Genomic DNA, 118,389 nt, shown 5'->3' with positions numbered 1-118,389 from the left:
ATAGCCCGTACCGCCAGTACTTACGAATCAACCAACGGTTAGTAACTTGTGATAAGTTCCCAAAGTACTTTTGCACAATTATGTATGTAGGCCGTTTGGGTTTTTGCAATTCTTCTTCCCCGCGTCATTTGATTGAATGACTAAACTTATTTAACTCAGGTATTTTCACTCATTCGTATATAGTCATAGCTCACATGTTAGTTGTTTTATATATATAAGCGATACGTTGCAAACACAAGGTATTTCAATTAGTAACGAAGAGATTAGTGGTTATGTGCTTGGTTATTCCATTTATTAAGTTGTGGGCGAGTAAAAGCATTACAGGAAAGTGGGACGGAAAGCGGACGTGTGATCTACAAACTGCTTTGTGTGAGTTTGCATTGAGCTAGAAACATCGCTACATATTTTAAAAACTGCTTTCGAAAATTTTCCCTTTCGAATTATTTCCTACGCACAGCCAACTCATAGTTTGCGCCGGCATGCTCAGTTGAAGTGGGCAAAGTGCAATAAACTGTATAAGATTAGAATATATATTTCGTTGATCAAAATCTTGAAAGAGATAGCTGTAAGGAACTAGGCATACTAGTAACCCTTGTGAATATTCAGACGATAAATGAATGTAATTCCCCGATTTTTTTTTCGAGATAGACTACGTTGAAAATTTTGTTTATGCAAGCGGAAAAATAATGTAGAATTATTGAAATCTTTTGACATTTTATGCTTTGCACTTTGCAAACGACAAGTCCATTGTCATGCCCATTCCTCCGGGGATAGAAAAGAGATCCTTATACAAAGTGGTCTTTATTCAATCGGTCCTTCTGTCACCAACGTAGACGACTACGTTAAAAGTTAGGTGAGTGGAGTATCATCAAACAAATGAGGCGATTGAGATTCCATAGTCTCTGTCTCTGGAGATTCGCCGGCACTATTATTTGCGACAAAGCGACAGTAAAAAATCGGCGTTCTGAGAAAGAACGAAGAACCATTGCAGACAATTGTGTAAAGTGGGCTTTAAAATAATACCGTTTTAGGTAACATAATAAATTATATTGCAGTTTTTACCCAAATGAGAATTCAATATCATTGTTACGCGACGAATTTTGCTATTTTTAGAATAAGCTGGCGACTTGGCTCAATAGCGGTTTACGACACCAAGTCAAGTGCTTCCTACTACAAGGGGCAAAAGAACAAAACACGTAAACAATGCAGTTTTCTTAGACATCAAAATGTGAACATTGCTACGAAAAAGTTTCAGTACAAACTTTCAGCATTCGCACGAAGCAGATTATGTTTAATAACACTGCTAAAACTTAATTTAAAAATAGGAATTAGTATGTATGAGTGAATTTTAAGAGTTGTTTTACGCATTAGTAACCCGAATACAGGTGGAAGTAAATAGTAGTCAGTGGAGAGAAGTTGGTATAAATTTAAAATGATGTAAGAAATTAGTTTAATACTTGTTTATTTTTTGAAACTAGGTGTTTCGAGTAGAAATGCGATCGACTATAATAGGTTTTTGGCACGTGCTATTTTTTGATGCGCTGGACCCAAATGTATACGAAGGCATAAAAATTACCAACACGTATTACATAGGATGGTCAGCGATGTCTGAATGTGATATGGCCTGATTGGTTTATAGGTTTGATTCACGCACTGCGGCCTTTTTTGACGCACGCAATTTGCTGCAATATTGAAACGGAACATCTCGACCTTGTCCATCATGTTTCGGAAGTAATATCACAAAAATAGCTATTATCCTTGGAATTATTAGACGTAAAAGAGTCGCTACATTTGGCACCTTGTATTGGACTTTGAGAAAAAAATAAAATTCGTTTGCTTTGGTGAACTTCGGTACTTTTCTAAAAATAGACAATGTACAATATACGACTTCTTGTTTTTGTACCACGTGAAAAGTTCAGCCTTTTTTTCAAACAAAAATCGTGAGAAAATTTTAACATTGTGATAGATACATTTCAGTTTATGTATACACATTACATTTAATAATATCTAATAGACAAAACTGTCAACATTAACATTTAAATTCAACTTTGTAGTGTTTCTATAGCGTATCAACTTTATCTGTCGGTAATGCGAATAACCGGCAACAATGTTAGATCTGACGCGGAATCTAACATTTTTTAATTTTTAAACTGATTTTTTTGGATCACCTGAAGTGCTGTATATTTTAGACATCACTTATCTCGTTAATCAATCTTCTTCCATTTTGACTCATTTATACTGTAGAAAGGGGAAAACAACTTCGATGGCCTCGTAAAATGAATGGCGATAGTTCCGAATAAAAGGAGATATCTGTTCTCAAATTTCACGACGTAATGACAGATTAATTTGCCAATTATGAGGCGTGCTGTTTGATCCTAATATTGTAATGGAGGGATTTTCTAGATTTATCATACAGCAATTATAGCAATTTTAACCGCAAACGCTTGGGTAATTTTATCAGCGCTTATTGGGAATTGGGTCTAACGCGGATATAACATGCGTAAAGCGTTTTACGTTTTGCAAAATAAATTTGTTGAACATGGCTGCAATTCTCATAAAAATGACCCCGATTCACTGACGATTAATTTCAATCGTGACCTGTACTAAGTTGACTCGATGCACGATTTTCACCGTTCCCTTGAATCGATTAACTGTTGGTCCACATTTCCGCAAGTTACGTGTTTCATGAATGCGGAAGGGTGGAGAATTAGGTATACCAATGTCACTTATGAAATGAATAAGGTGATATTTTTAGGTTATTTAAATACATTAGAAAATGGACAAATACTTATTTTACTGCAGCGGGTGTCTGCGGAAGAATTCGATCGACTAATATATCGGGCGTTTATAAGACAACTTTGCGGACTATGAGAACACTCCGTTCGCAATCAGCTGCTTCCGGGTCATTTCTGGTATCTTTTCTTGATTCATACCCGTCATTATTTAGTCACAACAGCTAATAGTTATTTAAATCTAAAGTTGCGTGTTATATTATAATGACATTATGGTGCAACGTAATGAACATTTCTCTGGTACACTCATCCATGACGCAATGCTTTTTGTCGTCATGATGTGCATGTTTTTATGGCCAAATTTGATTTGGGACCGATATCTGTATACAAAACCACTTGATATGTAGCTGATTACAAATGAATTATCTCTGTGGTAAGTGACACTGGTCATAGAGGCACTATTCATCAAGCTGCCTCACCAATCACTATGTTATCATCTCCAACGAACATGTCTGGTTCCCAGCGGTGTGATTAGTCGTTAGACTACTGGAAAAAGCGCATCTATTCATTAGTCGATTCTATTGTTGCTGATGGTTTTTGTTTAGACGCAAGTCATTGAAAATGTTGAGAAGTCCAGCAAATTAATCGTAAAAGTAGAACATAATAATAAGCAATTTTAGAAAATCAGATGTCAGAATCGGATTCTGCTCGGAAAATATTGATGCCGAAATTTTTAGTCGAGAGAATTATTCAATCTGAACGTTTATTTTGGATGGGCGTAAAGTTCAGATGATATAGGACGTGCAGATACTATTTATTAAATCGAAGCATAAAAATATTTGTTACAAAATGGAGTATCATCATCGTTTCATAGCTATTTGAATGCATCAAAATGATATCTACTTGAAAAGACCTTTCCATTTTACTTGGCGGATCAATTGCGAATTTCATCTTCGGGTATTAGAGCAAATTCCAGTAACCACCATTTCTGGCTTCCAAAAGAAAACATAATATACTTAATGTTAGTTTGTTTTAGAATTTAGATTATCAATCAATGATATCTTACTTTATGAAATCAGATTGACACATCGAAAAATTTCAATGTATCATAATATATGTAAACGCGTCGTTTGAAAACCGTTTCATTCGAACAAGTACGGCCGGATACAAATTGGCAAATATATTTCGATTGGGAAGTTGCTGAAGTTGATGGGATTTCCAGTAATTTCCTCCTACGTTAATCACAGGTGACTCCTATCAAAATCTTTATTTTTGCAATCACTACATACCAGTAGCCGATATAGTCATAGTATAACTCACACTTACACGTAGTTCGCTCGCGCCTAGGTACGGTTGAGCCATACATAAACGAAGATAATCATTTAATAATAAGTTTGAGAGTGGCTATCATTGCCCACGTGCCATGGCGCAATATATGATACCGATACTTATGATTGGAAAAGACTAATTATTACTAATAATCAGGTTATAATTACTCAATATTATTCTGTTAATAACAAACTTTTATCATAATATTGATTGCCAAGAGAGCTACGCTAGGTAGTAAACAGACTTGTGTTATAAACTATAGTTAAATAAAATGCGTTGGATTTAAAATAAACGAAAGATGCCTGTGGTGGAGTTAAATAGAAACGAAGCGAATAGTTAACTGGACAGTTTTTTTTTAAGCCAGAAAGAATTAAAATGGGAGGACGTTGATTTAAGCACCCGTATACTCAATGATCCCTGTCCCAATCTTTTAGTGATTATGCTCCTTTATTCAAATGTGCGAATCGTTTCCGAGTACATTAAACGATTACTGAACGATCGGTCACCCAGTGGTCAGTTGTTTTTGCTGATGTATTAGTGCGAAATGAAAATAAGCTCCTAATTACCGATCAAAATGTAGCCTGCAAATGCCACCCGTCAGCAATCTTAAATGTAACGCAAAGCGTTTTTTCCTGTTGCTGGTGCGGAATTTCGCGCTTTTATTATTCTATTGTGAACCGATGGTGTCGCACTTGAAGTGCAAAATCGTAGTTAATCGCGTGAATTTGATGACTTGATAACGTTCTAGATAAATTGTTCACTCATTTAGCTGGGAATTTCTTACATACGGTATAGGGATTGTAATCGTACAACTATACAATGAGACTATGTATAAAGCAAGTTGTTGTTTATTGTGAGAAAGAATAATTTAGTAAATAGATATTAGCTGAAGAAAAGTTTAAACAGAAAATGAATAAAAATTGCTAATGAAAAATAACAGTTTCCGAGCCACACTTTGCTCATTATATTTGCTACAGAAATATACACTTCTTAGTGTTTCATATTTGTTGGTGTGCATTGACTTTAAACTATTACTAGTTGTTGGACAAGTCGCATATCAAAAGTTATTGTAAAACGTTTGTGGAGAGCCACATGTAAACTTTTTTGCACCATCCTATTAATAATAATATTACAGTATTTATGCAAAGATAATGAGGTTAGCTAACGTAGAATTTCTTCTATTAAGTTTAGTTGTGCTGAGAATTAACAAGTACTTGAGAATTTTAAAGAATTTGATGATGTTCACGTTATCTCACCTTGCAATTCCTCTAAGTTCCTTCAAGTATAATTCATGCCAGCTTATATTTGCATATCAAGCATCATTTCCAACGTAGATATACGCGATACAATCGTTGTTGTCGTTCGAGTGTACTGGAATATAACGGATCAGAAGCGGAGGTAATTTGCGTATACGCTCTCATATTTCGCCTACACCGGTCCTTACTTAGATCATTGTCACTTCGACATATGCCCAGCGCGGAACAGGCTTAGAAGCGCGCCTTTTGAAGAATCCATACCAGGCAGTGGTAAGTCTTCTGGACGAAGCTTATTATTCACTCCACGTTTAGTCAATGTTCGTACAAAGAGTTACCAGGAGAGCTCGCCGAAGACGTGCCGTCGTGGTTGGGATGATTTATAGCAGTTATAAACAAGATTTAGGATATTTTGAACCTTGTTATGTAGTGCTTATTTTCAACAAAATCGCTTGTTTTAGTGTTTATGGTTTTCGGACAACAACGACGTACGAATATGCCGAATATCTCCAAATCTGGAAATGTCTGCTGATGGTCTTGTAATTGGCGCGTGAATAGGATAATACATAGTGTGGACTAAACATCGCTAAAACGTTATGACGTCATTTCGGCTACGCAAAGTTGATGTACGGAAATGGTTGAAAAATAAAATTATATTAATTATATTTTATTATCGTCGGCCATCAGAGAAACGTATGCTCGTAAACGCTCGTTTGTTGGATGTATCCTCGATCAACTGAGGATCATATCAGATATTTATATATTATGAATTTTTCGATCATCGGTGATTTTGTTACGTCTTTGGAGTGGGATATTTTTAAATTGTGTAGAGTGCTAATATAGGATATAATTACCATATGTGGGTACATTTTTATCACAGGTAACTGACGTGGGATGGCATCAGTTTGTAATTAATAATTAGTTTTTTATTCTCATTTTTTCATGAAGTTGAGGGAATCTTGTAGGTAGGTCGCACCTCAACTGTTTTCCTCTAATAGCGCACTGCATATTTTGTGTGACAGGTTCAAATAAAAGTGCACATAAATAGTGCGAGGTAATTTGTTTAGTACTATTTAAATTTACGCACCGTGGCAGCTGAAGACACCTTATGCACCGTGTCCCGGTTGTTTGAAAACGTTTTGTCCCAAAAAGATTCCCGCTTCCCATGCGCATGTGGATTAAGTAAGAACAAACCGATGTTCACAATAATTACGATAGAAATGCCCAGCTGCATTGAACAACCCTCCCTAATCTTGGATCATCGCTGCTGGCAGGTGGTAAAGGAATGCTGAAGTATAGACCTCCATATCTAGATGCAAAATACTATTGCTTCAGGGAGAATGTCGGACTAATTTCTCGCTTTAATCCTTTATAATAATATACAATTCTATAATGGAGGTCATTCTGATGATAAAAATGGATACTCGTTTGTTATTAATGTATAGACGTTTGGCAAATGGGGAATTTTGGAATAAAAATTGTAGCGTATTACCCATCAGAGAAGAGAGTTGTAGAAATATCCAGTCTGTTGGATCGACAGTCAAGTGTGGTCTTGAAATCACAAATTAGCCTATCCTAAGGTTGGTTCTAAATAGGGGTCTGAGATAATACTTGAGAAATCAACAGAAGTCATCTTACGATTTAAGGAATTTTTATTATATATGTTACTCTTAAAACATATATACCCATGTTTGGTAGTATCAGAATAGAGGCATGAATTAGTTTGTCAGTATTGGCACGAAATTTCTCAATTAGGCTATGTTTCCAGTAAATATTTTCAATCAAAATTATCTTTTCGTGTGGTCAGATCGGCTGTATTTTCTTACCGAAATGAACATTCTTTTTATTCAATCACGAGATATCATTGTCAGGATTATGTAGCGTTCATCGACGTCTGATACAGATATTTATCATTTTCGAGAAAGTGTTCATGGCGAATCTCTTCTCGCTAGATATCGTATTTAATCAAGGATACTATGTACTAATCACTGAAGAAGATGCCAAAGTCGGCCATGTGATTAATCAGTCATTATCTTCCCTTTCCCGCTATGTTTCTGAACAAAATTTAAAAGAGTGCAGTTAAAAATTTCCATTTTTGACGAACATATTTTGCATATTTCTCTCTTGGTTAGAGAAAATTGGGAATACTTAGCATAGAAACCAAAGCAAATTCCGTCCGCGCCTTCCGTAACTATAATATTTCAGTTGATATACACCATACTTCCTCATATTTTGAAGAAATACAAATGCATTGGCTGGTTGGATAGAGTTCGAATATTTAAATAATGTTCAAAACCAAATGAATATTTTTACGAAATGGTTCGGATAGCATTTTCCGTACAATCAAAATTAGATTAATGAAAACATTTTTTTTTCGTTTTCCGATCGTATGGATCGACCGATTTAAACGTTATTTCCTCAGGAAAAGATGATTCACGACGTGGTAAGACTGTGTGATAAAAATCTGTATTGCGTGAAAAGTTATCACCACAATACTACTATCTTTGTCCCACACCAGACTAAGTCCCTTTATCCAAAAATGAATTGAGCACTTTGTTTTCGGTAACTGGCTGTAAATATTTTTGTAGATTCAAACATTTGTATTCATAACTTGAAAATCAATATCGGCAAGTCGGCTAAAAAATTGTATATCTAATAAGATGTTTTTGGTTATAAATTTTTTAGTATGATCATAACATTTTTATTTATATATTCAGTAAATTATCTTACTTTAAAATAAACCTCAAAAGATTTGAATATTGTCAACACATTAAAAGAAGATTTCTTCTCTACCGATTGGCTGAAAAAAGACGAAACGAGATATTTCTGCGCCAACAAATCAAACTAACAGGCGCGATGAGTGCGGTCGATATAAATTCGGACGTTCTCGGGAGAACACCACAACCCAGAATATGGATTGGACCAGAAACCTTTACTGAAGGTGAGTAATTTTTTTCATTTTTGTATGCAGTTTTTGTAGAAAGACTTTATATAATATATGCTCTAACAGGCAAGCAATGGTACATGTAACGTTCTAGCTAACCTTTTAGATATGGATAAGATAATTCTGTCATCCGCAAATCTGTGGATATTTTCAGTGATAAAATTGCAAATGTTTTGTACTTTCCTATATGGCTTAAAATGTTACTAATATCGTTTGGATTTTCTAGGCAGTGTAATTATATATTTGAGTTGTAGTGTGTGAAGAAGTAGTATTTTCCTCTCTTAAATGGGTGATTGATACTAATACTCGTAGGGCGACGAAGCAGAAATGGGTTAAGGCATTACGCTTCATCGACGAAACCCAACAAAACCACAAAGTAATAGTAACTTTCACTATTCATTTGTTTTTTTGTCGCCCAGTAATGCTGGTATAATGGTGTGATGGTGTCTAGTCAGATAGCAATTAGGCGATGAACATCCTTCAAGATTTCTGTTTTAGAATTACGTACCATCATCTTCGTGTATTACGATCCAAATTAAACAACTGAATAGTTCGATATTAATGAAGGTTAAAATGTAGATTTATCTAACATGTAACCACACAGGATAAAGTTAGTCCAATATTCAAGAAGATATGCATTTGTTGCAACAACAATTGTGGGAAAGGCTCAATAGATACGCGCTTGCTTAGCGTTAGATACGAATGCGCATGGTTAACGACTTTATTGACGTTTCCCCGAGCATAGACTTCCTTGTTTATTTTTGTTACATTGTCCAATCAGCAAAAAGGAAAATATGACGTGAAATGACAATTTTTCCAGCCGCTCAAACACTTCGTATAGACATATATTCAAGCATGGTTGTAAACACTGCCTCGCTTTCGCGGGTTTGCGTGTTATTTGTCAGATTTCAGTTGTGTTTCCAAAAATTAGTTGTAAATGAAGTAATTTAATTGTCATTATGTTTTTTGGTGATCTTTAGTTTAGTTGAAATAATCGAAAATCAGGAAAAGCTGCGATAGACTATGCTAAAATTAGCTATCAGTACCTGTTTGCGGCACCTGGTTGTATATTTTGATAAAAATGGTGGTTTTGATCATGTAACTCAGTTTGTGAGTGCCAACTCTACAAATAACTCCCAAAATAAGCATCCAACATTTTGCAATAATAAAGTACTGTATAGGGAGGATATTTCAGGGGTCAAGCATCGGGGAGACTAAACCACCGTTTAGGAAATTCCCATATTATTTTGGGTGACTATGTTCAGCGAATAACGAATAAATATATATATCATATTTCAGTTATACAGAATATCGTATAAAAATTATTTTGATGTTATTTTAAGTATCTGAATGCATTTATTTAACTCGAGCGATTAATTCAATGCAGATATACAAGAAGGTGAAAATATAGAAGAGCATTACGCAATGTCTTGGACTAAAACGGTATGCACTCAAGATGAGCATATGGGAATATTTGAGGTGATTATGTTTACTTAATTCTGTGAGATGCATAGAGATTTCACTACAAACAAGGCTTTATAATATCAGTTATAATAATAATTTTTGATTTATATTGTTTTTATGCAATATTTCAACTTTTATTATAGAGAGCCTACGGTAAGCGAAAAAATGAATATTAAATTATGTAGTTTCGAATTTTTGACAAAAAATGAAAAAAATTTTCACAAAAAAATTGTAAAAGTTTCTCCACACAATTGATCATTCAAAATATGATATTATCACGGAAATCTCAAACGCTCATTTAGAGCAAATGATAGACAATTTATTTATGTACAATCGTAGTCAGTCAAATTTCGACTGTTAACACATTTTAGATCCAGAGTTAGTATATCTGGAACGGACGAATTGACTACCGTTTTCAATAAAGTTTTATAGTACAATGAAAAGACTGATTCTGAAATGTTTAAAGCGACTCTTATGCGGCAAATTTACCAAGAACGCAAAAGGGCTGATGTGTGAAAAAATAGAATATTTTCTTTTTATATACTGTAAAACATTTATTATTTTATAATTCAGGCTCTAGCGATAACTTTTGGAGTGGCCATCTTTATCACAAACTTCGTTGTTGTTGCTGCTATAAAGAGAGGAGGCAGGAAATTACACAAAGCAACTTTCTACTGTATTTGCAACCTGGCTGTTGCTGACATGTTAGCAGGATTGCTATTACTTTGGGTCTTCGGTCTACAACGGGTAAGCTTAATCGTTTGTTACTTACTCAATGGCAATCGTGGCAGGTGATACAAGCAATGTTTTATTCGTTTATTCTTGAAGAGTAACAAAAACTGATATTTGTGTAGATGCTGAGAAATAAAATAATTTTTATGTTTACAGACAGATTCTCGTTACCATCAAATACTAGTAAATTTTCACAATGTGGCCCATGTAAATCCACTTTGCTTAGTCATCGATATGTCTTTTTTTTTGTATTCGCGTTTCGTGATAAATTTAGTTTTGCACCACATATTGTGAATATTGATGACAGGATGCTTTCAATATGAATGTAGGGATACGCCGTTGCATTTGACTCGATGGGAAGGTGCAGACAATAAACAGTAAAAAGCAGGAAATCGTCTTTGAGTCACTATATTTTACTGAACAAATTTACTCCTTTCTTATTTTAATGATTTTTGAAAGGACATATTTAAAAATTACTACCGAGATCACCCACAGACTTTCATATCCCGGAGTTTTAGTTTTAACTATAATAGCTTCCTGTTATACGATACCGATTTACACCCACTTTTCTGGCAGCAGAGTCTAGATACAAACGAGGACTGTCACGTAATGTGGAAGTGGCCGTCTTTTGCCAATAATGCATTGCGTTTTTATGCATTAGTTGACTCGCTGAAATAGATCAAATTCGTGTTGTCGACTTTCTATTTAACCCCGCAAAATCTTCATACAATATTGCAATTTGCCGCAATATGACAGAGCCTTTTGCATGAGGGGTCATTGCGATCAAAGTTTCATTCAATTTGCGAGGCCAAGATAATATTTCAGAACATCATAAATGCTTTGTACAGCGCTGCTGTAAGCATGAGCTGTCTGCACTTCACCTCCTTTACCCGGTTACGCTTTAAAATCAAGATACGGACGCGTAGGAAAAATCTCGATACACAAGTCAAGGCAAGATTGAGGATTTTAAAAATGACCAAACACAGATTTATAAATATATATATATATAAATAAATCATTTGGATGAATAGCAGATAGCTTGTCACGATTTTTTCCCCTTTTTAATGCTTTTTGAGGCAAATTATTCGCCGTGGGACGCCCATGAGTCACAGCAAGGACACGCTTTCATCCTGGAATAAATCAGCGCCGAGCGGAACCCACTTTAAACAAAATTTATAAATCTTGTTTACACATTAGCTTCACTGCGTTTAAAGTAACATGTCTCAAGTCTTGAACCTCCCAAAATCTGAGACACCGGGGGAAACAAAGGAAGCGATGTATCTTAGGTATACTATTCAGTCGACAAAGAATATTTTCTAATTGAAGATTGAATTGGTTAGTGTTGGTCAATTCAGGAGCTTGGTTAAAGTCATAGCTTGTTTTTAGTTTCTCAATACTTTGATCATAAAATTGAAATCTCTACCATCAACTCTTTTTGATCGAGCAACCGCAGCAAATCTAAAGTCGGTGGAAGGACAGATTTCCAAAACAAACAGAGATGATGGTCATTAAAATCAGTCTTGTAAAACTGTCAAATCAATACTTGTCAACTAAATTTTGTAGCCGTGTAACAATTTCTCGCCGTCACGGACATCAATGAAACATCTATACCAGCTTACCAAAAACAATTGTATTCCCAGACCATATGCCGATTGATCGCATCGTTAAGAGTGCGATAAGAAATCATGGATAACAAAGAACGATAGCGTCATTATACCACAAAAAGGAGTAAACTAAATTTCGTATATTTCAACGTTATGCCGTTGATAAACTTCGTCAAAACTAGGCGTCTATCCATGGCCAATACAAAATTGAAACTTGCTATTATATTAAAAATTAAAAGCAAATTTCCGGACTATAGAGAGTGTCGCGTGGGACTACTGTTAAATTGTACAAATGTTTTCACCACAATGTGAAATTGATAAACCAAATGAATGAGTTATAACCAGTAATGCCATCTCATCAATTATGCGTTAAACGGATAATACCCAGCAGCCTACTTTTAGTAGTCGGCGACGACGTTTCGCTGCGTGGTATGACGTCAACGGCGCCTAAAATATTGTACGCATAAAATATCATGAGCGATATGAGTGACGTGCCCAGTAAGTTTGGTGTCGAGAATTTTTCAAAAATTTTCTTCCAATTATAATTTATTGTATTGTGAATTGTGATAGAACATTTCAAACGAGAAAAATTATGACGTTGTTGAAGCCTTTGATTGCAAATGCCCATGAAAAATAAGTAATCCACGAATAGCACATACGTAAATCATCAATATGTCTTAGGCCAAGGTGCTAAATACAACCGATTCGATTGTCAGAATATAGAAGCAGTTTTTGCAAAAATGTAGTGCAATAACGAAACCATGGAATAGCGCGTTTGATCACACATGCAAAATTTTGATGAACAATTTTGAGTTTTTAGGTTATTCTTCCATTTTCATTCAAATTACCTTTTTTATGCAAATATTCCACAAAAGTCAATTTATTCGTATGTGCAACATCGTTCCCCGCTCCGAATCAGACCTCCAAGTACCGTACTCTTCATCTGTCGTGCAATGAATGCGGTATTTGAAATGTTGTTTTAGTGTGTTTCGTTATCAACAAAATCTGTTTCCTTCGCTTATCCCAACTAATCCACGAAAAAATTTGGGAATGATTGTCAAACTCGGCCGTGAATAACTAATGTTTAGCGTTGGGTTCTGTATGATTAGGAATGTGATAATTGAAATGAACACCAAACAACACCTGTTAACATGGCAAGTACTCACAAATGTGATGGGCGAGTACAAATTCCCGCAATGTGTTTGTACTAAATTGGCTTTGACTTTTTATATCTATGACAATCAACGAAACAAAATCAAATCTATCGGTGAAAGTTTCTTCAGCATAATCGTTCAATGGTCGAGGGAATATTTAGTTTAAACTTAGCATTGAAACGAGATTACTGAACTTTGAATATCCAAGAATACTGGTACCACTATTAAATGGCCCAGACGCGTGCGGTCAAAGTTCGTGATTGAATCTGACAACAGAAAAAATGAGAAAAATTGGTTCAAAACCTTATCGACATTGGATAGATGTATGGTTTTCAATTGCTATTAGAATGACAACCTTTTTAGCGATATTGCGGCATTTGGTACAGTATACACCAAGAGATGTTTTTCAACATTCGTACATGCTTTTGGATGCTACACTCTGTTTAATTGATTGGTCTTATTTTAGCTTTACGCTTCATAGAAAAATGGCATATTCAAAAATCATAATAAATTGAAAACATAAAAATCTCTTTGATCTAAAATGCAGCGCGAAATTGGGGAGATATTGTTTACTTGGCGGCCGAACTTTTTACACCGATACATTACATCAAAGAGAACCAAGAAGTACGTTGGGTAATAATGTGGATATTCAACACATCGATGTATCATAATTATTCTAGCCGATTCCTACGCCCGTATTACGTAAATCTGAATATTAAGATGGATTTTGTATAACGCCATGTCTTACTGCAGACATTTGTAAGCAAATAAAAACCCATGAGTAGAATTCATATGCACTCTTACTTTCTCATTTAGTATGGCCTTACGATGCGAAATAAGATTGATATGAGAAACGGATTCCAAGAGCGTGTATCATACCCCCACCACACCGTCCGCGGTTATCTTTATCAAAAAAATAAAAAGGGCTATGTCTCCCAACAACAGATAAACAGTATTACAAAATCTGTTACACTACAGTCTTTTCCAATCTTCTCTCATTTTAATAGAAACAATGTTTATGCGCCATGTTTTATGTCACTTCTGTGTACACTACTATGATATTAAATGGTTTTTCCCACTGATTTTAGGATTCCACATTTCTGTTTATACTATATTAAGTTAGGATAGGTTATTGCCCCACCTCTACCGCTTATATAAACTCTAACCCGAAAAAAAAACATTAAGTGGGGCGTTGACAGCATGGTTCCGAATTTTCAACAATGGAGAGCAGGAGATTTAATTATTGCTTACAAACTATCATCCAAAATAGTATCATATAATTCAAAATTTTAATTTGATTCCTATTGTCATATTTTACAGGCAGTTCTTCCCTTTCGAACCGCTCAATCTGAATTGGTACAGAAAAGCGTGTGGACATTGACTGTCTGGTCTTCGCTTATGAGTCAAGTTGTCATAGCTGTAGACCGATATCGCCAAGTGACTCGAGGAGCAAAAGGTGACGCATCATATCCTAGAGGTGACAGATGGGGAAATAAGCAGAGAAAGAGGTAGGTTTTGTGGTAGTTAGACAATTATGAGTGAATCCCTCTTTCGATTGTGCGATAGTTGTCTATTGACAATTTTTGTGATTATATATATATATCGTATATATATTTGATAAATAGTCTTTTACTTGACTGACCAATTCATCATACAATACTTTAGCATACTAAACAAAAGATAAAATGACAAAACTTGGAAAATTCCCACCGATAATTTGGAAAAACTTAAGACAAACTTGCTTTTGAGTAACAAATTCGATATCTCTTCGTTGACGGGAACTATAAATTTCTCAAGATCGTTTTACCGTTCACCTGTCGATTTTTCGTCTAGACAACATTTTACTTTCAATGTTTAATAAAGTCGCTAATGACTAGCTTGGGAGTAAATTGTATATAAACTATCCATGTCTGTTTCACGCCATTTCCCAAACGTGGTCGCTAATCCTACAAGAGCATATGAACCGAGACGTGATCTCACGTTAATAAACGAGTTAATTCTGCGCAGACTTTGCGTCAGAAAGGTGCTGGGTCACGTAACCTTAGTCGCATTCAATGTAATGAATAGCAGCTACCAATATCACATTTTGCAATGAAATATGGTGGCGAATGTTGTAAATGCAGCAAATAATAAGCTCATGATTGAGGTATCAAACATAAACCATAAATTATGAAAATTACAATGTATTTGTGGTTTATATTTATATATAAGGGTTCATATTGAAATTGCTTTTATTCATTTTATAATACGCATTGCTTTCCATTTTAATCTCATTTTACTCGGCTGGTTTCATTACTTCTTCTCTAATAATAGAATGTCCTATAAAACCGGATTGTTACCGGAGTTTTTAATTCTGGCCTGTAAACGAAAATTAATGTTATATCGTTATGTATTTGTAATTCATGGCCTTTTCGAAACAAATGATTCGTAAATATGTTTAATTCCTAAAGTACATTTTAGCTCAGGAATAGTATTTTCGGACTGAAGAAATGATTCGTATTTTATAACAATGTTCTATCGAACGTTTTCCAAACTTCAAGGTTTTGCCGCTCATTCCTTATATTGATATTAAATCCTGGCAGCTCTAGCATCGCAACTGGCCATTGCGTAATGAATTCATTTAGTGGAATCCATCGCCTAGCATCTGTCATCCTGGACATTAATTTGCAATTCTCTATTGCATATGTAGGCAATGCTTCGCAACACGAGTACACTGAAATCACACATGATCATTTCATATATGATTAAGACTTGCTAATAGAAATTTCGCCTGTTACAAGTTTGATATATGATGTTTTTTAGTAAAAAGTGATGCACCGTTGGTTGACCTAATTTGGATAAAAAATGTAAGAGATCTATCATTACATAATTAAATCACCCCTTTGAACAAGTGACATTTTAAGATTTTACAGCTCAATACTAATCAAATATCTTTATTACCCAAGCGTTCTAATACTAATTTTTCTTTGGAAGTACTAACCTAGTGTTATTTATTTTAGGAAAACAAAAACTGATGAATTTTTTATTTTAAAATTTTTAAGCAACTAGACAATCTTGAACAAGTCCTAGTGTATTATCGGCTTTGAACGTAAAATTGAATTCATAGGTTTTAAAATTAGATTTTAAAATTAAATAAGCTTAGTATGTCCGTTCAATCCAATTGTTTTGCGATATATTCAGGACAGCTGCTGTTTTATAATTTCAAAATAGCTGCAAAATCCGCGGACCGCAGCATAGACCAAAAACAGTCATTGTGTTCAAATGGTATATTCCAAAAAAATGGATCTAAACAATAAATAACAATTAATTTGCCTATATGAATAGCTTAGCTAGCGATATGATTTCAATACTTTAGCGTTTTGCCCAACCATGAATGACCATAGAATGCTTGTTTTGTCAATAGATCATACCCGCTACAATACAATTTGAAAAAATACGTCAATGTGGGAAGTGAAATGGAAATTGTTTCTCTCTGTTTAGCATCCAACGTGAATTTACCGATTTGTACAATAATTTCAAATTTTATTTCCATTTCTCTATATTTTAGAATGATAATTGCTGGAATCATCATTACTTGGTTGTTCCCAACGGTATCTTACGTTATTCCTGTCATGACAACTTGGAATTGCAGTGGAAATTGCTCGTGCTATTTTAAAAACAACAACACAGACGTTATCTACATGACTTGCCTACCTTTAACGGAATGCTCACAGGTTGGTAGCTATCAAAAATTCTAAATTTCTCCTTTTCCAAACTTTTGAATATATAAAATGAATATACCACTTTTAATAATGAATATGCCACGGAAGTTCTACACTACAAAGCGGTTTCAATAGGAACGAAGCATGCCTAGATGTGTGCATACACTACAGTTGGCCGTATATCCAAGTTTTCATTATATCGTGGTCCTTTCGTGGACCGGAGTGACTCCGACACGGTGGTTGTGATATATTGTATTAGATAATTTGTAAATGTAAACCCGTTTCGGTTTTCAAAGTTTTTATTTTATTTGAACAGTCATAGCTAAAATTAACTTTTCCTTTCAGGAGCCAATTTATACTATTATTTTAAATGTATCCTAATATAGGCTTAATTTTTTCTAACTTGAATCTAATATACATAGCATTCATTCCCATAATAAATCTGATACAATATAAGCAAAATAATCCTAATGATAAGTTTACCAATGCTATTCGAACAAGTGGCTTTAGATATTTCAATTTTAAACAGCATGTGAGACAAATACAAGTTTTGGCATTGACAAGATCTGGTCCTAATAGGACTATCGCCAAGCAGTTGCTTTTCATTCCAAAAAAATCCCCATGGATTTCAAAATCTGAAAATAATGTGTTTAATTGTTGGTTTAAAGTGATTTTGTTAGATACTGCCTTTTAATCAAATTTGTAGGTCTTGTCTCAATTTTGACTCACTGATCTTGTTTGCTATGCTTTTCTAAAATGTTTAATTGAATCACTCTGACAGACTTGTTTTTTTGCAATTAAATTTACGAATGGTTTTCCCCGCAGTTTGTATATTGTTGTTTTGTCTAACTGCAGTAATTTCACAAAATCGGTGGTTTGCTTTCAAATTATATACTTTTTAGATTGTGGTATATACAAATATAGCTGGTTCGAGCTTTTTCTTCTTTCGAGAGTTTTGTTAATGCTCATTTACTGAGGTCGCTGTTAAACGCACAAACAAAAACCCTTTGCTGGTTAGTCAATAGCATGACATAATTGATCGATTTCGTTTTAAAAATCGTACAAAGTTTAACATAGGGCCTACAGAATTAAGCGTATAAATGTTATCTCGATCGCAGCCACGTGCTTGATCGTGTGGCAGTTCAAATTTTCAATAGGGAGAAAAAACTGAGTAATGTTTGTTGTCTGTATGACACATTCTTAATCATGTTTAGTTGAAATCTACCATGAGACTTTTGAAATAACATTTCATGGCAGTGAACACAATTTGACGAATGTCTCTAATTTTTATTTAGGTGTACATAGTTCCCTTCTATAGTAAAACAGTGTCACTCTAAGTTTTTCCCCGTTGGAAATATACATGGGGGATTTAAGTTTAACGACGTCCTTGAAGTTTTATCACGCGACTTTGTGACGACACAATATGATCACATGTAAATTATGATGTAACAAAAAGAATGACTGGTACATTCCCTTGGTTAGTCATCAGGTGAAAAACTTCAGGTGTCTGAACTTCGTACTGATCAGGTATTCCCGAATGAAAAAAAATTGTCTTATGCGAAAATAAATTTTGATACATCCCCTGGTAATTCGAAATTGTGCAATCATTATCATATGACAAAGCACTTTTCAACAGCACAATATCATTTATAAAAAAATATATGAAACGTAAAAGTCACTCAATGAAGTTGAGTAGAACCTTTTTTATCCCTAATATAATTTTTTCGTTTCTTTTCAGGTTAACCCTCCATTCACAAAGGCAAATATGTTGTTTATGAGTCTAGTTCTGCTGTTGCTTCCATTTATTCCTGTTATTCTCTACATCAAAATTTTTATTTTTGTTCGAAAATCATCGAAAAATCTTTACCCGTCAACGAAAAGTAAAAATGGGCACATCGTGGTGTCAGGATCATACACCGATAATGGATGGTTAACTAAAAGAGGTAGGATTCGTTTACTATACTCTAGAATTCTGGAGATTTTTGGTCAATTTGTCCCTATTTACCGGTGCTTTTTTATCAAATTGCAAAGCAGTTTGTAGAATTCTTTATTGGATTATAATTTATTTACTTCCATTTATTTACTTGATCTAGTACAACTCGGAATGGCTTGAAATATAAATAGCCCGAACAGGTGCCAATTATAACTATTTCATTACTAATACCCTTTCCGTCTCCATGATTAGATTTCACATGATAGATTTATTCTTAAATATAGATATTCATTGTGTTTGTCAATATATCATAATGGGCTCTTGAGTTCACCCAAAACGCTCATCAAATTCAGATGATATAAAATCCCGAAAATCAATTTCCTTGTCTATTTAAATGAACAGCACCTAGTAATACTTTATGGCTTTTATAGAAGTTAAATTTAGCACTAGCAGCTGAGTCAATGTTATAATCACCTACCAATATCATTTTCCTCGTTAATTTTACAGGAACTGAGGACAGTCATGCTCACTACTCGAAGGAAGAAAGTAGCGGAAGCAAAACAGAGGCATTCTTATCGCAAGATTTCGACCACGCACTTAACAACGAAAGAACAACAAACGGGCATTCCATCGTCCAAGGGAACTCGAAAAAGTTTTGGCGAAGAGGATTATTGAATGGGAAAAATACTTTCAAATCTCAACAAAATGGTGGAAATGTCCAAGATCCATCTTGTGACGAAATAACCTCCAAGGAGCTCACGACAAAAAAGTCATCGAAGAACAAAAGCGCGTCTTCAAATAATGCTCAGCGTAAACGCAGCCAGAGAAGAGATATGCGTTTGTTACGCACGCTTGTTATAATCTTGGCGCTTTTCGTCATCAGCACGGTACCTCTTGGAATTCTGTTTCTTGTATCAGTAACGGAAACAGACAAGCGGTATGTTAAAGCAGCTAAATATCTTTTGACGCTATCTCTTCTGAATTCATTAATAAACCCATGGGTTTATTTTTGGCGATTTCGTGAGATGAGGGACGCCATTAAACGTCTATTCTGTTCTCCGTGCACAAAACGGAATCGCGCAGGACGTAGAAGAGATGATGAAACTTGCGGATGCTGCAACTTGCCGGGAACTCGAAAAATGTCAATTTTCTCATCAAATCATAGCACAAAGAAAGGTACTTCCTCGAGTTCCAGTAGTGCTTTCTAATTAGCTCATACTTGAAGAAAATATACGATCAGCAGGACTGGTGAGCATTGATTAGGATGGCTAAGGGTAGAAAAATGCCTTGCCCTCCAATCAGAATCCGCTCTATATATATATATAAGACATGAACTATTTCTTCATAGTTTGTTGCTACACTATTTTTTAATGGTATATTTTGGATGAATGGAAATCATGGATTATTTGTGATCATTGTCAACACCATGATCTCCTTTTCTTTGCAGATAATAAGTGGACACAAAAAAATAATACAATGAGGCGTTAGAAACATCGTTGACGACTGACTTTCTATTTCGAATTTTGCTATTGTTACACGTCTTAGTAAACGTCATAGCTTACCCATATTCTTTACCTTAACTATGTTTGTTGTAACGTTGCACCTTTTCCTAATCATTGCACTATTCTGTTTTCAATTTTTTCTGAATGTTTTTGTACGAACAGCCTTATTTTCTAACGTATTTTTTCGTCTTATTTTTTAACTTGCCCACGAATTGCCCTTTGACCGCATAATGACTATTTTCGTCCTTCATGAAAAGTAATTGATAATACTCATTAAAATGTCCAAGCTTGGGTCTTGCCTGAATTTTATGTTTATTTTCCACCTATATATTGCATTTTCGCGCTGACTTCACCGCACTGCCACTGTAAAAAATTGCTTCAATAACGAGATAAATTTAATTGGTCCAAAACTAGTTAGACGATGTGCAATGTTTCATCTACTACAACTTTTTAAATTGACGCTAATAAAGGTATGGACTGACTTTTTTTGTACGCCCAAACGGAATACTTTTGCCTGTAAAAAATGATCTAACGCATGTCGATGTCAATAATGAAATTATCCACTTGTCACCTATCAGAATATTTAAAACAAAATTGAAGATTTGCGTGTTTTGGTTGTTTTACCTACTCAAAGTAGTTTTTTGGCGATTTTGATTTAATATCTTTGGAATAAATCACAATCATTGAAGAAACAGATAATTGGTACATTTCGATTTGCGATTTATTTCGGATTTCCCGACTGTCATATGTTATTTGCGCACAACTTCAGTGAGTATCTCAACCTCGTCATTTATTTGCCTGTACATTGTTGTTTGAGTATTTTGATATTTTTTTTTTATTTCTTCACATTTTCGACATCTTACAGTGGATATTATTTAGTGTTAACTTTAATTTATTTCTTATATTTCGTCTTTGTATTTTAGGTATTTTCTGTGAATAAATTTGATCACCAGTTCATTTAGAGTTTTTGATATTGAAGCATATACGCTTGGGAGATAGCTTGGGTAAATATTTGCAGTGATATCCCAAATAGAATACCTTACCCAAATAATTTACTAAATATTGTCATATCAATCGATTGCGAAAGAATCCGTTAGTAGGATTTGTAATCCACCCCACGATGGATAGCGAGGAGTCCAGCAATCGTCTTGTACATAATTATCCCCGCGTGATTCAAATCTGCAAACCCGCGCAGAGTAATCATAGGTCGTATCCCAACCCATGGGCGTAGCCAGGATTTTTCCAATGGGAGGGTTCAGAAATTTCTAATTGTCAAGATAGACCGCAACAGCAGGCGGGTCCAGCCTGAAAACGTGAGTTTTCAAGAGTCTTGTGGCTCTAAATACCGTTTCAAGCTACGGAAATTTGATATATATCATACGTGTATGACACGGAAAAATGCTTTTTTTTTACATTTCAAAAGGGAGATCCCTACCCTTAAATTGCAACGCTCCTGTTCCAAACGCTTAGCAGGATGCGGCAAACGTGAAGCTGAGTATACACCGTTTTGAATTATGCCAGGTGAGGTGGAATGGAGACTATTAAATTCGAGCCTACTGTAGTTATGCGTGGTCGTTAAAGACCAGGGGAGGATTAATGAAAAGGAGTCGTGAATAGCACTAGTTTATAATTATATTTTGAATTCAACTATGTTTCATGCAAGCAATGAATTTAAGCAAGTTTACAGCAATCCTTTTGGTTTTGCTATAGGCAAACAAGTAGGTTCTAAATAGTATATAGGCAAAAGTCAACTCTTCTTCCTTCATCTCTGCCTGGTTTTACTTTGAAATGCTGAAAAATTTGCTCATGCTTGCTAAACTCGATTCAGCAGATAAAAAAACTCTGCAGGTCTGCAGTTCGCGAAATTGTAGTAAGGGCTTCTATCTCCATTAGACGTAACATTAGAGGCAAACACTACGTAATGGGAAGTAATAGACATAGAAATGTATATTAGGTGTGTTTTAACACAATTCTGTTAGTTTTCGCGGCGCATTTGGTAACTCCCCACTGCAAATCCATTGGGAACTGTTTTATTACACCGTTTTTCTTTATCCCTTTTATTTTCACCCTTTTATGTTTTGGTATTCCGAGAGGCGAGATAAAAAGTGTGAGTGTTCCATGGCCGAAAAAGTTTGGGAAACGCTGTTCTAGCCCGTTAAAATTTGATGTTTATTTCTTTACGTCCATAGATTAAAACATGAACATCCTGGTGTGTAGTAATACTGATTATCATGGTATTCATTTCCGCATGAACTGCAATTCTCTTGATCTATTACGTATGTTATTTCTAACGGCCGGCCCTCGTTTGATGGGAATTCATTCGAAAAAAATAACATTAAGTTGTTAGTTAACGAAATGTGTCACTGTATTTCTATCGAATTGGTATCACAAACAATAATATCTAGCTTGCTAGAATGTATATTTACGTTGTAGCCAATACCAGCTCTACAATTAAGAAATAAACGAAGTAGTTTTATTATTGACACGAGTTATGTTCCTTTGAATGAGAGGTTGGATGATGCAACGAGCCAGTCCATATCCACCAACCAGATATCGAGCACGGGGTCCCTCATGAAATTGCTGTTAGCAAGTACGTATGAACCCCAAATAAAACACCAGGTGGGTTAGATTTTATATATCCAGTATTTATACTTTTGGAACCGAAATGGAATTGTATTACGGTGCGGTGCAGGATATTTCCCTCCAAACTCACGTGCAGTGACCATGTTGGTCGTTCGAAATTCGGACGTTTGATGGTGATGTGACTCTTTTGGAATGGCGAGTTTAACCTTTTTTAGGTTATGATGATGAAGTAATCAAACAATATTAAAATAAAGGCTGTGTGCCACAGTTATTTCGCAGACATAAAATTTATAAATCTCTTGTAGAAAGCCCCGCCAAAAATAACAGCCCGTCACCGCCAACGTGGTGAGCGCAATCTACAGTGCTTAAAACGTCGTGGAGTGTTTTTCCCAAATCTTACATTTTTGCATTGCGGACATGGTTTTTTTACAAAAAATCCTAATTTAAGCGCATAGTACCTTTCCCCGCCATTTCAAGATCCGTAATTTTCCATCCTTTACATTGCTTATTCGAATAAACATTGGTTCTTTATGTGAATCATCTGGTTATCAACTGCATGCTATTCATCTTGAAGAACACAATTACATTTCCTCCGTGCAGAATCCAACCCGGGCCTTACTTTAAGCAGCATGAAGGAATTGTCATTGCAATAAAAGTATCGTTAGAAATTTCATAACGATTCACACTGATTACATCAACGATTGGTGGTATTGGAGCCTCCTCCCCAGTCTATACCGTTAAATATATATTTCCAAGTATCTCCTAATACAGCGTTTCCCAACCTTTTTTGGTCGCGGACTATTTTCTCACCGGCGAAAACCTTTGCGGACTCAACGTGCGTTTATTGCAAATGTACTCCGTGTGAAAAAGTAATAAAACCAAACACAACAGAATTTTAACGATTTTCAAAGTCGGAAATTCGTCGCAATTGCGCGTTTGTTAAAAGAGTCGACTTTTTAGTGTATAAATCGCCTTTTCTGTCACACAATATTCAATCCATTACAACGACGAGAATTTAAAATTTCTTTCTCTTTTAATTTAATTGTGTTCCTGGTCACTCGCGGTCGCGTCGACTTATGACAAGATGAGAGCATTACTTCTTTAAAATGCCACGGCTATCTGCGAACATAATAATATGAGAATATATTGCCCGATTATATTTAGTTTTGATACATATTTTTTGCGATCTTGCAAGCACCCAAATTTTTGCGATTTGCAATGTATAAAAAAGCGTTTAAATTCGACAAATCTGAGCTGTTTGTACAACACTTACTGCCCCCCAATTAGGGATTTGTTCAAAAAGAAATGTTTTAAAACAATTGTTTTAAATCAAGTTTTTTTTGCCTGTTTCGTTCAAAATGGCTGTACTATTTGATTTTTTTTTGTATTAAATAGGTTGAAGAAAAATGGATGTAAAAACTTGCCAAGCGCTTCTTTTTTGCAATAAATCTTTCAAAACGCCACAAATATCTCAAGCTGTAGTTCAGTGGTTGGCGTAGTAAGACGCAACCGATAAGCCATTACGTGAACGACCCTGCTGCGATGAAACCACCTTGCGAAAATTATAATGCGATCGAATAAATTTGTTTGTATAACTTTGAAAAACTCTATCACTTCAACCTTAAAAACAAAGTATAAATTAACCGAACAGTATTAACCATAATAATGCCTTCATTTTATGGGAAAATGTCAATATATATGTCAATTTTTCTTACTCAAAACATCTCTCTGATATCTCGGCTAAACATTCCGGGTAAAATCTTATGAAAATCTTATAGGTGGAGATACAAACGTGGCGATGATTGTACGCAATAGAAGTAAAAGTTAAAATAAAATATTTTACTTACATTTTTGAAATTATAATTCTGGCTGCGTGTGCAGCTGCCAGAATGCAACGTTTTGTCGTAGTTTCGCGGCGATGCAAGGGGTATTTCAATAAAAAATACAAAAATAATTGATTTAAAACAAGCCCTCGTTTTAAAACACGTTGTTTTTTTAGAATTGATAAAAACCAAAACCCTACCTCCAGTTCTGTACGAACCAGTGTGGAGACAGTAAAGCAAATAATCTTGAGGGAAAAAGCTCTTCCTACAGTAACCCCCGAAATTTTGCGATTTGCAATGTATAAAAAAGCGTTTTTAATCTGTCGTGGACCATCATAAAACAAAACTTATGGTGTTCTTCATTTCATTTTCAGTATTGCCGCTTTTCAATTAAGAAAATTTGGGTTGCCACCATTGATACCTACTAGAAAAAAAACATTATTCCTAGTTGTTCAAGCGCGCGAGAAACACCAATTAGGTATCTATCCACGCGTGTGCCGACTAATGATGCTAAGTATGATTACTTTCAAGTATTCGATTCTTATCCGATTCCTAAATTTACGATTTCGATTCTCGATTTCTCGACATATCTTTCCGAGAAAACATACACACCTAAGCAATACCATATGGAATCAAACAAGAGAGCGATGTTCGATTATATGGACGAACAAGAAGGCCAAAACTAAGTAGTATGGGTATTCAATCTGTCACAGGAGACTAAATCGCGAAAAAAAGGTATCCCTCAGAGATTTTAGAAATAAATAAACGTAAAAGCGTTCTAGCGAAATATATATACCGTATATATATAGTGAAATTTGCGACGTGGTAGCAACTCAACATTGCAGTAACGCCGTTTATACATATATGTGAAGGAATTTCCACAAAACGTTACGTATTGTTTGCAATCCAAGTTTTAACCTCGAGAATCGATTGCAAAGCATGGAATCGATTCTAGTCGACTCCGCGAAGAATCGATTCTGTAATCGAATCCGGATTCGATTCCGCCATCCCTAGTGCCGACTCGTGTTTTCGTCGGAAATCCGCAAGTGAGTTGTGAAATCCAATCGTTTGATTAATAAGCGACGCGAAAGTGACCTGGCGCGTCACCTGTTACCAAATTTTCGAATAGTAAATTGCTATTCTAATAGTTGAATATATGCCCAGCCCTATACTCAGTATCCAGTAAATATTGAATCGACTAATGTTATGTGAATAAACTTGCTATTTATGTTTTATGTAAATTCTTACGTAAATCGTAACTTGGCTGATGGTAAAGTTTCGCAAAAACGTTTGCGGCCCGCAGTGAATTTCTGACTTGTTGTGGACTCATTCAAACACTCGGGTTGGGAAACACTGTCCTAATATGATCTGCTCCTCTTCTTCTCACTTTCACTTCAATCAATTCTATTTTAATCTTATTTGTTAACTACCAATCTGAAACTTAATACAATCAAATACTCCAATTATATCAATAGAACAGAAAGTACATAATGAAAATACCAAATATACAATGCAAGAAAAACAATATAAATATATATATACAGAAAAATCCTGAAATCTGATGACAGCCTCTAACATCCGGTACATTCCAGCTATCCACTGATCATCGTACCGACTAGCATTAAAACATCTGAACAAATCCTAATCTAATAGCCATAAAATCAGAAATAAACACACTCGGTAACCTACTTAAAAACTGGGAACAATTTAACAGACATAGAAATCCCCTAAAACCCAGTAAACTTCACTGAATTAACCCAGTTGCAAGGTAGCCTATTTTAACTAGATAGCAAAAGACAGATAGGCAGTGCCACAGCGCTCCCGGCGTCTCGAAAATCGAAATACAAAATCTAGCAGTAATATCAAACAAAGATAAAAAAAAAAAATACGGGTTGTCACAGTAATCTTGTCTTAGGAGCCCATTTAATTAGGATGGTTAGGCCTACTCTCAAAAATTGTTCCATTTTGCTCTGGTTTGTATAAATCATTAGTGGTCTGTTTGAAAGAGAGAGAGAGAGAGAGAGAGAGAGAGATTATTTGCACATTTTTATTAAGCACGTGCTTAGGGCACCAAGTAAATGGGGCACCACAGAAATTTTAGAGCAGAATTTTATATAGTTTATCGGTGTTTATTAAAATATCACGAGTTCACTAGACGACTCAAACTTCAAAATGTTCGCTTATTTTTCGTCTTCAAGTATCATATTAACCTTCTTTATTAAAAATAAACACTGAAACTTATTTATTGGACATAAAATGGGCCTATGAGTCGTTTTCTTAAATTGTTGTTGTTTTTTCTTTTTAGTATTCACCTTGTTGCTGCATTTTTGTTTTGAAAAAATTTCTTTCTCTTCAACAATTGGACCAATGAACTATTTACACTATGTGGAGGTTCCACGATCGCATTTCAACGATCTAGTGGTCAGCGAAGTCGGGAGTTTCATGATAAGGTAGACCAGTGTGGTCCAAACCTTGTCATGCTGATACATTCCGTGCGGCTCACAAAACAATTTTAGCGTATATTTGTATCTAATGGAGGAACGTTTTTGAGTTTTTTTTAGCTATCCGAACTGGATTTGGGATCCCGAGATTCAAACCCTTTTGTGCCCTCATTTTAGTAAAAACACTCTTCTGTTTACAAGCGTCGGCCATGTGACAGTGGTGACGAAACGCCGAGCCGACTTAACAGCGCGCAATCCAATTTTTTAGCTATCGTGTTTTCCCGAAAATAAGACAGTGTCTTATTTAAATTTTCTTTCGAAAAATAACACTAGGGCTTATTTTTGGGGGATGTCTTTTATTTTCATTTAGAGAATTACGAGATTTTTAAATACAGTATACAAAATATGAAAACCGATATTCATTAACTTATAAATAACCATAGATTATTATTCTATTAAAACGAGTGGAAAAGATTTCTTGCTATCGACTAGGTCAAAAAAAATTTGCGCGATCGACTAGGTCTTATTTTGAGGGGATTCAGATTTTATTTTCGTCATGCAAAACCAATATACGATATGAAAAAATAAAAAAAGGCATATAACAAATTACGAAGACGGATATCGGCTTGTTGCAATAGACGAGGGATCGCGAAAGACTCAAAGAGTCATCCAGTCAGCGACACCTTGTAGCTGCATTGAAGCAGCAAATATAGCAAACGAACAACTCAATATTAAATAGTCACTAAATTCGACACAATCATATATATAAAAGGGACAACAAAAAGAATGCCACAATGACCACGAAAATTTACCTGAACATTCAGGGGAGGGCTTATATTAAAATCATTTTTAAAATCCATGCTAGGTCTTATTTTCAGGGTAGGTCTTATTTTCGGGGAAACACGGTAGGTCCCGAAATACCGACTTAGACGGACTTGGTTGGTATTAGACGTTGGTATTTGGTCACTAAGCTTGCTCACGCTGCAAGTTTTTAAATTACTCAATATAGCAATTCGTAATAAAATGAGTGTGGCAAGAAAGGTGACATAAGGGAAACACGGCGGAAACGTATTTCCTTGTCCATCACACATGCAGTGTCTGGTTTGATTTCAAGTAATATCTGTCACGAAAGAATGTACCGTAAGCGACATTAAAGCGACATTAAACGCGAGATGCGCAAAATACAACAGTAATTTAACTTCAAAACTTTAAAATAACTTAAGGCTCTATATATCTTCTTTAAAAGAACGCGAAATGGAATTTACTGGTACCCAAACATGTGAAGATAATATGAGTGACATACTTCGTGTCATTGGAGAAACGACAGAGAGTCTCTGCGGTAAAACGTTCTTCAAGTAACCAAAATTCGCCGCCGGTAGCTCTATTCTTAATAAAATCAGTCATAAAAAGTGGCCAAATAAATAAGAGACAATTTGATAAAAATCGAATAAGAAATGAGGACAAATCAATTTAAACTGCGGTTCGATCTCTTTCGGGTCGAAATTTTTTCTATTTTGAATCGATCTTCTTGTGCTCTCGTGACCCGGATGATGACGTCACTTTGTAAATATCGACTTGTGCGGCGTAACAAGCGAAAAGTCGACGATATCGGCGACTATGCATTGTTGCTTTTAGCTTTTTATGTCTTCCATCCCTCTTGGGGGAAATCGACATAAGGCCAAGGTTCGTAGGCTATTGTTTTTTATCTGGGGATTTAATCTATTGAACATAAGTTAGTGTATTTGTTTCTCCACTTAAAATTAACTATAATATATGGTACGTCCATATACAGATATATTTTGATGTGCTCAGTCGGAGCTTCCAGATCTTTGGATTTATAGCAACACGGCAGCAACAGGTTTCGGTTATCAGAACTAGAAGATAGGCAGACATTAGATTCTATATAAAGCTACTGACTATTAGCCTAGTTCTGTAGTTAGAACTGTTTTACTGTAGCAATTGGAATTTATTTTGGCTTTTATCGAGTAGTAAAATTTACTTACAGACTTACCGTTACATCAGTACCGGTACCGGTACTGCGGTAGGCTACATATCTGCATATAATAAAAATATTAATATTATAAAAAACGGCATTATACAAAAACTGCATCAAAGCCCCTGTTCTGCAGTTGGATTGTTCCGATTAAATAATTTTATACATTCTGTCAGTTGCACGTTAAGAATCTAGGCTTTTATGTGGTTTCAGTACGGTAAGTTTGCACGCTGGCTCAGAAGTTTGGCGTGCCGCAGTCCAGCAGTCACTGATTGCAAGCAGGGATTTCTGGACTTGCACGTCGTTGTCTGTACGCCTGATTTCTTGTGGAAAAGGCCATGAAATTCAGATTGGGGCTAGATATTGAAAAGTGCCTAAGTTATGCGGTGTGGCTCAACGGGCTAAGCGTTAGGAGTACGCTCGCCACCGCACCTCTAATTACTCTGCGTGGGTTCGCAGGTTCGAATCCCATGCAGGGATGGTTATGTGCGAGAGGATTGCTGGACTCCTCGCCAACCACCAGCTAGTAAGTACGAAGTTATTAGTCAGTAGTTTAATCTTCCCAATCCAATAATCCTAAAATTCTGCATTGTCTGCACGTTTTGAACGACCGTCTGTATATTTTGTCAGACATCATTATTACATCACTGTGACGTTGTAGTGATGTAATTTTTGGATGACATAATCAGATGGGAGTAAGGAATGACATATGCCAAAATTGTTGAACTAAACCCAATAGAAGTACTTGTAGCACTACCTGGCTGTATACAATACCCCAAAAAGTGGTGGAAGATTTGAAACTATCATCACCCAGTCACTTTTATCCAACATTAGTTCTGAACTAACTTTTAATTGATAAAGAGTCTTCATTTTCCGAAACCTTTTATTGAAATCTGAGAACTAAACATGTTCTTCCTGTTCAATACTTAATCTCTGGTACTATTGTGCAAAAATCCTGAACAACATACGAAAAACTTCTACTTTGCGAGAGTATAGACAGATAGATGCCTCACCCAAACAAAAGAGAGGCTGTTTGCTCAAATGCGATTGGCACAATATAGTCTACTTTATCTTATTACAAACCACTATTAATCAACAGTCAATGGAGTAATTAAGCATCAATGTTGCTGATATCATGCTATAATTTTGCTCTTCACATTTTTTGCTTTGAAATTTTACTACTATAACTACTGCTGTATGCATGTTTATGTTTCCTATTTTTCATACAGCGAATGTTTAAAAATGTAAAATTAATCAATATGAAAAAGAAATATATTGTCAAATGGTATTTCATTTCCTATTATGCTGTTATGTCTTATGTTGGATGAGATTAGATTGCGTGAAAAAAATCCTTTCAGATATTAAATTTTTATTTGTCTTGATTATAATATTTGTATAGTGTCTTTTTAGCCAAGTTCAATTTTTTTTTATTATATTGTTCTGTGCAACTGTCGTAAAAACTTTTGTTGTTAAATGTAAATCAGTAAATTGTAATAAAGCAAGTGCAATTTTGGAAATCAATAAATCAATATGGCTTTCGCTTTTGTGCTCATCTGTTGGCTGCAGTGCAGTTTGAAATGATGAGTAGAAATGGAGAGCTGATAACTTCACTCTGTTTGTCTGTATAGGAATAGAAGATGTTAGTTCTAAAAGAATACAATATAAGGTTTATTTAGCTATCGACAAAAGGGTTCAGTGTCTCAAAAATTGTTTCATTTTTTCATAGGTATTGTAGGTTATTAGGCATTGCATAACCAGCTTGCTGATATAAATATTTTATATTCCTGTTGACTGAATTGATCTTTGGAAATAGATCATTACCCGAAGTGGTTCAAAAACAGTCTATTTGGAAGCCCTGCAGCTATTTATCTTGATATTTAAACTTCAACAACAACCAAAATGTGAGTATCCAAATTATTTTATTTGTATTTCAATGATCAAGTTAATTTCGAATTTGATTTATTTTATTTCAGAATAATAAATAAGTCCGTGTCTCCCTGAGTCCCTGATGCCAAATTTTTTTTGATTCAGTCTTATGTCTTTATTAAACAATCAATAGAAATCTTTATTTTCTTTCATTTATTTTTTTTGTATTGTTAGTCAGTTGCATTAAAATTTGTATAGCTAAATCAATGAATGGTAGGTAGCGGGTACGGTACGTATCAAATTGAATTTGTGACAATAAATTTTAGAAAACTGAACTTACAACTTCAACAATTAGTTGTGATTGCTTTCATATTCTAAGTATGTTGTTGTGATTTGTATGGCTGGGTCTTTATTACAATTAAAAATCTGGATTCTCATATTAAATAATTTTTCGTTATACTGATCTGTAGATCTATTCTTGTAATCGATTCTAGTGATAGTCTAGTTACCACATAAATAAATATTGCTCTCAAAATGACAACAGCATAAGGACAGCGTAATTGAAATTTGGGTGGACAAGGAAAATGGTGTAATTTATTGAAGTGAAATGAAATATAATATCTCATCCATACTAACTTTATTCCTGCATTGCTTCATCATTTAAAACCTTCATTATCATAAATATTATACTATATTAGTATTTCTATGATTTAATTATGTAATATCCTTATATTTAATTTATGGTATGAGTAATATGAATTCATGTTATTTCTTAAGTAAGAAGTATGCTTATATAAGAAAAATATGTATGGCACAGGATATAGTTTGCGACCGTTTTAACTTCTATCGCATTGTATACACATCTAAGGGTGAGGATGCATTTAGATTCAATTCCACTTCTGGAATTCCTTTTGATTTAAATATCATTTTTACCATTATTTCAAGCCATAACACTTCATATTTTTGTGGCCATGACTTGGTAGCTTACACAATTCAATATCAAGAATAGACAATGGCAAACTACCAGCCTGTCCCCAGTGAAAGGTAAAAATAAATTGATGTTGATAACTTTAATTTTTAATTTGTTATTTTTTTTTAATTTTCAACGTGATTGTGATGTATGTGTGCGTGATCCTTTTCTTTTCTGCAACATGGAATTGAAATTTATAGCAGATATCAAGCATAAAATTTTTCATTGTACAATATACAATGCTATACTATTGGAATTGGATTTGGCTAAATGTACAATTCCTAACACAATTTTGAAATTATGCTTCAAAATCTGAATTGATATAGGAAATAGGATGTCTTTTATGTCTATGCATGTGGTTAATTAACTCAATTGGACCAAGAATTTTTATTTTGAAGTATAACTGAATGTTTATTATACCTAAATGTTTCAATTATATTTACATATGCTCACATGTCATCATGTAATATTATCGAGGCAATATCATAATTCATTCATCAATATGAACTTGTTTTAGTTTGATTTGTATCAGCATTCATATGTCATTTCCATGATTCCTATTTTTTGAAATTTTATTTTGACAAATGCAGTCAAATTTTGATCATAAGGTTTTTAATTACCTTATTGATTGATTGCTTCTGGCATTGCATTGATTTTATTGGGCCCATATGATGATAACTTCATGTATTGATTCTCATTGATTATGAAAAAAGATTTTTGAACTGGTAGTTCTGAAATTATGCTTTCTCTTCCATATGTCATCAATGGCAGTTTCCACAAATCTATATAATCAATCCAATTTCATTGTAATATTTTATATTGATTCATTAATAAAAATCCTTTATCACAGGACAGTTATTTTAAAGGGGTTACTTTATATGTTTTATTGAAGAGTAATTTAGTCCAACTTCAGTTTTTTTTTGACAACAATTTGGTTATGATCGTATGTGATTAAATGAGTAATTCAATTTTAGTTACGCTATAATCAACGAACGGTTTCAAATTGGTTTCAAATTTTCCTGAAGCATACATTTATTTATTCCTGGGAAATTTGTTGTTAAAAATAACTATTTGAATGAATATAAATTTGTTGAAATTACTATATATTATACTGTTATGAAATTTCATTTCTGTTTCCTTACCTTCTTACAATGCTACCCTAAGTGGAAACATGTTATCAAACAATATTAACCAGTGAGTTATTCTATTTTATTTTATTTTAATTTGGTCACTTAATAAATATTCAGTAATGTATTTTTAGTAATATTTTTTTGAGTTAAATATTTTTCTTTATTAAAAGGTCGTATGGAGGTACTGACTCCGCTCCAACAGGGGGACCATCAAGCAAAAGGCTGCAACAGACTCAAGCACAAGTTGATGAGGTTTGAATTGCCATAGAATAGTGTGTTTATCATATGAGTGTTTATGCTAAGTTTTATGTTATCTTGACTCTATCGTGCTTCGGTTTTCTGAATATGGCAAGTTTCAATTTTGTGGTTTTTTCACGGTGGGCTAGATTAAACAAACATCTCCAGATTATATTATTTTAGTTTTGGTTTTAAAACCAAATTCAGTAGAAATGTAATATATTTTCTGATATATAAAAAAAGTCTATTCCATGATTTATATGGTTTGTTGGTTTGAGACTTATTCAAATATGATTCAACTACTTCATTTGGACACTATCACAATTTTTGTGCTACTGCTACTCTTCCTTCCAGCAACAGACAAATAATGGTTTTATCTTTAATATAGGTGGTAGATATTATGAGGACAAATGTTGACAAAGTTTTGGAGAGAGATCAAAAATTATCTGAATTAGATGACAGAGCAGATGCATTACAACAAGGAGCTTCACAATTTGAGACACAAGCTGCAAAACTCAAGAGAAAATATTGGTGGAAGAACTGCAAGGTATATTGAATCAATTTATTGATAAGTTTCGAATAAATACTAAAATTGTTTCTATCAATGTTGAGTGATAGTATGTCCTGAAATTGAATACTGGATTTGAGCAACAAAGTTTGCAAACCAAATATATGTTATCAATGGAGATTGTCTTTACTTTGGACAACATATTTGCTCATAGGATGGAAATACGAGACCAATAATGATCAACATTGTAATGTTTTTCATGAACTTTATCACAGAAATATGTAGTTGGCTTTTTACGTGTGTATTTCCATATATTATCAAGTTTGCAAACAAAGATATGACATATGATTTTTATTCTATTATAACCATGCATACAATTAAAGTAAACAATTGCATACATCAAAATATATTTATGATCATATGATTGTGACCTGTATTTTACATTTATACTACATGACTAAGCATTTTACATTGAAACAAAAATTTTGAATAATGAATAAGCACATGATAAGATGTTTCCATATCTTGTTTCACTTCTCTATTTGTTCATTGAATAATTTGCTTCTGTTTATTCACGCAACATGTTTATTTAAATTTTACAAATAATTTACTATTCTGAGAATATGATATCATAATAATCTATAGTGTAAGTGAATTTAACATAGATTTTCTCTTTCTGTGGGTATGATTTAAACATTTAGAATGTGAATTCACTTTTCAAGTTGCAGTATTTCATGAGGACTACAGTATGGAATATTTTGTAGAAAGCATGCAAATATCACCATACTTATTAGTCGCTTAATAACTGTTATTTTCAGTTGTTCTGACTCCAACATTTTTTGAAAATCCCTTGTTTTTCACAGATGATTATCATGCTCTCAGTTGTTATCATAATTATTATCGCGATTATCGTTAGTAAGTACTTTCAATTGCCAAATAGAAGTGGCATTCGTATTTGTCCAAGTGAATGTGGTGTGAGCATGGAAAGCTAGTCAGTTATTTACTCTTGTTGATAGCTCTCCTGTTATCAACAATGTTTTTTTCAATGTATCAGTGCTTAAAGGAAATGTCAATTACTATCATTTGTGCTCGGGAATGTATCCAGAAATTTTGAAAGCATTTGGCCAACTACTGATAGATTTAAACAGCTGACATTTGACTGGCTTGTTCTTGCCAAATTGTGTCTACACAAAATCTTGAATGATCTAAGCCAGTTGAACAACTTCTTTCCTTTCTAAATTTTTGTAACATTAGGCACTAGTGTAAGTGCATTAAAGCCAAGTCTCCATTGCTAGTATATTCCTATTTTGATCGATACTGTATACTATTTTGGATCTCATTGTATAATTCGACTGTTTCAAAATTTCTGCTTGCATTATTTGCTTTTTATTTTGTCTTGTGTGTTTGCAAATATCAATGTTGATAAATGTTTTGTGTCTTTTTCAGATGTGGGCCATTTTGATTGTTGTTATTTTAGCGATACTTATTATTATCATAGGTGAGTATGAGAAAAAAATATTAGTAATTTGATAATTTTAAATATTTTGCAGATTAAGGCGTTCATTGCATGTTTGGGTGTCTTTTCTATTTTCTTTTCGCATGCATGCTTTTTTCTAGTATAACACTATATTACACACCAGTAGAAACAACAATTCCTCCAAGCTGCCTCATTCTATCGTTGTCTGCTTCTTTATTAGGTAGCCGTTTAATGTTTGAGTCTATACTTGGGTTCAATCCCGCATCACTTGCTCATATGAGTGTATTTCGAGCAGGGAAATACATGAGAGATATCAAATAACGGAGTAGAAACATATGAATTTTACATCTATTAGGATGAGATATTTGATATTATTGTGCTACAATCCAAAAACAAGATATCTTTTTGTGTAAGGAGCAAAGCTCTCATAAATACTGTACAATGATTAATAATATTATAATAATATTATATTAATAATATAACTGATATTTAGCCTATAAATGTAGATTATGTACATGTATCAAAATTTTATTGAGAAGATGTAGCAACTTACAATGTATCAATAATTGTTGAATAAGAGGTTTCAACCGAAAAATAGTTTTGGAATTGTAATACCAAAATACTGTCCTTTTGTTCTGGCACAGAAATTGTTGCCGAATATTACAGCGCATTGATTTGCTATTTGAATGCAGTAGCCAAAGCGACTGCTATAAAACCCTGTTTTAAGCTGGCAGTCGGTCCGCGCACTGGACGGAGTAACATGAATATTTCATAGCCAGTCGGTATTCTCAGTTCAATAACTTGACTCAGCGTCGTCTGTTTTCGCGTGAAAAACAAAGGCTACATGCAAAAGCTGCTATGAAAACGCCGATTGAGAATAAAATGTTCGACAGTGCGTTTAAAATGATCATATTATTTCATAAATGGTGAAAATTACAATTATCGATGGACGGCAAACGATCCTGAAACCCGTTTTCGGCGGAATTTGTCACAACTCCTATGGATGTGGTCGATTGTATTCCGCACAACTTACCATCGTAAATTATCTTCCGCTGTTATATTAATAACAATGTCATTTCCGTCGATGTTTTATTGCGAAAAGCAGCTGGGAATAAAAAATGCATTACATCGCTCGCAGCCGGCGGCAGATGTGCTTGTCGGCATTTGGTGTAACGCATCCGCCCATAAATCAATATGTCAATATCGCAAGTCTCAATCCCTCCCCGGCAGTTCATCGTTTTTTCCCTCCTCGTTGAATATCGCTATCCTTTTTTCCTTGAACTCTGGTGAGGAATGTTCAACTTTGTTAGAATAAGAACTATTAAACATTCGATGAATAACTTTGTTTACGAAAGGCGTTGCGTCGAGGCTCTTATTACTTAAGTTATCTAGACAAAAAGATAAACTTTTGTAAACATATCTTGTCCGAAAAACCTAATTTATTTTGAGTTTTGTAATATAAAATCCAAGCGGTTAGTTTGCTCCCGCGTGACATTTCGATCTTAGTTGACGGGCAAGAGTTCGTCGAGAATATTTGTAATATATTTGGTCGGTGTTATCATTGAGTCATTCAATTCCAACTAAGAATTTGTAATGAACTACCGACAGTATCGTCCGTCGCCCGCTTGCTTGCCGTCGCCTGATCAATGCTCAATATCGTGACGTGACACGTGACTCATACTTATCGCGCCAAAGAATTCTACGTTCCCGGGAGTGTTGAACAATTCGCTCGAGATTTGACATTTCATACTCGACTTGAAATGTGAATCGACCGGTTTTGGACAGGTCATCATCGATTGGCAAAAGGTTTTTCTCTTATAGCAGTAGGGAATGCGGTTTCTCGTGGGTCGAAAACGTTAACCTGGTTTATTTTGGAACCGAAATCCCTCTTCCCAATTGATAATACACATTGGTTAGTGTATTGATTTTTATAATGAGTTAGGAGTGTATCTACAAATATGTGCAATTCAAATATTGGACTGAAAGCAAAGCATTAGAAACTGATACATAAAGCATGTTCAATCATGAATACATTTTAGCATATTTATAAGAACTCTAATAAAATGATTAATATGACACATTTTGATGAAAATACAATATGTTATCAAACAAATCTTTTCGCCGGAATATGCACAAAAGCTGATGAAAATACTATTCTGCACATTTTTAGTCGTTTTCCAGTTTAGATACATACGTCAATGAAAATTGGTTACATATGTAAATAAATTTATTAAGTTAATGCAAACCACTGTTCTGCACGTTTGCACACTCTGTCCACCATACATGCATGTCTTTCGTTTTTCCGTTGCATGAACGAATCATCTTCCATCCTCTTTGAATCATGTATCACTTCCTTATTTAATTATAGTATGCTATGTTCTTAATCAAGGGATGGATTTTTTATATACTTTGTGTGCTTTAGCATGGCACTCTAAGATATAGAATTATAATCATTAATATTATGTTCGAGAAGGCACGGACCATTCATAAATTAACTAGTCTGCAAAGACTATCACCTAATCGTTTAACTGTATGTAACTAACAACATTGATTTGCATTTTGCCTTTTCTTTTCACGCTGCTTTTGCTTTCTTCAGTTTACTTTTCTACCAAATGAAAAGTGTGATATGACCAGGTATTGGATGTTTTGGATTAATTTTCTTCATTCAATCATGCTTTTTGTGATTATTGCATTAGCCTAGATACAAACCCACTTAAAAAAAATTTCAATACTACTTCCCTAAAGTATAACCAAGTCTAACCTTATTACATATTTTGCTGAAAAACTAACTCATCCACTCAATATCAGTGATAATTTATGTTTATCGTGTCAATTTTTGCATTAATTCTGATATCTTATAACATTCTTGACAAATACTGCTGATATATCTTCTTTTCTGGCATGTCAGTAGTTAACTTAAAATGCCATTCAAGTGAGTTTAGTTCTCCTTTGTTCAAGTTTTTTTGACTTTTTATTGAGGCATATAAAAAAAATTATAGTGCTGTGATGACAGAAGAAAAATCATGTTGATAAGTCTACTGTAGGAAGCCAGTGCTTCGTTTTAACAAAGAATTTTTTGTCTTTCAGTTTCTGTAGTGACCAGCCAATAATCAACGTTTTCATGTATAAGATGGAACCAACACCAACAACAATGTTGTCTTTCTTTCTTGTTAAGAACTAAAACACACCTATCTATCTGTATTTTGTGTGTTAAACGGACTCATTCGAATGCGACAAGTTTGTTCATATAAACAAGACAAGTTTTGCTCTGGTGTACATATGATGATGTTGTTTTCAACCTTTTCTTGTCAACTGTACTGCATTTTTTATCAACTGATGTACTCTTCTATTTGTCTTGTTTGGCCAAGAATGTTTTATCAATGACTGCTCGCTCCCACCTGGGCTGTATTTTCAAAGTAATCATTATCCCAATAGAAAATAATTCTTATTGAAGGCTGTAACAAGTTTTTTGTTCAACAATGTCATTTCCACATTTTGGCGCAATAAATGCTTGTCATTACTGAATGCTGCTGTTTTAAAGAAGGGCTTCAAATTCATTGTTTATACCCGATTCACCTCGATATCTATGATATTTATAGATAATGTTCTTGGTCATCCATTTCACCTGCTGTATTTTTAGCTACCTTTTTTAAATAGTAATTACCATACGTCTCGGTGAAATGAGGAGACTAGTGGAATTTTTATTTATGGGTTCTTGTAACTCATGGTATATTTCGTCCTTGTGTCCCCAAAGAAAACTTACAGACCCTGAAAATGTGTGTAATTCTATTTCATAGAAGCCACTTAGAGCTAATTCCATTTTTGCACAATTTAGCTTTTGTCTGTAACTATTTATAATATAATTCTTTCACTTTATTGCTAGAGCCTCATTGGCACAAAGTTCCATTTAACAGTTCATTGGTATGGTTTGGTGTCAAATGATAATAGATTCATCCCTCTGCTTTCTCATTTGTGTTGGTGAGAACAGAATGATCATTGTTTTGAAAAATTGATTTGGCTTTTTACTGAGGAAAGAATAAATATCTGCGATAAATAATATTCCATTGGGGGCAATTTATGAGAAAAATGTATTATTATCGTTTTCTATATGTGAATTATACAGAATATTGAGGGATAAGTTATTTGGGTGAGGATAAGGTCATTAACATTAGTTAGATTGTTAATCTCACATAACCTAACTAACATCTAGTTCTAGACTAAATATTTACTTCCTAAGTTTTTTAAAATCTGGAATTCTCTAGCTAGCACCATCTGTTTCCTATAAATTATTTTACGTTCATTTGTTATATGGATGGTTAATCATATGATTGAAATATTTGATTTGCTGTATGGTTGTTGCTCCATTTTCCTCCTGCTCCATTTTCCTCCAAAGCCGTAGTGGAAATGGGCATCTCATTTATATACACTTAATATTATGCTTAATATATATAATTGTTATGTATTACTAGTTCAGTATCTTTCAATTTTGTGTTTGTCGTTTCATCGTGGTTATCACATATTTTACAAAATGTTCAACCTCGAATTTGGCATATTGGTAATTACAATTTCTCCGAAAAATGTGTTATTTTCTGCATATCGGTCATGAAAGTATATGGTAATTGTGCTAATAAAATGTCTAAACACAATGATATCACTGTAATGTTTTATAAATCTTCTTGTTTTCCATGATAGAGTAAGTCCAAGGCCAAAGAGAACATGAGAAATTACACAATTTGGATTCATTTTTCTTATGGGTGTTAGCTTTAAGAAACTGCCTACCTAATCGTTTCAGACAGACATAATACCATTTCTAGAACTTGCTTAAAGCACTCGAGCATGGCAAATTTAGTCAATTCGTGAGACTAAGGCTTTCAATCAAGAATGTACCAATCAAAGGCTATCCAACTTAGCAAATTTGATATTAATCTTATCTCGACGTCAGAATTGCAAATAAAATATAGCTGTTCGAAATTATAAGAAGCCTGGGTGTATAGGAGAGCATTGTATTACTTTAACCTATAATAGCAACTTCAAACTTGCACCTACATTTGTTTTGAGCATAAGTTGCCAATGCTTCCACTCCTACAACATTTGTTCAGTTTATTTGAGAAGATATATTTGAAAAAAAAATTGGAATTACTACCAAAATTGTAACAAAATAACGTTTATTTACAAGTTGTTAAGCATGGTGACAAACTTAATTCCCAAACTTTGGGATCTCGGCTGTCAATGTGCTGCATATTGACTAATATTATCCTTCCAGCATAGAAAAACTCGGTAATAAAATAGAGCTTGTAAATAATTCAGAAATAATGGTGACTTTATATAATTTGAAAAACAGTGGACAAGTACTGTACATAGTTAAACAGCTTTGCAGTTTTTGAAGAAATTGTGGAATACATATATTAAGGCACTTATTAAGCATAAAAGTACTCTTACAAGTAATAAATTCATGGAAGAATTCAGATATTTAAAAACAACTTGAGACAAATCCTAAAAAGTAAATAAAGTTAAACCAGGTGCGAAATATTTAAATTTGGTTTCCCCGTAAAGGTAGAAGTAAATAGAACTCTGTAGATAACATTTCACAGAAAGTATCCCTAAATGTTATTATGAAATTTGACTTCAACTAGTGGAGCGTTGTCTAAAAGAAAATGAGTAAGAATAATCTGACCAAAGTTAGTTAGCAATGTATATAATTTTATGCCGTTCAATCAATTCAATGTCTCTTTCGAGTTGTTTCATTTCAGCCTCCATTCGTTCTTTACGATTCTTCTTTGGTGCAGTGTCTGTAACAACCGACAATCCTTGATATTGATGATGAAGTTCTTCCCAGTTCTTTTTCAGACCGCCAATTATTCCATCCCGTTCTTCATCAGTCAATTGTTTCATTGCACCCTGTCGCATCCGTTCACGTATATAATGATCATACTCTTCTTGCGCTCGACGGGTTTCTTCATTTCGTTTTTTCAAATATTCAGGAACTGTGCCATAGTCATTCTTTTTTGTATATTTTGGAACCAAACCGGAGTGTTCGAGGAGGCCATTATCACCCCACCTTGTGTCAACATATTTTGGCACAGGCTTTTTAGGTACGGACATTATATTTTCAACAGCATTTGTATTTATAAAATTTTTGTTTGTGCGAATACCCATCAAAGGCTTGTCATCTTTCCTTGGAACTGGTGGCTTGCGACCAACTTTGTCATCAAAAAAAAGATCTTTCCTATCTGGTAACTGGGGCTCTCCAGATCTCTTTTTCAGAAATTCGCCAGGTGTGGGAACATCAACTTTTGCTGGTCCCATAGTCTTGTTCGGAGACCTGTTTTGTTTAGTTTCGTCTTTAACTGTCGTGCGAAATTTCGACTCATATCGGGGCGGCTTAGGAGGTTTTTCTATTTTCATAGGAATTAAATTATATATACTTTCCATGCCTCCGTCCATTTCGCTGTCAAATTTTTACTGATCAACTAACTAAGAACCAAGCAAACACGACTGGAGCGAAAGCCGACTATCATTAGCTAGATGCCACTTATCGTCATGGCAACAAAACGAGTAAACTGAATCCGATGTAGAAATTACCCTATATATTATGCAATACCGCCAATGCAAATCATGCAAAAAATATATAACATAAGATGAAAAACATCATACTATTCATTTCATAGCATTTGCAGTAAATATTATTATAAAACTACTATACATATAAACTTTGATAAAAATCTAAATATTTGTCTCCAACCTCCACCTAGTGAATAATATCGTCATAGAGACAAACAAAGCTGAGAGAAATTTGACTGGGTTTTCTGATCCGTCAAGTTGGAAGTTTAACAAATGTAATGCCAGCTAATAAACGCCCATCGTTTTATACACCAAATGAGGTCGGACTGCACAACACCATAAAAGATGTTTGGGTATCATATTTGGGGAAAGTATACGACCTCACACCGCTTTGTGAAGAATATTCAGGTGAGATAACTGACCATACATGACTGCATTACATCAATCGTAACATCTTCAATACTTTCTATTTTTATTATCTGTTTTTATTTTCTAGGTGATATTCTATTGAAACCCATCATAAGCAATGCGGGGAAAGATATTTCTCACTGGTTTGATGATAAAACAGCAGATGTGAGCTCATTAATTTTTTTTTATCTTGTCACTCCTACACACAATTTCTACACAGTTGTTTTTTCAGTCAGTGTAATATTCATTTGTGTCGTCATATTTTAAACCAACTTCATTTGCATTTATTGATCTGACTTGACAGCTTTGACTTGAGCAAGTCTTCTTTTAGTAATATTCTTCATTAATACTCCTAAATTATGCCTAATCCATAGTGGTGTTATTGAATGGGTGTGTTTATCTGTATCCCACTTATACCAATGTTTAGTAAAAACTGGTTTCACCCATATCACAAGCAAAGGATGGGGGAATTTATAAATAATAGTTTACATAATACTTTTATAAATAATAGTTTATATTTTATATAAATATATAAAGCAAATTTGGAAGTGCATACCAAATTCAATTGCATGATTAGGTAAGTTATAAACTTATCCTATCCATTTTATATTAATGGTTGAATCTGAAAATCAATCATATTATTGATACATTCAGATTAGAACGCACATAGACCGGAAGACAGGAACTCGAAAGTATCACACTCCTCATGGCAGATTTGTCCATGTCCCTCCATCATGTCCTGCTTCAGACTGGGCAAACGATTTTGGCCGACCTTGGTGGAAAGATAACAAATACGAAGTTGGAGTGTTGAGCGCAAAAACGAGATTGATCAGAATAGTTAATACCTTAACATCTCAGGAACAAATTATTGAGGTATGCCTATTCAATAAAGTTTTGTTCAGGGCAAATGTATGAAAACATTCTACTTAACTAACAGGTTTGATGGCGAAATATACAATGAGCGCAAGCTATCACCAGTCATAGGAATGGAAATATTTTACAAAAAGTAATGATAATTTACCCTATGGACCCGGGGTGGGCAAGGTTTTTGGACCAGGGGCCAACGTTTTTGCCCACCTACACTGGCGGGCCATGTGTGACGTAAAAAGTTACATTTTATAAACAATATTTACAGTGTTACTGAAGCAAAAGTGGAAAACAATAAGCCTTGTGCCAAAACTAAATTTAATCTCATTCTTAACAAATTCTTTGAGCTATTTTTTAGATCAAACCTCAAAATTCGGTTTTAGTTTGGTTGCAGCAGCATCAGGCAGGTCAGATTAAATCACCAAACAGGCCGGATTTGGCCCGCAATTTGCCCATGTCTACTATAGACCACATCATTTGATTAAACTAAATTATGATACCATCTCAATAAGTAAAAAAAATTGCTTCCATACTCAATCAAAGCAGGGTCCCAGGGAATCAATTCCACTTTCTTGAACCATAAGGCTCACTGACATCCACATAAAAAAATCAACTCTGCCACGTCCTAAATCTAATTTAAATAGACCATAAAAACAGACATAGTTGCGAAGAAAAACTTAATTTAATTACTCAGGTATGCTCCGAAGAAAATATGCACGAAATATTGAAGAGGTATCTCAAGTACAACGCACATGCCAGCAGTTACACATGGAAACATGACGGAGTTCCACTGGACATGAATAAAACTTTGGAAGAAAATGGAATATCCGATCAAGATGGAGACTTTTATGATCTAAGCATGGATTATGAACAGTGGACACCTGGCATCCACCTGTATTTTAACGATGACCTAACAGAAGCTTAATATAATTTCATCCATTTCCAAATTCACTTTTCAGGGTTTGTAAATAAAAATAAGAAGCTTAAAGTTAGTGCCAGAAGAAGTTTCCATATTGATGCATGATCTCTGCAATTTTAAAGGATTAAGATTTGTTGAGCCCTGTTATTTGTTTATACTTCTTAGCTTAGATATTTTTACGATGTATTTAACTAATTATAAGCCTGTTTCCTAAGAAACTCTCTGTACCAAATACAAAATATTCAAACACCATGGAACATTTTTTATGTGGAACCATTGTTCAAAAAGACATTATTTGCGCAGGATAGCATCTGAAAGGACAGTTACCAGCTTGTCAATGAAAAGGCATCATCTCTGCAGATTGTCATCATACCTTGGAACAGAACATTTTGGCCACTCAAGCAGCTCGGTTTTCGCTACTTTGTGGGATCACCTTGGCGGCCCTCCACCTCTTCTCATCCTAGGAGGAGTTATTCGACCTCTACCTCGCCTTTTTCGGCCTCTTCCCCTATCTTCTCTATTTCGAAAACCTCTACCACGGCCTCTAGCTGGTAATTCGCCCATATCCATTAAACTAGGTGGTGCATCACCAAGTGGCCGATCGATACCAGGTCTCTGCATTTGTCCGAGTGGATCAATAGGTCCTCCATTTTCATCATAAAATATCTCGGGCTCTAAACCACCCTCCAAAGGTATACCATACTCCTCAAGTTCTCGTATGAGAGCCATATCTTCTTCATTTCCGCTACGTCTAACCTGTTCATATAATTCATCACGCAGACGATTTTTATCAGGCATATCGTGTGACATCCTACGCATTGGAGGACCCGTGTCTCCACCAATTCTCCTTGCGTGTTCAGGTGAAGGAGGCCCAGATGGTCGCCGGCCACCAATTTCTGGTCCAAAACGCTCACCTCTTGCACGCTCAGGGGAGGGGGGCCCAAGGCGACCTCTGCTACCCATGTCAGGTCTAAGGTGATCGGGTCCAGGTCTTTCAAAATTGCGGCTGCCCCTATCAGGCCCTCTACCGCCAAAATCATGCCCAGGACCCCGGCCATCAAATTCAGGGCCTGGCCGATCAGGCCCCCTGCTACCTAAATCATTGCCCGAGGGCCCTGGTCCCCTGCCTTCTCGATAAGGGCTGAGCCTTTCTGGACCTCTAATACCTCGATCATGCCCAGGGCGTTCTGTGGGGCCCCTGTCAGGACTAAGTCTCCTGTTTTCAGAATTAGCTTGAATGCTTTTGATTTTATCAGGATCAAAATCAGCAGTTACTTCAAAACCATCAACAAAAATTCGACCGTCATCGTCACTTTTATCTGAGTCTTTAGGTCCGTTGCGAAAATCACGACCAGGTTTGTCCCTAGGGCGATCATCGAACCTGTCCCGCCATCGATGTCTTCCAAAGTCTCTATCTCTGTCGTGGAAACGAGGTGACCTTGGTCGATCTGGAGGAGCACCTTCCTTATTAGCTTCCCAAGCTGCAACAAAGGCTCTTGGAACAGGTCTTGCATAGGGTATCTTTCTTCTATCATACTGCGATGAAAGCTGCAACAAATTTACCACATATTAACTCAGCGTATTGTTCTGGGGGAAGTAAAATATGCTACAACTTTAGGTAAAAAAATTAGGATCTAGGATAAACTGGGGTTCAACAAAGATTCAAGTGAGTGACAATATATGAAAAATATATATAAATTTCAAATCCAATCCTTAAAAGAATTCTTCTTACAATATAATTTCTGAATAATGAATTTTTTCTGCAAAATAGGTAACTCTGTATTCAGTATCTTGCGAGGGGACATGAGACTGCACCCACATGAATTAGCTGCTATATTGGCTTTCTTCTCTTAAATAAATGGATATGATTTATATTTCCAAAAAGATACATGTAAAAATTCGCTGAAACTAACCTTTCTTTCAAATTCATTCTTTTCCTCATATGACCAGTCAAGTCCAGGAATTCCGGATTTCTGTTCTTCCTCATCTCGTTTCGCTATATCTGCAGCAGCAACATCAGCATCACCCATACCTACAATCAGACATACATGCCAAACGAATGTCACTGGTAACAATCAAACTATCTCATTCAATACAAATGGGAATATTTTATAATATATGCACATTTTATCAATGGTTGTAAATAAATGCACATGAACAATGAGAAATGACTGAATGTCCAGTATAGCCAGCCGTCGTACTCTAACAGTGTTAATTTTAACAAATATGATCATTTGATATCAAATTTTAAACTTGAACAGTTAATTTTCAGGAAATGGATTGATATTTCAAGTCGGACACTCAAAATTACCTCTCGTTACACTAGTGCGCTGTGGCACTTATAAAATATTTTTCATCCCCAAACTAAACTACAAGTCTATAACTAACCTGGAATTACTGGCACTTCATTTGATAGTTCGTGATGTTCTCTCAGGGAACCAGGAGCAATTGATGCAACATTTTCTTCTTGTGAAGGAGGCAGTAGACATAAATTATAACGATCTCGCATTGAGTCACCTGGACGACTTCGAGCCCAGAATTTTCTAAAAAAAAATAAAAAACATGACAAAACAAAGATTCAAACTTTTAGGAATAAACTTTCTGTAAGACTATGAGGAGGTGATAAACTTCAATGCCAAATTTATGGTTCAGAAAAATTTCAGTAACCCCGTAATTACTAAACGTATAAAAAATTCTGATGAATATTAGATCCAAAGCAAAAAGTAAGTAAGTTTCTTTATAGTGAGATATATCTCCTAATTTTATAGTGGCTTCATAGTAGTGATAAATTATGCAATAATTATGCAATTTGGCTACAATGATCTAGGCTGGTCAAACATAGTGATATAAGTTGACCTGTTCAATGGAGAGTCTACTTACGTGCTGTGGTCATTAGACCCAGAAACAAGAACATGGCCAAGTGGATGCCAAGCTAAACTCCATATTAAGCTCTCATGAGCACCTTCTAAACAACCGGCCTCTTTCTCTTCCCTGTAACAAAAAGGTTCAACATTAATCAATGGTGCATCGATTAACCATAAAAATATGAATGACGAAGTATGATGTAACAAACTGTTTTGATTTCTCATTTGAATAATATGAAAAAATAAACAAACTGAAAAAGTGTGAATGTGTTTGGTGGCATTTTGGTGAATTCAGTTGATCAAAAGAAACTCCCAGTTTATTACAGGATTTTGCTGAAAAATAGATCTTGAGATCATAATAAAGGTAATTCTGGCAGAAATTATAGATGACCAAACTGTAAATTTATGTGAATTTCAGATGCAGATCATGTGAAATAAATATTCGGTTTCACAGAATTATTTTAAAGCACAGTCGATCCATAGATCTGTTACTTACCCAACTTGCCAAAATATGATGCTTCCTTCAGACCCACCACTAGCAAATAAATCTTCATGTATTGGATGCCATGAGACAGAAAATGCTTCTTTTTTATGTCCTCTGAACACCTGACAGCAACAATAATAGTTTGTCAACATTTTAGTAAAATTTTTTTTTATTTTTTTTACCGTAATAAATTAGCTTATTGGGACACAAGGTATGGAATTTATAAACATACTATTAACTAATGTCCATCGACCAAAGCAAACTTTGATAATTAATTATTAATTAATTACCGGTAATTAGGATAGGATTTACATAATTATCCTGGGGGAGAGTAAAACTTTAGACGGCATATTCATATGGCGAACCACGGCCACTCGTCCCGTTACCAGTCCATGTCGGGTATGAATTAGTTACGGTAGCCAAGTATTTGTTTCCAAATGCATGGGCTCGATGGTGAAGGAAGCTGTAACCGACAAGCGGTTACACAAATAATTATCCCCGCATAGAATTCGAACCTGTGAAGGGTAATCAGGGGTGCGGTGGCGAGCGTATTCCAAGCGCTTAGCACGGTACTCAACACACTGCCGAGTCATCCATTGCAAGTCTATATATAAATCATTTCACTCAAATCAAAAATTACTGGAACGCCCAGTTTGTCCCTTTTTGGTTGTGACTTGCGAGACAAAAATAAACAAATCAGTATTTCTTCCAAACTTTACTTAAGCAAATCATGTTTTATGTGATGAATATAGAAAAAAAACTTGATCAGCATCCGTGTACAAGAATCAAAGTCCTAATACCTGCATTTCTTGCTTTAAATTTCGAATATCAAAAAGTTTAATTAGATGATCACGAGAAGCAGAAAGAAGCCAGTTGCCATTTTGATTCCATTTCACATCCATAACAGTGCCTTTATGTGCATGTCTGACAAAATAAAATGATTGTAAAGTTAGAGGCAGTGCAAGATACTACGCATGATGATAGTAACGGACAACTGTAAATATATGTACAGCAGGAGCTGGGGATAGACTACCAAATAAACTACTATTCCGAATACATTCTAAAATAAAAGTTTGAAACAGGGAATATCAATATATTCTACATGTTCAACAAAGAGAAAATATAAATCAATGTATACTCAATGTGTATGAAATGAACAAAGTTAGAGATGAACATTGATTTATTAATTATTTTTCTGATTATTACGGTTTTTAAAGCCATTCTTGATCATACTGTGAGACTTCAATTGGTGATTTCTCAAATAAAATTATTTGCAAGAACAGTTAGAAATATTGAGAATATTTTTGTATTGATTCTAATATATAATTCGTTTTTTACAATGGATCAAGGCCCAGAAAGTATATCTCTTTACCCATTCAGCTTTATAATCTACTTTTCTATCACGTTTGTAAGTGGTGCATTTAATCAAAAAGAGTTCAAGAAGATGTGAAAGTTAATTTAAAAAAACATAAAATATCTCACAATGTTGTAAGACTCTGTCCTGACTTTGGATCCCATAGTTTAACAGGTGTATGTAAATCTTTACTTGCTGATGCTAAAATACCTTTAGTTGGATGCCAGGCAACCTAAATTTTTGAATGAAAAAAGTGTTAAGGTTTATGCATATGGTATTGAATCATTGAGTCATTCACAAAGTAAGAAGATGAAGACACATTTTTGATAATTATTTTTCTATCTCACACTAAAAAATTAGGCCGCATGGACGAACCAAAAACATACAATCTTGTAAAATATCATCATTTATATTGAAGAAATTTTTTAACAAACCTGTTTTACATCTGCACCGTGACCTCTTAAAATTCTTTCTTCATGACACCGTAAAAAATCCCAGACTCTTACTGTACCATCATCACTAGCTGTTGTAAATTTATGATCGGTTGGTCCAAAACTAGAAAAATCAAACAATATTAATTAGTCATCCAAAGCAATTTTCCTGCCAAAAAAAAAATTTCTATTCTTATACTCAAAACAAAAATTGAGATTTTCCAACATTATGAAAACATAGGACATCGTCTATCACAATGAAGCTTAATAATGACCAGTACATTAGAGAAAAATGAGATTACGGTAGTCATGTAATAATCTGATCCCCTTTGGAAACGGGTGTATCCTTCTAAAAGCTAGGAAATGACGCTGTGTGTCTAGTAGAACCCATCATATATTGATTATGTTCGGGAAGTTGTAGACTCTTTCGAATCACGTGGTTCACATAACAGCTTATTAGATCTTGCTTCAATTAGCGTCCATGCATTTGAAACTTTTACTGCAAGCTATGCCTATACCTAACCCAGATTATACAATGATGACACATGACAGGCAGTAGTCTGCCAAGTGCCAAATAAATGATCATTTTTTTGACCCACTAAAAAATATTCTTCTAAGTGAGGAATGGAGAAATTCTTGACAGAAGTCAAGTTTCTTACCTTACTGATCTACAAGCTTGGTCCTTATGTGCTTGATACATTTTAACATTGTTCATATTTAATTGCCAGTATTTGATGTAACCTTGATTATCTCCAGTAATAAGCCAACTATCGTAGTTTGACCAAGCCATTGCACGGACTGGACAATCGTGAGCCTAAAATGAAAAATCAGTCAAATTCAATAGAAATTCGTCACAACAGACTAATCTAGGAATCTGTCACAGAATTTGAGTTTCCTCTTACCTGAAGAATAGTTTCAAAATTAAATGCAGTTCCATTCCATAATGTAAACTCTCCACTAGCAGATCCTGTAACGAGACGTCGACCATCAGGAGTCCAAACAACCTAAAATTAAAACAAAAATGTCTCAATATCTTTTTAATTTATCTTAAATGATATATGAATTCAAAGCATTTAGTATAAAAAAAAGCAACAGCAAACATCCACAAAAGGAAGGCCACAAGAAACTGTATAAAGTTATTGTGGTGGCAATAAATACTGCTTGACACAAGATGCCTTCTGACAAATATTAACAGAGGGTAATGACTCGAAACTATTTTAGTTCACAAAAAAGGAGAGGACTGTATATTGTCTATATACCAGTTCTGACCCGAATTAATATAGTTTATGTATCAACACCCCAATATTGAAATTTTATCTTTCTATAGAAGTTGTGCATTGAAGAAACATATAAAACAGCTTTAATTTGGAAAAAAAACAGGAAACTAATATCAAAATAGCATATCTGTTTGTGTGCCAGTTGTTGGCCCTTTTTTTGATGCCCAAAAACAGGGGTGTGCAACCTCAAATACCAGGGACGGATACAAATAACTGGGGCTGCACCTCTATTTGACATAGGTTTTCTGGTAGTTGCAGGCACAAAAAAAGCATTGTAATGTCATAGGCATAGATAATAAATTGAACTCAGGTATAGGATATGCAACGCAAAGTTATTGTTTTTGCTCGCACATACCCCAATGAACTAAATTAAAAACTCGTTTTGCGAGCAGCACACAATTCAAAATTCACACTTCTACGAGGACTGCACAATTTTTTCCTTTTGCAGGCACAAAAAAAGCATTGTAATGTCATAGGCATAGATAATAAATTGAACTCAGGTGTAGGATATGCAACGCAAAGTTATTGTGGTTGATCGCACATACCCCAATGAACTAAATTAAAATCTTGTTTTGCCGGCAGCGCACAATTCAAAATTCACACTTCTACGAGGACTGCACATTTTTTCCTTGTGGGCCGCAGGTTGCAAACCCCTGCCCTAAAAGATTCCTACTATAAGTGTTGGATCAGGAGCCAAAGCCTCGTGTTAAGAAAACTTTGACTGAAATACTCACCTTATAAACTGGACATTTCATTTTATTTGTTGCACTCCGAACAAATTTTGAAGTTATACTGGAAACTGGATTTCCTCTATAAGCAATTACAGATTGCATTTCAATATTAAAAGAAGTATTTGGCATTAATTCTGGGACATCAGTGAAGTCTCGGTCAAATCTTCGATTCTGTTCAAATAGATAAGAATATTATAGCAAAATAGAAATTACCGTAGGTATGAATCAGGTCAAAAAATACCATTGATTTTTCTTTGTTTTGCAAATCCAATTGCTAAGATGAGAATTGTGACGCATCTATTTCGAATCTATTCCATCACCGACTTATATACAAAAAGCCATGGTAGACATTTCAGTGATAGTTTTGTCAGGTATAGACAATTTATCCTTACCAATGCTCATAGTAATAAACAGGGTTCTAACTTCTAATTAATGAACATATAAGAATATAGCACTAAAACGCGCTAGAATTCTAATAATGCTTTACAGCTGTTTTGCAAGTGGTCTGGGAAAATTTCAAAAAATATTATTTTTAATGCACTATTAAAATTAAAATATTTTTGTTTTGTAAATATTTGCTTAGCGTGAGGTCATAACTCCTACATGTGCAATAGAAGTACAGTTGTAGATGACCACTGAAGCACCGGAAGCTGGAAGAAACTCATAAAACTATTTATTGAAGCAGTTATTGAGAACCAACAGATGAGAGACCTATTTACGGGTGGGCTCAGGACCTGGGGCAATGCTCAACAACCTTTCAGGTCCTTTAGCGGCCACCCTTAACGGCACATAATAATCTGGAATGTGTACCTTTAAATATATGAATAAAATGCTTAATAGTGAAATAGAGATATTTTCATTTCACATGGTAGATAAGTCCTGCAGCACGATATGTAAAGTAGCTCACCCTATAGTATCGCAGTATACCCCAGGTATCAAAGGGTTCAGCTTTATACAACAAATTTTGTTGAAAACTAATCAACCTTATCGTTTGGAACTTACTTCTAAATGAAGAGCACATGATGATGTCCAATCAATCACCTTCCTTCCCATTTTTTTCCTTCCAGTGATGTCATCAGGTAATGCTGAAGATGAATTTTGCATACTATTCGAAGCTTGTGTATGGTTCGAACTACTAGGTTGATTCGGCATGTGTGAATTCATATTACGAAATCTATCTGATGGGTCACCAAGTGGTGCGCTGTTTGCACCCGATGCAACAGAATTCGGTAACATTGGAATGAGTTCATTTACTCTTTGTTTTATTTGTTGCTTTAAAAAGTTTGGTTGAAAAACATATGGAGTGTAGTTCCTGTAAAATAAAAGCATAATATTGAGCAACTTATTTGTAGAGCTTAGGGTAGATATAGTAAATTTCCGGTGGTCCAGAAGTGTGTGTACGAATATTGAGGTAACTAATTTTGTTCGCATACTCTACATCAAGTTGTGTAAAGGAACTAAAACCTATGGGCATGGATTATATTCACTTGGCTAACATAGACAGTCCCCGAACTCATAATAGAACTAAAATAAGGGAAATCGAAATGCAATTTTGGGCTAACCCTAACCTGGTACACACACTACGAGAGTACCAAATTTTCTACCAAAACCAATAAGCACTCAGTAACAATTTCAAATTGGTTCCAATACTTTACAAGAAAGATGACAATGCATAACTTAGCTCTTTATAACAATTTGAAAAGATAGAACATAGAGTTTACTTGAAAACTTCTCATAAATATATTATCACCTTACATCTTATGAGAATTTTTCTAGGGGCGTTAACTTTAAACCTCCTATGAGGGTCCAGCATAAAACAAATCCTATAGGCTACACAGAGTAACCTTTATTAAGGAGTTGTTTGAAAAATAAAGGAATAAAAGAGATAAGGAGCAGAATCAAATTTTCTAGCTTTGTTCAAGTGCAAATATAGTAGTTCAATGGTTGACTTAGAGCAGGTGTAAAATATTAACTCTTGTTAAATTTATTATATTTATAAGGCGAAAATAATGGGGTCAACATATCTAGTATAGATTATATAACTGACTTATGACTTGATCAAGCATGGTCACACACAGACTGAAATAAAATGGTTTGGTGAATCAAAACAAGTTCAAGATAACAACCAGACAACATCTGTGGTATTCTCCAGTTTCAAATAGTTATAAAAAAAGTTGTATTACCTAGGTCTCTGTACTCCAGGAAGATTTTGTGATGGTGACTGTTCAATAATAGCTTGACCCCCAGAAGGAGGTGGGAAAACAGTAGCCATTACTTCAAGTTCTGATTAGAATTGTTTGTTGACAAATTCGCTCTCTCCACCAACAATTCTTCTCTCAGAAATCAGTGTCTTTGACTTGTAACACCTAATTGCCGATTGATGCTATGTTTTGTCACATACAAGCTTAATACAAAAGTACTTGCCAAAGCCATGAATGTTTTAGTCTACATACAGACATGGAGATCACTGAAACATAAATACACATACTCATTAAATATGTTATAGCATAAAGAAATTTGCGTGAGATTCTGCATTATACTGGTATAATAATCGTCTCTAAGGTTTTTTTTTTATTTAAAAGCTTTCATCACTCAAGACAAAATTTGCAAATGATTATTTACAGGTTATTATTTTTTCTGGCATAAATTCCAAACTATCCACCAAATGTAATTCTTTTAGCAACAAAATTTTAGCTACAAGTACTGAATTACAAAGTTACTTTGCCCCTGAATATTTTAGATGCTGCCGCTTTGAAAATAAATAAATCTTTTGCAATTTTTTTTACTATCCGTTCACTCACTTAAGAATATGATACACACTCACATCATCATATATTCTACAACCATACCAACAAATACATGTATACAACACATAAGTTAAATACAACCACAAAGACTGGAAGATATATAAAAAATCAGCGGTTTAGATAAATTAATTATAAACCAAAGGCGGAAAGGGAAAATCAGAAAAAAATAAGTGAAAAATTATTATTTGCCACTCCATATAAAAAATTGCGTTACAGCGTTAAGGATTGCCAAATTGAACGACTAATTAAAAAAGTAACCTATACCAGTACAGGTAATCTAGCAACTGAGCGATCAGTAAATAAAAATTTGTGTTAAAATATATCGACTAAGCTGATTATTGTCGGAGTCGGCAATCACAGAATCCTCAGAGAACAACGAACTGACAGATTGGCGAGTTCCACCGTGTCAGAGTGAATCAATTTAGCAATTTCTGAATTTCTATCAATCTCAAAAACCATACGATCACAATGACATAACTTCATAACAATACAATGAAAGATCGCAAATGCTAAAATGTATGTTAACTAATCAAAAAAAAAATTATTTTTCGAGGTCATAGGTCGGAGCAGAGCGAAATGACCAAGGCGAAGTATTGAAAAAATGTTTCCCAGAGTATTGATTTATTTATTCTATTCCTTATTTCGTAACAATGACCGATCCGTAAGAATTCAACAACGACGTAACTATTGCAATTTGTGTGGCCGCTCGGGCACTTTTTTTGCTCAGACAGATATTTAAGAATGGTCGTAAACATGGCCTCGTTTTCGTGGTTTTGCATGTTATTTGTCAGTTTTCAGTCGTGTTTTAAAAAATTAGCTGTAAATCAAATATCTCCCTTGGTATTATGTCCCCCGAAAAATTTAAGTTGAAGGAATTTCTCCCGAAAAAGATGAAATAGGCTACGCTAAAATTAGCTCAAAATAATCATGGTATTTGCAGTAGTAGAGAATGGGAAGAATTTTTCGGGGTCAAGAGTCTGGGAAACTTCCACTGTTCTATGCCATGGATAGCAGGGTTGCCATATTGGCTTTTTAACGCCCATTTTGGCAGTTTTCAAACACGTTTGGCGTCGGAATTTCCGTTCGGCTTTTTTAAGTCTGTTCTAATGTCTATTATTGAAATTGTATGAAATACAATATTTAGTAAGTAACAATAGCCTGTTACCGGTATTTAGCTACTTAACATTAGGATTTCCGGAGAATCAATTTCCTTGTTTATTACCTTAACGCTTATAAGAAATAATTGCAGTTTCTGCAGCCGCTCAGACAGATGTTCAAGCAGGGTTGTAAACATTGCCTCGTTTTTTATAGTTTTGCGTGTTATTTGTCAGTTTTTAGTTCTGTTTCCAAAAAATAGTTGTATAACTTAATTTCCATTATGCCTGATGTGGAGCTTTAGTTTAATTGCAGTAATCAAAATTTTCTCGCGAACGATGTAATTAACTACGCTTAAATACTGAATTAGCTATCAGTAGACCACCTGTAAGCGACACGTGGTTAGATAATTTTTTAATAAAATTGATGGTTTATATTGAAAATTTTTCAGTAGTAAAATTTTTTAAGGTGTATCCATTGGTGTATATAACTACAATGGGTATATCACATGTTTGAGTAGAAACATGTAGGTATATCACATACTGAAGCAGCACCCTGTATTGTATATATTAAATGGTAAAATATTGCTGTCCGCTCAATATTTCTTTTTATTTGTTTTTTTAATTTTTTAAACTTTTTCATATTAGATGCCAGTGTAGGATACAATAAATACCACTACTACTACATTCGTAGTTGTATATTGTTTATTGTGGTTGACAGCTTGACTGTATTGTGTTAAATGTAGATTCTGGTGCTATCATTCAATTAATTATTTTTAAACCTTCGATCCCACTGAAGTGGAAATCGCCATGATATCGACCGAAAATACAACTTTCAATGGGAAAAGACATTTGTGTGGCTCACTCCTCATCAGCATCAGTATTGTGCCAAGGGCTTAAAATCGGACAAACCATGGGGGTTTTGTACTTAGTAAAATTGTTGGCTTTTTATATGTCTTGATTAGGCATTTTTTGACCGCTGGGATCTGGCAACCCTGATCGATGGCGTTGGCGGACCATCTGTAACATTTAAGCTAATCAGCTACAATAACAGGAGAGCTCAAATATATGGACAGTCGACTAAGACCAGTGGTTCCCAACCGCCGGCCCACGAAGCTTTTTTGCCGGTCTGCGAGAAATTTCAATTCTTTCTTTTATTTTTGCTTAAACTGCTTTACCGATGACGAAGAAGTTACATATGTTGGTTTATTACTCAATTTCTTTTCTGCCGTCATATTGCTGTTTGATAAGTGCGGCCCGGCGACGTCGTGGCGCCGACGCCGAGTATTCACACTTTTCGGTTCCGATTCATCACCAAAGTGCTCCGTCAAATCTCCCAAGATTTCGAAACCTGAATCAGCATGAGTAATTTTTCCATTCTGCATGCTTTTTTGATTATTATTACCATCCAAATAAAAAGTTATGAATATTTCCGTGTTTAAACTCGAAAACAGTAAAGAACAGTATATTCCATAGCTTCGCATTGACATCCAGCAAGATATGAACTTGTTCCGACCCTGCAGGTGGTCACGAGACGCGCAATAAATACATGGGCCGCTGAGATATTTTCCAGGTGTTGCACAGCAGAATTTTGAGCCTGGTGCCAAATTAGCAAAGACTTTGTCATTGTAATATAAATTCATTTTGTTTGGGGCGTCGATCAACTGCAGAGGGATGAATATGATGAACCCGATAAAACCTCTACTTTACAGTCTAGATTTTATAAAAGAGTCATTGTCACAATTCTTGAGCTCTTTTGATAACAAATACCCAACGCTAAGTAATCAAGCTGTTGTCCCAATTTTCAACAAGTTACTTGTACGAAAAACTTTTTCATCACTAGCTTTAAATAAAACGGAGCAAAGACTGAACCGCTGCAGACCTACGTGTTGCAAAACCCTTTTTTGATGTCCTTTTTTGATGAACCCTTTGAACAAAACAGCAGCAGCAAAATTCTCACTACAGTACATGATTTGGCATGTACATGTTTTATTATGTGAGATGTTTTCTGTGTGCTCTTTCTACGCACAATGGGTGACCAGCACTGCATTTTATTACGCAAATTTATGCTATTATTTTATTACACCGATTTCAATTTTGGCCAGCACGTTATTTGATAGTTTTTTCCTCATGTGAAATGTTTTTTAGTTATCCTTTTTTTTTTCTAGAAGCATAGTGAGTGCCCGACATTGCACTATATTACGCAAATATATGTTATTATTTTCTGTTTCACTTATTTCAATTTTGCCGGTCGGCGAGTACATTTTATTTAATTTCACCGATCCGCCAGGGTAGAAAGGTTGGGAACCGCTGGACTAGACTATCTGTACTTGTTTTTTTATTTATTTTAAAACGTAACAGGGATGTTTTTTCGAACTTTCGCATATTTGCATTGGTGGGGGGAGGCTTTTTACAACAGATTCAAAAATGTTCCTTTTTTTACCACACTGATACTTACTTTTTAGTATCAAACTAGCTACCGCGTTTTCTCGAAAATAAGACAGGGTCTTTCTTCCTTTTTTTTTTAAATATCACTAGGGCTTATTTTGGGGGATGTCTTTAATTTTCATTTATCAAAAACAAAATTACAAAGTGGAGAATTACGAGATTTTTAAATATACAAAATATGAATCGTGGTGTAATCTCACGTTATTTCAGGTAATTGAACCTTTCCCTCTCTCACGCTTTAGATTAATCATTTAAAACGTGTAGGAGAAATTTCTTGCTATCGACTAGGTCCTCTTAAGGCAGGGGTCTCCAACTCAAAATATGTCGCGGGCCATTTTATGAAATTTATTGACGACGCGGCTAAGAAATTATATACAAAAATTAACTAAGTAAATCTGAATATATTTGTTAGATTATCCTTGAATCTTACACCAAGCGAGACATGAAACATATTCGTTTACTTGTGTTGGATATTTGGCACCGTTTTGTAGCGGTGAGACTCGATGGTTGATATAAATTCATTTTGTTTGGGGCGTCGATCAACTGCAGAGGGATGAATATGATGAACCCGATAAAACCTCTACTTTACAGTCTAGATTTAATAAAAGAGTCATTGTCACAATTCTTGAGCTCTTCTGATAACAAATACCCAACGCTAAGTAATCAAGCTGTTGTCCCAATTTTCAACAAGTTACGTGTACGAAAAACTTTTTCATCACTAGCTTTAAATAAAACGGAGCAAAGACTGAACCGCTGCAGACCTACGTGTTGCAAAACCCTTTTTTGATGTCCTTTTTTGATGAACCCTTTGAACAAAACAGCAGCAGCAAAATTCTCACTACAGTACATGATTTGGCATGTACATGTTTTATTATGTGAGATGTTTTCTGTGTGCTCTTTCTACGCACAATGGGTGACCAGCACTGCACTTTATTACGCAAATTTATGTTATTATTTTATTACACCGATTTCAATTTTGGCCAGCACGTTATTTGATAGTTTTTTCTTCATGTGAAATGTTTTTTAGTTATCCTTTTTTTTTTCTAGAAGCATAGTGAGTGCCCGACATTGCACTATATTACGCAAATATATGTTATTATTTTCTGTTTCACTTATTTTAATTTTGCCGGTCGGCGAGTACATTTTATTTAATTTCACCGATCCGCCAGGGTAGAAAGGTTGGGAACCGCTGGACTAGACTATCTGTACTTGTTTTTTTATTTATTTTAAAACGTAACAGGGATGTTTTTTCGAACTTTCGCATATTTGCATTGGTGGGGGGAGGCTTTTTACAACAGATTCAAAAATGTTCCTTTTTTTTACCACACTGATACTTACTTTTTTGTATCAAACTAGCTACCGCGTTTTCTCGAAAATAAGACAGGGTCTTTTTTCCTTTTTTTTTTAAATATCACTAGGGCTTATTTTGGGGGATGTCTTTAATTTTCATTTATCAAAAACAAAATTACAAAGTGGAGAATTACGAGATTTTTAAATATACAAAATATGAATCGTGGTGTAATTTCACGTTATTTCAGGTAATTGAACCTTTCCCTCTCTCACGCTTTAGATTAATCATTTAAAACGTGTAGGAGAAATTTCTTGCTATCGACTAGGTCCTCTTAAGGCAGGGGTCTCCAACTCAAAATATGTCGCGGGCCATTTTATGAAATTTATTGACGACGCGGCTAAGAAATTATATACAAAAATTAACTAAGTAAATCTGAATATATTTGTTAGATTACCCTTGAATCTTACACCAAGCGAGACATGAAACATATTCGTTTACTTGTGTTGGATATTTGGCACCGTTTTGTAGCGGTGAGACTCGATGGTTGGCCTGATTTTGCGTTAGTTTGCTGGTCTTTAGACAGCATAAAAACTCTCGTCTGTTAGTCGTGTGCAAAAGGCTGATTTGTTAACACTCATTGTTAAAAAATCATTTCACAAGCCTTCAACATACACTTTTTAATAAAGCTTCCCTCAACGAAAGGACGCGACGATTTTGCAATCATCTCACTCATGGCAAAGCTTGCTTTCATCGAATCTTCACAAGTTTTGTTTGTGTCTGAAAAAAAATTCTTTGTTTCATCAGTGAAAATTTTATTTCCGTTACCTTTTCGTGAGAAATTGTTTCAGTATAAACATGGTATTTTTCCCTTTGTAATGATTCATAAGTTCATAATAATCTAGTTTGGCGTTAACTGCACATAATTTGTGATTCGTAATCAAATAATGATTCACAACTGCACACTTCCATGATCTGACCGAAACTTGTTTATTTCGTCATAATAAAAACGCGGAATAGAATGGTTGAATTTACAATTTGATTATTACAATAGAACAAAATATGAACGTGGTAAAGTGGAATAACGGGGGGAATTTTTGTTTTACTTTTAACAGTTTGTTGTATCGGACTCTTGATGTTAAATAACACGATAAAACCCATAGTTGACATCATACTATTTTAGTTTTTTTACTGGAGAAATCTCAAACACGACGCGGGCCGCATATATATAAAATTTAATACTAGGATAAAATTGGCTAAGGGTAATTCCCATATGATGTTTCGAACATGCGAGAACCAGATTGTATACGCAACCTAAGATGGCACTCTCAATATAGTCAAACTTTTTGCTATGATTAGAAGTATTGAAATATTTTTCCTACGCAGGCCTGCCCAACCTTTTTATGTTCGCGAGCCCGCTTCCCACGAGTAAAATCATGGCGGGTCGCAAACTTAAATACCAGTAAAGTTCTGATTTACGTTAGAATTCACACAATGCATACTGGGGCACGTATGGCGTGTTTGCCTTATCCCAAAATACCCGACATGCTTTGGTAGACTTTATTTCGCTAGCTCACAATCTGATTCTTGCTCGCAAATATTTCATTGTTCACTTTTAATGTTAAATCTTCAACACTTATACTTATATATGAGGGCTACTTGTATATTTGCAGAAACTGCCTTTTATTTGTCAGGCTGATTTATTGCTGCTCCAAATAATAGTCATCGTTTACCTATTTAAATATTGGGTTTAAGTTTTTAATAGGCCACAGTTGTTGTCTTGTTTGAAAGGCTTACTAATAATAGTTATTCAACCTAAATTGTATTTATATATATGACTATCGATCGTATGTTTACCAAAATTGTTTCTTAATTTGGGTATATAATAATTTTTCAGTCACCTATTTGCCAAAAAATTTTCTTGTTACTTATCGATTTTTATCGGTAAGTATGTTGATAGGTATTTGTCTGTCTGTCTGTCTGTTAGATGCACGCGATATCTCACGAAAACGAGATTGAATCTGTTCCAGATTTTTCATGTGCTTTCATCATATCTCGGACCAGAAACCTATTGATTTTGGGCGAAGTATATCGTATAATTAGCGAGTTATTAATCAATAAGTGATGGGACACAAGTTGTCACTATGGAGTAAGAGCGCTTTTTTGGGGGATCCCCTGTCTTTTGATCGATAATTCCTCGGTCTCTGACCGATTTCTCGTTGGAAGGTTGATTCCTCTCTTGAAACAATTGTTTTACATGAGGACCATGTTGTTTATCTCCTGAAATTCATTCGTACATGTAAGGCTGGCCCCTTGCTGATTCGAACAATTGTTATGTGTCCAAATCTACATTGAGTATAGTAGTCCAATAGCCAAAATTGTTTTTTTTATTTGTGGGTCTTACTCCTCACTTTCAAATAATAGTGTAATAGTTGAAAATCTGCCCAAACTGTTTCATTTTACAAAACTCATCATTCAAAAATTGATTTCACGGAAAAAAATTAATTACTTTTATTTACTTCATTTTTGTTTGTTTGTTTTTTCAAATTTTGTGTCGTGAACTTCAACCATTTCTAATAATCATATTTTACTGTGAATTTATCAGCGTAAACTTGGAGGGGGCTGACTTCGATGACCGCATGGTCGTATCGCTCCTTCCAGTCTATACCGAAAAAAGCGTACTTTTTTATAGCCATTATTTATTTATTATTATGACTGTTTTTTTCTGGTTGACGAAATAAATCTCTCTCTCTCTCTCTTATGCACTTCATCTATATTTAACTAGCCAATTATCGAGATTCAAACCTGGTTTTAAAGCTGTTCATATGCTCTGCAATCCTAAGCGTATTCTGTGAGTGCCGACCTGCGGTGACAAATTTTCACTTTTAAAAGTGATTTTAATATAAGCCCTCCCCTCAAAATGAGAACTATTCAATAGCGCGAAATTTTTTTTACCTAGTTGATATGGTCAATTTTGAATAATCTATGTTTAGCAGTTTTTTTTTCAAATGAAAATGTGTTATTTAAAAGCAAATGAATATCTGTTTTCATATTCCGTATACCGGCATTTGAAAATCTCGTAATTCTCTACTTTGTAATTTTGTTTTTGTATTATTCGAACGAATCCGTTTTTCAGGCTCTTTACAGACTTTGACACGACCTATTCGTTTATATTCTCATTGGCCATGATTAGGTTTGTTTCTTTTTTTTATTAAGAATTTTGTTTCCTGGTGTATATGCGTTTTATTGTGTGATTGATATTTTATTCTTGTATGATGACTTCCATGTCCATCCATCTGCCGTTGGAATTTAGAAAATAGAGTTTGTCTCGATGGTCACGTTTGGTGCTTTGTGTTAAGAATACCTGAATAATATTTTTAATTTATATGAGAGCTTACGGTATACATATTTTAAGGCTTTCTACAGACCTCTTGTGGATGTTATCACCTCCTGTGCCCGAGAGCAAAAATAGTTAGTTTGTTAGGCTACCCACAATTCCATTTTGGCCCTCTGTCGACATTGATAGAAACTAATTCTGTCATTGCGTTTTATTTGTTTTGTGACAACTGTGGGATACCGGTACTAGTGCCGATAATTCGTTAGGTTTTTTTCGTTGTGACTTCGGATTAAGTCTGTGAGTACTAGCACCGTGAGTTTTGCCGATGACTGGTCATGTTGTTTTTTCTTCAAAAAAAGGAAACAAGGCAAAATTCAAGAAAACCGGTGATGGAAACTGTATACCGTACTGGTACCGGTATACCAGTACGGTATACCGTTACCCGGTACCGGTACGTACTGTTCTCTGAACAGTGTTCTGTACTATTACTGTACCGTACTACTGTACTAGCCTAGTACGGAGCTATGACTGAATGGTGCATATATATCCAGATATCTGTATATACACTTTCTTGCCACATTATTTTTGTTTTGGTTTTTCACTTTCTTAGTGCTGTAGTGAGTGGAAAGTTTTTATGGTAGAATTTGCATAAAATTATTTGTAAAAGTTTCCCTGAATCAAAAAAATTGATTAATATAACAATGATCTGGTCAAATTGGGATAATACCTGGTACCAGGGTACCGGTACCGTAGCTTTTTAGTCATAGAAAAAAAGAAAACTTAATAAATACCATATTATTAACTTAAGCACAATTCTTTTTCATTATATGACTATTTTGATAATGTCAAAAAATTCATTATTGGATTGGGGTATCATTTTTCACACAGGCAATTTATTTGGACGATGTAGACAATGGCCAAAATATAAATAAATTTGCGATATGATTGTATTGGCATTTTACAGGTACAAGTGAAGATATAGACTATCTTGAATGAAGATTCAGAATTATTGAACTTAATTTTTGTATACGATTTTTACTTTATTATACTGTACCTAATTTTGTAGAATTTCGCTCATCCTAAAATACCAGTAGATCTATTCAATAGCAATCCATAAGTATAACCAATAAGTTTCAAGTTGATGCATTCTTTCCAACGCTCTTGTATACTTTAACCCTCCAAATCGATCACCTAGACCTTGAGTGTTATACATCAGCTCACTCATAGATACTTGTATATGCTAAATGTCATTCTGGTCATACTACAATTGGTACACAAAATTTTGTTCAGATTGACCTCTAACTGCTCTGTTTATAATATTGTCTTGTTTCCTATGCAGCCTCAAAAACATTTGTTTTTATATCTCTCACAATAGAATAGTTTGTGATGTTTAATTCAAACAGATGATTGGCAAGTCAGGGCTTTCAGATTATAATTTTTCCCATTTTGTTTCCATCAATTTCAAACTATTCTGTACCAAATAAATCTAAATGATGCAGTATTTTTTATTTTCAACAGATTATATATAATTGTCCTAATTTTACATTGTGATCACTGAAGAAACATAACAAAAATGTCATCAAAGTTGAAGTTTGCTGTAGTATGTTCAAGTAATATGAACAGAAGTATGGAAGCACACAGATTTATGAAGTATGAATTCCTGGTTATAGTCTTTGAACCAACTTCTAAATATTGTTCTATCTACATTTTCAAACTAGCAGCGTATTATTATATATATTTTATATTGTCATGTCCACTGTTAGTCGATCACAGCAGCACCAATATACAGGGTGATCACTAACCATAAAATGTGTCAACAGCTTTTATTTTTGCAAAGAATAACTTTTACCAAGTTTTTTAAAGACCTACCGTATGTTATATTCCACCCATGGATGCTCAAAATGTTGCCCGTGCACTCCAGAAAAGTGTCTTAAGTTAAGACTCTTAACCTAGAAATCCGAGCTCGTGCAGCTTTTTGAAGGTTACCTTGTGGGATATCATTCCAATTCAACCCACACCTATACTTTTCTTCGTGATGTCATCTGACCTTCAAATTGTCTGCTTTTCTAGCGACCAACTTTAGATTATCCTTCAAGCAATTCTGTAACCCAGAAACTAAACGTTGGTTGAATCAATCAAACAGAACTTACAAATTGAAGAAAATTTATTTATTACTTGAACTCATAAATCTAGATGTGACGCCAGTACACCACACAAAGCATCTCAATGATGCGAATATTTTTATTTATTGATTTGAAGAAACCAAGGAACTATATTATCTTGTTAACAGAAAAAAGGGATTCAATGTGCAGTCGTTCGGCACTGGTAACCAAGTGAAACTTCCAGGACCTTCAGCAGACAAACCTAACGTCTACCCATTTGACACAAGATATGACGATATCTATAAAGAATTAGCAAACAAAGATTTCAACCTGTATCCTTTTATTTAAAATATTATCAACTCTGCACATTATGGCTGTAACAATCGGAGAATCCAGAGTTTTTATCAGATATATCAGGAAGGATTGTGTATAACAAAAATGCTCGTAGAAGTACACAATAACATAATGTTAAATTTCTTCCTTATTTTTGAAGATTTTTTAATTATGTTATTGGAGTATTTTATTTTCACTTTTTACATGTTTATTTATGAATGTTGAGTGTTTTTGTTTTGCCGTTTTAAAAAAAATATATGCTACAATTGTTTATCAATAATTGTTACAAATTTTATCATTTCAATTCAGATGTGTTCTTTGTAATCTTGGCGAATATCAGATAGAGAATATCTTGCACGAGAACTACTACTAGAAGCGGTTACTATCCACGTGACATTGATATGTGATGGAAGCCCTTGGCGAATTGAATTAGAACTTTCTGCTTGAATTATATAGTTTTGTATAGGTAAGTATCTGTTATTTGTACAAAGACATTTCATGATTTTGCTCTTGTTATCAAATTTAGAAATTCATATTAGTCTTTTATATCATATACCGGTATATCTTTTTGGTATATATATACGTTTGAACATCGCTATTCCATGTTTTGTTGTTCATACACTCGCTACATCCTGATGTATGTTGAAATCTATTGTTATGCAAAGACTGGTGCGTTCATTTAGTATTTTTTTGGCATTGAATTTGATTCTGGTCTCGTTCTAATCATATTGTGGAGAGCCCAATATTGTCGAAGTGGATATATTTTTGGTCATGGATAACTAACACCTTATTATTTTATCAAGATAAATCTTTGGTAACCTGAAAAAAGCGACCCATAAATGTTTCAAATTTACGAAAATTTATTTAACACCTCAACACTTGAATTTATGTTTGTATATGAATAAACCCAAAATTTTCAGTAATCTGTGACGCTTGGTACAAAAGATATGTTCTCGTTAGACCATGTTCCCAATGACCTATTTTTTTGTCATGGAGGATATTATTTTATAGGATAAGTCTTCTCTTGTCTAGAACAGTGGTTCCCAACCTTTTTTCAGTCCACTCAAATTTGAAGAAATAAATAAATTTGGTGAAATCTTGCTACTCAAGGATATTCTCACATACTAAACGACATGTATTGTTTTCATGGCCGCAAAATTAGTGACAAATATAAGAGGATCATTTGACATTTATTGCCCAGAAACTACAGAAAAGTGAGAAAATTGCTTGTTTGCAATGGGCAGGTTTTTGAAATCATGGCACTTAATAAACAAAATAGATGTTGCCAAGTTTTCATGCTGTGATACCTAAAATCCACTGGAAAATAAAATCAACAACTGACTACTGACTGTTGAAAAAACAAGGTGCCCAGGATTTTTAGGCGCCCCAGTTTTAGGTCACACCCATGTGCCGGGGAAACACTAATTTAGAATATGTTCCAAATGACCTGGGTTCTGTTTTATTAGGGTATATTGTACGAGAACTTGTTTTGGTCTGCTTTACTCAGCTCACTGCTTTACATGTCATTGTTATCTGCATCCTTTTTTTCAGATCATAAACCTGACAAAGAATTTGTACTCACTTGATGGAACCATACTGCAGCATTGTTTGTCATCTAGCTATTCAACAAAATTGTGGTTTATAGATTAGCCTGACTAGATTTCTTAGACCAGTTGTAGGCCTTGTTGAAATTATTATAGCATTGACAGCTGAAGGTTCGGCCAACCAACTCTGACCAACGAAATCGCTTTTTTTATGATTGAGGCAGAGTTATTTGTATTGAGGAATAGCCGAATAGGTCGTACTGCAAGCATCGCTTTCTCGGAATCATACTTCGTAAATAAAATGTTATTTTTGACTAGGATATGTGGTAAGACCGTGGTTTCCAGTCATTCAAAGCACATTATCCATCTTTGATTTCCCAAAACCAAAACCTTGATCGTAGTCCTAACGTCTGATTAAAACTAAATTAAAAATTAACCTTTAGTTTTATCCGCATGGGAAACGAGCGAAAATTGGCCAAATATATGACCATGATTATTTTATATGGCTAAATAATCAGAATTTAAACACATAGTCAATACGATAAAAGTGTATCTGTATCTTGAGTCGTCTTTGGGGACGTTCATAATCATGTTCGTGCAACTTAATATTCAAGTTTATCTGAAAATCTGCTGAGCTATTCCTTAATGATTAGTGAAGATTGGAACCCTTTGTCGTAGGAGAGATTTAATAGCAAGGATATGATCATTTTTACAAGTTTCAAAGACTGCTCAGTATATGAAAGTAAAAAATGTAATACAAAGATGTAACTTCAATACATTTCAAGTCTCGTAACATCCATGCGCACAATTATTTCATATGTCACTCATTCGAATACTTATTATTTGGGCCAAAGGTAGTCTTGTATGGGATCTGTTTTTCTGTGCCTTCATCTCACCCATGAGAGATGGATAAGTTTGCGCCCGTTGATGGATACATCATGCTGAAAATACCAGGCTAATACTTTATATGTAGGATATCGTTTAGCTTTTTCGTTGGTCGGAGTTTGGTTACACGTCAGCGTGATTGAAGATTGTTGCAGATTTCAACTCGATCATACGTTTTGTAAAGAATTCCTGATACACACCCTTTACTGTTTTGGACCCTCCATGTACAAGAATAGGATTATCAGGTTTGCGAATTATGAATAATTATTTGTTGTGCCTTTTTGGTGTATCCAGCCCATTCTACCGGGAACAAATAACTGGCTAACTAATCTCGGCTTTCCTATCCCCCGGGATAAATATGAAAATCTTATTGATTGGTCGGGGTAGTTATCATCGCGCCTGAATACATCCGACGGTAATGCATGGACTATATTTTAAAATGTTCTCTGGCGATGATTTCCACGTCATTCTAATAATTGAGTACATTCGACTGCATAACAAGTGATTATGTATAATACAAATTTAATCTGTGATTTGGGTTGTAATTTTTTGTGCTGAGAAGTGCAACTAGGGTCGTGCATTGTGGTTGCGTAACTTACGAGGACTGGTGGAATATTGTTATATTTGACGAATTGTTGCTCTGATTAAGTCGAGCCCAGCGCAGCAGTGTAATTCCGATTCTTAGGTCGCTGCAATCGCAAGCGACAAAGTGCTCTCTCACAGGCAAGTATGTGGCACAGAATTGCATTGAAGTGTCATTCAAATAATGTATCGACGAGCGACAAATAATTAATTGGCTGGTTGTATCCCACTTTTTCTCTAAGGTTTGAAAATGGTTTCCAAGAGTGGGGTTTCCGACCAAAACCGCTTTGATTTACCCTATTCTGGTTAATGCAGCGTGGTGCTCATTTTCTGCGGCTTATCAAACTCCTCGCCCTTTAATGAAATCGTGTATTGTGCCAATCAGACATATTAAGCGTTAAATTGCTTCTAAAATTGAGCAATGACAGTTAGGCGCAAGTTTTATCAGCTAATTGTGGAATCAGAATGGTTCGATGAATGGGATTGGTTATCAATGCCTTTAGTTCCGACTTCTAACTGAGAGTATTAGAATACGATTCCCATCGAACCGCTGTTCATCCTGCATGAGTTCGCTGTTTGGTATTTTGTGTGGGATTAATATGTGCGAGAGTATTGCTGGGCTCTTAGCTGTTGGACAAAAAACTGTTTTACCATTTTCGAAACTGGCCTATCAAGTGTAGGTAGGCCTCGTTGTCTTTCATCTCCCGGCATATATGTAAAATCCTTAATCGACCCAAGTATTTGATTCGACAATTTTTTTGCACCAACACACACACACTAACAGAATCTCGCTTTAGCATCTTCGCAATATATGCATACGGATCCACGAAAAAGCATAGAGCAAGGAAAAATTGATCTCTTGTGACCTTAACATATAGTGTCCCACTTCGTATTTTAACTTCTAAATTTTGTATTTACAGGATGGGCAAGGCAACTTGAAGTCAGCGTGCGGAATTTGTTTTTGTAAATAAACTGGTATTGTGTTTTAGGTATGTTGAAATAGAAAACGTCATATTTCAATGCAAGTTCCCTGCGTGGAGGTATTTGTATTTTATGTATTTCGGGTGTTTAATGATGGGAGCGGAGTGGAGAACTCCACCCAAACAATTGTTAGGGCTGAGCGGATGGCCCTGCTACGCCCGGCAATGGACTTGAGACTGTGTCGCTATTTAGGTTTTGTATTGTGTCGGCTTTTCGATCAGTAAATGTGAAGAAAAATCCAGCAAAAAGTTTAACGTAATTTTTTGACGCACTACTGATGCGCCATCTAGCGGATGTTGAAATGTGATAGACGTGGGCGCTCGTTGTACTGGAGAGTCGTATCCGCAGAAGTATGGATGATAGACCACTGTGACATTGAAAATCTTTGACTTTCGGCATCTAGTTTTGATACCATATTAGATGTGTTGAGCGCGTTTTGGTAGGAATTGATGTTACACGCTTTGACCACATTTCTGCCGTCACTATTTACTGGTATAAATATGAATTCACCCAGCCTGCTACGTGTTTCGCTTCAAAAATCGTGTTACACTAATCCATTCAATATTTTCCCACTGTAACGCAATCTGAAGCTGCGATTCATTTCTATTACAGTTTGGTAATGGAGGTTTTCAAATGTGGATACAATTTATTGGTTATTGTCTACCGAGGGGCGCTCGTGAGTGGTGACCAAAAACCCGCATTATCGCTTTGCTTTTTCTGGTGTCGTGAAATTTTTTGTTGTTTGTCCGATTTGTCTGTTAATATTTTTTCCCTCATTTTATTTATCGAATTATTTTTATCATCTTTTTTTTCTCGAAATTCCTTAACTGATACTTATAAAAAGATACACACAAAACGGTGTTCTTCATATGTTGGATCGCAATCGTCGAATCAAAGAAACGCCGCAAAGATTCCAAGATTTTGATGGAAAGTTTGACGTCGTTGTATCTGTTGAAGAGAGGGTTTACGACCAAATTATGGAAGGTTTGCCTCTTTCATCGTTTTGTTTTCGATTTTTTTAAACTTAAGTACGTGTACGGCCAATGTACCATTTTGACCCTTCGTGTTTGAACCTTTCCAAACAAGATACACCCACAAACTAATTACCAATTCCATATCCGTTCACTCGTTTCAGATTTTAACAACAGAGAGCAAGAGACAATGGAACCGGTTCACATCATTAATTTTGACGTTCAAGACAATCATGAAGAAGCAACAATAGGAGCCTTTGTCGTCTGTGAACTCGCGAAACTGGTTCGTACCGGTCGAAACCGGTGTTGTTTCATTGAAACATTTGCTGTATCAGTATCTAACCAAATGGAGTCAATACCTTCAGATAAAATTTCCATAAATATAAACTACTGTATTAGAACTGAGAGAGCACTCGATTCAAATCATATGAGAGGGTATATCAAATTTAGTCGCAGGTGGCCATTTCCCCATGCGTATGGTGCGAGAATAGGCAATACAATTTGTCATGATCACATGCCAACACAAAATAAAAAAACACACAAAATTCAAAATACCTAAACATTACACATAACCACATAAATATACATTCACATTTGATGATCGACCACAACGAGTTTCTGTAATAGAATCTTAAATACGCATCTGAGAAAAATGCTCCATTATATTTTCAAGTAAAGTTATAGAACTGGCCAACACTGTCACAGCAAAAAATCTACCCTACATCCTCGTGAGCAACACACGAGTTGACTTCCTAAATTGTACGCCATACATCCGTTGAGGTAAGTCAGTCGTCTCTCATGAGTATACATGCAATTTCTGGTATAAATCATATATATATTCTAATACTTATTGTTCGTTTACCACGGGGACTGCGTATTGCCTGGAATTTGCTCAAGGTGGGAATTTCATTACTGGACACCAGGTGGACTTGTGGATTGTTTTTTATGGGTATAGCGATGAGGCGCTGTTTTCTGAGGTGTTTTGATGACATAAATTAAACGAAAAAGTAAAATTCGATTGGACTCAAAAACGTGGATTGTTGCTGTTTGGGATGAGAACTGTTTCTGCTGCAGAGTCCAATATGACCAAAATGATTCAACCTAATGTCTCACATCAGAAAACAAAGTGGTGCCCAGATAGAGTGAGATTTGTAAAGTCTCTGATAATCGAGTTGTGTACGCTGATCTCCGGGCTTCTAAAGCCGATTGACTCAGGCGTGGTTTAGAAAAACACTTATTTTTTTCTGTATTTTCAGAAAATAACTAACTCGACATATAGAACATTCTGATGGCGAGATATACTCGTGTCTGTAGGATTCGTGTTTACGTTTGTAGGATTATGAACAAAATTATAGAACGTGGCCAATATAATGACGAATTTCACTTTTAACGCAACCTATTAGCAAATCATTTATTACGATAACATTGCTTTGCGTATACGTTTATCATAATTAAGACGTCAATATTATGATTCATTCAGTTCTCATTTGTCATCGAGGCCTAATTATCAGCAATACGTCATATTGCACGGCGGTGTGTTATTCAGAATAAGTTTCCTTTTTAAGTTTTGATATTTCACCAACCTCATCACATGGTTATACCTGTAATACGCTTGATCAAATATAATGTATTACCTTTCGCTCCTGTCCAGCTGTTTCTGTCGTAACTTCGACTTGTATGTATATTATTGCGTCTTACTGGAAAATGTTATTATATTTTACCGTCGTTTGTCACAGTGCTGCTTTAATTAACGTCGATCGCCTAGCTCTAGCCAATTAGATTGTCTACTAAATTCGATGTAATATGAAACCAGAGACCTCAAGTTACTTATCGCTCACACCTATTTTGATCTGAACCATCAATAATATCATTGAACTGACGCAGACAGGTGCATTTGCGTTATAATTATAAAAATAAAACTTAAATGGGATTTATGTGATACTTTTTTTTTTAATTTCATTGCTGTAAATCATATAACCAAGTTTCTTTTCGGCGCTAAATTGATAGATTTTTGCATTCTTCCGTATGAAGTTGATATATTACAATTGAATAATCAAACACACTTCACGCAACCAAAATATTATCATCGTTATGTCCATAAACACGGTTTTCATAATAATAAAGCACCATTGGATACCATAACCATATAAAGCAATCTATATTGTCAGCTGATAATGAGCTAGACATAATATATGTCACCATCAACAGTAATTAAACCACATACCAAACCTATTTGATCGTTATATCTATTTCCGATAATATTTATCAAACGTAATATGGTTCAAACGGCAGCTAAGTGACGTCTACATTGAAATAATTGGGATCTGTAAGGACCCGATTCAGCACATCCTACACGATATTTTGAAATATGAGTGGGGCGCTGTAGGCACCAGATTGGATGAGACATCGGGCTTAACCCAATATAGTTAGGTTATTGTACTGTTGAGAATATTTGACGACTGTTGTTATCGGGATATTACCTAAACATAGTTTCGTTTTTGGAATACTATAAATTTATTAGTAATTTTGTATTTTTTTATATATCTCTAGTAATTCAAGTATCGGTAGCCAAAGCTCAGATAAATGAGTTTTTTTTATTTTGTCGTAAGTCACGTAGAGATTTATAACAAACTCATTTCAAGTTTTATTTATATTTTAGATTGAAGCATCTGATGATATCGATAACGATATGGATGAATTATTACAAGAATTTGAAGAAAAAACGAATAGATGTATTATGCATTCAGTGCAGTTTTATTAACGAACGAAAACAGGACATTGGTATAAAGTGAACAAGTGCGAATTCAACCCTACGAACTGTGATTATTGATAAACTATAAAAAAGTCAGCGAGGAAATGAACACTTTCATTTTTATCAAATCTGGCACACTTACAGTTTTGTGAACCATGAGGAGCGGCAAAAGCGTTTTCCGTTTTTCATTATGACAAAAGGCCGGAATATCAAAAAATTCCGGTATGTTTTCTGATTATTTTTAATATTGTTTAACGGGTTTTGTTCTATTTTTGAATTGTATCAACTGCAGGGTCTACTGTTCTGTTGCTAATTATATTTAATTCACATTTCGGGTTATTTAAGACTTGAACTTTTGAACTTTTCGACTCGAAAGAGAAAGTCGAAATCTAAATTCATTGAAACACGGCAAAATCATTTGTTTATCTTTTATCGATGGGGTATTGATTATCAAGTGTGAAATTCTGCCAATATAAAGATCGATAAAATTTACTAAACAATCTGCTCTAAATGGTATAAAATTGGCATCCAATCGACCATTCATTTCGCTTCTTTTCGTAAATTAAATCCCCCTCCGTGCTTGTAAATATTGCCAATATTCTCTCGGACAAACAAACGGCGCTCCAGAAATGTGTGTACCAATATGGAGGTAACTAATTTTGTCGCCTACTTCAAGTTGTGTAAATGGACTGAAACCTATGGACAGGGGTATATCACTTGGCTCACATAGACAGTCCCCGATCACGTAGTAGAACTAAAATAAGGAAAATCAGAGTAAAATTATGGCCTAACCCCAATAACCGGGTACACACACTACGGGAGTACCCAAAAAAACACGACTTTATTCCAATCAGATGTACGAAAAAATTTGTGCTTCGTTGATCATACTCAACTGTACACACAAGAGACTTTTTTCGGCTGATTGTTTCATGTTGATCGCAGTATATTGTTCTCACCATAATAATACTCTTTTCTTGACTATTTTCTTTTCTTATGCTTTTTTATAATATTCATTTGTATTTGTTGCACGCTAACTGCTTTATGGTGAATGCTTTATTAAATAATAAAGGACAATACAGAAAATCTCTACAATAATATTTGTAACCTCAAGCCCAACTCTTTTGTCATGATATATCGTCGTGCAGATTATAGCCCTGCCAGAGACAACTTGCGGAATTTGTGCGGCCTGCGGGAAGTTTTTTCCGTCGATCTTTCCCACCTGTTTGTAGTTAAACCAGCCACTTCTTCCGAGCAGGCAAAGGGTGTTGCTCATATACACTCATTTTTGTTTATTGTGACGTCATATTACAATCACGCGACCCAGCCATATTGCCTTTAGTTTACTGACCTGAGGCTGCAGGAATGTATATTTCTGGGACACTGACTTGAAACAACAGTCCACACTTGATTCAATATTTTTATGTGTTCGTTCCACAATGTGGAAGAGGATGCAGAATAATTACAACTTGAACTCATCTGTAGACAAACACGGATTTGAGGTACTCGTTCTTGAGAGATAGCAAACGTCCACAAAAATTACGTGTTGAGGTTGAGTTTCCGTTTCTAAGGCAAATGACACGTGCATGTTGCGTCGGCAATAATTACAACCTAATTGTGTGAGGCTTTCTTCTCAATAGTGAAAATGGAATAAATAAATAGAAGCAGGCTCAAAACGAAAATATGACTAACCAATCACCTAACGCGGAATAAAGGTGTCGGTCGTATTGAAAAGTTGGGAAATTATATCTAAAAACAGATTTGGTACAAGCCCGAGAAATAATCTTTTATGGTGTTTATATCTTAGAATTATTATTCAGTTATTCACATTCGTGATATTTGACAAAAATAAAACTGTAATTCATGGCGAGTGTCATGTTATTTAATGTGCAGATAATCTTACACTATCAAATGACGCCTTGACTTTTGCTCTTTAGCACTGGCGAGATCGATCATCTGTTTTGATACTTTTAAATCCTTAATTAATAAAATTGATTTTTTCCGGAATTTTAATTGTAGCCGTGGGCTGTTTTGTCATTTCAATTGATGGCTGTGAGGGGAATCGATATTCTCATCACAGTCTCTGATAGAAACTGACTTCAGTTTCGACTTACCCTGTCTATGGTTTCGTTTACTTTCATTATCATATCTTAATGTAGCGTTGACAGTCTCGCGGGGACCCACTTTAAACGTACCGGGCAGCCTCCAATTAGTAAGACTATATGGAAAGAATATTTATTTAGAGTGAAGTCGCATTACCTGTTACTTTACTCCATGTATAATTGCCTTAATTGGTGAGGTGGTTAAGCTGTTTTTTCTGTATACAAATATTTCAACCGCAAGACAGTTAAAAGCTTTTGGATATCAAATGTTTCAAGAAAGCTCTGGTAAATCATCTGAGATTGTATCTGAATGTGTTTCGTGGGCGACCAACCAAGCAGAACAGTTGGAAGTCACTCTACAGCCAAAATTAGACATCAGTATAATATACGGAAAAGCCCACACGGCGTTTATCATGACGGCATACCGTTCGCATTACGCAATACCACTAATACTCTGCCAATAGCTATGACACCGCACGTTATTAAAAATTGATCTCACAATCACGCCGCAACTTCTAAACCAACCATTCGCTTGGCTGTTTGGTTGCGTTTGTGTGTAGAGTAAGCGCCATGGTTGTATCTGTCTAGTGCCCGCGGTCCGGCAGTCAGTGAGAAATGGAATAAAGTCACGTCAGCCCTGTGTGAGCTGACATTGTAAAATAGCTTATTGTCTGTCCGCGAATAGCGAGTAAATAGCAAATCTTTGAAGAAATTTAAAACTTTTTCACTGTATTCTGATTAAATAGCTACGCACGGCCCTCTTCTGTTAATTATTAGTTACTTCAAATTGTCGAAAATATTGACATATCCGCCCCGAGTAGCTTCGAGGTAGCAGATGAAATGCAATCAGTAAAATTTTCGCGTGTATTGAGCGCCGGAAAGTAAAGTTCAGTAGTATTCAGTTAAGTCAAAAGTAAGGAAGACACGTTTAGTATATATAATACCATGCTGAATGTTTTTAGAATTAAAAAAAAAGGTATATAGAAGTGTGAAAGCCGAAATATTTCTTGCAGGAATATTCAGAAGCATACGATTATTTCGCGCTGAAGTTATCTCGTCAATTTTTGTTATATATGTACATTTCATTTACTTTGAGTTTAATATTTTTATGATCTTTTACGTACGTAGAAAGAATAAATTCTGCTAACGTTGTTGGCGCATGGCCGTATTATTGGAAGATGAAATAAGTTATTTCACAAAAATACTAGAACATCGATTGTTCTGTTACATGACGCAGTAAGGTTATATGGGCTAGTTTGTACACATTTTTTGGCCTTTTCCGGTTATCGCGTCATTCACGTATCACGAAAGTAAACACTCAGTAGGCGGTATGCTTACGGTTATCTGACACATAAATAACAGCGCAATAGGCAACCTGTTTCGTATATACGACTGGTTGTTGTATTGGCAAGCAATATATGTATACCATCAAGGCATTTTAAGCTCAAAAAGACGAATACGAGTTTAAAACACGTACTCTTTAAGACACTTTATCTGTGTTTGATATTGCTTCTGTTTCGTATTAAAAGGGTAATATCGCCTTTGAAATTAGGTATTATTTCCTCCGATCAGGAAATAATTTGGCGCTCTAATTAGAAGTTGTTACAGAGTACACGAAAAGATTGAAAATAGATAAGAGACATTCGCCGATAATAGCTTAACGTTGAAGTAAACAAATGGTTAATCTGTATTAGTTAGGAATTAGCGAGGCCGTGTATGTTTATTCGCACGGGACTATCCACATAACCGCTGTATAATTTAGGGCGCATGTAGGGATTTCGAATGAGCACATCAATCCTATGCGACTACAGTCACATTTGACAGTTTAAATGGAAAGCTTACAGTATTTGCGCTGTTCGTACGCATGCACGAACGTAAGTCGACGTAACTTTAATTTGTAAATGATAACAAACGAGTCACATATCGCGACAAGTAACTTGCCAGAGACGACTTTTACCGTCCGACTGTCCTTCGCCAACGACGATTTTTTTCGAATTTCTCGATACTGTCTGATATTTGCTTCGCTTAAAACGTTTTCAAATTGGGAGAAAGTAGCGTGGGAGTGATTAGGTTCGAGAGTGAGCATATGTCGCATTCCGTATTTGCACATGTAAAATGGGTTGTAATCGGATCCGCTTGGGCAAAGATCATTTTTGTCGATTTCAGGAAGGCGCGCCGTCGAGTAATACTGCTAGCATTGGGTCAAGTAGGGGTTAGGATTGACATGTGCAAAAATCGTTATTGCCCATTATAAGTACTTGGGGTACGGAACTACACGAGACCCCTAGCATTGTAGTTAGATATATGCTTATTTTTCAATATTTCAGTAGTTATTTTAGTAGTACAGTATTTTGATGTTGAATATTTTTGACCAAATTTAATTAACTTGTTGTTTAGATTGTCTTATATTGGCTTTTGGACTACGGACTCTGTATAACTTTAAAATTTATAATTTTATTGTCGTAATAACTATACGCACAAAGGTCTGACGACATGGCTGATTCAGAATTATCCAATATTTTAAACCGTCGGAATAAAATAAATGAAGGTGAAGAGCCAGCACCTACAGAGAACGTAGTTGTGAAAGGTTATCAAACAAATGAAGGCGACAAATCGGAAGTTGATGCTGCGCTCCCCGAACTCGCCAATAAACTGAATAGGTATGTTTTGTTATTTACTGTACGACCTCATATATAACACTTATTTCTGTGAATATCTTGCCGTTTTGTCTAATTGTGTATCAAGTCAGCTACAGTTTGATAGTTTTCCGTTGAAGGGTGATACCCGATATATGTTAATAGTATTGTAATTAATAACATCAAAAACTATGTTCCAAGTATGTTCTGCCACACCTTGAGCCATATAGTATGGTAGTTATCAATGTGCCATATGATACGGATACTATTGAACTTTATTATTTTATTGTTACTGTATTATCAAAGTGCAATTTCTGCATGATATTTAGTAACACACTGCTATATCAGGAAATTGATGACTGTGGTGTTCTATTGACCGATTTCCTTTCAAGCTAAAATGTATTATATTAAAATCTGGTGGGCAATTTGGCTCTGAGGCAAGTAGGCCTGTCCAATTTGTATCTCAAATTTTGAATAGTGTACTAAATAGAAGAGGCAGTAGCAAATATGATGCAAATTTGCTTCCAAATTTACTTTCCTCCATTGTTTTTTTAGTATTTAGCAATGCTTAACTACTTTTTAAAATTTTGAATAATCATAAACTTGCACATTATTCCACTTGAGTAATGTGATTAATAAGCTTTTTGAGTAGCCTAATTGATTCAACTGTGATAAGATTTCATATCAATCCTAAAAAAGCAAAACTTGATAAGACGACTTAATAATATTATTGTAGTGTCTCACATATAGTCCATATTGGATTGTAATGAGAAAGTGTCCTATTTTCGATATTTATTCAGATATTCTCTTTAAACAGCCTTGATTCTTAATTCTGTTCAAATTAAAGTTTCCATTTTGTATTACTTGATTCTCATATGGTAAATACCATAAAAAGGTCTATTTGTTTGGATTTAATGGATGCGATAATGTCCAGTCTCTCTCAATTTTGACCATTTATACTCATGGAAACATTGTTTTGATGATCATCTGCAAATCTCTGTATCTTAAGTCAGTGTCATCTAGATAAGGGGTGTGCAACAGGGCCCATGGGCCATAACCCGATCCACCAATCCATTTACTGTGGCCCTTGTCAACACTCTGATATTTACCCACCAAGCATAAATCCTAATCTGACAGTTTATGTTCAAAAATTCGCTCACATGGGTAAAATAGGCATACATATTGTTCTTTGCTATTGTTGCTGCGTTAAATCTTCTATCTTTTTGCCATGTGTCTTCAATACTGCAAGGCTAAGCAACAGCCGCATCCTATTCTCTTGCCTTTCCCGAATTGAAATTACTAAATTTTTTGTGTGGCTCTGCTACACTTCTGGTTGGTTATTATGGCCCATCGACAAAATATTTTGCACATCCCTTATCTAGATGAATACTCTATTTTAAATATTGTGGTTATATTATTGAAGTAATCTAAGATATGATGTTCATTGGAATAGAAAATTAGGTACCGGTAGTATATTTCAAATTATTACATCCTCAGAGTGAAATTTTTTTTTAGACAAGCAAATATTAACGATGGAATCGAATCAGGAGAGGTGCCTTCTATGAAAGTCTGTAATGTATATACTGAATTCAAGGAATTCACAAGAAAACAAATCAAAGAATACGAAAAAATGTTCAAAAAGTAAAAAATTTTATAGATTGGTCATATAAGTTTAGTGTTTAGATTTTATTAATTGCTAAATTATGACAATCATAGAAAACTCGTTTTAGAGAATAACATGTGATATATTCTTGAAAAAGACTTCTTGATCACTGTTGAACTTTGATAACCGAGCCAAATTGTGCTTAATTTTCACATACCGGTAGTTTCAATCAAGTCATTTTAAATAAACATTGATTTGTTACATCAATTCTCTCTTAAAAATCTGCAAGTTAAGATATATTTGAAATTCCATATTTTTAAATTATATTTTGTAAAGTAGGCTATTATCCAAATTTTGATATTGATTTGGAGATCCCTAACCAGAATTCAAATGTAAAGGCAATTTTGGTTGATGGGGTTTTACGAATTGAATAGCAAAATTATTCATAATTTTTACCTAGGTAAATTTTGTAGCTATTCATTTTTTGCAAGAAGATATTTTGAATTCCGTGGAGATTAGTTATTTAATCTCAATTACTGTAAAACGATTGAAAAAAATTATTACTGTAAAATGACTTGCAATTTATAATTTGAATGAATTTCAATATTTTCCAATAGGTATGACACTGGCAGAGATGGTTTTATTGATTTGATGGAATTAAAATACATGATGGAAAAACTCGATGCTCCCCAAACTCATTTAGGATTAAAAGCAATGATAAAAGAAGTTGATGAAGATTATGACAGTAAAATGAGTTTTCGAGAGGTGAGGGATGAAAAAAGAATAATTTTTGTGTTTTTTCATATTTGTTGTGATTGTGTACAACAATTTAATAAAAAACAATTATTTAGTCTAAACATGTAAGAATCAAATTTGATTTATATTCGAAATAAATAAAGGTATTCAAAAATGCTATTTAAAATAATTTGTTTGTTATGTTCATAGGAAAACCTTTTTTACTATAAAATTTATTATTCATCTTGATTTTGCTGTGAAAAAATTCCACTAAGACTATTATTCATAGTTAAAATAATTCTGGAATACTGAGCTATCCAGGTATTTGGATTTTTATTGTTTCACACCTCCACCCTTCCTTTTCCTGTTCTTTCTAAAAGCTTGAGCTGTCTCAGGGATGGGGAAAGCTTAATCATATAGCAAATTACAGCCTCACATTAGTCATCGTTGTTAAATTCTACACATAAGGAGAGAATTTAGTATTTAATACAATTCTATGTACAATTAGTATGTAAAACAATTCTCTGAAATTCATTTAAATGATCTTTTCAAAAATGAAGCCTTATTTACAAATGCATGCAATCTGGAGGCTATGTGAAAAATTCGTTATGAATATTAATGTTTGTTACATGAATAATAAATGCAGGAATGGGTTAAAGCAAGTGTCAAGCTTTGCAGTTTGTCGCAAAGTTGAGTGAGATATGTCAGACTATGATGATCTTATATAATGGCTCAATTGTAAGAATATTGATGTAAAAATATTCCAGGAAGGTAGAGAGGATCATCGGAATGAAAATGTTAGTGATTTGCATACCTAAGGCCACAGATTGCTCATGAGATATATAAATTAGCTCTGATCTGAATAACGGATTTGAACTAATCATCTGGTCCATTTTGTGTTTATATTTCAAATTAAAAACCACACTGTAATTGTGCGATAAAAGAAGACTTTCCTAAGAAATACAATTTTTTTCAGTTTCTTCTCATATTCCGTAAAGCATCTAACAATGAGTTACAAATTGATGGACTGAAGAGTATTGCTGACTGTGATGAGATAAACGTGTCAGAGGAAGGAGTCGGAGGTGCCAAGAATTTTTTTGAAGCAAAGGTGGGTTATTATGTACGGTACTATCTGATCCAACCACCCCATCTTGACTGCAACAAATGTGCCATGTCAAATTCTGGTTATTCCCAATGCAGTCAATTCTACACAAACATAATGTGCCACACATCATAAAACAGGATAGGATTATCATATATATTCCGGGGGCGGAGGATAATTATAAGATGTCTCTATCATATGGTTAACCACACCATACACTTTTCAGGGCTTGTCAGGATAATCAGATATTAGATTTCTATGCCTGACATGGGCAAACTACAGCCAGCGGGCCAATTCAACCTTGGCCCCCTGATGCTGCCACGACCAAACTAAAATCAAATTTTGATGTTACCGCTAATAATAATAGCTCAAGGAATTTGTTGAGATTGCGATTAAATTTTATTTTGGCACGAGGCTTATCGTTTCCAATTTTTCTTTTATGACACTGCAAAATATTGTTCATGAAATGTAAAATAAAACTTTTTTATGTCACACTTACAAGGCCCGCCAGTCTAGGTGGGCAAAATGAAAGCATGAGTAGCTCTAATGAAAGCATATGAATATATCTGATATTTTCTGAGAGGATAATATGTTATTCTCATTTATCATTTTGATACTATCTTGTTAAGCATCCGTGTGTCAACTGTGCTACATGCGGGTCTGAGGCGGCAAGTAAACAAAATGTACAAATCAATACAACATATTACAGTATCCCTTGTATCAAAAATTATTTTGTCAACATTTTCATCCTCCAGGTTCAGCAATTATCTCAATCAAACAAATTTGAAGAAGAAATTAAGAAAGAGCAAGAGGAAAGGAGGCAGGAGGCAGAACTGAAGAAAGTACGGAGGGCTGAGTTCAAGGCAAAGGCTAGCGTCTTCCAGTAGTTTCTATCTTTCTAAAATCAGCAATTTGTATCTTAACTGAAATGTAATAGAAAAATAGAGAGATCCAAAATATATCAACTCTTCAACAGAAATAAATGCAGGGGATAAACTTTTAGGTTGATTTATACAACCAATGCTTCTTTTTATTTACTTATAAAACACTTCTTAAATGTATAGTGATCCTTATATTCGAAAACTTCCTAGTGCTAGATGTATAATTTAAACATAGTTACCTATCAGTCGTCAATTAGCATTTTCGTTAATTTATCAAATTCGTATGTTTCGGAAAAAATTGAAATCAAAATTTGAAATGTCGAGTTGCTCCAGTTTCACATATAAACTCTGTAACAATGTATTACTTGATCATTATCACCCCATGCAAACCCAACTATCATTTTCCTTCTTAATCTAATTTCTGAATCACAGGCTACTGTTGAAATTTAATTAGACATTTCTTTTTTTTGGTCTTTATAAATTTTCATTCGCAGCCATTATTTGAAATGCTAAAATTTTAGGAAAATGCAAGCTTTACTGTTTGAAAAGTTAGTATTTTGTCATTTGATTCATTTGTTCTAAGACTCAAATATTTTTCCAATTTTAGCAAAGATTTGTTGGAGTAGCTTTTCCCTAGTTTTTAGTGTTTGTAAATAGACATGCCTTTTTCATGTTTTCTTACTTCTTATGCATATGGTTTTAATCGAGAAGTGGTATTATAATATTGATATTATATTTGTTTAGTATTGGAATTCCGCCAGGTCTTATCAAGTGTTTTTATTTTAATGGTATTGTCGCTAGCTTTTTATGGATAATTTTATGTGTATATCAGCAAGTAATTTATTTTCATTTTTCAGACATGTGTTTTGCACATGTTTGATTCGCAGCCTCAATGCATATCAGGCTTTGGGAATTTTCTATATGTGAAGTATGTATGTTTTTGGTGTAACTAATTTTTGGTAGAAAATTGATTTTGCATAAATAGTAGAAATTATCTCTGAAGCAAGCCGAATGTTTGTGCTATATTGTGTAATGTTGCCCTTTAGTATTGTACATAACACACCAAAGAAAATTTCAGTTAGTTTTGTTTACCTTTGTTTAAGTAACAAATTTGATTCCGCTGTCAACCGATCGATAGTGTGCCTATTTTTCAGTGATTTGCATTAACTGCCCTATTTTATGTTTGTTATGTTCTTTTTATAATTTTGTTTTGTCTCATAATCATATGTGTTAGTATATATATTTTGCTGCTTGTTTTGACACCGAATATCCAAAGCTAATAAAGTTATATCAAATACGTCAGTAGTCAATTTTCGCGGAAGCATCTCTAGTCGAGCATAATGGACGATCAAGCGGATTTGGTGATATTACTATGACTATAAAACTTTAGACAAACGTTTGCAGCTTGGATTCTGAGACGGGGGTATTTTATTTAAGATTCGGAGGTAATTTTGCAAGCAAATAATTCAGATTTAATTCCTATACATATATGTTTCGCGTGATTATATGTGGCCGTTAAACCAGGCAGTATATTCCGACGCTCCTCCGCGCTTGCTGAATCGTGACGTAACGTACTTTGCTGGAATTTATAGAATCCGTGCCCCGGGGCAATCTACAACGCAACGGTAGCAGTACCAGCTATTATACATCGGTAATGGTTGATCCACTTTTGCTTGCAATGTCTGTAACTTTTTGGTAGTTTATAACTGCTAGTGGAAAAATAAGTGCGTTGACTAATACCTATATTTTCATCAAATTGTACATAGCAAGTACCGGTAAGTCTTTTGATTGTTAGAAATTATGTGGATACACGGACTGGCGGACGTTTTCATCCAAGCTCAGAATGATCCCAAGCGCAGCTTTCACGTACTATATTATCTTTTATATTTATCCTGACAGTATTAGTTCATGAGCTTGTCTTAATGACAACTTAAATGTTACGGAAACACAGAATTCTTATTGTTTTACCTGTTGGACTGATTTTCATCTCACTATATGACCTAAGAGCATGCATACAAACGGGATCTTCGGTGTTTAATCAGGTTGTTGGTCTGGTAAGTGATTTATTTTTAAAGGCAGTTTACTAAGCAAATATCAAGTTCTATATGTATTTGGTAGATTATTTAACGCCTGAAATCATTCCTTCTATGCATCATAATAATCGGATATGACGAAGAATAGCGCTAGATTATAATAGGTTAAATTCTAAAAACCTTTGCTATTGATAACGACCGCGTCCTAAGTTCTCTTCTTGTAGCATTTTGATAGTACAGAAACTGAATTTGGATTCGTTTTTCAAACTTGTATTGTTGAAAATATTTTGGGCATATCAATCAATCAATTTTATTTTGGTCGCTCTGGTATAAAAACAAAACAACACGTTTTTCTATGTTTGTTTACTTTCAGCAAATTATAACGTTACATTCTATGCTGTTCGATTTAAACGCCAATGATTTAAAATTTTTAAATCACTAATCTGAGTCGCGTGTCGTATGCCTGGTTACATACCGGGTATTTATAACTCGTTAATTCTGCATTGCAGCGAAACTAGTTTGAGATATTAATTATAATCCTCATTCAATTATTTATTCCATAAGTATCCTCGAAGTTTGCAGTAAATTAAAAAAAAAAACTGAAAACAGAGAGATTGTATTACTTTTAATCCCTACATTCAAAATTGTTTTACCAACAGAAAACAAGAATAATATTTGAAAATGAAAATTCCTCCAAAGAAAATATTGCGACAAAAGCTTCGTGCTACAAGACTGGTGAATTCAATACCTTCTATATTTGCAACGATTCTCTACCTTTCAGCAGTACAGCTTGCGGAAAATCAGAACAAGGTATATATATTTTAAACGTTTTTTACAACACAAAAAAAGAACAGTGCTTAATAGACATGAAGACCAAAACGAAGTAGTACAGGTAATCTTTCACAGCAGACTACCAGTACCGACCGCATTCTTCTCCTGGCCATCAGATAGCAGCAAACGCCACAAGGTGGGCAATCGTGAATTTTGATGATGTCATTTTGATGATGTCATGATGTCACCTTTGAGCAACAAATACAAGTCCAGTAAGCAAAGTGAAAAGAAGAAAAAAGAAATGCTTGCGAAAATTACAACTACAACATAATAGCAAAAAGTTTCGTAGGTTGACTCCCTACCCAAAACAACATAATAACAAAACGATCCATAGGTCAACATTGTGTCCTATAATAAAATTATATTTGCCTCATCATCATTTTTCATGATTTTAGAATTTGACTATTTGAGAAGAGTGACAAATTCGATTTTAAGCGTTTTTAAATTTCACCTTCAGATGCCCTCGAATATAAAGTTCCAAACATAGTTCATTACGTTTGGTTTGGTGAAATGAATCTCAAGTATTATCATTATCTCTCAGTGCGATCTGCTGCAGCAAATCAAGTAAGTGTGTTATATATATTTTTTGGTATTTTATGCTTTTTTATATTACCATTGCCAGCACAGAGAGGGATTTCAAAACGTATTCGAATTTGCAATGGAAAATGTCTGAGTGTGTTAAAGGTGGAAATATAGGGTGACCCTATTTCCAAACCCTAAAAGGAGGACACATTGTTTGGTAGAACCACATTTCATCTGTGCATGAGATTACATTATAATATATCTACTAAATTCCCTAGAATTAAATATAGAAGTGACAATAAACGAAGTAACGACAATGAAATAACGCATTTTTGTTGTACCAAAAAATATGCAGGACAATCGATTGATTTGTTCTTAGACCATGAGTATTTGGCAGTTCCTTTAATCGTTGTCAACATTGCTGGGTTATTTTTTTCAAAATCGTAAAACTGGGCATATTGGCGTCATTTTCTTTCCAAATCCAAATTTTCATAAATTGCGAAATACGAGGTGAAATGGCGTAAAACCTAATTGCGAAACAAAACGATTTTACGTAGTAAACGAGTAAGCATAACAAGTGTGCATTTAATTAGAGTAAACCCGTCTACATGCTATCACATCGCTTGTCATGTGTATAATGATAACTACAAGTCTCTACTGACTTTGGATATTTCTTGACATATCCAAAGCTTTTGATAATGTAAGAGAATTTTAAATATTTAATCCCGTGAAAAAAGGAGGATGTTGACATTTTAGAGCGTCCTCGGAGGACGCAATTTTTTTAACGAAAAGGGAGGAGAAATCCTCCAAAAGGAGGACGTTTGGTCACCCTAGGAAATATCTCAATTTCTCGGAACGGTAATTCCAATTCCAACTATTCCTTGAACATGGAAATATTAATTTATGGATATCAATAGGGGCAAAATACAATATCGGTGAATTTGCGATCGAAGTATTTTTAAGATTAGAAGCAGTAATTTATTTAAAAGTATGCATTTTAATGTATGTTTTTTCAATTACAATTATTTTCGAATGCAAGATCGCATAGATGTTGGAGATTTTTAAATTTGGCTTCATATATAACCTTAATAACTTAGAATAGGGGTGTGAAAACTGCGACCTGCGGGCCAAATGCGGCCCACGAAGAAATATTGTGCGTCTCGCGGATAAGTGCCAATTTTGAATGGTGGGCTGGCCGCAAAACGAGTTTTTTATTTAGTTTAATCTGGTACGTACGAGTAAATCGAATCCCTATGCATTGCAAGGCCTAGTCAAATAATTAGCTATGTCTATAACGTCACAGTGCCCCAAAAGCACGCTTATGCGAAGTGAACAACGCATGTCAAAAGATCAATAACCAAATTTTTTTACTTGCAACCACTGACCACCAGAAACCCTATGTTAATTAAATCAAGGTGCTGCCCGCGGTTTCACCCAGTCATTCGTAGTTGCCCAGTTGCTTGTATTAAAGGTTGCACACCCCTAACTTAGAATATGGAAAATAGTATTCATGTTTTTATTTAATGTAATAACCAACATGACCTTTGCAAATTAATATTTAGCATCCAGATGCTATTATGTTTCATATCAACGGTTCCAAGCCAGGAGGAGAATACTGGAAAAGAGTCGAAAAAGAAATTCCTTGCATTACTTTGGTCAAAATGGAAGCACCCACGTCGATTCATAACAAAGAAATATCAGACGTATTGCACCAAACCGATGTTGCCAGGTAGAACCATCATCTGTGAAATTGAATTTGCTACAAATTACTCTATCTAATACAATTACATTCCGTATAACTTCCTTAAACATTCAAGGTTTCTGCCCCGTAAACAAGCCCTTATCACTTATCGATCTTGATTACTTATCGATCTTGATCGGTAAGTATGTTGATAGGTATTTGTTTGTCTGTTAGATGGACGCGATATCTCACGAAAGCGAGGTTGAATCTGCTCCAAATTTTGCATGTGCATTCATCATATCTCGGACCAGAAGCCTATTGATTTTGGATGTCGTATAATTAGCGAGGTATTAATTAATTAGTGATGGGAAACGCGTTGTCACTGGTATAGAGTCATGAATCGAAACCGCAGTTTCGATCGATAAGTCTTCGGTCTTCGACCGATATTCTCGTTTACCTATTTGTGAATATTTTGATTCGCGCAAAGTAGATCAGAATCAAATATGTAAGAGCAAGTTTTGCCATGTAGTTTTTGATTGAGTGAGATTGAACTCAGGAAACCTGGTTTGCCACAGCATAACCACAGCAAAAAAATGAAGACAAAAGGGGGCTCCCGAACTATGCGAACCAAGATGGCGGACATGGGAATGTAATATGTGTACTAGGTTAGGGTTAGGCCATAATTTTAGGTAAAAATACTACGGGAGCCTCCTGGCTAGTCTTCAAACTGATAATGGGACTAAAATAAGGAAAATTGGAAAAAAATTATAGCCTAACCCTAACCTGTTACCCATGTTACGTTCCGATGTACGCCATCTTGGTTTGCATACTTCGGGAGCACCGACAAAAGTTTATCACTTAAATTTGGAAATTTATACGCTGCGTACATTAAACTTTTCCATTACTTACTACAATGACCATTTAATTTTCAGAATGCAGATTTTGCTCAAATACGGAGGAATTTACCTAGACTCTGACGTCATAATACTAAAGTCGTTTAACCCGTTGAGGAAATATCCTTTCACTATCGGGCGATCAACAGAGTATTCTCTCAGTAAGTAACTTTTGTCGGGTATAGGATGTTACATGATAATATAAGAGTGTTTCATCGACAATAATTTACCGCTTTGCATCGCTAAATGTCTAAAAGAGAGTGTTGCTTGAATACATGGACACGAAGACCAACCAAGGTTGACGAACAGCTACAAATAATTTGTATTATTGTTCAAGGGGTCATCTATTCGAAGTAAAAAATGAATCACATGCAGCCCACGGGAAGCTTTGAAATAAGTAAAAGTACAGTAATACCCATCTAGCGAAAAATACAATCTTCAATCACTGGAAATTGCAAAGCAATTGACCCGTTATTAATTAATGAGAGAAATGATTTTTCTCATAACAACAAAAAGGAAAAATACCAACAAGAACAATAATAATAAATTGATACATAGGTCCATTTCGTGTCCACTAATAACTTTACAAGCTCCTGTATGTATAAAAACACAATCAAATAGTTCTATGATATATTATATAATCTTCTGAAATAGATTTAACATTTCTGGTACAATATGTATGCATGTTTATTCTTGAATCCATATATGCGACGTGAGCTTTTGTGGCTGATTTCAATCTTTGAGTCAACTTAATTCTCATACTTTCAGGTAACGGAGTCATGTTATCGGAACCTGATTCATCATTTATTAAAGAATGGATGAGTTATTTCAATAAATATGACCAAGTGAGTACTGTAACTTTATCGAATTGCTTTGCGTGCTTCATCAATACTGATTATTGATATATATACCTGTTAATTAATGAAGAGAGTTGAAGCTGGCATTAGAATCAGAGCCTATGGTTTCCGATATAAATACATATGTATAACCAAAATCGTACTCCCGTAGTGTGTGTACCAGGTTAAGGTTGGGCTATAATTTTATTCCGATTTCCCTTATTTTAGTTCTATTACGAGTTCGGGAAATGTTTGTGTTAGTCAACTGAATATACCCCTTGCCCATAGGCTTCAGTCCCTTCACACAACTTGATGTAAAGTAGACGAACAAAATTAGTTACCACCATTGGCTCCATATTGGTACACACACTTCTGGAGCGCCACAAAAAATAGCGAGTATACTGGAATAACTTTAAGTGGCTAATTGATATTTCATTGGACTCGAACTAGACCAGTGGTCGGGTAAGTTTTTTAAGTTAGGCACAAATAGTGAAATAAAAAGGTTTCATGGTCCAACGATTTTCCTGAAATTTTCTTTAAACTTAACCACGTAATAAAAGGACATTTAATTCCTTTCGTCGAAATGAACGTAATCCATGATCGTTTGATGTATGAACTTCGATATGGTTAAAATTTATATGTAATGTTGGGTTTATAGAATTTTTGTGTATCACTGCCATAACTTCTTTGGAGCACTAGAAAATGCTAGACGGCCCACAGTTTGCCGCTCACTAATGTAGACCTATGGATCATTTTTACAAAATTGTTGTTGTTGCAAAAAATCGCTTTTCTTCGCAAGTAATGCACTTTTTTAGTAGAAATAAATGGAAGAAGTCACAAGATGGCTATTAGTTTTAATTTTGACATGGAGTCAAAATTTACCAGAAATCTTATTTTTCATAAATCATTGGAACACAGTTCTATGACGTATTAGTACACACATCCATATGACATGAATTCTTGTGACTTCATATTGCGATAGCCATTTGACCCTCACAATCATATATTTTTCATGTGTTACAATACATCTATATTACATTTTTTATTTTAGCATAAAATCCGCGGCATCCACTACGCTGATTTTTCCATCAAATTACCGTTTCGCTTACACTCAATGAGACCAGACCTTATGTCACACGTAGAAGAAACTTCTCTGCAACGGCCCAACCCTTGGATAGATGGACGAATTTGCATTTCTCACTCTTCATATGATATATCAGAGAATTATGCTCTTCACATTCACCCACAGAAAAGTTTACTGAAAGACCCGAAAGTTTTATTAGAATATCGTGAAGAGGAGTTAAGAACGTTTGATTCTACATACGGGGCAGGAGCCAGATTGGCGTTGTTTGGTTTTCAAGATTTAGTGTATATGAGAAGTGAACTTTTATCAGCAAAGAACAGAACAAAAATGAAAAAAATTGAAAAGTTTAAACCTGTTCGTGAATATCAATTTTCTTCATTACTTGAGGGATTGTAAATAATACTGTGAGTCACTATGAACAAACACTAACTTAAACGAACTTTAAATGCTGTTGCAATGTCAAATTTGTATTTTAGCTTTCCAATTTTTTAGCGTGAAATCAAAATTGAGAATCTTTCTTTAATAATGAGACGTCCAGCACTGTCGTACTTAAAAGCACTCGCAATTTAAATTACCATCGTGATCCCATATTTTAATAACGTCGCTTATGAAGTTTTCTATTGTTATGTCACATTTGATGCCCCCTGTTTTCATAAACCTCAAGTGTGTTAGCGCGGTCGAGCACCTGCTTGAAGCAAAAAAACGGATGTCTGTATTCGGAGTCGAAGCGTACATTTAACTCTGGGCTGAGCCACGCTCATTACTGACATTGTTATATAAGTACTCGCAGTTGAATAATTTTTCAATTCATATATTTTTATTTATTTAAGAGACAAAAGGACCTCGTATTATTTTATTTTGATATAAGCAATAAAGAATGTAGATGTATGGAAGACTGTAAATATTAGATCGCAAGTTTGAATCTTGTGTAGGGTTGTCGAAAAAAGACAAAGGCGCCACTAACTCAAATTTTTTGAAACATTGCACCTATGGATTAATTATAAAACTGCTGTGGTTGTCCATGCTGTTGTTGTAGTCAAGGAATGACTTTTCTCCATAACTTATGAACCAATCGACTTTAAATTTTAGTACGAAAAGATGGGAGAGAGCGCTAGAAAGCTAATACTTTTATTTTATTTATTTTCCGAATTTTATCTGAATCTTATGAAAGATACTAAATCGATAGTTCACCCATATTTTGCGTATATTGCGCCACCACGTGGAATCGCGTCATGCTAATTCGCATTTTCCGCCAAATCCGGTGCTCAGCTAAGGAGCAGTAGTGGTTTAGGTTTCTACGGTCATGCATATTTGATTCAAAGGATTGAATGATCGGTTTCATACATGGGTTGCCTAGGCTTCCACTCCACTGCGGTTAATCCCTTGATTTCAGTGTTCGCATATATTTCCTGATTGCTTTCTATTCTATTGAAGTAAAATTTCCAAGATTTTGTATGCAACTGATACATTACGCTTAGCCACAAAGAACCACTGTTCTATCTTTTTATTACGGCCAGGAAGAATTTGTGCTTGATCATTCGCTGAGAGAGATTCTTTTGCATGTTGCTCCATGACGTTTCCTGATTGTGACACAGTGTTAAGTGAGCCAAAGGATCTATTGAAAAAATTCACTGATCTGGCAGTTTGCTTTAACAAACGGAGGATTAAACGCTGCACCAACGCTTTACTCACTTGAAACTTGGTGTCAGTGCTTTGAGGAAATACCCAAACAATCTATACCAAATTTGGGCATAGCGAAAAAATAGCCCTTTCTTTAACAATATATGATACAAATCGATTTCAACTTTTCAGCAGTTAGAGACTGAATAGACATCAAAAAAACATTTTCTGAAGAATCTCCACGCTCCCTGGTGCACTAATAGTTTTGTATATTTTCAAGCGTTTAGAATCAATAATGATAATCTGCAATGAACTAGTGATATCTTGCTGTTGAGGAATGGGTGTGGAATATGGTCTGTAATTTTTCGCTAAATTGGACAGGGCCGCAATTGTTTATAAGAATATTTGTAAAACTCGTGTAGGAGCATGAGTCTGTACGCAAGTTGCCTTTTTATTCTTGTCGTAAGCTATTTCAAAAATTTTACAGAATTTAGTTCAGGAGTTTTAGATGATGTATCAAGTATAAACATGCACTTGAAAACATAAGAGTAAATTGAGGAACATTGGAATGGAGTATGAAATTTCACTCGACAAATATAGCCAAATAAATACATAAAAATAAAAGCCATTTTGTGAGAAATGGCGCTGCACTATTTTTACCCTAATTTTGTTTTCAAAGGGTATATATTAAAAAAAATTAGTTTGCTTAGACGTTTTCTGAGTTTCTACAATATGTGGTTTCTACAAAGTAACAAAAATCTTTCGACCAATGATACCAATTTATTCTACGACAGTGCCATAGTATATAGACAATGGCTGGCGGCTGTGATTTTTGCGTCTTTTACATTTTTATTGAACATCTATGTCCTGGTCGTAACTTTGATATATGAATGGAAAGTACAAAAGGAGAACAGAGAGATCATGGATCGAATTCGTCAGAAGGATCGATATTCAAGAATGAGGAAACATATAGCCATTGACGTTATGAGATACTTGATCATAACGTTTTTGTTCGTTGTTCTCGGATGCCTTGATGCTGTTGAATTACGTTATTCTTATGACGATGAAGTGGATCTATGTAGAAACCTGCGATATGTGAAGCGTGTTTTAGTCGCAATTTGTCTCTTCATACCGTTTTTGATTTACTGGATGCGTCAGAGACTATTTTACAAGTCGGATTTACTAAAGCCACTATGCAACAAATTTATGCGAGTATTGAGTTGGCTTGTCTTAGCATTTATGATCATTGGTGTGCTTACGGGTTTACTCATGAGCCTCTCTCGAGGCAAGTATAGCAATACATTAACAGGTTGCGCATTTCAAGCATATCTTCCAGAATCTATTATGCGATTGCAAACAGTTTTTGCGTATATACTTTTGGCACTTACTGAATTAGCACTAGTTTTTCTTTTTGTTTATCCTTTATGAAAATTTAGAAACAATTTTAATGCGCATGCCAGGAGATTAACGAAACGAATTAAACGGTCTTTGATTGCTACAGCAATTACTATACTTTCCATGCTCCTCGGCCCTTTAATTTCCCAACTGTACCTGCGGTTGAAAATTGCCGATACGCTTGTAATGGAATTTGTAATCCTAATTGCAACTATCTGTGTCATAGCTTCTATTGATGATTGGAAACTGAGGCTGTTTCCATTTGCTAGGCACGTAACATTAGTTCAAGCTACAATCACAGATAGACCTCACAGTCATTCGTATCATCATACTACTATTTTCGGATGACTACGATAAATATTTTTCATATCTGAGACCCAATTCACCGTGATTTCTACAATAAAAGAATGATATTATTTTCAACTTTTCGCACAATTACGTTGTGTCTATTTCTTACTAATTAAAACAACGATCCTCGTGACCTGGGTTAAAATCAATAATTATACGCCGGCGTAAATAGCCAGAATACCCCCCCCCCCCCCCCCCAAAAAAGAAAAAAAAATCTACACCCGAATACTCATTTAATTACGTATTATATGTTGTACTTACGTATTATATGTTGAATATCTTTTATATTTACCCTTTTGACAATATGCTATTTAGAAATTGTTGTATTTATATTGATCCGTTTTATTTCTTATTACAAGTTATTGTATTTTAAAATATGCATATTTATTTTGTAGTTTATTATTTATCGCTATCCTTGATTTTACTTTTTCTTAGACTACCAATTTTATTTACCAATCTTGAACCACATCAACGTTTTTGGGTCATATATAATATACAAAGACGAAGTATGTGTAAAGCAACGGCCCGCTTTTTTTTCTATTTTTCCTTTCCTCATTTGAATAGATTATAACGTGCGTATAAATAAGTATTATAGTAATCGTGAAAACAAACAAACATTATTAATACTTTATAGCAATTACAAAGCAAAATTCCTCTCTGTAGATAAAGTCCTCCCGCTTTGGAAACGTAGATGTAGTAGCGTTTCGTCCAACTCTGACAAAGAAAACAGTTATGATCATAATATCACAAACAGACGACACAATGGAGACTTCTATCACTGAAGAATTTGGTTTTTCATCAATAATAATGACAATAATTCATTCATGCTCAAGTTCGTTAGGTTTTTGTAAATGATTAGAACCTAATCGAAAATTTTAATAGGAATGTATATTTATGTATAAATATGGGAAATTAATTAACATATTTGGTTTATATTATTTGTCGAAGTCATATTGACTGTATGATGCGTTTTAAAGTAGCCGAGAAAAATTATCAGAACATTGACAATACTTTACGGGTGTTGGTATCGCATATTGGTGGCCTATACTTCAGTTTTGTTCGATCGACACTACCTTTTGAAAAACAATTTTTGTTCCGTGATGAAACAGTTTTTATTTCTTCAATAGTGACAAAAAATAAATATGTGCAAGATTTTTTAGCTACCTGTCAGCAAGTCAATTGAGCATTGTATCGATTGAGCATTGTATCGGTGTGGGGCAAACATTGCAATCTACCTTGCCAATGTCTTAAACTTCTATCATGCTAGGTTTTTGAAAGAATATCTATGTTATTTAAGTCTCAAAGCTGATTCTTGTATAGGGTTATTGGGGAACGTCAAATATATAGATATTATTCGTATTTTAAAGTAAAGTAAAATTCGCAAGTTTTTGTTAAACAAATGTTAAATAACAGTGACCCACGAATGACATTCATTTCATCACTTTTTGAAAACGAACCGAAATATTTTTTTTTTCGATCATATCCCAAGAATTCATTCCCAGGGTTCATATCAATAGTGGTGTCAATCTTTCTTGCACAATTCAAAAAGCGCTTCCTGATAAAACAATGTTCATGTAAGTCGTTGGGTCTATTGAAAAATGTAACTGATATTCGAGTTTACATAATATATATATCGTTGTTCTTGGCAATTGAGCACAATTGAATTGAAACTTCAGAATGTTTCACAGCAGCGTTTCATCACGTTTTTGTTAAACAAATGTTAAGTAACAGTGACCCACGAATGACATTCATTTCATCACTTTTTGAAAACGAACCGAAAAAAAACTTCTTTCGATCATATCCCAAGAATTCATTTCCATGGTTCTTATCAATGGTGGTGTCAATCTTTCTTGCATTATTCAAAAAGCGCTTTCTGATAAAACAATGTTCATGTAGGTCGATGAGTCTATTGAAAAATGTAACTGACATTCGAGTTTACATATATATCGCTGTTCTTGGCAATTGAGCACAATTGAATTGAAACTTCAGAATGTTTCACAGCAGCGTTTCATCACGTTTTTGTTAAACAAATGTTAAGTAACAGTGACCCACGAATGACATTCATTTCATCACTTTTTGAAAACGAACCGAAAAAAAACTTCTTTCGATCATATCCCAAGAATTCATTCCCATGGTTCTTATCAATGGTGGTGTCAATCTTTCTTGCATTATTCAAAAAGCGCTTTCTGATAAAACAATGTTCATGTAAGTCGATGGGTCTATTGAAAAATGTAACTGACTTTTGAGTTTACATATATATCGCTGTTCTTGGCAATTGAGCACAATTGAATTGAAACTACAGAATGTTTAACAGCAGCGTTTCATCAGTTTGAAAACTAACTTGCAAGGAGATACCTCGCCGAATATATAGATCTCACTGTCATTCTTATCATCATACTACTATCCTCGGATAAATACTATACATAAAGTATTGGTTGTTTCTGAGACTGCCTTCAACTGTGATTTCTACGGGAAAAAATTATGATATTATGACTTTAGCGCTATTCCCGCGAAGGTATCATTAGGTCTGTTTGTCAAGAATATTCCATCAAATAAGCCAGTGGTCTTTGTGGAATGGGTTGAAACTTCGCTCTGCTTTCATTAATCAAACCAAACCAGGAAAAAATGAATTTACGCATGAATGCTCATTTAATTGCTTAAATTTTATACTATGTTGTTATAATGTATTGAAAATAAATGGCATTGTATCGACAATATGTTACTCAAAATTCATTCATTCATCTTCTTTTACTTCATTGTTTATTTTCTATTCCTATTTTTACTTGCAGTTCCAATTTTCCAAGACTACCAATTTTATTCACCAAATTTTAAATCACCCCACTGGTTCATAAAAGATAGCTGTGTCAATACATTCCCTTCTACACATAATGTGGAGATAAATTGCAAAAAAAATTATGATCATTTATTGCGACAAGATAACAGGCACATTGAAAACTTTCATTTCGTGGTGAAATTTTAATTTTAATAATAATTTATAAGTACGCCAGGAGTTTTGTAAATGATTAGAACTTAATATCACACCGGTTTTTCAATATGGATGCTGCATTTATATATAGATTAGTGAATTGTCATGTTTTTGCTCTTTTAAAAGTCGAATTGAGGTATTGTACGTTTCATTATATATATGTGATTAACATTCTCAAGTGAAAGTCATTAGTACATAGAATTTATTATATTGCACTGTTAAAAATGGGTTATAGTGGGAATCTTTTTGTGGCGAATCTGATTCTTTATAATTTTTGAAGGTTTTTGGGGACCGTGGATGACTTAGTACTGAGAACTCGGAACTTTACATCCGGTGAAAGGCAATTATAGCTTTCAGTGTTCTTAATTTATACCGTATATGCTAGTTCTAATGGGGGTTGCATTTGGCAAACACTGCAATCGTTTAAATATACATACCAATATCTTCAAATAATATTGTTGCATTATTAGAAATGACAGGAAAGATACCAAATCGAGGTTGGAATTTACTCAATCTCTTTGTCGGACCTCATTCCGTATAATATTTTCAAGTGAAATAAAACATACATTGTTTTTATTTTGGCTCAAATTAACCAGATTTTATACTCTGTGTGGGTTTTGTCTGCTTTTCTGATATTGTAACCAGTCCTTTTGTTAAATTGTCGGTCTATATACATTTTGAGTATAAAAATTGAAATCAGCATATATATATGTGCCGTTGTATTTCAATGACTAGCCGATGTGTTGGTGGTCACTGTAGAATTCACGGTGATGGATCTATCCCAAACCATGAAACAAGAAAAAAAAATTTCAACTAACCTGCTCTGAGGTCTCCACGTAACTAAAAGAAGACCTATAATTTGGAGGACCCTTTCAGCCTAAAAATTATGTTAAAGTCCATGCAAACTACTGCCTCACAGCCCAAAACAATAATATGTGACGCAGATAATCAAATCAAGTTTTTATTAATTTTTATCATTTGCTGGCTTATGAAAATTCACTAAGCGATTACAAGTTTTCATCATATGTAATTCATTCATGTCAATAAATATTTCGTCACGAATCTCCATTAATTTGTATCTCGTATTAAAAATATCACACTGACCTTAAAAAGTCGGCTTTGTCATTTCACTCCAAACGAGATTCTGTATGAGTATATCCACTGATATGCGAGGGCCAACTTTATTTCTGGATGGACGCAAACGTTTCTCTTATCGTGAAAATTACACAGAATTAAACTGCGAATCTTATTTTCTCCCTAATCATACTCCAACCTCGTTCAACAAATGATCACTTCGAAGTTTGTACTGTCCGGTCGCTCAAGTTGCAGCTTATACCATGTGGGCTGCCGTGGTCCACAACATCTTGTTATCCTCGTTACTACTTTCATATTTGCAGATACTCATTCATACCCTACACTCCAGGATTCAAATGTTTAACGGCACATGATTCTATGGCTGATGAAAACATCAGCATTTGCGAGACTCGTTTTTGATTTCAGCAACTAAATTGAAGCTCCCTTGAAGACATAATGACATTTAATTCACAACTATTTTTTTGAAACTCAACTGAAAACTGACAAATAACACGTAAAACTACAAAAACGAGGCAATGTTTACTTTACAACGATACTTGAATATCTGTCTGAGCGGCAGGAGTGTCTGAGCGGCTGCAAAAATTGCAATTGTTACTTCATTGTTGACTTTTTGCTGATTAGTAATGGTTATGGAAATAAACAAGGAAATTGATGCCCGGGGAAACATTGATTAAGGCCGTTCAGCGAATACATATATATGGAAAATAAAGCGTTGTCGATATATTTTAGCCAACTTAAAAACTAATTGTTGCAATAATTCAAAGCTGCTCGCGTACCACTCGAACATCTTCCACAGGTTGAGAACCACTGCTCTAGAATCAGGTAGGCTATTCAAAGCCTATTGCCCAGGGGTCGGCAAGCTTTTGTCGCTCGCGGGCCAAAATTAAGGATTGCAAATCTTGGCGGGACGCACATGTTTTCTCAGGAAAGTTAAAAACCGAACGGATGGCTGATGAATCACATTTTTTACACAGATCAGAAATTTCAGATATTTAATATCGAGGAAACATTGCGACGACTCGTGAACTTAAGTCGTCTTACTGGGGAAAAAATTACAAATGATATTTAATGTGACACTTGTTGTTGCATTGAGCTTTATAGCTTTTTGACATCAGGTGACAGACACACTGTATGAAGCCAATATTAGAACATTTTCTAAATGAGCATCATCAATCCTAGTTCTCCTTCAAGATAATAATTTTTATGAAAATCTAGCAGTGACACATCTCTCGAACAGATCGACCATATGTAAATAGTAGGCGCCAAAAATTCTAAAAATATATATATAGAATGAAATTCATGAAACAAAATGTTTCTATAATAAACCCACCCTTAATCAATATGTCCCTGCTATACCTTAGTTTTTCTCGCTATTGTCCGGCATTATTTCCAGAAGAATATTTGACAATGGAACTGATTTTGTCTAGCTATTCTCTGCCGTTGACTAACATTATTGGTATTACAGACCGAAGAGTCAAGAGCGTCCCGAAAACAAAAGTTTGCAAGTTCTTCTCACTACAGGTCAGTAGGTCAATGAAATAATATCGAAGCGGTAAGAGAAAAACTTTGAAAACATTGCAGCCTATTTTGCCAAAGTTTCGAATTTCTATTCAAAAAGTTCAGTGAGCTTTAGAACGTCAAATGAGCTGGGTTAAGAGTTTTTCCTTCTGCCGGAAGTAATTTGCTACCTACTTCGTTCTGCCGTATTTTCAAAGCCTACGGAAAGATCCCTGATCTTTGATTAGAAAGGGATATTTTGAAAAACCTAAAATATGTACAAAAGTTGTAACATTACTCTCTAACGAAAAAATCCATATCAAAAACAAGCATATCAACAAAGGTATAATATGCAAGTTTGGTTAAAGATTAGGGTGTGTCACGTTGGTGTGAGAGTATGATCGAATATATATAAGACATATATCTAGAATTCTACATTGAAGATTGTTAACTATTTGCACTGGGTCACTATCTGACTTCGCTGTGATTTATATATTGATTCGAAAATAATGCGACAATTCTGTGTGAAATCGCGTGCGATTCATTTCTCAAAACGTTTAGTCGAAGAATTCCTTGTACGAGGTTAAAAAGGTGGTTGCTTTAACGGCCAAGTTACCAAGCTTGTCCAATCAAGCGAATCGTAAATGTCAGATCAAGTCAGAAAATTCTTTGTCACTCGCCAGCTCGCAATTGGTGCTTTCAACACCATTCGCCCGTTACTGAGTGTTGGCCTACGATCTACGATTTTTTGAATAAAGCTCTTTAAATCTATATTCAATGCCAAGCATATTATCTTGTAATAGGAAAGTATTATAGGCTAGCGATGTGGTAAGCAATAAAATAGTAAGTCGTAAATAACTGGTTTAAACTGGCCGTGAGCTACAATAAAGTACTTGAGTATATTTAATGATATTGGCTCAGCGTGTCATATTAATGCGAATGAAACCGATGATGCGCCTGTAGCTCGACTAGCAGCGATATTTATTTTAGAATTTATTGTAAGTGACTTTCAGCGTAGATTAACCCTCAGCGTGGTTATTACTTTAATATTCTTTTTTTTTGGAATACGAGATAGGATAGATATGCAATAAATATGAATCTTCCTAAACGTTTGATGTGGAAATTGATTCTGAACGAGGTAGGCCTGCAACGGAGGTTCTCCCTATACCACACACGTTCCGTTTCTTCCTCGGGGTAAGTATTTTCTCGATACTATTATATTATATCAGTGTTACTGAAGCGAGGCCATCTGTCACCTCTTGTTGGATATTAGTTCCATACTTATCCATTTCTTATCATAATCAATGCTTGAGGTGACAAGTTTTTTGAAGTAATAATAATTTGTCATATTCGAACTAATGGAAATCATGTAGAAGCCACTTTGCCCAATAAAAAAACTGATGATTTTGCGACATAAATTTTTATCACCCACTTTCCACGGTAAACATGGCATATTATGGTAAAAATAATTCTAGTTAAAAAGTAATACTCTATATCAGGGGTCACCAAACTACGGCCCGCGGGCCGGATCCGGCCCGCGACGTCATTTTATCCGGCCCGCGGCGTCATTTTATCCGGTCCGCAATAACACGCAAAAATGGCTAAATTTTTTTCCAAGGAAGATTTTCACGAGCATCGTCGTCCTTGTTTATTTCCTAACATTGGCCAATCGGCAAGATGCAGAAAAGTGACGTAATAATAGGCCTTTCCGCATCCGCTCAGACACTTTTGTCACCCTGACAGATTTTCAGTCGTGGTTGTAAACAAAACTTCGTTTTTGCGACTTTGAATGCTACCAGTACGTAACGTTTTCTGCGATACACTTGTACACTCGTGGCGCTTGCTTTCGACGAAACTGTTTGTTTTTCGTGCTAAAATAAACGTCGAATGTGCATTTTGTGCTAACAGTACTGTAATCCCTTGCGTACTGCTCCAATTTCAAAAGACACACTAACTTTTGTACTGCTTTAATGCGGATATTCATGTAGGTATGTTACAAAAAAAGGGAAGTTCATCCGATTTAAATAAAAACTGCTCCAGTGGAAAGATCTGAGTAAAAATAGAAAACAAAACCAAGTTTGGAATAAACGGTCAAGAAATAACGGAGATATCGGAATTTTAGTACCGCCCGACAGCCAATTTTTTCCATAATGATTGTCTTACTTTTTTGATAAGAACTGTTTCAGGATTTTATTCTGGCAACAGTCATTGACACCGCCGAAAGATCGTCGCAAATAAACGCTGGAGTTGTGCATGATAGTTTGACAGTGGTTCATTGTGGGTAATAATTAACGATGTTCTGATTGTACGAACTTCATAAAAATTGGTAAGTATCAAGTTAGACAAGAAATACACACGTCCATATAAATTATATTGGTGTCCATAGACAATATCAATAATTTGCACTACGTATAACTGGAGCGTAATTTTTAAAAGCGTCGAATGTTGGGAAATTTATGCGCTAATGAAAAAATTCAAATACCAGATAATAGTTGTTCATTTTATCTAAATTATGTCAAAATTTTAAAGAATTCCAAGCTACAGCAGGCAGTCGTTTTTATGAGCGGTATTTCAACACGGCGTAACGGTACTTAGCAGACGTGATGCGTACAATTTTTGCCGCGGATTTTGTAACATTTCTAATTCATGACAGCAACGTTTTGATAACAGCTAAACTCAGGATAGTTGTCTAGATATAGAAATCTTGTTAATTATTTTTCCTAGGATGTTCTCGATCTATATTCTGCGATATTCCCAACATTTGTGAATTTATTGTATTGCATTGACAAAAATATTCATCCGGCCCGTTTCAACACAATTTGAGTCATACCCGGCCCGCGGCCAAAAAAGTTTGGTGACCCCTGCTCTATATAGCAGGGGTGGCCAACCTGCTTTTGACTAAAATCTTCAAAATAGCTCGCGATCGACGAATCGGTAATAAGGTCATAATCAAAAGTGTATCAATACTGAATACGCAGATAACTTCACACATTTTTATACTCTATATTCAATTTGTTACTTTGATTATATAATTGTAAAAACTTTTTCATCCCTATTTTCAATCAAAACGAAGCAAGGACACCGATGCAGAGCTACGTTTGCAGAAACCTGTTTGATGCCTCGTTTGCATTTTATATTGGAAACGAAACAGTAGCAAATTCTTACTAAAGTTAATTGTGTTTATACATAATTTGGCATGTAGCTACATGATTTTTCATGTAAGATGTTTTCTGTGTGTCGTTTTTACGCATAACAGGTGTCCAGCACTGCATTTTGTTACGCAAATATATTATACGGTATTATTTTATGTTCCACCAATTTCAATTTTTGTCGGCACATTATTTGATAGATTTTATTCAATTAAAATGTTTTATATGTGCCTTTTTACCTAGAGGCATAGTGAGTGCCCGCCATTGGATTTATTACGAAAATATATGTTATTATATCATGTTCCATCCACTTCAATTTTTTGTCGATTCGCAAGTACATTTTATTCAATTTTACCGGTCCGCCATGTTGAAAGGGTTGGAAACTGCTGGTATAGCATATGGCCCTGAGAACCACACAATACTATCAAAACTTTCTCTGCAATTCCAGCTATCGTTGAACTAAATTTCCGTTGTATTGTTCATAGGTGACACCATGATTTCAAAGTATCGCATTTCCAAAACACATTAATGCTTATAGGAGATTAAATATCGTTTAAAAAAATTGCGGAAGTTCTCGTCAATCATTTACTTTCTGTTCAAACAGCGCAACGCAAATTCAATACTAAATATATCATAAGGTATCCTGATTATAATTTTAATCGAAGACCTTATTATATTTCCCAAAACTGACATATCAGACGTAGAAATGCATTGAAATACCGCGATTCATGGTCATAAAACACGTTGACTTTTTCTCCTTTGAAAATTTGTAAGGTTTACGCTTTGTCACGTGATTCGTAACTTCAAGAGTCCGAATCGCAGACTTTTAATGACGATGAATGACTCAAAATTTCCTACTACATCTTTAAAAAAAATTATGAAGTATGTGAACGAAGATGGTGGACACCGGAACATAGTATGTGTACCAAGTTAGGGTTAGTCTATAATTTTATTCCAATTTCCCTTATTTTAGTTCTATTACGACTTCGGGAACTAACAAAGTGACTCCCGTTGTATTCGTACCTGAAGTTATGGCATGACACTAACCTGGTACACATACTATGTTCCGGTGTCCGCCATCTTGGTTCACATACTTCGGGAGTGCCGGAATAATTTCGGTATTTCCGAATAATAATAGTTCCTTACATGTCGTTAGATATCAGTGGTAGCTTATACAAAGCCTAGTTCAGAGCGAACGGCGCAAATAAGTGCCCTATATATAAAACTAGTGAGCAGACGGTAAAATTAAATTTTTTAGAGATTTAGTAGAAAGTTTTGAGTCATTTTATCGTCATTGAAAGTCTGCGATTCCGACTCTTAGAGTTACAAACAACGTGATAAAGCGTAAACCATGCCAATTTTCAAGGGAAAAAAATTCAACGTGTTTTATGTCCATGAATCGCGGTATTTCAATGCATTTCTACGCCTGATATGTCAGTTTTCGGTAATATAATAAGTGCTTCGATTATAATCAGAATACCATATGATATATTTAGTGTTGAATTTGCGTTGCGCTGTTTGAACAGAAAGTAAATGATTGACGAGAACTTCCGCAATTTTTTTAAACGATATTAATCTCCTATAAGCATTAATGTGTTTTGGAAATGCGATACTTTGAAATCATGGTGTCACCTATGAACAATACAACGGAACTTTAGTTTAACGATAGCTGGAATGGCACAGGAAGTTTCGGTAATATTGTGTTGTTCTCAGCGCCATATGCTATACAAGCGGTTTCCAAACGTTTCAACCTGGCGGAACGGTAAAATTGAATAAAATGTATTCGCGAATCGGCAAAAAACTGCAGTGAATGGAACATGATATACTAACATATATTTTCGTAATAAATCCAGTGGCGGGTACTCACTATGCTTCTATAGGTAAAAAGGCACACAGAGAACATTTTAAATTAAGAAAAACTATCAAATAATGTGTCGGCCAAAAATTGAAATTGGTGGAAAATAAAATAATACCATAATATATTTGCGTAATAAAATGAAGTGGTGGGCACCTGTTATGCGTAAAAACGGCACACAGAAAACATCTCACATTAAAAAACATGTAGCTACATGCCAAATTATGTACAAACACAATTATCTTTAGTGAGAAACTTGCTGCTGTTTCGTTTCCAATATAAGATGCAAACGAGGCATCAAAAATGTTTCTGCAAACATAGCTCGGCGTCCAGTTATTTCTTTGCTTCGCTTTGATTAAAACTAAGGATGATGATAATTTGAATTGCAATGAATTGAAATGAAGTTAAAGCAGAGTTAATGTCGGTTACTCAGTGTTGAATCAGGCCATGATCACACACTCGGGAGTTGGAAATATTAGTGATTATTGTTGTGTTAGGCAACGTGTCTTTTTCCTGCACCCCACTCCCATTTCTTTTAAATATTTACCGTAAGTCGAAATATTGCCGCCTATTTTGCTACTATGATTTTAAATTAATTTGGTTCCGTGATAAATCAAGCAGGGCTGCCACAACTTTCTTATTTCTAAGATTTGCTTTTATTTTGAAGGTCTTTCTCTTACAAAATATTTTTGTCCTTGTTTCTAAGAAACGTCTACCACTGAGCTACTAGGTTGGTGCCACTGCTACCATTGTGAATAAAATTTATCACACTACTCTTGGAGTGAGACAATAACTTTAGGATCGTTTGCCAGTCAAGACACGCGATATTCTGCAAGTTTATTTCTAAAACTTGACAGTAGGGAAAATTTGTATTTGTTACGTCATAATATGCTCTATCGGGCTTGTACATACCCAATTACTGCATGTGTATATCGTATTTTGCTTGTACAGTACTATATTCTTCCTGATTTAAAACACACAACAGTCGCAGTATGAAACTGGTTCAAGGCAATTTTCTGGGCTATGTTATTGAATTTACTCAACATCAGACGCGATCGACTACTCGAGACGTGGAGATCGACCGGTCAGATCGCGATCGACGTGTTGGCCACCCCTGCTCTATATCTATAGTATACCATGAACCCTAAAGTACTTATTAGACACATATAGCTATATCACGCTGGATTTGATGTATTCTTTCATTTTTTATGGAAGTAAAGACATCAAATCAAATTTACTTTTTGAAACTTCACTTCTTTCAGAAAAGTTAGCTCATCGATTTCACGCAGAGAAGAAGATTGGATTTCTGTGCGAGATATCTTTATAAAGGCATTCCATCACTACCCACTGTACAAATATTTGGCGTCCGATGAAAGCAAACGCTCAGAATTTCTAAAGCAGTATTTGGATTCTGTGTACTACGTCACTACCCGTAAAAACAAATCTGTGCTCGCTTTCTTTAGCAAGTCGGCTACCGAAACCACAACGACGTCGGTATGATTTAAATATTATGATATATCGATTTTTGTCTAATGTTTTCCCCGTATATCAATATAGGGGTAAAGGCTATTACCTTTACTCATTTCGAAAAATTCTGTGCGCTCTATGGAATTCGCTTTACACTTTAAATTTCTGTGTGATGACGTCTCTGTGTCGTGGTTCCATGAGCGCTTTTCATCGATCTCGTCAGACTACCGGTGGCCTACTGTAAAGTTTCGAATTCATTCTATTAGCAGAAAAATGCCTATACAGCGAAAATACGACATATTTGGGGGGTCCGCGGATACTTCAAAGAAGCATAGGCACATTAAGTTTGAGACCCACTGAGCTAAACTAAGACATAAATATGCTTTAATATGCAATCGATAAAACAATACTTCCAATACTGCTGAAATATATGAATAAAAATAGCGAAGTATCCTATGTCTTAAATGTAACTTCTCATGGAGGGTCAAAGTAAGGATATGAAAAACGATACAAAAATATTTACGATCGCTATTGTGTGCAAACTTTTGAAAATAACTTATAAATAGTATACAGGGTGTCTCAGAAGGAAATACACTTTCAATTTTGGTTTGCTTCTCAGGTACTCATCGTAGAGTGTTTGAAAAATGCAAACAATACTTACATTTTGCTACTTATCCATACTATGTTTTCTGAAGAAATGAACGCTCTATGATGAGTAACTTAGAAGCAAATTAAAATTAAAAGTATATACTTATTTTTGAGACACCCTGTATTATTCTCGAGTCGAAAATAAAACATGTACGGCACAACTAATTGCCATTTCCATGACGCGGAAATACTAGATGATAGATTTTTCATTAGCTTTTGTATTTATGTTTCTCTAGTAATTTAGGATAAATCAACATAAAATAGCAACGTTCAGGCAAGGATGAAATTTATTAATTTGAGTTATTGTTACGATTATTTCTACTCTGCAGAACGCAGAAGTGATTATCGGCGGATCTTTGCTACATCGTCCTTGTTTTGACGAAGGTGGTTGGAAAAGTTGCAGAGATGAGGATTTTGCAAAGGAATATGAACATTTCAATTTGAAAAAAATTGACAATGATGCATTTGATAAACTCAAAAGGCAAGCCGATGTATAAAATAAACGAGTGTAACGTGCGCAGTGCTTTCGAATAGGTACAAATACATCTGTTCGTTAGTTATATGGTTGTTATCGAAGTTGGAAAGCTGAAAAAATTCAAATTGACTCAACTTAACTCAATTCTATTCAACAAAATATTTTTCTGTAACTTAAATACGACTGAGTTACGACTTATTGCGATTTATGACTTACTTAATGACGTGGGTTGTTTTTCTTGCATTAACTTGTTCGCGAATAGTCTTTTGTATGACCACTGACGTTACGTTTGCGAAACCGGAACTTGGTGGTATAAGACAATCTACAGATTCCCTGGTTGATTTCGACTACGCTCTCAAAAACTAATGAACTTTAAGAATATTAGATTTTTGTTTTTGGTCGCTTCCTGATTACTGAGTATATTATGAAATGATGTGTTCTGTTCACTTGAAACTCTTATAGATCGACGTAGCCGGTAGCCTAAAAATGCCTCTTTATTACACCAATAAATATCAGATAATCAACGCCCACGAAAATTCGTTGTTTATCACTTATGTCAAGGCTGCCCAACCCGCCGGATTGTTTTTTGAGGCCCGCCCAATAAAGTTTGTAAATAGACTTTTTCAATTTTTACATACATTTTACTATACATAAGTATATTTCGTGATTTTGGTGTAAATATTCCTGCCATCTATCTACGTTCAAATGCCGGTGTTAATTATTACGTATGTGTCAAGTCTTGCACCCTGGTGGACATAAACGTCATTTTTTTATTTCCCGCAAAACTGTGCACTCTTTTCGACGAACTATAAAGATATTGTTCGATCATTGGAGACAAACGCTGAGCGCAAATATGGGAATGAACTTGGAGCCTAAGTTTGCAAATTAATTTCATTTTGATTGCTTGCTTTGATCGTCTTTATCGCCAACGTAAAATAAAAAGTCAACAATATCTTGGGTACTGGTCCCCGGACTCGTTGTCTTTTTATGTTTGTACTTTTGTTCATGTTATGTTCGCGTTAAGTAAGATTTTGGAAATGTCGTCACTGCGTATTCGTCAATAATTCTGATGAAATTGACGTAATGGCATTGCTACTAATTAGTCACAAATCAGTATATATCGACTATTCGTTCAGAAATCTTCGTTATGTTACTTCATTAAATACTTGTATTGGTGTTTCAAATTTTACGAAACGGCCCACTAAAACTTGATATTGCCGCGAGCCCGCAACATTTAGCCCGAGCCCGAGAGTATTATGTCCACGCTCCGTTTACCAGATATTCGAATAGTGAACCGCTATTCTAATATTCGAATAATTTGCCAGCCCTACCCAGTAACCAGAGAGCAATTATTAATTTGATTGATTTCATGTTAATAAACTCGCCTTTTATCCAGTGATGAGCTGTAGCCGGAACGCACCGGAACGGCGTTCCGGTTGTTAGACATTTTATTGCATTTGCGTTCCGGTTGTTGAAATAAAATTATGTCATAGAAAGTCTAGTTCTAGTACATCTTGTAAACTCACTTATTAACTTACGTTTTGTTACGCCATAATTTTTTTTTTACATTATAGCAGACAAATATTTAGCGCACAGCAATAACGTGTAATGGATGTTTTGCCGACCTTTGACCCCTTGAAATTTCATCCTACACCTTTCTAATTCTAACACATTCGTATTGAATTGGTATAAATATTCTTGTAATTTTGAACAGACATATACCAGATAATTTCTTTATATTTCATTGTAGTCGTTCGGCTTTATCTTAAGGACAGACAAAAATTTGTGTTAGCGTCCGCGTCGTGTTGAAATTATATATTACATTTTCACAAATTAGCTGCGTTCCGGTTGTAACGATTTTTCCAGCTCATCACTGCTTTTATCTATTATGTAAGTACATACACCAAAATCAGGACTTATCTGGTATTAATGTTTGGTACAAACGTTTGCGGCCCGCGACCGATTTCTTCTCGTGAAAGTGGCCTGCGAGACGAAAAAGGTTGGGCAGGCCTGACTTATGTTATTTCAAAAGGTAATTTACCCATACCCTATTTTCTCTATATTAGGTTTCTGAAGGGCAGGCTATAACGGCGTACGTCAATCTAGTGCTAAATTAGTGAGTTGTGAATTAAATGTCACAAACCAATTTTCAGATACGAATCCTGGGAATCGACAGAAATCTTACAGAAAATTCAGTCTACAGGAATACCTATGTGGGATGCAATGTTTTACGGCATAACTCCCAAGGAAGCGTGTAATGGGTCAGGAAAACAAGGATTTGATATCGGAGTGCCAGACCTATACAAATGCCAAAAACAATATGAAGCGGAAGAAATTATTCCATACAAAGTGTCTGAGACACACGAGAGCAATTTACTCTCTGGAATTACACGGTTATGCAGTTATAATAATTCTGACAGATCACCAGTTATAAGTAAAACACACGAGAAAGTAGAAGAGGCAGAATCACTCATTCCACAACACGGAAATTCAATTAGAAACCCATTTCTAATTCTTGGTATCAGTCATTGTCACCGTGCAGCAAGGTTCCACGCAAATAATAGAATGGAACTGATTACAAAACTTACGTATGATATTGATAAAGCGTATTCAAAAGCGCCGTTTGAAGTTTATGTCATGCTATTTGACCCCTTTAATACAGGGTTATCTTGTGATATTCGAAAAAGTTTTAGTTCTTAATTGTGAACATTTCAATTCTAGAAATATTTACACAACAATATCGTCACGCTAATAACCGAATTGCGTAAGTCATTTTTGGCGATTTTGAGTTTTTTCTAAAATAGGTATTTATGTAATGCTGTGCACCTGTCTGTTAACTCAGATTTTATTTTAGGAATTTCGAAACCCCAAAAAATGGAGATTTAGTACGACTGCACATTTGTGCAATTGTTTCGTCATAATGAATTATCATTGTTACCGCAAGACTATTGTGACGTCACAAAGGCAAAATAACCACGCCGACGTATTTTCGAGTTTTTGCATCTCGGATTCTAGCTTAGCGCGTATTAATTTGAATTTATACTACAGTATAGGAAGGCGTGCACTTGTGATATTCACTGTCCGAGTCCAATTCACCTTGGTTGGCTTTTATATTGGGTGCATTGCTGTTTTATTCTTTATATTTAATCTTAGTCTTATTTCGGTGGGTGTGCAAAACGTGTTATATTGATGAAATATATATTTTTGAACATAAAAAATAATGTAAATGAAACTGATTAGCTATTTTGAGGATTAGACATTGTAGATACTGAGGATTACATTCGTTTTTTGAATGTTTAGTTTTCAGGACTGGTGCATATAGTGAAGTTGCAAAATTGCGTATGTCCCCAAGTCATAGACACATTTCTGCCAAAGTCACAGTGCGCCATTATGACGTCACTTGACTGCGTCATACAAATTAACTTAAATCCGGCTACGATCAAAAAATTGAACCATGGCAAATTATTGACTCTCAATGGCATAACGATATCATTAGGAAGTTTTTTACGTTTTTCTCAAAACTGCTAAAAATGACTTACGCAATTCGGTTATTAGCGTGACGATATATTCATACAAAATTTGTTGCTATACTAAATATACAGAGCGTCTAACACAAGACAATGATATCATGATTGAATATATGAACGCAAATGGCAGAATGGCTTATATGTGACGATTTTGCAAGACTATTACCCGATTCATACTAACAGAACAAGTGGAGGCATTTCACTCATTAGAAAGATATGATGGCTTGTATTAAAAATAAAGGCATGTTCATGAGTTAATCCTAAAATAAGTCTTTCATTTTATCAGCCGTGGCTTAAAGATAATCCTTTATTAAGTATTTCAATCTCGATATAAAGTAAATTAATTCGCCGACAAAACTTAGTCATTTGTTTTGTTTTGGAGAAATTATCAATTAAAAAGACAAGTAACTCAACCCGTTTAATGAGGATTTATTTTAGAAACCAAATCGATTTGGAACATGATTTTTGGCCTGAAAGCATCGTTTTATAAATAGAATTACACAAAGCAATTTTATTTTTTGGTTTTCCTTATAACACGTCGTGGCCAGAAATGGGGCATCTTTGTCCATCAGTAAAAAATATACCAACAGTATTTTGTGCTTACTATGGAAATTGAGATAGGTGAAATATGCAGCTCCTAGTCAAGAAATACCGAACTGAAGTTAAGCGATTTGAGGGCCCTGTGAGTCAAAATTCGTGTTTCTCGATACGCATTTATTGTATTGGCCTGCTTACATTCTGGAAAGTTAGATAACTGATGTCGATAGACATGATTTGCCGTATGCTAATCGGTACCGGTAAGGCGAGCGCCCACTTAGCAAACGAATGACGAAGGTGGTGACGCTTAAAGAATTGAAAACAGTATTTTTACGAATTAAAAGGAATTAGCCGAATTTTTTGTAAAATATGGGATCTCATAGCACTCATAGAAATTTTGTGGAAGAATTTTGTGGAAACTATATATATAGAAGTAATAGCCTTCTGGCGAATACTTCCATCTTTAAGTACTAACATCTATTAGTTATGGAACACATCTATTAGTTGTATTCAAACATACCAAATTATCATTCATCGTTTCAAACTAATAGTTATCTTTTTTTTTTATCTTATATATATATATATATTTCGTTAGGATTGCTTTGAATTTAATTCCACTATTTGGTATGAAAAATTATCAAGGACCTCATAAACACCATTCATATAAAGAGTGGTAAATATTTACAAAGCACTGAACAACGCACCATTCATAAAAATATGAACTATTTTGCAACAAGATAAATTTATTGAAAACATGAAAGTGAGATATCGCGCTATAATTGTAAGTCACTCACATGTCAGAAAACGCGAATGTACTGCTAAGTCATTGTGTTACAATGCATACCCAGAAAAAAGATTGTCCCCTAATTCCGCATTTGGTAAAACCTTTGGCGCAAGCTTATAATTCCAATATCGTGTCTTGATAAGCCTTAAAAACAATATTGCCCAATCTGTAATTAGCTATGTCGCTCTTTAACCAGAAAGATGAGTATAAGTATATTATGTAAACATTCTCTAACGCTGAAAACAATTTATTTTATTCGGTGTTAGCCAAGTGAATACACCCACTTGCCTATAGTAATCAGTCCCTTTACACAGCTTAATGTAACGTATAGGCGAACAAAAATAGTTACCTCCATATTAGTAACATACTTCTGGAGCGCCAAAAAATATATTACTCTACGGTCGTAAAGGATATTAACTCTTACTCACCAATCATAGTAGGGCCATATTTTTTATAAGCGCCTAAGTGCTCTCCCGACAAAATTGGATTATAAAAATGAATGTATTTTTACGGGTTAATCCGCAAATCAGTCTTTCCTTTTATCAGCCCTGACATGAATAAAAGAGAATCCTTTATTTCAATCTTTATATAAAATAAATTAGCTCGCCTACAAAACTCGGTCATTTGTTTTAATAAATTACCGAATAATATGACAAGTGACTTAAACCGTTTAATGGGGAATTATTTTAGAAACCAAATCGATTTGAAACATGATTTTTGGCATGACAGCATTGTTTTATGAATAGAACTACACAAAGCAATTTCATTTTTTTTTTTTATAACATGTCGTGGCCAGAAATAGGGCATCCTAGTCCCATCAATAAAATATATCCCAACAGTGTTTTGTGCTTGCTATGGGAATTGAGATAAGTGAAATACGCAGTTCCTAGTCAAGAAATACCAACTTGAAGTAAAGCACTGTGAGTCCAAATTCGTGTTTCTCGGGGGCCATTATTTTCTTCCGATTTTCCTTATTTTAGTTCTATTATTAGTTCGGAGACTGTCCGTGTTAGCAAAGTGAATACAGCCACCTGCCTATAGTAATCAGTCCCTGTACATAACTTGATGTAAAGTAAGCGAACAAAATTAGGTACCTCCATATTGGTACACATACTTCTGGATCGCCCAAAAATGTATTACTCTAGGTCTAGGACCTAGGTCATGGTGATACAATACATAATGGTAACCTTTATTTTATTCCATACTTTTCTTTTAGTTGATCGAATTTTTTTTTTCAATATTATAAAGTCTGTATGAGTCAACAAGATTAACGTTTCGCATTTTGTTTTCTGCTTTCTACGTTAGTATATCGCGCTCTTTGTAGCTGTTTTGCTTCGCTTTCATTGTGCCTTTTCCATATATCTGAAGCCCCAGTAAAATACTCAGGTAATAATATTTCGAAAAGTTTCAAATTGTTTTCGAACTCTTCGCTTATGCCAATGATGAGATATTCTTTCTCAATGTGTTCCTTCATAATCTCAAATCTCCTCTCGCGATCTTTGGTATTACCATTACATGTACTTTCCATCCCGCAGAAAAAATCCATTCTTAAATCGCAAGATTTACGCGACAAACAAAGTGATTTAACATCACACAATCGTTTAAATCCTGTTTGAATATTTCTGACATTTCTCTTTCTTCTTCTTCATCGCCGTATTTGAAGTAATTATAATGAGAAACGAATCTACTTAGTGGATCTCTAATCATATTAATATATATGGGTTGTTTAAAGCATTTCAAGCATTTTAAACACTTGAATGGACAGTATCTTTTCTTTGAGGAAATAATTCGCACATAGAAATAGCATTAGAAATAAAAACCATCCAACCAGCTTTCTTTGATCTCTCCTCGTAATCATTTTTATAACACTTGATCGACTGATCGGTAATAATTTCACACACCAAAACAAATGATTACTGATAAGGCAGATAACTGCACAGTGCACACACACCTACAAAAAATACCACCGCTGCCAATATGAAGGCTTTGTAGGCACCTTATTATTAAAATCGACACAAAATTTGTATTTTTATGTTCCATTTATATTGTTGATTTGAATATTTAACCCGGAGTAAATTTTTCATCATTTATTTAAGATTTATTCAAATCATACAATTCAGATATAAGGCGTGCCTAATTTTTAGTCGTAAGTGTTGAAAATTCTTCAGAAAATCTTACATGTATTATCCAAACAGCGAAAAATAAATATTTTCAAACCATTAAAGTTACATGACTGCTCAAACTGCAGTATCTAATTTACAATTTCCTTCAAACGCGATTCTTCGCTTGCTTATAAATAGAACAGATTTGGCATTTTGATGCCACTGCGACCATTGCGAATAAAATTTATCACACTACTCTTGGAGTGAGACAATAATTCTCGCATACTGCGGAAGTTATTGTAAGATCGTTTGTCTATCTAGCTAGAGTCTAGTCTAGACACGAGATATTCGGTACTTCCCTACTAAAACTGGCAGCGGCAAAACTTGCCCAGACCCAAATAATGTATGCGTATAATATTGTATTTTGCACATGTAAAGTACTGTATTCTTCCTGTTGTTAAACACACAACTGTTTCAAGACAATTTTGGGGGGTATTTCAATAAAATTCACTCAACATCAGACGCGATCGACTGCTCAAGAAGTGGCAAGTCGGACTCCAGCTCTAAGTAGTTTATAACGTGTTCATAAATAGTTATTATAGTAATCGTAAAAAAAATTACGAATATTAGTCATACTATAGCAATTAAAAAGCAAAATTGCTTCCATGGAACCTCAAAATTCTTCCCTATGGAGGTATTCCTCCCCACTTTGGAGACATTGGTGTAGTGTTTTCTCTATAAATAATGTGGACAATTCCGACATCCTATGATCAAATATTACAACAAGACGACTTGATGAAGACTTATTTCAGTAGAGAATTTGGCTTTTCATCAATCATAATATAACTAATTCATACATGCTCAATTTTTGTTAAACAAATGTTAAGTAACAGTGACCCACGAAAGACATTCATTTCATCACTCTTTGAAAACAAACCGAAAAATAATTTTTTCCGATCATATTCCAAGAATTCATTCTTTGGTTCATATCAATGATGGTGTCAAGATTTCTTGCAATATTCAATAAGCGCTTCCTGATAACACCATGTTCATGTGAGTCGAAGGGTCTATTGGCATTAGAATCATAACCAATGGTTTCTGATATGAATATTGGGGAATTCCTGTGTTAGTCAAGTGAATATACCCCTGCCCGTAGCCTTCAGTCCCTTCACACAACTTGATGTAAAGTATAGACGAACAAAATTAGTTTCCTCCATATTGGTACACACACTTCTGGAGCGCCACAAAAAATATCGAGTATACTGGAATAACTCTAAGTAACTAATTGATATTTTATTTTTAAGACTTGAAGTAGGCCAGTGGTCGGCAAAGTGGGACCCAAATAGAAAAAAGGAAAAAGGTTTCAATGCCCAACAATTTCGTTGCAAATTCTCAATTTAACCATGTAATAAACGTGTTGAGGGACATTTAATTCCTTTAGTTGAAATGAACCTAATCTATGATCGTTTAATATATGAACTTTAATATGGTCAAACATTTATATGCAATGTTAGATTTATAGAACTACAACTACCATCATTGAAATTTATTGGAGGCCCACCAGTAAATGCTCGGCGGCTATGGATCATTTCCTCTAAATTGTTGTTGTGGTTGTAAAAAATCGCTTTTCTCTGTAACTAATGTACTTTTCCAATACACATGGATGAAATAAGTCTGCAGGTGGCTGTTAGTTTACTATGGCTATTTTTACACAGCTATATGACGTATATAGTAGCCAACACACTTCCATATGAAATCTGGCAAAATCCTTGTGAATTCACATTGCATTATCCGTTTGACCCTCACACTTATATATATTTCTTTTGTGTTACAATATATCGACATTGCATTTTCAATTTTAGCGTAAAATCCGCGGCATCCACTACGCTGATTTTTCCGCCAAATTGCCGTTTCGCTTACACTCAATGAGACCAGACCTTATGTCACACGTAGAAGAAACTTCGCTGCAACGGCCCAACCCTTGGATAGATGGACGAATTTGTATTTCTCACTCTTCATATGATATAACAGAGAATTATGCTCTTCACATTCACCCACAGAAAAGTTTACTGAAAGACCCAAAATTTTTATTAGAATATCGTGAAGACGAATTAAGAACGTTTGATTCTACATACGGGGCAGGAGCCAGAGCGGCGTTGTTTGATTTCCAAGATTTAGTGTATATGAGAAGTGAACTACCATTGGCGAAGAACAGATCAAAAATGAAAAAAAAATTGAAATGTTTAAACCTGTTCGTGAATATCCATTTTCTTCATTATTTGAAGGATTATAAATAACACTCTGCGTCACTATGAGCAGACACTAACTTAGAAGAAATTTAAATACTCTCGCAATGTAAAATTTGTTATTGGACGCGTAGTGGACATAGTGATCGTTTTGTTGTTATGTTGTTCTTGTTATTTGACACGCTTTAAAAAAATCGCTTCTCTCTTCGAATACTGGACCAATTGCTTTGAAATTTTTTCTCCAGAAGGCTATTACTTTTTTTTCGCTATGACGTCATCAAAATTTATGCCACTGGGTGGCGCTACGTGTCCATATATTTGACCATAGCTCTCTCTCTCTTGTTTTGGCTTTCCAAATTTTTAGCTTAAAATCAAAATTGAGAACCTTTTTTTAGTAATGAGAGAACCAGAGATTTCGTATTCAGATGCACTTGCAGTTATGCACTCAAATTATTATTATGATCTCATATTTTATTTATGTCGTTTATGGAGTTTTCTATTGTTATGCCATATTTTATGCCCCCTGTTTTCATAAACCTCAAGTGAGTTAGCGCGGTCGAGCAGCACCTGCTTGAAGTAAAAAAAAACGGATGCCTGTCTTCGGATCCAAATCGTACATATAACTCTGATCTGAGCCTTGCTCATTGCTGACATTTTTATATGAGTAATCGCAGTTGAATAATTTAATTCGTATATTTTTATTTATTTCGGAGCAAAACGACCTCGTGTTATTTTATTTTAATAAAAGCAATGAGGAATGTAGGTGTATGGAAGATGCAAATATTAGATCGCAAGTCTGAATCTTATGTATATGGTTATCGAAGAAAGGTAAATGCACCACGAACTCAATTTTTTTGAAACATTGTAATTTTTAGTACTTGAAGATGGAAAAGAGCGCTAGAAAGCTAATACTGTTATTTAATTTTTTATGTATCTTATGAAACATACTTGATCGATATTTCACCCATATTTTGCGTATATTGCGCCACCACGTGGTATCGCGTCATACTAATTCACACCTTTTCCTTCAAATCCGCTGCTCAGCTATAGGTAGGGGTTTGATTTCTGCGGTTGTGGGACTTGATTTGCAAATTTGATTCAAATGATTGAATAATCAGTTTCATACGTGGGTGGCCTAGCTAGGCTACCACTCTCACTCTTCTGCGGTTAATCCTTTGATTTCCGTGTTCGTATATTTGCTAATTGCTTTATGTTTTTATAAAGTAACATTTCCAAGATTTTGTATGTAACTGATACATTACTGTTAGCCACAACGGACAATTGTTCTATCTTTTTAATATGACCAGGAAGAATTTGTGCTTGATCAATTGCTGAGAAAGCTTCTTTTGCATGTTGCGATGACGATACCAATGCAACCATTGGCAGTTTTCCATAAGGTTTCCTGATTGAGACACAGTGTTCAAGTGAGTCAACGGATCTATTGAAAAATTCACTGACTTTGGAGTTTGCTCTCGACAAATAAATGATCTACAACAAACGTTGCAGTAACGTTTTACCTCCATGAAACTTGGTGTCAGTGCTTTGGGGAATACTCTAACAATCTATACCAAATTTGGGTACAGCGAAAACAATCGTTTTTGTTGTTGAGGCGAAAAAAATCCCCTTTAACAATATATATATATATATATTACAAATCGCTTTCAACTCTTCAGCAGTTAAAGGCTGAATAGACACCAAAAATACATTTTCTAAAGAATCACATGACTCCCTGGTGAACTATTAGTTTGGTATATTTTCAAGCGTCATGTGAATATTTGAGCCCAAAGCCCATATACCTTAGCATTGCCTATAGCAGGAGATATGAAAAAACTATTAAAGATTATAATCTGAAATGAACTAGTAATACCGTGATACAAAGAAATGGGTGTGGGATACCGTCAGTATTTTTTCGGACAAAGCCGAAATTGCTTATCAGAATAATATGGGAGAATAATTTAATAATAATTTTCTTCTTGTCGCAAGATATTTCAAAGATTTTACTTAATTTAGTTCAGGAGTTTCAGATGATGTATCAAACATAAGTTCGTACGAAATGTGAGTTCCGTATTGGATTAATCGGATTTAATTGGATAAATACAAATTTGATTATATATACCATTTTTTGAAAATAGCACCAAACGTTCTATAATAAATGATCAATAAAACTGTTTGCCTATTTCGTAGAAGAAACAGAAGCTGGCCTAAATTGAGAAATATTTGAATGGAATATGAAATTTTATTCGACAAGTATGGCAAAATAAATACATAAAAATGAATGTCATTTCGTGCAAAATGGCGCTGCACTATTTTAAACTAATTTTGTTTTTATATAGAGTATCGTATATATAATAAATAAATAAAATTACGTTTTGCTTAGACGTTTTCTGAGTTTCTACAATATGTGGTTTCTACAAAATAACGAAAATATTTCGACCAATGATACCAATTTATACTACGAAAGTGCCAAAGTATATAGACAATGGCTGGCGGCTGTGATTTTTGCGTCTTCTACATTTTTATTGAACATCTATGTCTTGGTCGTAACTTTGATATATGAATGGAAAGTACAAAAGGAGAACAGAGAGATTAGGAATCGAATTCGTCAGGAGGGTCGATATTCAAGAATGAGGAAACATATAGCTGTTGACGTTATAAGATACTTGATCATAACGTTTCTGTTTTTGTTCGTCGTTCTCGGATTCCTTGATGCTGTTGAATTACGTTATTCTTTCGACGATGAAGTGGAGCTATGCAGAAACCTGCGATATGTGAAGCGTGTTTTAGTCGCAATTTGTCTTTTTATACCGTTTTTGATTTACTGGATTCGTCAGAGACAATTTTACAAGTCGGATTTACTGATGCCACTATGCAACAAATTTATGCAAGTATTGAGTTGGCTCGTATTAGCTTTTATGATCATTGGTGTGCTTGTGGGTTTACTCATAATGCAACTTTCTCGAGGCAAATATAGCAATACATTAGGAGGCTGTGAAGCTCAAACAGACCTTCCAGTATCTATAATTCGATTGCAATCAGCTTTGGCGTATATACTTTTGGTATTTACTGAATTAACACTAGTTTTTCTTTTTGTTTATCCTTTATGGAAATTAAGGAACCTTCATAAGACAAATTCCAGAATATTAATGAAACAAATTAAAAGGTCTTCGATTGCTACAGCAATTACAATCATTGTAATGTTTATCGGTCCTTTAATTTCTCTTTTCTCACATTTGTATCTGCAATTAAAAATTTTTCATACGCTAATATTTGAATTCGTAATCCTAGTTAATACCATCTGTGTCATAGCTTCCTTTAATGATTGGAAA

General features: G+C 34.7%; 10 protein-coding genes and 2 long non-coding RNA genes across 17 annotated transcripts in view; 10 read left to right on the top strand and 2 right to left on the bottom strand.

The window, feature by feature from the left end:
* Positions 1–8,030: 8,030 nt before the first annotated feature.
* LOC120328331 (uncharacterized) lies at positions 8,031–21,305 on the top strand. Its single transcript, XM_039394784.2, has 7 exons — positions 8,031–8,255; positions 9,646–9,737; positions 10,296–10,469; positions 14,533–14,720; positions 16,760–16,925; positions 18,652–18,856; positions 19,354–21,305. Exons 1-7 carry the CDS (start codon positions 8,171–8,173, stop codon positions 20,052–20,054), a joined length of 1,611 nt encoding a protein of 536 aa, XP_039250718.2. The 5' UTR covers positions 8,031–8,170; the 3' UTR covers positions 20,055–21,305.
* Positions 21,306–30,898: 9,593 nt separating this feature from the next.
* LOC120328415 (vesicle-associated membrane protein 3-like) lies at positions 30,899–39,410 on the top strand. Of its 6 annotated transcripts, none has more exons than XM_039394885.2 (8): positions 30,899–31,089; positions 32,038–32,098; positions 33,189–33,218; positions 33,325–33,406; positions 33,780–33,938; positions 34,763–34,814; positions 35,346–35,397; positions 38,464–39,410. In XM_039394885.2, the coding sequence occupies exons 2-8, from the start codon at positions 32,067–32,069 to the stop codon at positions 38,555–38,557; spliced, it is 501 nt and encodes a 166-aa protein (XP_039250819.1). In that variant the 5' UTR covers positions 30,899–31,089; positions 32,038–32,066; the 3' UTR covers positions 38,558–39,410. The 6 variants fall into 6 exon arrangements, with proteins under 6 accessions (XP_039250819.1, XP_039250824.1, XP_039250826.1 ...); XM_039394892.2 differs by lacking the exon at positions 35,346–35,397 and adding an exon at positions 37,973–38,010 and having other exon boundaries at positions 30,900–31,089; XM_039394890.2 differs by lacking the exon at positions 35,346–35,397.
* An 866-nt stretch (positions 39,411–40,276) lies between these two features.
* On the bottom strand, positions 40,277–41,912 carry LOC120328412 (enkurin-like). The gene has a single exon (XM_039394883.2). The coding sequence runs from the start codon at positions 41,818–41,820 to the stop codon at positions 41,056–41,058; it is 765 nt and encodes a 254-aa protein (XP_039250817.2). The 5' UTR covers positions 41,821–41,912; the 3' UTR covers positions 40,277–41,055.
* A 229-nt stretch (positions 41,913–42,141) lies between these two features.
* On the top strand, positions 42,142–44,383 carry LOC120328414 (cytochrome b5 domain-containing protein 1-like). The gene is made up of 4 exons (XM_039394884.2): positions 42,142–42,345; positions 42,434–42,510; positions 43,000–43,218; positions 43,907–44,383. Exons 1-4 carry the CDS (start codon positions 42,216–42,218, stop codon positions 44,135–44,137), a joined length of 657 nt encoding a protein of 218 aa, XP_039250818.2. The 5' UTR covers positions 42,142–42,215; the 3' UTR covers positions 44,138–44,383.
* LOC120328411 (uncharacterized) lies at positions 43,876–54,631 on the bottom strand. Its single transcript, XM_039394882.2, has 13 exons — positions 53,456–54,631; positions 52,275–52,584; positions 51,276–51,443; positions 50,167–50,268; positions 49,924–50,078; positions 49,268–49,388; positions 48,962–49,065; positions 48,280–48,403; positions 47,492–47,601; positions 47,012–47,122; positions 46,520–46,674; positions 46,045–46,163; positions 43,876–45,679 (listed from the first exon to the last, which is right to left on the bottom strand). Exons 1-13 carry the CDS (start codon positions 53,542–53,544, stop codon positions 44,561–44,563), a joined length of 2,787 nt encoding a protein of 928 aa, XP_039250816.2. The 5' UTR covers positions 53,545–54,631; the 3' UTR covers positions 43,876–44,560.
* A 7,852-nt stretch (positions 54,632–62,483) lies between these two features.
* On the top strand, positions 62,484–63,752 carry LOC144425085 (uncharacterized). Its single transcript, XR_013477255.1, has 2 exons — positions 62,484–62,691; positions 63,211–63,752. It is a non-coding gene; the product is annotated as an uncharacterized LOC144425085 (long non-coding RNA).
* Positions 63,753–63,764: 12 nt separating this feature from the next.
* On the top strand, positions 63,765–73,479 carry LOC120328295 (RNA polymerase II subunit A C-terminal domain phosphatase SSU72-like). Its single transcript, XM_039394739.2, has 5 exons — positions 63,765–63,896; positions 64,537–64,680; positions 69,518–69,657; positions 69,809–69,927; positions 72,304–73,479. Exons 1-5 carry the CDS (start codon positions 63,820–63,822, stop codon positions 72,403–72,405), a joined length of 582 nt encoding a protein of 193 aa, XP_039250673.1. The 5' UTR covers positions 63,765–63,819; the 3' UTR covers positions 72,406–73,479.
* LOC120328296 (uncharacterized) lies at positions 64,702–69,410 on the top strand. Its single transcript, XR_013477254.1, has 3 exons — positions 64,702–65,147; positions 66,233–68,732; positions 69,286–69,410. It is a non-coding gene; the product is annotated as an uncharacterized LOC120328296 (long non-coding RNA).
* Positions 73,480–76,872: 3,393 nt separating the features above from the next.
* LOC120328294 (EF-hand domain-containing protein D2-like) lies at positions 76,873–82,749 on the top strand. The gene is made up of 5 exons (XM_039394738.2): positions 76,873–77,155; positions 78,647–78,772; positions 79,352–79,499; positions 80,446–80,577; positions 81,327–82,749. Exons 1-5 carry the CDS (start codon positions 76,989–76,991, stop codon positions 81,456–81,458), a joined length of 705 nt encoding a protein of 234 aa, XP_039250672.1. The 5' UTR covers positions 76,873–76,988; the 3' UTR covers positions 81,459–82,749.
* A 439-nt stretch (positions 82,750–83,188) lies between these two features.
* Positions 83,189–92,881, top strand: LOC120328293 (uncharacterized). The gene is made up of 7 exons (XM_039394737.2): positions 83,189–83,506; positions 84,145–84,295; positions 84,774–84,880; positions 86,401–86,567; positions 87,452–87,573; positions 88,181–88,257; positions 89,300–92,881. The coding sequence occupies exons 1-7, from the start codon at positions 83,387–83,389 to the stop codon at positions 89,726–89,728; spliced, it is 1,173 nt and encodes a 390-aa protein (XP_039250671.2). The 5' UTR covers positions 83,189–83,386; the 3' UTR covers positions 89,729–92,881.
* Positions 92,882–99,215: 6,334 nt separating this feature from the next.
* Positions 99,216–110,077, top strand: LOC144425233 (uncharacterized). The gene is made up of 4 exons (XM_078114759.1): positions 99,216–99,467; positions 104,540–104,771; positions 105,722–105,873; positions 108,021–110,077. The coding sequence occupies exons 1-4, from the start codon at positions 99,367–99,369 to the stop codon at positions 108,565–108,567; spliced, it is 1,032 nt and encodes a 343-aa protein (XP_077970885.1). The 5' UTR covers positions 99,216–99,366; the 3' UTR covers positions 108,568–110,077.
* Positions 110,078–117,068: 6,991 nt separating this feature from the next.
* Positions 117,069–118,389, top strand: part of LOC144425139 (uncharacterized) — a 2,833-nt gene continuing 1,512 nt past the window's right edge. The window contains exon 1 of the mRNA XM_078114514.1: positions 117,069–118,389. This exon is cut by the window's right edge and continues 1,512 nt beyond it. Within this exon, the coding sequence (XP_077970640.1) occupies positions 117,463–118,389 (927 nt within the window). The 5' untranslated portion in view covers positions 117,069–117,462.

Source organism: Styela clava, chromosome 7 (genome assembly GCF_964204865.1).
Source record: "Styela clava chromosome 7, kaStyClav1.hap1.2, whole genome shotgun sequence".
Classification (NCBI taxonomy): Eukaryota; Metazoa; Chordata; class Ascidiacea; order Stolidobranchia; family Styelidae; genus Styela; species Styela clava.
The sequence above is the reverse complement of the archived record's forward strand: the minus strand, read 5'-3'. Positions and strand labels throughout refer to the sequence as shown.

Bases quoted from the DNA above. Each gene is read 5' to 3' on its own strand.
- LOC120328331 (XM_039394784.2), top strand. From the start codon at position 8,171: ATGAGTGCGGTCGATATAAATTCGGACGTTCTCGGGAGAACACCACAA. The intron at 16,926-18,651 runs GTTGGTAGCTAT...GTTTCTTTTCAG, and splicing joins CTTTAACGGAATGCTCACAG to GTTAACCCTCCATTCACAAA. The intron at 18,857-19,353 runs GTAGGATTCGTT...TTAATTTTACAG, and splicing joins TGGATGGTTAACTAAAAGAG to GAACTGAGGACAGTCATGCT.
- LOC120328415 (XM_039394885.2), top strand. From the start codon at position 32,067: ATGGCAAACTACCAGCCTGTCCCCAGTGAAAG. The intron at 32,099-33,188 runs GTAAAAATAAAT...TGCTACCCTAAG, and splicing joins CAGCCTGTCCCCAGTGAAAG to TGGAAACATGTTATCAAACA. The intron at 34,815-35,345 runs GTAAGTACTTTC...TGTCTTTTTCAG, and splicing joins TATTATCGCGATTATCGTTA to ATGTGGGCCATTTTGATTGT.
- LOC120328412 (XM_039394883.2), bottom strand. From the start codon at position 41,820: ATGGACGGAGGCATGGAAAGTATATATAATTTAATTCCTATGAAAATA.
- LOC120328414 (XM_039394884.2), top strand. From the start codon at position 42,216: ATGCCAGCTAATAAACGCCCATCGTTTTATACACCAAATGAGGTCGGA. The intron at 42,511-42,999 runs GTGAGCTCATTA...TGATACATTCAG, and splicing joins TTGATGATAAAACAGCAGAT to ATTAGAACGCACATAGACCG. The intron at 43,219-43,906 runs GTATGCCTATTC...TTAATTACTCAG, and splicing joins CTCAGGAACAAATTATTGAG to GTATGCTCCGAAGAAAATAT.
- LOC120328411 (XM_039394882.2), bottom strand. From the start codon at position 53,544: ATGGCTACTGTTTTCCCACCTCCTTCTGGGGGTCAAGCTATTATTGAA. The intron at 47,602-48,279 runs GTATTAGGACTT...TGTTGCTGTCAG, and splicing joins ATTTAAAGCAAGAAATGCAG to GTGTTCAGAGGACATAAAAA. The intron at 47,123-47,491 runs GTAAGTAACAGA...TTTTTGTTACAG, and splicing joins ATCATATTTTGGCAAGTTGG to GGAAGAGAAAGAGGCCGGTT.
- LOC120328295 (XM_039394739.2), top strand. From the start codon at position 63,820: ATGTCATCAAAGTTGAAGTTTGCTGTAGTATGTTCAAGTAATATGAAC. The intron at 64,681-69,517 runs GTATCCTTTTAT...ACTTATAAAAAG, and splicing joins GCAAACAAAGATTTCAACCT to ATACACACAAAACGGTGTTC. The intron at 69,928-72,303 runs GTTCGTACCGGT...TTTATATTTTAG, and splicing joins TCTGTGAACTCGCGAAACTG to ATTGAAGCATCTGATGATAT.
- LOC120328294 (XM_039394738.2), top strand. From the start codon at position 76,989: ATGGCTGATTCAGAATTATCCAATATTTTAAACCGTCGGAATAAAATA. The intron at 78,773-79,351 runs GTAAAAAATTTT...ATTTTCCAATAG, and splicing joins TACGAAAAAATGTTCAAAAA to GTATGACACTGGCAGAGATG. The intron at 79,500-80,445 runs GTGAGGGATGAA...AATTTTTTTCAG, and splicing joins GTAAAATGAGTTTTCGAGAG to TTTCTTCTCATATTCCGTAA.
- LOC120328293 (XM_039394737.2), top strand. From the start codon at position 83,387: ATGTTACGGAAACACAGAATTCTTATTGTTTTACCTGTTGGACTGATT. The intron at 83,507-84,144 runs GTAAGTGATTTA...TTTTACCAACAG, and splicing joins TTAATCAGGTTGTTGGTCTG to AAAACAAGAATAATATTTGA. The intron at 84,881-86,400 runs GTAAGTGTGTTA...ATTAATATTTAG, and splicing joins GATCTGCTGCAGCAAATCAA to CATCCAGATGCTATTATGTT.
- LOC144425233 (XM_078114759.1), top strand. From the start codon at position 99,367: ATGAATCTTCCTAAACGTTTGATGTGGAAATTGATTCTGAACGAGGTA. The intron at 99,468-104,539 runs GTAAGTATTTTC...CACTTCTTTCAG, and splicing joins CGTTCCGTTTCTTCCTCGGG to AAAAGTTAGCTCATCGATTT. The intron at 105,874-108,020 runs GCAAGCCGATGT...ACCAATTTTCAG, and splicing joins GCATTTGATAAACTCAAAAG to ATACGAATCCTGGGAATCGA.